Consider the following 144,179-nt stretch of genomic DNA (forward strand, 5'->3'; position numbering starts at 1 on the left):
AGGCACTAGGATTAACACTGTATGATTCTGCCTATATGAAGAACCTAGATTAGACAAATGCATAGAGATAGAACACAAACAAATGGGGAAAGGATTGGGGAACTGTGCTGAGTGTCCTCTGGGGCTGGGTGGTATGTTCTAGAGAGGGGTAGTGGTAGTACTTGTAACATGGTGAATATATGTAATGCCAGTCATTTACGTGTTTAAAAATTGCAAAAGTGATGAACAGCAACAGACATGGAGGAAAATAAATGTGGTATATTTTATACAATAGAGTACTACAGAGCAGAAAAAATAGTAACATCTTGAAATTTGTGGGCAAATGGATGAATCTAGAAAACATCATATTGAGTGAGGTAACCCAGACCCAGAAAGACAAATATAATATGTACTCATCATAAGTGGCTTTTAGACATAAAGCAAAAAAAAAAAAAAAAGCCTACAATTCACAGTCCCAGAGAACCTAGACAACAAAGAGGACCCTAAGAGAGACATACATGGATCTAATCTACGTGGGAAGTAGAAAAAGGTAAGATCTCCTGAGTAAATTCAGAGCATGGGGATCATGGGAGAGGGTAGAGGGGAGGGGAAAGGAAGGGAGGGGAGTGGAGAAAAATACATAGCTCAATAAAAAAAACATAAAAAAATAAAGGCATGGACACCACCAAAAAATTGTAAAAGTGATGAGTTCATAATCTATATACTTTACTACAATAAAAAAGTGAATCAAACAGGTATGCTAGTACTTACCTGTACATCACACATCTCAGTACTTGAGAGGCTGAAGCAGGACAATTGAGAGTTTAAGGCTAGCCTAGGCTACAAAGAAACTTCAAATACAGAGTGAGACTCAAGCTCAAGACAAAACAAAGTCTTAAGCTCATTTTCTTTTTTAATAAATCACAAATAACAATCTCTTCATTCTCTCATTTGCTTAGAACTCAGAACTCAGTGACCTCTAAGTCAGCAGTTCTCAAGCTTCCTAACACTCTGACTCTTTAATACAGTTCCTCATGCTGTGGTGACCCCCCCCCACCATACATTATTGTTTCATTGATACTCCATAACTGTAATTTTGTTGTTATGAATTGTAATGTAAATATCTTGATATGCAAGATGTCTGATATGCGACCCCAAAAGGGCTCACGCCCCATAGGTTGAAAACCAATGCCCTAAGTAGAAAACTCATTACAGAAGGCGCTTATAATGCAGATCATTTATTGCTGCAGAGATGCCTCAGCAGTTAAGAGAGAACACCGCTCTTACAGGAGACCAAGTATCTACATCCAGAGGCTTGCAATCACCTGCTTCAGAAATCTGATACCCACTGATGGCCTCTGTAGGCACCTTAACTCACACCCACCTACCTACACACAGTCGCACACACAGACACATAATTAAAAATCAAAATATATCTTAAAGAAAAAGAAAGTCTATCATCTGACTGGCAGCTAACCCAAGACAGAACCAATAAGAGTCAAAGAGCCTTGTGGCTCCCTAAACCTAAACAGCAGTTTTGCATCTATACCTTGAAGCCTTGGAAAACAGAAAGAACCTGAGAGGAAGAGGAGGGAAATGTGCCACATTGCACCTGGTACTCATGAAGCAGAGGCTGACAGGAGGCAAATGTCCACACAAGTGAGCAGGAAAGAGGGATACTCATTCCAGAAGGGTGAGAGGACCCTCCATTTGGAGGAGTCTTACGGCAAGATTGTATCCACCCAGATGGGAAACAAGGGTAAGAGATGACGTTAGCCCAAAAACTGACCAGACATTAAAGCCTGAGCTTCTTCACACAGAAGCCGCCCCTGCCCAACTTCTCTCTTATCCCCTTTGACCTGTTGGCTCCTGCTTGGCACATAATTCTTATTTGATAATCATCATAATCATCACTACCACCCCCACCATCATTTTCATCAGAATCATTATCACCATCATCACCAAAAACATCATCATCACAACCATCATCATCACCATCATCACCATAACCATCATCACTACCACCACCACCATCATCATCATCACCACCATCATTATTACCATCATTACCATCATCACCACAACCATCACAACTATCATCATCACCATCATCACCATAACCATCATCACTTCCAACACCAACACCACCATCATCATCATCACCACCACCAGCATCACCATCATCACCATCACCACCACCATCACTATCATCACAACTATCATTATTACCATCATTACCATCATCACCACCACCATCACAACCATCATCATCACCATCATCACCACCACCAGCATCATTATCATCAGAATCATCATCACAACAACCATTATTACCACCAGCATCACCAGCATCACCATCATCACCACCACCATCACTATCATCACAACCATCATTATTACCATCATCACCATCATCACCACAACCATCACAACCATCATCATCACCATTATCACCATCACCATCACCACCACCACCATCACTGTCATCACAACCATCATTATTACCATCATCACCATCATCACCACCACCAGCATCACCATCACCATCACTATCAACACAACCATCATTATTACCATCATCACCATCATCACCACCACCAGCATCATTATCATCAGAATCATTATCACCATCATCACAACAACCATTATCACCACCAGCATCACCAGCATCACCATCATCATCATCACCACCACCACCATCACTATCATCACAACCATCATTATTACCATCATCACCATCATCACCACCATCATCACCATCATCACCACAACCATCATCACCACCATCACAACCACCATCATCATTATCATCAGAATCATCATCACCATCATCACAACAACCATCATCACTACCATCATCACCACCATCACCACTGTCACTATCATCACCACCACCATCATCACCACAACCATTATCACCACCAGCATCACCAGCATCACCATCATCACCATCACCACCATCACTATCATCACAACCATCATTATTATCATCATCACCATCATCACCACCACCAGCATCACCATCACCACAACTACCATCATCACCACAAACACCAACATTACCTCTATCACCATCATTATCACCGCCACCACCATCATCCAGCACTTATAGGGTGCTTACTTTGCTAGACTGATGTAAGTATTTTACACATAGAACACCATTTAAACCGTACAAGACTCCTATGGGATATAAATTATTTTCTTTTCCTTGATGAGGAAATCAGGGCTTAAATAGTTCAGTTAGCCTGTCCAAGGCTGTAGATAAAAGGTGACAGTTAGGATTCCAGCCCAAGAATTCTAATCCCTCCTGGTCAGGTCCTGTATCTGCTGTTTCTGATCCTATAGATAATTATTTCCTCTAGTACTACCTCAGTGTCCAGTTGTGTTTAAATTTAAAAAGATATTTAGCTAGTATTCTCTCAACCATCATTATAACTATTTGTAAACAAAACAAAAATACTGAGTATTTAATTAAACAAAAATAGCTGTCTATTTCAAAATTTTATTAATTTGAATAATATCCTACAGTTATGAACACAACCTAAGGTCTCCTTTTCCTACACAAAGGAGTCTGATTCTTACTGAAGTACAAAATACTTGCTTTTAATCAGACATCCAAGCTCCCATCTGTGGCTCTACCATCTTTCAAAATCAATTAGGAAAGAAAAAGACCAGACCTGAAAAAATGGCATATCACATGGCCTCACATGTCACATGGAGCTCAGTCACATGGCCACACCCAGTGCCAAAGGAGCTGGTAAACCTGGCCATCTGTGTGCCTGGGGAAATGAGCAAATGGATCTTGGGTGAGCACATGGCAGTCCCTGCCACAACAGTCTTCCCACTCAGCAATGCATCTGCTTTGACAATGATGTCATAGCTCTCCTGAGCCAAAGGTTTGAGTCATTGCCAAATGTCCTGAGTAGGTAGAATGGATCAGCACCAAATGGAGTTTCTTCCCCCAGTGTGATGTAATAAAAGGGAGTTTGAAACTTTGTTTGATTTGAGCCTATGGAGAGGAATCAACAGACAACTCCAAGCTCAGATCCACTGGTTCTCTATACCTTTGTGAGTCATTAGATACAATTCTGGGAAAACATTGGTTTATGACAGGAAATGGGGCCATTTTTAGCTCCCAGCACCTTGTATGTGCTTGATCAGCTCTATCCACCAAGTTACATGGACACCCTGTTTGATTTATATTTTAACAGTACAAGAAAGCTTTTAGTTTAACTGACCGGATACCCACATGCCATACCAGACAACAAGGAGGTGGGAATATGGTGTGGGAGTCCATCTCTCTATGTGTTGCTTTTATTGGTTGATGAATAAAGAAGATGCTTTTGGCCAATGGCTTAACAGAATATAGCCAGGCTGGAAAAGATATATACAGAGAGTAGGTGGAGTCAGAGATGCCATGGAGCCGCCAGAGGAGAAAGATGCAAACTGCCAACTGGAACCTTGTTGGTAGACCACAAACTTCATGGTAAAATATAAAATAATAAAAATGAGTTAATTTAAGAGTGAGCTAGAAATATGCACAAGCTATTAGGCCAAGCAGTGTTGTAATTAAACAGATTCTGTGTGATTATTTTGGGTCTGGACAGCTGGAAATGAACAAGCGGTCTCTCCCAACAGTAATAGATCCTGATATTATATACCCAAACTAGGAATGACCCCAAAAGCCAGGGTCTCCAACCAGAAGAAAGCATATTTCTTCTGATGAAGCGAGATGATAGTTAAGCTAAACTAAGGTGTAGCTAACTACACTAATGTAGAAACACATTAGCAACAGGCAATAACTCTTAAGAAAAATCCTACCACTTAAAAACCTACTATAGCATGAAACATTCATAAACCGAGTTGCTCATTGCTATACCATCTCTAGTAGATATGCCACAATATGTTCAGTTTCAGATAATGAAAAAAAAATAGTAAGATCTGTCATTCAGGAGGGATGCAGGAGGATTACAAGTTTGAGGCTAGCCTGAGCTACATAGTGAGGCTGTGTCTTGGTGGGGAAGGGCGGAAACAGGAACTGCTGTATTCTGTGAGGTGATTGTGTGGGCAGCTTACATTCTGGCTCTAACATGTCCTCTGATGTTTTTACATCACAATGCCAATATTTTTTCTGATTTATTGCCAAAACAAAGAAAAGGGAGGCTCTCTTCCAGTACTTACCATCACTGTAAGAAGTCATCCTTTCTTCGGTAAAAACCTTACTTTCTCTATCTGGATTAGCACAGCAAGTCATGCTGAAGTGGAACGTGTGGTTTTTTTAAAAATTATATTTCTGGGATATGGATTGGGGGAGATAAACTTTTTAGAGTGCAATAAAGAATGCTTTCCTAGAGGATCACGGCATGCTGGCCAGTCTTTCCTGACACTGTCATGCCCAGAGCCAGGGCTTTGACCCATACTTCCATTATTGAAAAGTTGAGAGGTGAGCTGCTTTAGTTAGAGAATATTTTATTGGCAGAAGCTCCTAAGAGATCCTTTCTTTAAATATGCACTGTGTTCAGCATGCCCTATTACCTCAGGGATTTACTTAGAACTCTGAGAAAATCTGTCTTGCATCCTTAGGCAAAGGTTAGCCATTTGGGGGGGGTGGGGGCTTGCTGTATGTGATGTGTTTTCTTATGATTCTGTCCCTGAAGATCTCTTTATTGGACAAGGCCTTTAACCTGCTTCTGCAGTGCAGAGGTTCTGAAGCTCACAATCGAGTACTCTAAGACACTGCCTGCACCCAAGCTCATGATAACCCAAGTCCATTAGAGCATCTGCCCTCATTGCCTTCTTAGATGCAGGGTGTCCTTGTCTTGCATGCTTGGGTGTTACTTAAAAATCCAAGAGTGCTCAGGGGTATTTGAGGCTTACTTAAAAGGCCAAGTCATGAATACTGGGATCTCCTTATTTTATTCCTGATAACCCTGCCTAAGATGTATGCAAAGTTATTCTAGTTTTTCATATCCTGTATTCATAATCCAGTATCTATTTCCTTTTCATACAATCCTTTATGTACAAGAGAATCACCAAATAATCTAATAAGTAGGACATAGAACTGTATCTTAGGTACAGAAAATGCAACTTGGAAGAAGAAACAGGAATTCAGAACTGATAATGTGTCGAAAAGATGCTTCTAGTGTTTATTAGAGACGATTGTCCATGTGTCCCTGTATTTCTGCATGTGTTGTGGCAACTCTTACAGATTCCAACATATCTGTCCAGGCAAACGGTAGTAGGAGCTTCAGCCTCCTCCAGGACATTTGTTTGTCATTTGTGATAATATTTTCTACAGGGCAAAGTTTGGACAATGACACACTTGTAACATCTAGTGGTTTCCTAAGCCCACAGTCCCTCAGGATTGCCACAAACCCATCATGTATACGACATTCATAGGGACCTGCCCCTATATTGTCCCTTGGAACTTGAAGAACAAAATTTTTTTTAAAAATCTGTAAGAATGTGAAATGCATATTGCCTATTGTATTGTGAGTGACAAATCCCTCTGCCTGGTGCCCAGGAAGCTCCAGAGACACAGCAAAGTGCAGCAGACCAATCTGTTAGTTTGACAGTAGGGCTGATCACAAACCCTTCATAACCCTTTACCCTCTGATCTTGGTTAGGTCACTATAACTGGGATAGACACCATGACCAAAGCAAGCTGGGAGAAGAGAGTTTATTTGGCGTCCACGCCACTGTTTATCATTGAAGGAAGTCAGGGCAAGAATTCAAAGAGGGCAGGAACCTGGAGGCAGGAGTTGATGCATTGGCCATGGAGGGTGCTGCTTACTGGCTTACCTCTCATGGCTTACTCAGCCTGCTTTCATATAGCACCTGTGACTAGGGATGGCACCACCCACATCAATCACTAATTAAGGAAATGCTCTACAGACTTGCCTACAGCCAGATCTTATGGGGTATTTTCTCATGAGTCCCTCACCTGTCTCAGATGACACTATCTTGTGTCAAGCAGACATAAAGCCAGTCAGCACACTTTATAAGAGGAAACTCACTATTAGAATGAGAACATTGGCCATCACTAGCTCACATATCCTTAACCTCAACAGAAGGGAATTTTGACTCAGAAAACCAGGGGCATATGTATGATAGATAAAAGCTGGTGTGTGCCTCTCCCCGTGTATACTTATGTCTGCTATACAATAGCTAAGTGTGCCTCCACTCGTGTGTAGTCATCTCTGATAACTTCCTGTACAATAGCTAAGAGCTAATGTGTGCCTTCCACTCATGTGTACCATCTCTGATCACTTCCTATATAATAGCTAAGAGCTGGTGTGTGCCTTCACTTGTGTGTACTCTTCTCTGATAACGTCCTATATAAAGCATCCCTGTACTTGCCAACTGATATGAAATCAATTTCACCCGTGCCTTTTGGTAGTGTCCCCTAAATGGTTTTAACAAACTCAACACCATTGCAAACACCAGCCACATGGCCAGTCTACACACTTCTGCAAAGAGCATCTCCATATTCTCAATAACTAGATCAGAGCTTCCCCGGGAAGAGGCAATATTCCTGAAAATGAAAGCCGAGATGCTGAAAATTTCCTACTGATTAAAATTATCTTCAACTAGAAAATAGCAAGCTACCTCAAATCCATGTACAGCTATATCTACTGTGAAACGAACAATTAACATCAGAACTGTCATACCTAATAATATCTCATTTAAGTCGATTTTTTTCCATTCAAAGAGTTACCTTCTTTTTAAGAATAAAAGATCTAGACATTGTAGAATTCATAGGTCTTCAAAAAACAACAGGTTCATGATCCCAACTTATATAACTTGGATCTAAACAAAACACCTTAGATTACATGCTTGACATTATTATGTTATTAATGACTAGCCAAGAATAAGCAGAGAAGTAAATTTGCTTCCACTATCTATGTCTTATTTTCTGACTAATGCAACCACAAAATGTTCTAAAGATACACGACCACACTGAGTCAGGTATTTATTTGTAAGACATTATTTTCATTTCATCTTACATGTATTGGGTTTCTGGGGGGAGCAAACTGAGCAACTTCTACTCAGAACATCTTAGAATGATGGAGCCTTCCTCTTTTATCTGGCATCATTATTATTATTATCATTTGTTACTAACGACCTCTCACTACAGCATCAAATGTGTTTTAGAAGCAGAAGGGGTATGGAATTCAATCCAAACTGAAAGTTCCAAACTTTTTTGTTTCATTTATTTTTCCAGAAATATTTCCAAAGGATCAAGTTCATGCCCAGTAATAAAAATGCAAATTACAATCACACTACCATGATGAGATACATTGTTTCACCTATAAATGTTACAAAGATAAACAAGCTTGGTAGGACACTAAATTATAAAAATATGAGGAAACAGGTATCTTAATAGGATAGGAAATACAATACAATAATTGTACAATCTCTGCAAAGAACAATAGACAGTATACGAGAATTTTTAGCTCAAAAACTAGTTGAAGAAGTCTAGAAATTTAACATACAGATATGCTTGCATATAGGAAAAGCAAATGGGCAACATTCTTCATGATAGCATTGTATGCAGTAGCAAAGTTTGTCACAACTCAAACACAGTGAAATATTGTGCTGTTATGAAAAAGAATGACAAATATGTCCATAATGGTAAGATAGTACCATGGTAGTTTGAATGTAAATGGCTCCCATAATCTCATAAGGATAATTTCATAGGCACTATTGGGGGTGTGGTGTTGTTGGAGTAGGTGTAGTCTTGTTGGAGGAAGTGTGTCGCTGTGGAGGATTTGAGGGCTCATGTATGCTAAAGATACCACCCAGTGGCTCAGTTCATTTCCTGTTGCCTGCAAGATGTTGGACTCTCAGTCACTTCTCCAATACCATGCCTCCTGCATGCCACCATACTCCCCATCATGATGACAACGGACTGAATCCCTGAACTGTAAGCCAGCCCCAGTTAAATGTTTACCTTTATAAGAGTTGCTGTGGTCATGGTGTCTCTTCACAGCAATAGAAACCTTAACTAAGAGAATTATCTATATTGTATGATAGCATTTGTGTAAAAACACTAACAATGGTTCACATATAGAACATCTATTTAATGTGTCAACTTAACTAGTCTAGACTGCACTCCCTAGAATCCCTCTAGATGTAGGTTCCTGGGGAGTGATGACCTCCAAAGACATTTGTTGCCTGGAAGTTGGAAGATGGAAATGGCACAGCAGCCATTTTTATTTCTATCCTTAATACCCTTTTGTTATCTGTGCACATGGCGTCGTATGTGTGGGCTCATCTCTTTGACATGTAGCAGTAGCTGGGTCTTCAACGTTTTCTCTTCTCCAAGATTCTTCAGTTTCTGTGTCCTAGGTTCAGATGCACATCTAATGCTGCAAAGCTACCAATGTCTTCTATAGAGCACCTTGTAAGTCAGAATCAGTAAGAACTGATAGATTCTCATCTGACTGTACAGGAGTGTAGCCCACACTGATGAGTTGCCAATTCTTCCCTCCTGTTTTATATCTATGTTCCCTTCCCAGATCCTACATATATCCTTTTTTAGCCCCTAACCTGAAGACAACACCCTCATAAAACTATTTAGTCAACTTTCACAATGGCGTAGGAATAAGATGCCCTGACACACATAAAATCCAATGCAATATCCGTGACACATAAGAGGTTGACTAAAGCAACTTGTGGTAGTTAGAATAAGAATGGTCCCCTCAGGCTCATATTTGAAGGCTTAGTCATAAGGGAGTGGCATTACATGAGAAGGATCAGGAGGTATGGTCTTATTGAGTAGGTGTGGCCTTGTTGAAGGAAGTGTGTTGTTGGGAGGGTGGGCTTTGAGGTTTCAAAAGCCCAAGAGAGTCCCAATACCAATCTCTTCCTGCTACCTACAGATCCAGATACAGATATAGAATTCTCAGCCATGCTCCATGACAGAATGATAATGAACTGAACCTCTGAAATTGCAAGTAAGCCCCAATTGCATGCTTGCTTTCTTAGGAATTTCTCTGATCATGGTGTCTTTTCAGATCAATAGAACAGTGACCAAGATAAAAGTTGGTACCAGGAGTGGGATATTGCTGTGACAGGCCTGACCATGCTGCTTGTTGGTAGAACAACAATGTGAACTTTGGGACTTTGGATTAGGGAAGTGGTTGAACAATTTAAATGGGGTTTAATGGGCCATACCAGAAGGAGCAGGGAAGACAGTGATGCTAAGAACAATGTAGATCATGACAGCCCTGCTCAAGATGTTTTAGAGGGGAAGAATATTTGTAAGTGGCCTAGAGACCATTTTTGTAATATTTTGGCAAAGAATGTGACTTCTTTTTGTCCTTGACCTAATTATCTTCCTGAGGCTGAACTGAAGAGTTTTGAATTAATGTATTTGGGGGGGGGGGGCAGAGGATATTTCAAGAGAGCTTAGTATTGATTGTGGCATGTGGTTATTAGTAATCACTCTTGTGTAGCTCCATAATAAAAAGGAGCAAGCTGAGCAAGGAAATAATATAAAATTTACAGTTTGAGGAGAAAAGTAGCACCAGGAAGTGCAATGGAGCTAAGTCCTGTTTTATTTCAAGGAGAGAAAAAGTTTACAAAAAACCTGATGCTAAATGGAATAAAGGGGGTGGTGACCTCAGAGTCGGACTCCACCCAACCAAGCTTCCAGCTTGTGAAAAGGAGATTGAAGGAAAACAGTGAAGGAAACCACCAGCAACGGAGAGCTGATGCAGATGCATTTAAATGAAGGGTCATAGTCTAGCCCCAGCAAACAGCAGAGCTTGGGAGTCCCAGCCACCTGGTTAGCTTTAGAGTCAAGGATACAGGAAAAAGGTTGTGGGCTAAAGAAAGCTGCCTAGGCCAAGCATGGGTCAAGGGTGTCCCTGCATGGAGCCCTAGGGGGGTCATTGTGTGATGCTGTGAAAGTGAAGCCTGGATTGCCTTGGAGACCCCAAGATGTTGGAGATGCCAGAGCCGTGGGATACCTGCCGAGAAGAGATGCTAACAGGGAGTGGAGCCAGCCTAAGAAGGAGGAAAGTGCTTCAGTCAACAAAGCCGAAAGGAGCTGGAGACCTAAAGAGCGCTTTGACCTCAGACATGGAATGCAGAGTTTGGCGTTTGCCCAGCTGGTTTTCAGTCTGACTTTGGTCCAGTGTTCCCTCACTATCCTCCCTTCCCTCCCTTCTGTAATGGTAATGTACATCCTGTGCTATTGTATGTTGGAAGCATGTGCTATGCTTTTTGACTTTGATTTTAGAGAGGTATTACAGTTAGTAGATTGCCGTGAGTCTCAGAAGAGACTTTGAACTTTTAAATAGTATTGAGACTGATAGACTATGGAGACTTTTGAAGTTGGATTGAATGCATTTTTTCATTATGATATGGCTAAAAGCCTATGGGATTAGTTAGTGGAATGTGAACAGGGTGGTTTGAATAAGATTGACCCCCCCCATAGACTCATTTGAATGTTACGTCATCAGAGAATAGCACACCTTGAGAAGGATTAGGAGGTATGGATGGCTTTGGAGTGGGTGTGGTCTTGTTGGAGTAGGTGTGGCCATGTTGGAGTAGGTGTGGCTATGCTGTAGTGGGTGTGGCCTTGTTGGAGTAGGTGTGGCCATGCTGAAGTAGGTGTGGCCTTGTTAGAGGATGTGTATCATTTGAACTTTGAGGTTTCAAAAGCCCAAGCCAGGCCCAGTTTCATTGTCTTCCAGCTGCCTGTGGACCCAGATGTAGAACTCTCAGCTACTTCTCCAGGCTAAGCCAGGCTAAGCCAGGCTAATCTCAGGTTCTAGATCAGCATGACTTATATAGAGAGGACCTGTTTTTAAAAAGTTGAAAATATTAAATATATCCTAAGTTTACAATGTTTGTATGTACAAAGTTTGTATGTACAAAGATTTGTATGTATAAAGTCATCCTAAGGCCTCCATGCAAAAAAAAACAAACAAACAAAAAAAAACAAAAAACAAAAAAAAACTTATTATCCAGCTGTTAGAACTCTTTTTCAGAGGGATCCTTTGTGGTGGTAGGCATGGCTGGCAGAAGTGAATCACTGAAGCTAGGCCTTCAGCTCATAGTTCCGGGGACATCGTCTATGAGGAGGAGGAAGGCATGCACCCGCTCTCTTGCTTCCAGCTCCTGTTCTGGTTGCTGGACTCTGTTCCTGTTTGCACTCAGAGGACTGTTGTTTAGGACAGTGATCCGTAAGTTTTCCCTTTAAATAAATAACCCTTTTATTATCCTAATTCTGAATTGGTGTGGGATTGTTTTACAGTATCACTTAGTGGTTCAGCAGGAAGCAGAGTCCCAGCCAGAAACAAAATAACTTGAAACACTTGGGCCTTGCCCTTATCACCCTCCCTCCACCAGCTAGGACCCATGTTCGAGGGTTACACACCACCCCAGAACAGTTGTTTGTCAGCGCCACCTACTGACAAACAACTGTTCAAACACATGGTCCTGTGGGGGAGCATTCACATCATAAACCTAAGTCAAACATGGAGGCTGACATCTAAATACCAGCATCTCAGAGGCTGAGGCAGGAGTATTGCCATAAGTTCCAGTCTAGTCTGGGCTGTAGAGTTAGTGCCAGACTGCCTGGGCTACAGGGTGAGACTGTCTCCAACTCCCAAATAAAATCAATTTTAAACACCATGTATTTGAAGTTCGGTTTTATATGTTGACTTAACTGTCTAAGGGATGCACAGATAGCTTATATAACATTGTTTCAGGTGTGCCTGTAAGGAAGTTCATTTCTAAATATTCAGTTTAGTCCACCTGCAGGGTGTGATTGTCCAGTTGCCACAGGTGGAACAGAGTATGTATCAAAATAAGAATGTCTAACTCAGCAGCTCATATTCAAGTTTCTTAGTTCCAACTTATTCTGAAATGTGTGTATGAATTCTAGAAATAAAGTCTCAGCACTTCCTAACCCTAAAAAGCTCCTTTCTTCCTTTTGGGGGGATAGGGTGCAAGGTACATACATATGGTGTTATGTTCTAGCATCTTGACAGGCTTTGAGGTTGCAGAGAAATTCCCAGAATCTTGCACCAACTTCCCTGACCTTGTCTTTGAGGCAGTGTCTCTCCTTCCTCTAGCCTTGAGGTAGCATCGTCCCCAGTGGGGCCCACTTCCTCCTAAGAGTCTCTCTTTAGGCAACTTCAGCATTCATGTCAGGTTTCAAATTGCAGTTCAAGCTTCAGAAAAAAAAGTGTGCATGTGTGTGTGGGGGGGGTGCGAGCATGTGTGTGTGTGCGTGTGTGTGAGTGTGTGCATGGGTGCGAGCGTGTGTGTGTGTGTGTGTGTGTGTGTGTGTGTGTACTTTCAGGAGTTGAAACAGGGTTTTTCTTGGTTCTCCTGCTGTGCTTCCCATTCCAGGCCTTTAAAGTTCTTTCTTGGGCCTGCTCTTCTTTGTGGCATGTTCATCTAAGAACTTGCTCAAATTCTCCAGATCTTTGTCTCCACCCTCAAGTTTAATTTAATTTGTCCCCACTGGGGGCAAAATAGATGGTGGGGAAGCCCTCTACCTCATATCAGTCATTAGTGATGTCATGGCAGGAACATCCATCTTGGTGATGACCAAGACCTTCTGCCCCTTATATTTCTTGCCTAGATTAGTGTAGAAAGGCTCCAGCTGTTTATAGTGCCCACACCAGGGCTCACAGAATTCAATGAGGACATCCTTTTTGGGGTCCATCACAATGGCATCAAAGGTCTTTCCTGCCACCACCCTGGCTGGTCCCTTGTTGTTCTTGGGTACTGGCAGTGATCTGATGACTGACTTCAGTTTTTCTTTTTAAAAAGCTGTGGCAAACTCCCGGAGAGTGTCTGAATCAAACTCCTCTGGCTCCATGGCAAACTTCTTCCCACCTTCATCTAGGATGGCTGCACTGACGTCCTCTCCACTCTCGCTGAGCCCCGGGTCCTTCACCTCTGTGGCTTAATCTTCCTCATCAGCAATGTCAAAGGTGTACCCAGGGAAGTCCTTGGCCATCTCCATGACTTGTTATGCCAAAACTCTATAATCAAAGCTCAAGTCCACACTGTAGTATACAACCACCAGGGGGCGCCTGGTGTACCGCTTGGCATCATTAGAGGTTTTTTGATGGCTCACCAGGTACAAGGAGTGTTTCACCAAACAGTCCTTAAAGGCTGATGCCTCTGTGGAGTCCTGGGCATCCATCACATTGCTCCTGGGCTCATCTTCGTCTGGAATTTTTCAGGCTGCATCAACACCAACTTCCCCATGGAGACTTTCAAGACCTTAGCTATTTCAGCGCTGAAAGTGTGGTGAAATGTGCACTCTTCTCTCAGGTTGTTAGCAGTGCAGATAGGCTGGGCCAGCGTCTCCCTGAAAAGTTCCAATGCGGACTACATCATCTCCATCCTTCAGGAACTCCTGGCCCTGCTTCAGGGTCAGAATCTCCTTTGATGGAGCCCCAGATTGCTCAGGCATGCGGTCAACAATTCCATAGTTCTCTCGTGGCCCATTGTAGTCAAAAGGCCTTCCTTTCTGGAAAATTTCCCAAGTGGGATAGCCAGAGACATCAAACCTCATGGCCAGGGCCAGGTCTGTCCGTTCGGTAGCATCAACTTTGGTTATGGGAATTGGGGGAGAATGCTTGCTGAGTCCCTTGGCAGTCTTCTCACAGTCAGGGTCAAGTTTCTTGCAGTGTCCACACCATGGGGCATAGAACTCCTCCAGAATGGTGTCTGCATTGTTCACAACATCGTCAAGATTATCTGTAGTGAATGGAAGTGTGACTTCAGGAGGAGTTGGGCTGAGAACTTCTCTGACTTTGGCAACAACTTTTCTCCTGGGTCCTAGAGCCCTCAGAGTCAACAACCTGAACCTTCTTCAGGATCTTGATGGTGGGAAAGCCACTGACATGAAATCTGCTTGCCAACATGGATGCTGGGGTTGCATCAGTCTTAGCAACAGCAATGGGAGACTCATTATCCTTCAAAGTGGTGGCTACTTTCTCATTCTGGAGCAAACTGCTTGCCATGTTCACACCACAGTGCATGGAACTCCAAGCAGCACTGTATCTTGGTCAGCCACAATGTTATCAAATTTGCATCATTTAAAACCAAAACATCATTTGCTTCCTTAACAGCCAAGTCATCTTCCTCTTCATCTTCCTCCTCCCCTTCATCCTCCCCTTCATCCTCAATGGCATGTTTCGTATCTGAAACATCTTCATGAGCATCTTCAGTGCTCGCTGTAGCCAGCAGCTGTGTCAGCACCAAGAGCAGGGCCAGCAGCCAGGCTTTCCGAAGCTTCATGGTGGAGTTGGAGCAAGGCCTGCAGGCACCGGCCAGCCACCGCCAAACTCTCCCCAGCTGTCCTGAGACAGGTTAGTTTTACCTACTGATGATGTGTTGTTGCCAAGGTAATCCTGCTTCATACAAGAGGAACCACAGGTTCAGATATTTGGTGTAAGGCAAAGCTACCATCTGTGGGATTATGACTGAATGCCTCTAAGTCAGAATCCCACCCAAGCAGAATGATAAGGAAACAAAAGCACAGTCTTTGTTAATGTAATGATGCCCAAACATTTGGCAAGAATTTCCACATAAAGCCTGAGAAAAGACAGACGAAAGAACATAGTCAAGCACAGCTTCTTGGTAGCAGCATTGCCACAGGTGGGCTCTGTTTGCTAGAGCAGAGGTACAGCTCCTTTAAGAGAGGCTTCCTGACTCAGTGTTAGCAGCAAAAACCTCGCAGCTCTTTTAAGAGGCCCTGTCACCAAACACTTAAATGGTACTTATGAGCATTCACTGGCATGCTTCTTGGTGGTGGCATGGACCTAGAAACTCCACTCAGCTATGGGGGGAAAAACAAACCAACAAAAAACATGGCTCCTGCAAGTACCTCCACCATGAAACTAGACTCTCAGGAAGCCAAAGAGTAGGGCAGATCTAGCCACCAAAGCCATGGTTTTAATCCTAGCCATATCACATAGTAAATTAAAGACTCATGTGGTCAGAAAAACAGAACTATACATTAAAGACAGGTTCAGATAAAAAAAAAACTCTTAATGGTTTACAGTATGTTTAAACTATGCATAGGCTTGGGAGAAAAAAGAAAAAGGATAGAGAAAGTCCTAGAAAAGAAAAGAAAAGAAAAGAAAAGGAAAGAAGAGAGAAAGAAAGAAAGAAAGAAAGAAAGAAAGAAAGAAAGAAAGAAAGAAAGAAAGGAAAGAAAGAAAGTAGTTGGGAGTGGTGGTGCACACCTTTAATACCAACACTTGGGAGGCAGAGGCAGGAGGATCTCTATGAGTTCAAGGACAGCCTGGTCTACAGAGTGAGTTCTAGAACAGTCAAAGATACACAGAGAAACCCTGTCTCAAAAAAACTAAAATTTAAAATAAAAATAAAAGAAATAGAGTAAAAAAATTAAAGCCACATGTTACATTAAAGACGGAAAATATACAGAGAATCTGGAAACTGTATGTTATTGTATTGCCTCTAAATTGTTTGACTGCTGAGGAAGGAGCAGCAGCTGCTAAAAGGCATTTGATTATAAATGTTATTGGATTAATCTATATATATTGAAAATGCCTTGACTTCAAATTCTAAGTCAAAAGATATGTTACTTTGGAGAAGAGGTTTTGCTTTTGTTTCCACAGGAAATAAGAGGCTGTGGATTCATTCTGCTTTAAGAAAAATAAAGTTTGATTGAGGAAGACCCCCTGAAAAATCTAGTGGGAACAGATTAGCTCCTCAGTTGCAGTTTCCTCTGAGTTTTACATCCAGAACAGCCTCTAGACTGGTGGCTGAGATGATCTAGGCTCACAGAATACTCCAGTCAGGACTTGACCATAATCCTAAACTTTATTTAGGTCACCATAGAATTATCAGTGCCCCCAGTCAGCAGGAAGTAGCCTAGAAAACTATACCCACATTCCCAAAAAATGGATTATGAATATTTGTCTTTGTTTAGAGTGTTAGTTACAAGTTGTTACACGTTATGGTCAGGGAAAAGGTTAAACAAAGGTGATTAGATTCAGAGTTCTTGTTCTGTAAAGAAAAAAAGGGACATGCTGTGGGATAATGTTCTTGTACCCTGTAAAGATTTGTCACTCATATTGGTTTAATAAAATGCTGATTGGCCAGTAGCCAGGAAGGAAGTATAGATGGGGCAACCAGACTAAAAGAATTCTGGGGAGAGGAAAGGCTCAGTCTGCAGTTGCCACCCAGATACAGAGTAAGCAAGATGAAAATATCTTATTGAGAAAAGGTACTAAGGCACATGGCTAAAACAGACAAGAATTATGGATTAATTTAACTTGTAAGAGCTAGTTAATAATAAGTCTGAGCTAATAGGCCAAACAGTTTATAATTAATATAAGCCTCTGTGTGTTTCTTTGGGACTGAACGGCTGCATGACCAGGTGGGGAAGAAACTTACATCTACAATCTTCATCACTACAATGGAATGGAAATGAGGTGCATCTCATGACAAGATAAAAACTGGTACAAGCTCTGTGGTGAACAATTTTGACATAACTCAGAAATTGTTTATAATGTAAAAAATGGGCCTAATGGTGACATTTACGTTGTGGTCATTAGTACTGATTGTCAACCTGACAGGATCCAGAATCCCCTAAGGGACAAGCCTCCAGGCACCTGTGAGGGATCTTATAGAGTAGGTTAACTAAGGTAGAAGGCCCTGCCCCAACCATGGGCAGCACATTCAGTGGGCTGGAGTTCTGAACTGAGCACAGACAATGTATATCCTCTTTCCCTGGTTCCTGACTGTGGACATGGTGTGACTAGCCACCTCCAGTTCTTGTTGCCAGGGGTCCCCACCATGATGGACTATACATCCAAATTTCAAACTGTAAGCCTTTCTCCTTTAGGTTGTTTTGGTCAGGGCATTTTGTCACAGCAAAAGGAAAAGTAACTAATGCATACCTCACAGGACCCTTCTGAGGAGTCAGTGACCTCACAGAACTCTTCTGAGGAGTTGGTGATCTCATGAAACTCTTTTGAGAAGTCAGTGATCTCACAGGACTCTTATGAGGAGTCAATGACTTCACAGAATTCTTCTGGGGAGTCAGTGACCTCATGGGACTCTTCTGAGGAGTCAGTGACCCCACGGAACTCTTCTGAAGAGTCAGTGACCCCACATCTTCTGAGGAGTCAGTGACCCCACAGGACTCTTCTGAGGAGTCAGTGACCCCACATCTTCTGAGGTCCACATTTAATGTCCATTGTTTTCACAGAAGGAGACTGACACATGACCTCTGAGACAAGCACAACATCTGGATGCTGAGCTCCAAGTTGGGGTGCCTTGTCTATGCACTCATTCACTGCCATGATCGGTCTTACAGGCGCCCTTTCTCTTTCCACCCTCTGCTCACCAAAAACTGGCCTTACAAGTGCCCTTCTTAGATTTTTAAAAAATTGTGTGCATATGTCTGTGTGTGTGCGCACATCTGTGTGTGTGTGTGTGTGTGTGTGCGCGCGCGCGCGAGCGCATTCATACGTGCGCACGAGCAAGTGCATATGGCCAGACGAGAGTATCTGGATTCCCTGGAAATGGAGTAACAAGCAGTTATCATGTAGGTGCTGGAAATGAAAGTGTGTGCAGTAACTGCTGGGCCATCTCTCCAGTTCCACAGATGCTTTGTACCAGTCTCCAGCAAATAGGAGAGGCCGTATCGCTGGTATGGAGGCCTCCCCAAAGCACAGCACAGGGGACTACTGGTTGGATGCATGCCACTGGCCAACATGCATTTGTTTCTCTTGTGAGCTTACTAGTGTCAGTTCCCACGTTCCTGTGTGCTAGTTATTGATGGCCCACACTCTGAGATAGGATTTAAACACCACTAGGACAGGAATCTAATCCATCTTACATGCTTGGTTCAGCGGTCTGTTGGCCACCAACTTCTGATCTACCTCAGAGTTAGGAAAATCACCAGTGTTCTTCGGAAAGTAACTTCCAAGATACCTACATTTCAGACCACGATCTAGACCTGGCCGCACACCAGAATTCAAAGCCACAAGCTCGAGTCTCAGTTTGAAATGTTAAATTTATTTCTGAACTAGTTAGATTCTGGTTAATTCTGCACAATGACCACTAGAGGGGGCCATAGCCAAATACTATGAAATGAAAGTTTCGTTCTGAGCTGAAATCATCCTCTCAGACACCTTAGCAGATTCGAGCAAAGATTATAAACAGATGGGAGACAGACTCTACTCCACAGCAAGGTAGCACTGTCGCTTCAAAAATCCTCTGTCGTTGTCCTGAGACGTCGACACCATCTCGGCTTCCCTTCTGAGTCTCGTTGTCTCTGATAGTGTCTGAAATCTTTCCGGGAGCCATTTCCAGTCACCCACCCCACTCACCTTGGCCGCTGTGGCAGATGGACAGTCCTGGTGTCCTCCCTTTGTTGACCACTCACTGTCTGCCTCCCCAGACTTCCAGCTTCCTCCAGCCCAGACACCTCTCTGCCCTCCTGCTACTCCTGAAGAGTGGCAGTAGTGAGCCACACAGATCTTGATACGACAAGCAGGTTGGTGTTTATGGAGTTGCTGCACCTGTCACGGCGCCATTTATTTCATTCTTGTCCCATCATGCTGCTCCAGTGCCATCTGTTCATCTGCCAGGAGGACAAGTATAGAAGACTTGGGGTCCTCTTGTTCCTCTGTTCTCCCCATTGCATTCTGAGTGTCTTCAGTCGCCACGAGGAAAAGTGGTCCAGTTCCCATGACCCCTTCATTATACCCACATTTGAGACTATGATGTCATTACACTCACACCCAGGCCTGTGATGTCGTTATATACACACCCAGGCCTGTGATATCATTATAAACACATCCGGGCCTGTGATGTCATTACAAACACACCTGGGCCTGTGATGTCATTATACCCACACCCAGGCCTGTGATGTCATTATAAACACACCCAGGCCTGTGATGTCATTATAAACACACCCAGGCCTGTGATGTCATTATAAACACACCCAGGCCTGTGATGTCATTATACCCACACTTGTGTGGGCTTGTGATGTCATTATAACCATACCTGGGCCTGTGATGTCATTATACCCACACCCGGGCCTGTGATGTCATTATACCCACCCCTGGGCCTGTGATGTCATTATAACCATACCCAGGACTGTGATGTCATTATACCCACATTTGTGTGGGCCTGTGATGTCATTATACCCACCACCCCGGGCCTGTGATGTCATTATACCCACACCTGGGCCTGTGATGTCATTATACCCACACCCGGGACTGTGATGTCATTATACCCACACCCGGGACTGTGATGTCATTATACCCACCCCCGGGACTGTGATGGGCTCCACATTTGCGCTAGAAATGTCTTGGTCTCACATGGCATCACTGTCCCCATTCTCGCCCTCCACTCTCCTGCTGTTCACTGCATTTGATCTCGCAAGCTTATACTTGGCCCTTCTTTCTCCAGTCAAACCTACAGTCCCACTTTTTTCTAACATCCTTAATATTTGTCCATTTATAATATACGTGATAGAAAATCTATATTTCCCCCTTAACTTAGGTGGGCCAACACATCAATGGTGGCTAAATCCAAATGATGACCTTTTCCACTTCTCCAGTAAGCATTGACAGTGAAGATAGCAAGCAGTATTTATTGACAATAGCTTTATAAGGTAACACAATACAAATAGGAAAACCAAGGCCAACAGGAAAGAGCCCAGGAGGCCTCAACCCTGTACAAAGAACTATAGGCAGCTAAAGAATGCTGACAGCACTTGGGAGGCAGAGACAGGTGGATCTCTGTGAGTTCGAGACCAGCCTGGTCTACAAGAGCTAGTTCCAGGACAGGCTCCAAAACCACAGAGAAACCCTGTCTCAAAAAACCAAAAAAAAAAAAAAAAAAAAAGAATGCTGACAGCAGGAAAAATAGTCTTCCCCAGGGAAGAGCGCACCATTGGTTATCCAATACCAAACCATCAGCCCAGAAAACATACATGCAAGAAACATTATACGGACTAAGCCGGTTGAACTTATTTATTTAAGAATATATGTGTATATGCATATGTATTTTAAAAAAACACTTAATGAAAAAGGAGGCCGTGAATTTGAAAGAGCAAGGACAGGGTATGTGGTAGCTTTTGGACTTTAGGAAAGGGAAGGGGTAAATGATGTAATTTTATTATAATCTCAAAAATAAAAAAATAAATTTTAAGGCAATCAACAAAAAAGAAAAGCAGGGAGAAAAGAAAACCAAGTCCCAGGAGGAATAAGTAAGTTGTGCCTGGTCGCACCGCACGTCAAGTGCTGGAACAATGTGATCTCCTGTTACAGAAGGGGAATATGATCCCAATACAGTGAGTGCATGTACAGAAATGTCACAGTGAACCCTTTGTACAGTTAATATATGCAACAAAACTCTTCCGATCTGAAATATATAGTATAAGTTGAGAAAATCACAAACAGAAATTGATTAGGAAACTTCAGCTCACTTCTCCAAATTATTAAAAAATCAGGCGCTAAGACCTACATGGGAAGAAGACGTTGAGTAAGATGGATCCCCTGGGCTTTATAAAACTCAGTTCCCCCCAGTTAGACACTCATTGTGTATTTATAAAAACTAACCATTCACTAGGCCATTGGTCCTCAAATGTTTTGACCTTGGGATCCTTTACACCTTGATTGGTGATTCCATACAGCTCTCATTTACGTGCGCTATATTAGCCAATATTTCCTGTAAGTTAAAACTGAAAGATGTTCATGTGTTTGTTCTAGCATCATCTGTTTCTTCGACAGAGCACTCACAAAAAAGCAAGTCAGGGAAGGAACTCAAGGCAGGCCTTCTTGCTATTCCATGCAGTGCTATGCTAACCAAGCATCTCACTCATGGCCAAGGAAGCACTGTAGAAGCCACCGAACATCACTTGCTGACTGGCTCCCAGGTTCATGCTTATCTAGCTTTCTTATACAGCCCGAGACCACCCGCCCATGGAATGAAGCTGCTCACAGTGGGGTGGGCCCTCCTACATCAATTAACAATCTAGACAACCTCCTGCAGATGTGCACACAGGCCAATCTGACCTAGGCAATACCTCAGCTGAGATTCTCAGCGTATTCTAGGCTGTGTCAAACTAACAGTGACAGCTAACTAGGACAGTATTTAATAACCGAATAAACAAGTTCATATGTTTATTTTTAAGCCTTGAGTTCCTTCCCTGACCTGATTTTTTTTTTGTGAGAATGTTCTATCAAAGCAACAGAAATGAATTGAATGTTCTTAGAAATAAAATATCTAGGAAGACTACCTTTTACTACCCTGTCTTACATAGCCCTGCAGTCACAGCCCCGCAGTCACAGCCCCTTGACAGGCTGGAGCAGGAAGATGTCACATTCAAGACCTGTCTGGGCTACAAAGTGAGTTCAAGGGTAGCCTAGGCAATGTAGGGAGTCCGTGCCTCAAAACAAGACTCACCAAAACAAAACAAGGGGTGTAGTCAGTGGTAGAGGGCATGCCAGCGTGCCTGAGGTTCTGGTTTCAACCCAGAACCATAAGAAAGAAAAACAAACACTTTTAAATGAGAAAATTAGAGGAATGGAATTGTTTTATATTGTGGTAAATCACTTTATCATCCAACTCAGTCAAAGCCCAGCTGGATTCTTAGCAGCTTCTGCTTTCTGTCTGTCTGTCAGTCTGTCAAGGCTGTGAGGAAGACTGGCTTCACAAAGAGAAAGGTACCCCCGCTCCCAGACAGGCTTTGGTGTGCCAGGAGCTGCCCTGGCCAACATCTGGCCTTGATGGTCTCCTGTTAGACACAAAAGAAGAACGAGGACACATCACATAAGACCACTCAGTGGCCATAGTGAACCAAAGTAAGAAGACTACGGACTTGCCTCCCCGTGCCCGTCAGTGTGAGTCACCACTGCCCCCAGAACTTACAGCTCAGTCACACTGTGTTCCTGTCCTAAGACTGTCCTCTCACAGTTCCCGAGGCCAGAAGATGTGGGTCAAGCCATAGGAGATCCATCTCCCACCAAGGAGTCTAGGTCTCTAGCTGCTTCCAGCTCCTGGCGGCTCCAGGAGCCCATTGGCCTGGGGCTGAATGACCATCTTCATCTTCACAAATCTTTTCCTCTATCAGACTCAACTCTCCCCCTGCCTTTCTCTGAAAAAGACATCTGTCACTGGATTGAGGGAATCACCTATAGAATCCCACGTGATCTCTTTTCAAGACTCTTAAAGGGTCTCAAGACCCTTTCCCACACCAAGTTTGCATCTCAGACTCTAGGAGTTAGAATGTAGGAAGGTTACCAGTCAATCTATTATACCTTCCTGTTAGAGTCTAGATCTGGAATAGTCCCCAAAGGCTAATGTGTTGAATGCCTGGTCCCCAGTATCACAGTGCGTAGAGATGGGGCTCTGGGGAGTTAATTGGATCCAGTGGGATACTCTGATGGAAGCCATTGGCTACATAGTAACAATAAAGTAGTATTGTCACTGCTTTCTAAGATAATTGTGGCTGGTTTTCTTAAATGTCATTCCAAAATTCAACAAGTAATAAGTGTTTCAAGTTTCTGAAGTAGGGCGAGCATAGGGCCATCATGGCAGACTGGAGTTCACTGTGCTTAGAGAATACACACATACCCTTATACCCATGTACCCAGCAACCCAGGGCCCCACCTGCCAGGCTCTGCACCTCAGTTTGAACAGTCAAGTAAACAATCCCTCATTTGCAAACTGCAGCAACTCTCCCTTTCTGTGGTCTCTCTGCATTCAAATGTATTCTAGAACATATCCTTAACAAACTCATTCACATCGCCAGCAGACCATGGTGAGCCTTATGTGTTCCCTTTCTCCGTGCACTTGGAAATGATGACCATGCTCGCACTGGAGGAAGCTGCTTTGGGGCCCCTTCTACTAGCTACAGGCTTCACTGGGGATGGAAGCAGTCAGGAGGAGGAAAAGGGCAGAGGTGACAAGTACCTCCTAGGTGATGCTTGCAACAGACTCACAGCAGGCTAAATGAATTCAAGACATTTAGCTCTATTGCATGGTGTTGAAATGCAGTTACTGTAGAGTAGAATCAAACTTTGCCTCTACTTGGATTTTAAGTCCCCGTCCCACTGCACCAGATAATAACATAAGCTTGTTTGCTTGCTTGTTTCCTTCCTTCCTTTCAAATTAGCCCAAATGGGAATTCATACAGATGTGGTACCTGGAAGTCTTTCTTATTCCACTTTGAATGTGAGTAGATTAAATCTTCCCATTGGAAGTAGAGCATCTAAATGGATGAAAATAAGTCCAACAATAAGCTATCTGTAAAAAGAAATGACTTCACTTTTATGTACACACAGAGATTGAAAGTGGAGGGCTGGAGGAAGATATTCCTCCCTGACTCTGCACAGACAAGGAATGTCTGCCTGAAAAGTGGGGTGCCTGACTTTTCTCATCAACTTTCAAGACCAAAGCCACAAAGAGTGACTGAGATGTTGTATGGCTGGTTTTGTGTGTCAACTTGACACAAGCTGGGGTCAACAGAGAGGAGGGAGCCTCAGCTGAGGAAATGCCTCCATAAGATCCAACTGGAAAGCCTTTTCTCAATTATGATCAGTGGGGATGAGTCGAGCCCATGGTAGGTGGTGACAACCTTTGGCTATTGGTGCTGGGTTCTATAAGAAAGCAGGCTGAGCAATCCATGATGACCAAGCCAGTAAGCAGCATCCCTCCATGGCCTTTGCATCAGCTCCCGCCTCTAGGATCCTGCTTTGTTTGAGTTCCTGCCCTGGCTTCCTTCAGTGATGGACCACAGTGTGGAAGAATAAGCCAAATAAACCCTTTCCTTCCAACCTGCTTTTTGGTCATGGTGTTTTGCTGCAGACTAAGACAGATGTTGTACAGCAGCTTATGATGTCCATTTTAGAGCCCTGAAGGACCCCGTAAATCTCTAGTTCTTCTCCTAAACTTGAAGTCAATTTGGATCCCAGGAACAACAGAGCCTGGGATAGATTACCAAGGCATGTCCCCCAAGCAGGCTTAATTATCTCCTGAGAGCCAGGGTTTCCCCTCAAACAATAAGGACTTCTAGCCACTTTGGAGAACCAGAATTGAGAAATGATCACTGAGTCCACAGCTTGATTGAGATTGCTTAATTGAACCTCCCTCTAGTCTTATCCGTGTTTTAAATTTTAATGTCAGGAACTGGTGAGACAGCTCAGACTTCAGGCCTGTCACCAAACCATGGTCATACACACATACACACACACACACGCACACACACACACTCACAGAGTGTTTAAGTGTGGCCCCACCCCATACAAATTTTCTCTTTTTCAAGGGAAAGGAAGCTGACACAAAACGAAGGCAGGAACTTCAGATTTTTACGCAGCCAAGAAGAAGCCCCTTTCCTAAACTGGGGGTCTTCTTTCTACCGCTTAGCAATTTCTGTCTTTAAAACTGCTGCTGTCTGTTGACAGTCAGTATGTGCACATCAATCAATTAAAGGCCATTAGGGTATCTGCCACTAAAAGGCTCCCATGACAGGTCATATAGAACTGGGCAAGTTGGGCCCTTCATGAAGCAAAACCATTCATCTGTCAAGTCAATGTTTGCACAACCAATACGAATGGTTTTAAATGTTTCCTCTGTCTTGACTTCTCATGTCTTCTTCAAATAGCTCATGACTAAATTTTGGGAATCTTAGTTTCCCAGTTTAATACAAGCTCTGGAACTAAGGATTCAAGACCCATGACCCTTCTGTAACATAAAATAACACAATCCTCTCCACTTGAATTGTCCCTCTCCCATTCCTTACCCAAACCATAAGGAAAGAGACACTGTCTGAACATAGCATTTCACTGACTTTGATTGGGCATATGACTTCCAGGACCCTATTGTTATAGTGATTAGATCCATAGCTCCTAACCATAGATATAACTTCTGCTCAGTTCCTATTCAGGTTAACCCAACGCAGATGAATACTTTCTTCTAAGAAGCTCCTTGGGAGAAAACCAAGTTCTCCAACTGGAGGGTGGACAAAATCCACCATTTATACTCAGGGGCACCACAGTTAACAAGAAGACATGAGTCATTTACAAACAAAGGATACCACAAAGGAGATAGCACAATGTTCATCATAGACACGGGTTGAAGATGTCCAGCTCCCAAAGAAGAGATTCCACAAGAAGACACCCCAAAAGTTATGCATTCAGCCTCTTATTCCCCCTCCTCTGGGATGCCCTTTGAAGGAATTCAAACTAGAATACCACCACTACAAGGACCAGCCTCCAGAAGCTCGGGGCTCAGTGGGGATCCATGGAGTCAGCGAACTAAGACATTTTTTTTTTAATCTGAGGGAGTAAGGGGAAAGACACACTTCCTCTCTTGATGATTTCCTCCTAACTTTTCATTCTCCTTTCTCCTTATTTTTCCTCTACATCTTTCCTGGTATATTCCTTCTCTCATTCTTGATTTTTTTTTAACTCACTTTATTTTTTCCCTTACAGCTTATATACCCCAGCAAAATCTTTCATACAATAAATTTTTCTATATGAAAAAGAATCAGTCAGTTTTATTTTAAATCCTCAGGATGCATATCCACTCATCAACAGTTTTTTTTTTTTTTATATCAGGAAGCTGAGGGTAGAAATGGGCACAATTAAATATCACTTAAGGTAGGAGGAAACAGGAGCTCAATGCAGTCTGAGGTTTGGTGGAGACAGATTCAGTCTGAGGTGCCTCCTAGTGCAGTCAGTTAGATATTCTCCCACAGGGAATGTTAAACAGTCCCATCCTATTCCAATATTTTGTACGGCAGCTATTGGAAATGATATGTAAGCAATTTTCTCAATCTATAGTAACCATTATGTGGACAACATCTTATTAGCTGATTCAAATGTAGATACTTTAGAAATAATGAAGAGGTAAAGAAAATTTTGCCTTTTGGGGGATTACAAACTGCTCCTAAAAAAAACACAAAAAGGTGGTTCTATTAATTATTTAGGCTATAAAGTGGTTTTACAAAAAATTAGACACCAAAAAGTGCAAATTAGGAGAGATCAATTGCAGATTCTTAATGACTTTCAGTGATTAGTAGGAGACATTTCCTATCTATGGCCTGCTATTAGGATAGAGCATGATGAACTGAGTAATTTATTTCAAAGCTTACAAGGTGATAAGAACTTAAATAGAGGAAATTGTCAGCTGAAGCTGATAGGGAATTGGCTTTGGCGGAAGAAAACTTGCAGAACGCTCATGTGGCTCTTGTGATTCTGAATCTTAACTGCATTCTGGTCATATTACCCTCCAAACATTTCCCTACAGGAATTTTTTTTAAAATTCTTTTAAAGATTTATTTATTTATTATGTATACAGTATTGTTAGTATCCTGCATCTATGCCTGCAGGCCAGAAGAGGGTACCAAATCCCTTCATAGATGGTAGTGAGCCACCATGTGGTTGCTGGGAATTGAACTCAGAACCTTTGGAAGAGCAAGCAGTGCTCTTAACCACTGAGCCATCTCTCCAGCCCCCGCCCCACAGGAATTTTTAATGAAAAGGAAAAAAAATCTTAGAATGGATCTTTCTACCACTTAAAACGAGTAAAAAAAAAAATCTAATGTAGAAAAGGTCTCTGAGTTAGAAGAAAAACTGAGACTTTGTCGATGAGCAGGAATAGACCCAGAAGAAATTGTAGTACCTTTTAATAATGATGAAATTGACAGATTATGGCAAAGAAGCTTGCAGTAATTTTTTGGGAGAGACTGACAACAACTATCACAAAAGCAAAAGAATTCAACTTATAAAGAGAACTAACTGGATCCTTCTTCTCATTGTATGGAAAACACCAATTTCTGGAGCCCCTACATGCTATAGTGATGCAAATAAATCAGGAAAGGCAAGCTACAAGTGAGAAATTTTTTTAAAATATTTATTTATTATGTATACAATATTCTGTCTGTGTGTATGTCTGCAGGCCAGAAGAGGACACCAGACCTTACTACAGATGGTTGTGAGCCACCATGTGGTTGCCGGGAATTGAACTCAGGACCTTTGGAAGAGCAGGCAATGCTCTTAACCTCAGAGCCATCTCTCCAGCCTGTGGTGCGCAACTCCGCCAGCAGAGAAGACTACCACAACAGGATTCTTCTTGGAACGTACTTTATTGGAGCGCAGAAGACTGAAGTTCAGATGGAGGCGAAAAGACCCCGAGCCTGACCACCCAGAGCCCGACCGCGCAGGGAATATATACAGTGCCTGGTCCGCCTATGATGTGTCACTGCTTGATTGGCTCAGACCACACTGAGGCGATCGTGTGAGCAAGTGATAGGTGGGAATCAAACCACTCTTGGGCCAGAGGCGAGCGTGCGCAGAAGTTGTTTACCAACTAGAGACAATTAGCAAATGGCCGCAACAGGCTTAGTGCCAGACCCTGAGAACATGGTGGCGCCATGGTGCGCTACACCAGCCCAAGTGAGAAAATTTAAGGAAAGTGGATCTAAGCACTTACGATTCTGTCCAAAAGTCAGAAGCATGCTTATTCTCATGCTTCTAATGAATTTTATGGAAACTTTCAATATAGTTATTGATTTGCAATATGCAGAAAGAGTTGTTTTGCATATTGAAATCACTAAATTTATACCAGATAACAAAGAATTCACTTTACTATTTATTCAATTACAAGAAATAATCCAGAACAGGAATCACCCAATGTACGTAATACGCATCCAATCCCATATGGTTCTGCCAGATCTTCTAGCGCAAGGCAATGAAGAAATTGATCAGCTATTGATTGGAAATGTATTGGAAGCCTCAGAATTTTATTTAAAAAAAAAAAAAACATCATGTCAATAGCAAAGGTTTTTAAAGAGACTTTTCCATCACATGATAACAAGCCAAGGAAATTATAAGGAAATGACCTTGTTTTATACAGCTAAATATCACTAGCTGAAGGAAGTAACCCAAAGAGTACTTAAATGAGTAAAATCTGGCAAATGGATGTGTTCCATTTTGTAGAATTTGGGAAACTAAAATATATACGCCACACTGTTGTAGGGGTTTCCTGTCCTACCCAGTTCCTGCAATCGTTAAGTCCCAAAGAAATCACACAGAGGTTTACATTAGTTATAAACTGATTGACCCATTATCTCAGGCTTCTTATTAACTCTTATAACTTATATTAGCCCATTATTCTTGTCTATGCTAGCCACATAGCTCGGTACCTTATTGCTTCTTCTGTGGCTGGGTCAGGATTGCAGAAAATGAGCTTTCCTCTTCCCAGGATTCTGCTTTTCTCATGGACCCACCTCTACTTCCTGTCTGGTTGTCCTGCCTATAATTCCTGCCTGTCTGCTGGTCAATCAGCTTTTATTTAAAATATAACTGAAGAATACAGACCATTGACCCACATCACCACACCATTGATACCTATCCAGGTTTTCAATGGACAATGCTTTGAGTTCAGAAAAGGCTGATTCAGTAATCACACATTTGCTAGAAGTTATGGTCATCATGGGTATACCTGTACAAATAAAGACAGACAGAACTCCAGCATATGCCTCTAAGAAAATGAAACAGGTTTTTTTTTTTTGCTTATTATAAAATAAAGCATTACAAGTATACCACACATTATTCTTCCTTCCTTTCTTTCTTTCTTTCTTTCTTTCTTTTTTTCTTTCTTTCTTTCTTTCTTTTGTTTTGTGTTTTGTTTTTTGAGACAGGATTTATCTGTGTAGCTTTAGTGCCTGTCCTGGAACTAGCTCTTGTAGACCAGGCTGGCCTCGAATTCACAGAGATCCGCCTGCCTCTGTCCCTTCATGCTGGGATTAAAGGTGTGTGACACCATCGCCTGGCTTTATACCACACAATTCTACAAGGCAGGTAGTTATATGAGGGAAGTCAGCTCCTACCCTGGCTTCCCCTAGTGACGGACCTAGAAGTGTAAGCTGAAGGAAATATTTTCCTCCCCAAGTTATCTTTAGTAATGGTATTTATCACAGCAGAAAACAAACAAAGATATGTGGCATGCTCCTTAGTCACTAAGCTGTCCTCCTGGGATCTCTACCAGAAAGTCCCAGACAATGCTTTGCTTTGCTTTTCTGGTTTTCAGATTGAATCCCAATTTCTGTCTCTGGGTTTTTACTATTCATGCTAAATTTGGCAGCAATGTTTGGGGTGTTCCAAGTACATTATTATTAGAGAAAACCTTGTTTCTAGAAATGCCTTGTTTACAACCCCTTTTAAAGTGACCTTATTTGCCACAATTATAACATTTGACATTTTGATTTTTCCTCAAACCTCTAGAAATCACCTCTTCTATACATACATCGTCATGGCCATTAAATTGAATGTCAATTGTATCTTAAATTCATTCTTTCAAAGGGGCTGACCTTGCCTTTAATGGCCTTTTGCATAGAGAATTGGCATTTTCAAGAGCCAGAGATTCAATTATTTTTTGTTTATTGTCTGAATTTGGTACCATTTTATTTATTGATGAAGTCAATCTTTGTAAGAAATATTTAAAGGCTTCCTGTATAACTTTAGTAAATGACTCAATTTTCTTTCCTATTTCTCCAATTTTGTCCCAACCATTCAAAGCTGCTGCATGGCATAAATCCAGGGTGTGATCATATACAACTTGCCTTTCTATAGTAGCGTAATATCCTCCAAGAATTTGATTTTGGGAGATATTCCTACCTCTAGCTTTACTCTGTTGTTCAATAATGTTAGCCTCTTCTCTGAACCAGGTACTCCATTGTAATTGTGAACTAGGCTCTAAAACAACTAAATATATCTAGTCTTTAGGAATAGTTACATTACAAACTGACCACAAGTTTAATATTTGCTTCACAAAAGATAAATGCATGCCATATGAGAGTATGGCTTCCTTGAATCTCTTTAAATCTAACAATGTCACAGGAGTCTAGCTAGTTGTAATAGATCCCCTGCCATTTGGAAATTTCTGTAAGGTTATTGAATATATTAAGGTTGGCTGTCTGACAACCTTAGGCTGCTTCTATGTATTCTTACAATGCAACGCTGAAATGGATGGCCATTAAATTCCTCTGTCTGGATTTGAACATCTCTGTGATCTGTTTCATTAGGTTTTGCTAAGGCTTATATCTTAGCACTCAGATTAATCAACTTTTTGGTAATAAAACAAAAATCATAGTGCTGATAATATTTACAATCACATAAATTCCATCTAAATTAGATATCCTCTTGTTTAATCGTTCCGTTTTCAAACTGTCTGGCATATTATCATACAGAGACCAAATCCCTCCATTGTAATGGTTTTCCCCAGTTTTAAAGCGAGGAAGAACCCTCTCTGTTAACTAATCCCTCCCTTTAAGAATTCTCAATTGTCTTAGCAAATCCACAGACAGTGTTGATGAAGATGTGGGCCTTATTGCTGCTGCATAGAACAGTAAAACCTGACTAGATTTCAAGGTAGCTAACTAGTTTGGCAGTAGCCCAAGAAGAAGGTTTAGGAAGAGCTCACAGTCCATGGTGGAGAGAGAGAGAGAGCTGTCTGGGAAATGTTCTAAAAAAAAAAGCACTTGTGGCAGGGGGCTGCCTGAAGGCAGAACCATTCAGTCTAGGGCAAGAAAGTCCTGTGGCATTGGAGCCCAGGTGCTTCTGGAGTTTGGGTGGCAGCTGGAGACTGTTTCAAAGAGGCTACCACAGGAAAATTCCAAATTTTGTCAGAGGCTGGGGGTGGGGATGGAAGGAAAGCCTAACTGAGTGGGGCTGAGTGGGGCTGGAGATCCACATGCAGCTCTGCTGGGAGCCCCATGCGCAACACTGACCTCTGCTGGTGGCTAAAAAGCCACAGGCAAATCACTTTTTCATGAATTTGTACCGTTTATGTGCCAAATGTTGCACAAATAATAAAAAGCCAGAAACAGATATTGGGGTTCAACCTGAAGATCAGAGAAAACAAAGCAGCCAAGACACTAGAGAGCTCTTACCTCTATGAATTCAGACTGAAGGAGAGCAAGTTCCTGTCTCATTCCACCTTATATTCTTCTCTAGTGCCGGGATTAAAGGGTGTGCACCACCACCCCCTACCTCTATGCCTAACTGTTGTGGCTTCTGGGCTTAAAGATGTGTGCCATCCCTTGCCTGGCCTGTATGGCTGACTAGTGTGGCTATTTTGCATTCTAATCTCTGCAAGATTTATTTATTAAAATACAAATGAAATATCATTACAATGATCCTTTAACCCCTTTAAAATTTGCTGCATTTGACATTTAAAATGTTTAAGTTTTCTGCAGTGCACCACGTCCATACCTATCAGCAACCTTTGAAGTCTCGAAAAGGAAAATGGGGACCCACAACAATGTTTCCACCAGGACTATGATAACACCACTAAGCTGAAAAACACCACCTAAAGATCGGCTTTTGGCTACAATATGCTCAGAACAATTTTGAGGTAGATATTTGAGATGGTCCAGCCTCACAGACTATTCAAGCCAGGACTTGAAACAAGCCCTGCCCTTTCCCATTAAACAGAGACTGGACAACAAATGATACAGCTAGCTCTCCCAGGACTTGACAATTATCCTAATTTTGTTTAGGGTCCCCTAAATATGCTTTTGACCCCAGACAGCAGGAAGTAACCTTAAGAACATGGTACTCACATTTCCAAGAGGTGGGGTGGGTGGTTTTTGTGGTTCAATGGGTTATGGATATTTGTCATCATTTTGGGGGTGGTTAGTTACCAGTTGTTATTCAGTAATGGTCAGGGAAAAACTGAACAAAGGAGATTAGATTCAAGAATCTTCTTTTGGAAAGACAAGGGGGATATAAGTATGATAGAATTAAAGGGCAGATTATTAAACCTATTTTTTGAACAAAAACACAGCTATTAATCTTCAATATTTTGCATTGGTATGGATTTTTGTATATTGACACAAAATTGAGGTTATTTTGGGGAACATACTATACATACATTTCAACTCTTGTTCAAATTATTTTACCTCTATAACATTTAACATTTAGCAATGTAATACAATTTTCTAGTCCTTGAAAGTTATTATTACAAACTACTTTTTTAGATTCTTTTTTTTAATTTTTTATTGGAAAAAAAATTTCTGCCTCCTCCCAGCCTCCCATTTCCCTCCCCCTCCCCCCACTCTTTTCCCCCTCCCTCTCCAGTCCGAAGAGCAGTCAGGGTTCCCCGCACTGTGGAAAGTCCAAGGTCCTCCCCCCTCCATCTAGGTCTAGGAAGGTGAGCATTCAAACTGACTAGGCTCCCAAAAAGCCAGAACATGAAGTAGGATCAAAACCCAGTGCCATTGTCCTTGACTTCTCATCAGCCCTCATTGTCCGCCGTGTTCAGAGAGTCCGGTTTTATCCTATGCTTTTTCGGTTCCAGTCCAGCTGGCCTTGGTGAGCTCCCAATAGATCAGTCCTTCTGTCTCAGTGGGTGGGTGCACCCCTCGCCGTCCTGACTTCCTTGCTCATGTTCTCCCTCCTTTGGACCTTGGGAGCTCATTCTGGTGCTCCAATGTGGGTCTCTGTCTCTATCTCCATCCATCGCCAGATGAAGGTTCTATGGTGATATGCAAGATATTCGTCAGTATGGCTATAGGATAGGGCCATTTCAGGTTCCTTATCCTCAGCTGCCCAAGGAACTAACTAGGGACATCCCTCTGGGCACCTGGGAGCCCCTCTAGGTTCAAGTCTCTTGCCAACCCTAAGATGGCTCCCTTAATTAGGATATATGCTTCCCTGTTCCCATATCCATCCTTCCTTTATCCCTACCATCCCAATTCCCCAAGTTCCCCCAACCCCCCTTCTCACTTTTCTCTCCCCATCTCCCCTTACCTCTATCCCACCCCACCCCCAAGATCCCAATTTTTTGCCCGGCAATCTTGTCTACTTCCCATATCCAGGAGGATAACTATATGTTTTTCTTTGGGTTCACCTTCTTATTGAGCTTCTTTAGGATCACAAATTATAGACTCAATGTCCTTTATTTACGGCTAGAAAGCAATTATGAGTGAGTACATCCCATGTTCATCTTTTTGGGTCTGGGACACCTCACTCAGGATAGTGTTTTCTATTTCCATCCATTTGTATGCAAAATTCAAGAAGTCATTGTTTTTTACCGCTGAGTAGTACTCTAATATGTATATATTCCACACTTTCTTTATCCATTCTTCCATTGAAGGGCATCTAGGTTGTTTCCAGGTTCTGGCTATTACAAATAATGCTGCTATGAACATAGTTGAACAAATGCTTTTGTAATATGATAGGGCATCTCTTGGGTATATTCCCAAGAGTGGTATTGCTGGGTCCTGGGGTAGGTTGATCCCGATTTTCCTGAGAAACCGCCACACTGATTTCCAAAGTGGTTGGACAAGTTTGCATTCCCACCAGCAATGGATGAGGATACCCCTTCCTCCACAATCTCTCCAGCAAAGGCTATCATTGGTGTTTTTGATTTTAGCCATTTGACAGGTGTAAAATGATATCTCAAAGTTGTTTTGATTTGCATTTCCCTGATCGCTAAGGAGGTTGAGCATGACCTTAAGTGTCTTTTGGCCATTTGAATTTCTTCTGTTGAGAATTCTCTGTTCAGTTCAGTGCCCCATTTTTTAATTGGGTTAATTAGCATTTAAAACTATTTAGGATAATAAAGAAATGCAGGTTAGTAGTTAGTCACTTATTACAATCAAACTTGTAGTAGGAGTTCGTGTGGGTGTTCCTGGCTTTCCAGAGTCCTGAAATAGCCACACAGAAACTATATTAATTAAATCACTGCTTGTTCCGTTAGCTCTAGCTTCTCATTGGCTAACTTTTATGTCTTAATTTAACCCATTTCTATTAAGCTGTGTATTGTTACAAGGCTGTGGCTTACCAGGTAAAGTTCCAGCATCTGACTTGGGCGGGGCTACATGGCTTCTCCCTGACTCCACCTCCTTTCTTCCAGCATTTAGTTTAGTTGTCCCTGTCTAGCTCTGCTCTACCCTATCACAGGCCTAAGACAGTTTCTTTATTAACCAATGGTTTTCACAGCATACAGAGGAGAATCCCACATCACAAATTGGTAACCATATGTTAGGTATGTTTTCAAGGTCAAATGGAGATATATTTTAGATAAACAGGTCATCTTCAAACCTTTCAGAGATCTATAGAATATGGCATTTAGGCATTTAAGATGTTTTAATAACATAAAGTTCTTCTTTTATGACAATGAAACATATCTGCTCCTGGTAGCACCAATCTATTTTAGAGAAGATGATGGGCATCTAAGAAACTCTACATGGAGTTTACTTCCTTTGTGGCAAAAGTTAGCCACTGAGCAAGAAACTGCCCTTGCCTCAACTTCTGACAGTGTCCTGTCCTAATTAGACAAACAGGCCACAAAAGAAAGTGATTGCCGAACTTTGCCAAGACAAGGTAAGACAGCCCTTCAGAATATCTTGTTTCACAGAAAAGTCTGTCAGATAATCTAGACCTGTAGGTCAAAGATGGATGCCTCAGAGGAACCTTGGGTAACTGTCCAGGCAGTCAGCTGTCTCTGTCATTGCTCACATTTTTTTGGAAGTTGCTTTTTCACTTTTCCTGCTTCCTTGGGTAATAATATTTCCCTTTTGGGTCTCTGATGGAGTTGAAGACTAGATAGTTATAGTTTTCCTTGTTAAAAGTTCAGAAATGAATCTCACAAAAGAGATATAAAGTGTTTAATAGTCATAAAAGGTAGTTCTGAGTTGGTAATATAAGTTAGGATATAAAGTGAATTAGTACAACACTTTGAATTCACCAAGATAGGATAGACAATGGAGTATTTTCTCTGAATTTGTCAAGTGCATATGGATTAGACATTGTTAATGTAATTATTGCTTTATATGTTTGTATATAGTTGTTGTGTTTATTGTATAATGTTTCTCTATGTTAGTTAAAACCTTCACTTTTGTTCAGACACAAAGGGGGAAATGTGTGATATTCTGTTTGTGTTCTGACAAATAAAGCTTGCCTGGAGGTCAGAGACCAGAGGTAGCCACTAGTTAACCATAGAAGCTGGATTGTGGAGGCACACACTTTTAACCCCAACACTCAGGAGCTGGAGACAGGAAGTGATAAGATGGGGTGTAGACAGGATCTTGGGCATTTCAGATGTGGCACGAGAGAGTTAGGAAGCAACTGGAGGCTATTCCTGATTCTCTGGTCTTCCAGGTGTCTACTGTGATATCTGACTCCTAGTTTTTATTGATTAAGATTATTTAGACTAATGTTTCTCTCCACTGTTTCCATAGCTATGTTGAGGCAAAGACCAGTCAGAACAATATGGCAGAATGTAAGCAGAGACTTCACCTTGGTCTCTTAGCAGCTCAGACCTGAATAATCACACAGAAACTCTATTAGTTACAACAATGCTTGGCCAACAGCTCAGGCATATTTCTAGCTAGCTCTTATATCTTAAATTAACCCATTTCTATTATTTTGTATCTTACCACGAGGCTTGTGGTTTGTTACCTCTTGCTTCTTTGGCAGCTACATGGTGTCTGCCTCCCTCGGCAGCTACATGACATCTCTTTGACTCTGCCTATTCTCTCTCTATATCTCTTCCAACCTGGCTATATTCTACCCTTCCATAGGCCAAAGCAGCCTTATTCATTAACCAATAAAAGCAACACATATACAGAAAGACATCCTATATAAGTATGTTCATAGTGGTAAAGAAGGAGAGAGACAGAGAAAGACAGAAAGACAGAGACAAAGACAGACAGAGAGACCAGAAATAATATATAATTTTCAAAACCATGCCCTGAGTACCCTACTTCTGCCAACTAGACCCCACCTTCCATATTCCATCAGATCAAAATAATCTATTTACATTTTTGATCCATCAATAGACAGACCGATGATCTAATTTCACACTTGGAGACAAACACTAGATTTCTTTCAGTCCAATCCAGTTGACACTACTGCCTAGCAGTGATGACACACACCTTTAATCCCAGCACTCAGGAGGCAGAGACAGGCAGATTTCTGTGAGATCAAGGCCATACATAGAGAGTTCAAGGACAGCCATAGAAAGACCTTGTCTCAAAAAAATTCAGTCCCACATCAAACACCACAATAGTCACAAATTTAATTCAAACATAATAAGTAATACAAGTATCATTTAAAGAGGAGAAATTTTGAAAAAATAGTCTCCAAAATGTATTTTGATTTCACCAAACCTCTACTGTGTTCCATATATGAGGGGGAAAGTCTTTTGCTGTTTCCCAAGTTATGAACACTAGGTACAGAGCTCCTTCTAGAACGCAGTATACCAGAGAGTCTTTTTCTGAATCTTATCCACTGTGTGCAGATAAGCAGTGTTTTATTGACCATTGTGTGTTTACACACTTGAGAATGTCAAGAAAATCCAACCTCCTCAAGTTTACAGTTTTCAGATTATGAAATCATGTGGTATTCTTGGTGTGTCTGAGAGGTTTTGGATTTCTCCAAAATTAGAATCACAGTGAATCTTGTTAATGAAACAGTAAAAGAACAGAAAATAATTAACTGTCATGTAATTATCACTTGGACATTCCATGTAACATGCATGATAAAGGCTAAGAGTGGTTTTGAATTCGAGACAATGAGGTTTTGTTCATATCCTTTAGCTCTGTGTTCAACAAAGTAATTGAGGCATAGGATAGTGTAATAGGATTACTGGTGTTGGTTAAATGATAGAAGGGTCCCTTTTATTATCCTTCAGCTGAAAGGAAGCTATGGAACACATGAAGATTTGAGATTGTCCTTATTTATCTTTTACTTATTATGAAAGATACTCAAATAAAAAAAAGACAGGGTTTATTATATGCTTTAAAGCTACCAGAGAAACAAAAGTACAACCTGCCCCCCTCCCCACCAAAACAAAAGAAAGCAAACAACACCAAAGTAAAACCCGAGTAGCAGGTTAAGAAAAGATTACAGAGAAATTGCCTAATTTGTTGTAACCTAATGAAGAAATAACTAATTGTTATAGTTTGCAAGTTTGAGTCTTGACTTTCCTGCATGACAGCTGCTATTGAGAGCCTCCTGCCATTCTGGTTCAAGGAATGCATGGAAGTGACATTCGTGACCTAGTAGCCAAGACACAGATGGAAACCAATACTGTTTGAACACTGGAAAAACCAATAACATTCCCTCTTTGACCTGTTCTTGACCACGTTGTAATTTCTATATTGCCTGAAAGATTTTTGTTGGGATTTATAAACTGTAGAGGAAAAATAGGGAATCAGAGAATGCAAAAGAATCAAAAGTTCTGAAAGAAGTCAACAGAGTGTCTTTCCCCTTACCCCCTCAAATCAAAAAGTCATAGTACTCCATGCATTTCTTTCAAGCTCTGCACTGCTGGGAACTGGTCCTCCAGTCTAATGAATGAACATGCAGAATACAAGACTAGGGAGGGTCTGTGTGCTAATAATGAATGTACAGAATGCAAGACTGGGGTCTATGTGCTAATGATGAACATGCAGAATATAAGACTGGGGTATATGTACTAATGATGGACATGCAGAATGAAGACTGTGGTCTATGTACTAATGATGGACATGCAGAATGAAGACTGAGGTCTATGTACTAATGATGAACATGCAGAATGAAGACTGAGGTCTATGTACTAATGATGAACATGCAAAATGAAGACTGGAGTCTATGTACTAATGATGAACATGCAGAATGAAGACTGAGGTCTATGTGATAATGATGAACATGGAGAGTTAAAATTAAGAACGTGGTCTAAGGTCTGTGGTGGTGCATGCTGTAAGCCCAGCCCTTTGGAGGCAAGGCAGCCAGCCTGTGCTACATAACAACTGTCGCAAAACATCCCCACCACAATAACAATAATAAAACAATAATGATAATGTACACAGTCACTATAAAGAAAAGTAAATAGATTATCTGTAAACACAGATTACCTTGCTCTAAAATTTACATGGAAGAGCATAAATCCTAGAAATTTAGACTAACTCAAATAATTTTTCTGCTAATTTTTTTTTTTGAGTCAGGGTATAACTCAGGCCAGGCTTAGACATCCTGTGAAGCCAAGGATATTCTTGATTTTCCAATCTCCTCCCGCCACCTCCCAAGTACTGGCATTACAGATGCATCACCACACCTGACTCCAAACAGACTTAAATATTATTGTCATACATACAACAACCAAGAAAGTATGATATCAGTGGAGGGATAGACAAATAGAATCAATGAACAGAATAGGATAGAGAATGCAGAAACAGACCTCACATATCCAAGGTTTAAGTCTAAAATGTTCCCCTAAGATTCACATGTTAAAGCTTAGTTAAGCTGATGAGTTATTGAGAGGTGGTTGAATCGTGAAGGACCCTAGCCATCAGTGAATTAGAATTTATTTCTAAGGGCTGGAGAGATGGGTCTGTGGCTGAGAGCACTGGCTATTCTTGCAGAGGACTCAGGTTTAATTCCCAGCACCCACATGGCAGCTCCCAATTAGCTATAACCCCCTCCACAGTATCCAAGTCCCTCACACATATAGGCAAAACACCAATGCACATAAAATAAAAATAAATAAGTCATTTTAAAAGTTTCTAAAATCCATTTCTGAATTCATATCAGAATGGGCCATTAGCAGAGGACCTGGCTGAAGAAAACAATTCTTTCCCTTCCTCAGATAGTTCTGCCTTCAGACAACGTATGCCATTATCCTCTCTTGTTCCTACTGCCACTTTAAATCTCTTCCTCTTTCTCTGGTCACCTTCTTTACCCCCCATGCCCTCATACATGTTTGTATAGGTACACACACACACACACACAATTGGATCTAGAATCCACATAGGAGAGAAAGCACATGATGTTGTTTCTCTAAATCCAGCTTATTTTAAATTACAATGACACTCCCTTCCATGAATTTCCTCTCAAATGTAATAATTCCATTCTTCTTTATAGCTGAATAAATTTTCATTGACAAAGGTATGTGTACCACATGTTCTTTACCCATTCATTCATCTGTTGTTGATGGATGTCTACACTGCTTCCAGATCTTGCTGTCATGAATACTGCAGCAATAAGCAAAAAGTGTGCGTGTCTCTGCAGTGTGCTGATTTAGAGTCCTTTGGGAACATTCTCAGGAGAGGGACAGTTGAATCACATGTAATCTAATTTTTAGTTTTTGGAGCAAACTCTTTACTGATTTGCACAGTGGCTGCCCTGGTTTACATTTCCAGCAGCAGTACATAAGGATTTCCCCTTCTCTTTGTTGTTGAACAAATGAGATGGATTCTCCACATCATTTTAACCTGAATTTCCTTGATGACCAAGGATGTTGAGTCCTTTCTCAAGAGTATTTTGGCCATGTGTGTTTTCTTGTTGTTCTGTATCTCATTCATCCCAGGCTGGCCTTGAGCTTCAAGCTTTCTGTGTAGTTGGAAATGATGTGAGATCTCTAATCCTCCTTCCTCCAGCATTCGAGTGCCAGGATAGTCCTGTGTCAACACGGCGCTTTTATATGGCGATTGGGATCAAACCCAGGTTGCTCTTCTGTGTTTATGTTGGAGAAGTCTTTCACCTCATTAGTTAGGTTTATTTCTAGGTGTTTTTGAAGCAGGTGTAAATAGGATTTCCTTTTCTGTCTGAGGAAGTTAGTTACTGGTATATAGAAAAGCTACTGATTTTTGGCTTTGTGGTTGCCTAGTTTACTGAAAGTGTTAATTAAGTCTGAGAACATAAGATCATGTATCTACAAATAGATAATTTGGTTTCTTCCTTTCCTATTTCTATTACCCTTACTTATTTTATTTCTTAGCTTAGGTAAATGGAGACTGAAAACATTTTTTTATATCTTAGTTTAAGTATATATTGGATGATGTAAAAAAAAGGATTGGGCATTAATATTGTGTATTAACTAATTCAGGTTACCTTGGAAGTTTTTAAAGTTTTTGACTGAATTCTAAAAGTTGCCATGGCCTATGATTTGGTGCCAAAACAAGAACCAAAAACTCTAAGTCTTATTCCAGGACCTAATTTCATAGCGTTCTCAATTTTCTTCAACAATTTGCTTTTGCGCTTATAAAATGTTACTAATAATTTTAGACAGCGCAGTACTTTCCTCAAGAGAGCATCATGATTTGAGTGCAATTAAGTAATTCTATGCTTTCAACCATAAACTTCTATATTATGTTCGCTAGTGTGGGAGCCATGCAGCACAGTTTCAGACCAGTATATAAGCTTGCCCAATGGGTCTCCAGATGAGGCAAAGCCCATGAGGACAATCTCACTTGACACGGACCAGGGTGCTGAGACCGTGTGGCCTGCACACGCTCTTCTCTCTCAGAATATTGATGAGTCTCTTCCGGTTTTTCATGTTATTTGTCAGTCACATATGGAACAGATGTGATCATTTCCAAAAACACCATTTTTTTCCTCAAATATTTTCCCCTAAAATTCTTTGGGAGCTGATGCTTCTCAGGTTTCTTGTCTGGGGATGCCAGCTGTCACTCCAGACCCCGGGAGCTGTCCTGGTTCAGTGCTGACAGGATCAGAGGCAGATCACTGCTATTTCTGTAAATATGCTTTGAACAGGATTATTATTCTTGAAAATGTGTGCCTATGTCAATCAACATTTAGTTTTGTTAAGACAGGATGTGCCTGGCTTGATATTCAGCCAAGCTAACAAAATGGTAAGTGTTGTTTTTGGTTTCAAGATGTTTTGATATACAAGTTGGGGGATAAACATATTTGATATACTTGTTTTTGCTAGAGGTTAACATTGGGGGTTGAGAAAAACTTGTTTGTTCATATGGAAAACACATGCTTGCTTTTGATGTATAAATAAAGGTGACTGGAGCTACTCAGGGCTGGCCACTTGTGTGAAACTCATTCAGTGATCAAACAATTCTTTTCTTTGCATTGACGCCCTTTCTGATCTCAGGACCTAAACCCAGGCTGCCATGGGACCATGGCACACTAGAGTAAAACACAGTATTGAAGCCAATTATTTCCTAAAAGTGATTTATTTTAGAATTATCAATTCATTTAGAAATTTTATGAAATGGCGATTAAGCTGAAATTAACTCAGTTAAAAATAATAGTCATTAGGGGCCATCGGAATAGCTCAGCTGGTTAACGTGCTTGCTGTCAAGCCTGATGACCTGAGCTCAGTCTCTGCAATCCACGAAAGAAAGGAGAGAATCAGCTCTCAAATGTTGTTTTTGACCTCCACATGCATACCATGACACATGTGTGTGTACAAACACACACAAATAAATTAATTAATAAAAAAAAACAATCTCTCTTAACAATAGACATCACAATGCATCAACATTATTTATTTTGTATTACACGTGTGTGTGTGTGTGTGTGTGTGTGTGTGTGTGTGTGTGTGTGCAATCCACACTATGGCACATGTGTGGAGGCAGGAGAACAACCTGTAGGAGTCAATTCTCCTTCCATGGTGTGGATCACAAGGATGTCTGTGGTCCATGCTGCTACAGGTTGTTACAGGCAGGGAAGCTTCTTTTGTAGTGGTATTGATGACTACAGATTTATAATTGAGAATGAGAGACATTGAAGGCTCTGTGCCACCCCCTGCCCTGAAAAGAAAAGAAAAGAAAAGAAAAGAAAAGAAAAACAGTCCAGACAGAAAGCCATTGAAGAGAGTTCTTAAGAATTGTGATAAAGATGCTGAAGTGTAGCTCTTCACAGTTACTGGCTTCTGGCAGAGAGGTGGGGAAGGACTCCATCACCTTTAATGGGGTGGCCACTGGGAGTTTGACCTTGCTCCAGTGAGTATTGGGCAACACAAACTGGACTTGGGTGTGTTGTTTTCTTTTGGGTGTAGGACACAAGGGTGGGAGGGTGGACCTGAGGGGAATGAGAAGTAAGTGAGATCAAGGTTCATTGTGTCAAATAATCAGTAAAAATATTGTGTTTGGAAAAAAAGATTGAAGGCAAGCAGGCAAAATAAATAAGTAAATAAATAAATAAATAAAACTTTCTTCCTCCATTTTTTTGTCACTCACAGCACTCGGGAAGCAGAGGCAGGCAGACCTCTGTGAGTTTGAGGCCAGCCTGGTCTACAAGAGCTAGTTCCAGGACAGACTCCAAAGCTACGGAGAAACCCTGTCTCAAAAAGCAAAAATAAAACCTAAACAAAAAAAAAAAAAAGAATTCTAGACAGACAAAAACAGAGTCAGTGTCAAGGCAGCCTCTTGCTAACCATCTTTTCTCCAGTGGGCTTTGTTTGCAGGAGGCACAGCTTGACTTTAAGAGAGGCTTCCTGGCTCAGTGTTATTGGCAAAATCTCACAGCTCTTTTAAAAGGTTCTATCACCGAACACTTAAATGGTGTTTATGAGCAGCCAGTACCAGGCTTCTTGGTGCTGCCATGTACCTAGAAACTTCATAGAGTCATGACAATAAATGTGGCTTCTGCCAGTACCTCCACCATGAAGCTAAAGCTTCAAGAATTCCTCAAAAAGCTAAGGAATGGGGTGGAACTAGCTGCCAAATCTGCAGTTTTAATCCTATCCATATCACTCAGCAGATTAAAAACTCTCCTGGTCAGAAAATGATTACAGATACACAATAAAGACAGATTCAGAAAAAAAAAAAGGAAAAAAAAACTCTGAATGGTATGCAATGTATTTAAAAATATACGTAGGCTTGGGAGAGAAAAAAAAGGATAGAGAAAGTCCTTTAAAAAAAAGAAACTGAGTAGTCAGTTATGGAGGTGCATGCCTTTAATCCCATTACTTAGAAGGCAGAGTAAGGCAGATCTCTGTGAGTTCAAGGCCAGCCTGGTATACAGAGTGAGTTCCAGGACTGCCAAAGATACACAGAGGAAACGCTATCTAAAAAAAAAAAAATAATAAAAAAAAATAAAAGAAAAGAAATAGAATAAAAAACCATGTGAAGATGGAAAATACACAGAGAGTCTGGCTACTGTATGTTATTGCACTGTCTTTGTATTGTTTGACTGCTAACGAAGGAACAACAGCTACTAAAAGACATTTGATTATACATGTTGCTGAATTAATCCAATCTATATATTTTGAAAATGCCGACTTCAAAATTTAAGTTAAAAGATATGTTACTTTGGAGAAGAAGTTTTGCTTTTGTTTCCACAGGAAATAAAAGGCTGTGGATTCATTCTTGGTTAAGAGAAATAAGGTTTGATTGAGGAAGACCCCCAAAACATCTCCAATAGGAACAGATGACCAAGATGATCCCATGTTTCAGAGCATCTCCATTGCAGTTTCCTTTGAGTTCTATATCCAAAAAGTTTCAGGACTGCTGGCTTGATCCACTGTCACTGAATACTCCAGTCAGTACTTGACTATAATCCTAAATTTTCTTTGGGTCCTCATAAGAATATCAGTGCCCCCAATCAGCAGGAAGAAGCCTAGAAAGCTATGCCCACATTCAAAAAAAAAAAAAAAAAAAAAGGATTATAGATGTTTGTCTTCATTTAGAGTGTTGGTTACAAGTTGTTATGGATAATGGTCAGAAAAAGGTTAAACAAAGGAGATTAGATTCAGGGTTCTTGTTTTGAAAAGAAAAAAGGGGAAATGCTATGGGATAATGTTCTTGTGCTTGTAAAGACTTGTCACTTTTATTGGTTTAATAAAACGCTGAATGGCCACTAGCCAGGCAGGAAGTATAGGCAGGGCAACCAGATAAAGAGATGTAGTCACCACCCAGACGCAGAGGAAGCAAGATGAGAATGCCTTATTGAGAAACAGTTTATAATTGTTATAAGCCCCTGTGTGTTTATTGGAACTGAATGGCCGTGGGACAGAAACTTCCATCTATACATGGCCTCTTTCTTCATTAATTGTTGCTACGAGTGTGTGTGTGTGTGTGCATATGTATATACATACATATTCCTAAATATAACTTGCTTAGTCTGTGTAATGTTACTTGTCTGTATGTTTCCAGGCTGACCATCTGATTCTGGGTAGCCAGTTGGTGTGCTCTTCCCTGGGGAAGACTATTTCCCCCACTCTCAGCACTCCTCGGTTGCCTGTAGCTCTTTTGTTGAGGGTTGAGGCCTCACGGGCTTTCCCCCAGCCACTTTGGCTTGTCTGGCCTTGAACTCACAAAGATCTGTCTGCCTCTGCCTCCTGAATGCTGGGATTAAGGGTGTGGGTGCCACCAGCCATAGCTGTTAATAAATAAATGTATCAGTTCTATTTTGGAGTTGTATCTAGTCTACAGGGATTATGAAGATCTTGGTGTCTATGAGCATGAAACACTTTGGGGCACCTTAGCATTACTGCACCCCCCCCCCTTCCTGGGAACCAGGACCCTGGTAACCAACCACGCATGCACGGGAGCTTTGAGTACTTTCCATCCCCACTGTAGTCTTTCTTCAATAGACCCGGACCCCGGAACTGGGGTGAGACCACCTGCAGGTGTTCCTCCTTGTAATCGCCATAACATTGACCAAGTAGAGTTAGCTGACCATTGAATGAACTGGTCAAAATAGTTGACAAATGATTTCTGGACTTTCCCTTTGATTCTGTACTACCCCCTCCCTGATTTTGTGGGTTTTCCTTTAAAAGAGCTTGTAATAGACAAAGCAGGGGTCCTTCTCTCGAGGCTGAGGGACCTCTGCCATGGCAGAATAAAAATTCCTCTTGCTATTGCATCAACCGTGCTGAGTGTCTCTTGGGGCGACCTCCTCCTTGGTGGGGCTTTAGGGCCCAACAAGCACACGTTCTTCGGGCCATAAAAATGGTGAAAAGGCTGATGTGGACTGTGTGTTTAGTTGGGTGTCAACCTTTTTCTTCCTAGGCAGATCTCATCCCCCAATAACCTATTGATTACGTTAATCATCTCACTGAGAGCCCAGCTAACAAGACATGAGCCCTATTGAGGGGTTACTTCACATCTAAGCCCTAAAAACTGGTTTTCCAAAATGTCGGAGGAAATCAACTGACGGACAAAGATGTATTTTCATCCATAGTTTTCGGTACCTGGTCATTTGGTCCTCTTGCTTTTGGACCTGAGGCAGGAAAGTCTAAGAGTGGAAAAGTGTTCATCTCATGGCTGCCAGGGTGCAGAGGAAGCAAGAGGCAACAATGGGAGGAAACATAAGTTCTTTCAGGGACTGAAATTTAGTGCCTCTAATGAGGCCCCAGATCCGACAGTTCTTACCACCCTCTCAATAATCAGTTCAATTATGAACCCATCCATGAGTTAATTCACTGAGGAGACTAGAGCATTAATGATTCACTTCCCAGGATCCCACTTCTAAGCCATGCGTTATCAGGTACCAACCGTGTTTTTATGCAAGAGCCTTTTTGGAACATTCATATTCAAACCATAACAACCTTATTAAAATTTTACCACTTATCTCTCAAATACCTGCTGCAGGAAAAAAAATGTTTACTTGCTTGCTTTTCTGACTCAGGATGCAATATAAAATCTAGAATCATTTGTTGCACTTATTTGTAAAAATTTAACCCAAACCACTCTTCTCCTCTAGCCTCACAGTCAACACAAATAAATACTCTTGTGATCTCCTGTGGGATTTCTCCTGCAGCCCCACCCTGACTCCCTGGCACAGAGTTCTGTTGTTCAATTCTATAAAGATGTAGTTTCTACCTGGTCAGATCTCACAGGTTGAGAGATTAGTCAACAAAGACCGGTCCCAAGTCCAGGACCTCAAGTTCTGACTCACTGACAACAACCACGTTCCTGCAGCCTCCTCCTCCTTGGGTTTTACTTGGATTGCTAGGATACCATCACAGAACTCAAAGACTTACATTTGCCTGTTTTTTTTAATAAATAAAGTTAAATACATGTGCTGGTAGGCTGTCACCTTGACTACATCTGGAATCAACTAAAACCCAAAAATGAAGAACACATCTGTGAGGAATTTTTGATTAATTTGAAGTGGGAAGATCGACTTCTAAACTAGATCTTTGAGGCGCACACACCTTTATCCAGATCTAATCTCTTGGAGGCCTGTACAGGACAGAAGGAAGCTTCTGCTCTCTGTGTGCTTGCTCTTGCCTTGCTAGCAAGTCCATTGGCATTAGAGTCTACTTCTTCAGTATTCCGGTATACACTGAGAGCCAGAGGAGACATCCAGCCTCATGGGCTGAGCAACTTCTGAGTTGTTGGTCTTTCTATTCATAGCCAGCCATTGTTGGAATCACTGGATCACAGCCTGTGAGTAATCCTAATAAATCTCCATGTATATATTCTCCCCAAATATATGGAGAGAAAGAGGGAGAAGGAGAGAGATTCATTCTATAAGTTCTGATAAATTTTGTTATTCTAGAGCAGCAATTCTCAACCTGTGGGTTCCAACCATCAGAAAACCACTTATTTCTGAAGGTCTTAGGAGCAGAGACACCACTTAGTAGTAAAATTACAGTCATGAAGTAGCAATAAAAATAATTTTATGGTTGGGGTCACCAGGTCACAGCATTAGGTGGTTGAGACCCTCCACTCTAGAGTGGTTGTTTATATCATTTCCATCCCCTCTTTCTCCCAGTTCCTTCCCTGTCTGCTCCACTCCCTCTCAAATTCAGGGTCTTCTTTGCTGTTGTGTTTTGTTTTGTTTTTTTGAGCCAGGGACTCTTTATGTAGCCCTGCCTGTCCTGGAACTCACTATGTAGAGCAGGCTGTCCTGGAACTCACTATGTAGAGCCAGCTGTCCTGGAACTCAGAGCTCTGACTGCACCTGCCTCCTGGATCCTGGGATTAAATGCATGCCCACACACAGCTCAGCCTCTCCTTTAAGTATTGTTCTGCTAGACTGCTGAGCCCCTTCAGCATTGCTCATATGTACATGTATCTAAAGCACACCACTTGGGATTGGGTAACATATCCAGGGACTGTCTCTGGAGGGTTCTCTCTCTGGGCAACCATTAATTTCCTATAGTTTGCCTGCATAGTGCATGCCTTCAATCTCAAACAAAATTAGTAAATTTTTTTTTTTTTTCGAGACAGGGTTTCTCCGTGGCTTTTGGTTCCTGTCCTGGAACTAGCTCTTCTAGACCAGGCTGGCCTTGAACTCACAGAGATCCACCTGCCTCCGCCTCCCAAGTGCTGGGATTAAAGGCGTGTGCCACCACCGCCTGGCTAAAATTAGTAAAATTTTAAAAAATGTTTTGTGTGATTCCCCTCACCAGTTGGCATGTCAGTTGTCAATATGCAGGTCCGGTTTAGGAGGCCATGGTTTTTAGACTTCATGGGTTCTGCTTCCCTGTCATATATAGAAGACACACGACACACCCCACAGCAGACATCCTGGCTCTTACGATCTTTCCACAATGTTCCTGAGCCTTGGATGTAGGGTTGTACTATAGATGTTGGCTTGCCCACAGTCAGTTGTTCTCTGCATTTTGAGCTGTGGATTTCTTTCTTTCTTTCTTTCTTTCTTTCTTTCTTTCTTTTTTTCTTTTCTTTTCTTTTCTTTTCTTTTTTGGAACTAGCTCTTGTAGACCAGGCTGGCCTTGAACTCACAGAGATCCATCTACTTCTGCCTCCCTAGTGCTGGGATTAAAGGCGTGTGCCACCTGGCAAGTTGTGGATTTCTGTAATGGTCCCTGTATGTTGACCCATCCATCCCTGAATCTCAGGGATAAAGCCAACTTGATTATAATGGATGATCTTTTTGAAATGTACCTGTACTCAGTTTGCAAGTATTTTATTAACAATTTTTGCATTTATGTTCATCAGGGATATTGACTGTAGTTCTCTCTCCCTTTCTCTCTGTCTCTCTGTCTGTCTCTGTCTCTCTCTCTCTCTCTCTCTCTCTCTGTGTGTGTGTGTGTGTGTGTGTGCATATGTGTGTTTATCTGGTTTTGTTCCTAAAGTAGAATGAAGGTTGTTTTTCTTCAGTTCAGAAAACTGTGTCCAGAGTTGGAATAATAACAAACTCATGCTTCCAGACTCTGAATTCTGAATAAAATTTTACTCTACCAACATATATAAGCTGATTTGATTCCCTGCTTGTGTAAAATGGACGCAGCAATAGTCTTTGTAAAATACCTTAAAAGCATCTGATTTATTTAAAATGTTAGCTAAAATATTACAAAAAGTCTGACAAAGGCATATTTTCTCAGTAGTTTTTATGGAACCGAGCGGCAGCAGAAGTTCTGAGAAGGCTTTCTGCAATATAACCTACATTAGACAAAGCAACTGCATACCTGATTGGGTTGGGGAAACCCAAGTGATGAAACTGCCAGGAACAATGTGTCAGGTGATTAGAAGGAGGGTGGTTGAAAACCGAAATCCCCTTTTACTCCTTAATCTCCAACTGCTAAAGACAAACAAAAGGCAAAATGAACGTGCTTATAAACCGAGCACTGTGTCCCTGTGGCTCCATTTCAGGCCTGCTGAGAAAGAATGAGCTGATCAAAGTGAGTGAGTTGCTTAGAACTGTGGGGCTGTGGCAACGTGCAGCCAGCAGCTATTATCTGACCTGTTTCCAGGGACAGGTGAGCCCCATAATTAATCTCAGCTTCCATTTGGAGAGAAGCAAGAAATCTACCTCCCTGTCCTCTGAATTTATATGTTAATCCCCCTGAGTTCTGGGGGAAAGTTTTTAAATTGGTGTAAAGACTTTTCCCGTCTTTCCAAACACGTGAACGGGGATGCTGAATTCCCTAACCGAAGGCCTTAAGACACCTCCCTGGAAAGATGTTGATTGCCACCTTGGCTTGGTTTGGTGTATTTCACATCTCCACTTCTAGAGCTAAGCCTCGACTAATGAAGCTAGATTTTGTTCTGCTGGCCTTGAACACTATGTAAATAAGAAGGAGGTAGAACTCCTGATTCTCCTGTCTCAACCTCCTAAGTGCTGGAATTATAGACCTCTGCCTCCTCGGTGCTGGGATTATGCACTATTAAGCCTAATGCTAGCAAGTTTTCTTAATTAAAAAAATTATTCAGAGACCCCTGGAACCTCACCTCTGAAGCATGGACCTTGAAAACCCAGAGATTTGGTATTGGGGATCTTTTCAAGAGCAAATTCTTCTAAACAGGCTTTTGAGGGCTGGCAAGATGACCCAGCAGGGAAAACTGTTTACCTGGTAACCTAAGTTCTGTTCCTGAACCCACACAACGTTGGAAAGAGAGACTCCACTCCGAAAAGTTGTCCTCTGACCTCCACACGTGGACACACACAAATAATAAATACATTTTCTGTTAAATTTTTCATATTTGTATCATTTTCTTCAAATATTTTTTAGTCAGTGGAGACTAGGGAGACGGCTCAGTGATTTAAAGCATGGCCGGTCAGAGACAGATTCCTAGCATCTCCATCAGGCAAATCACAACCACCTAAAACTCCAGCTCGAAGGTGCCCTAGGCTCTTCGCTGGCCTCCAAGGACTCCTGCATGAATGAGGTGGATATCCTCACACAGGCACACACGCATACACATAATAAAGGTAAAAATACATCTCAAACGCAAAACCAAAAGGCTCTTGAATCGGTCAAATTATGCTCCTAGTTTTATGTATTCTAGGTACAGGAGAGTAAACAGAAGCCTGTCCCCTTCCCTCCTCTAAATCAAATTGACTTGGGGAAAAGAAAAAGCAGCAAATTGTGTGAACAAAGTACAGTCATCCCTTCATATCCTGTGAAGCTAGTCTCAGGAGCTCTTACCAGTTCCAACACTAACAGCTTCAGGCCTATAAAACAGCACTACCATGGCCTACAACCTCTGAACATCATCCCATATACTAATGGCCTGTAACCTCTGAACATCATCCCATATAATAACGGCATGTAGCCTCTGAACATCATCCCATATACTAATGGCATGTAACCTCTGAACATCATCCCATATACTAATAGCCTGTAACCTCTGAACATCATCCCATATACTAATGGCCTGTAACCTCTGAACATAATCCCATATACTAATGGCATGTAACCTCTGAACATCATCCCATATACTAATGGCATGTAACCTCTGAACATCATCCCATATACTAATAGCCTGTAACCTCTGAACATCATCCCATGTACTAATGGCCTGTAACCTCTGAACATCATCCCATATACTAATGGCATGTAACCTCTGAACATCATCCCATATACTAACGGCATGTAGCCTCTGAACATCATCCCATGTACTAATGGCCTGTAACCTCTGAACATCATCCCATATACTAACGGCATGTAGCCTCTGAACATCATCCCATATACTAGTGGTCTGTAACCTCTGAACATCATCCCATATACTAACGGCATGTAACCTCTGAACATCATCCCATATTCTTTAACCTATAGAACATGATGCCTAAAGCAATGTGAAATGCTGTGTAAACAGGGACTGATGACCAAGAAAAAAGTCTAACATACCACATATAACCTATGGACATCCTCCTTTAATTGGCCCTAGATTATTTATAGGATCTTGAATAATGGAAATAATTTAGGGAAGCAGGACATAACGCACACACCTTTAATCCCAGCACTGCAGAGACAGGAAGATCTGTGAGTTCAAGGTCAGTCAGGTCTACAGAGTGAGTTCCAGGGCAGCCAGGGATACACAGAGAAACCCAGACTCCAAAACAACAAAAACAAAGAAAAAAAGTGTGGGCATCCTCTGTACCGGTAGAATTTTATCTAGAACATTTTAAATATGAGGTTGGCTGATTCTGAAGATACGGTGTGTGGATATGGAAGTTTGACTACAAACGTACTAAACACAGAGGCTTTATGTTAAGAACCCAGGGATTTGTGCTAAAATGCAGTGCTGAATTAGCTGGGTAGTAAAATAAAGCTAAATCACAGAAGGCAAGCTTCCTTCTATGAGGAGACAGTAGATTACAGGTGTAGGTAATGCTAAAAGGTGTCCCCTCCACCATTCACAGTGAAGAACAAGCAAATCCACTTGGTCATAGTAGATGAAAGAAAGAGAGCTGAGAGACTTTTAGGAACCCCAAGGCTTTGGGTGTCACTTCCTCTCCTGATTCTATCAATGGCGGCTGAATGTGGCAATATGATGGCCGTGTAGCAAAGTACTCTTATTAGATATGCATATTCACATACTCTGAGAAGCTGAAAGTTAGAGACTGTTATTATGGCTCAATGAAGATGTTTACTGCCAGAGCCAAGGAACTCATTTTGATCCCTGAGACCTGCACGGTGGAAAGGGAGAACGGACTCCCGCTAGTTTTTCTGTCTCCCACATGCAGGCTAAAAAAAAAATATAATTATTGTTTTAAAAGAAAAAGTCTAAGATTAAGCTAAACATTTATTTTAAAGTTCTAGAGGCCACAGGGCTAGCAAATAGCAAATGTGGGTTTCCTCTGAACCAAATCCTGTCCTAGATGCTACCCAATGCCTGCCAGGAAAGGCTTTGTTTACTCCTCACCTGCTGAAATCTCTTCTCTTCAAATCCTGCTGGTGTAAATGGCATCCCCTCCTTTAGGAAGATGCTTCTGTAGTGGCAATTCATTTTATCTTAATAAATAAAGCTTGTCTGAAGTTCAGAGAGTAAAACAGCCCCACTGGTCAGCCTTGCAGACCAGGCAGTGATAACACACACCTTTAATCCCAGTAACCACACCAGTTGCCATAGAAACCGGGCAGTGCATACCATTAATTCCAGTGGTGCACGCCTTAATCCCCAGACCTAGAGAGGAATACACAATGGGAGACAGCTCTCAGGCGGTCTCATTCTGAGATTCCAGGAAGTGGGATCGTCATTTGGGACTGAGGTCGCCATTTGGGACTGAGGTCGAGGTAAGACCCAGTGGCTGGCTGTTTTACTTTTCTGACCTTCAGGTTGAATCCCTAATTCTCTCTCTGAGTGTTTGTTAATCGTGCATCACTCTTCCACCATGTTTAGGTGAGCCTCTTCTGGTGCCCTCATTGAACTGGACCCCATCTGTATTTGAATAGTCTGTGTATATCTGTTCTCATGCGATAGACAGTAGACTCTTGAAGACAGGGATCTAGTTTCTACAGCGTGTGCACATGCTTCTGCAGCAGGAGAATATTATTTGTATCTGAAGTTTTTCTCCAGCTTCTGATGGAGAAATTCTGAACTCGATGAGGTCAAATAATAACACGTTTTCTTTTATGCATCAGAAAGAACCTGGAGCGTGACAAACTGACAGACCAGATTTTCAATAAATTTTTGGGTTTTTTGTTTGTTTTTGAGACAGGGTTTCTCTGTGTATGTCTGGCTGTCCAGGAACTCACTCTGTATACCAGGCTAGCCTCAAACTCACAGAGATCCACCTGCCTCTGCCTCCTGAGTGCTGGGATTAAAGGTGTATGCCACCACAGACCGGCTTCAATAAATAAATCCATAAACAAATAATTCCTCCTTTCCTATGACGGAGTCACTTTCTCCAAACAAACAAGTTTTACTCCAGAGGAAAAAGACTTACGGTTTGAAATTACTTTTATTCCTTCTCACTTTAAAATCGATAACTTTTTCCCTCATTTTTATCCTCATAATCACAAATAACATTATTTTAACTATTTGAAAATGTGAGATTTTTGTCGGGGAAAAGCGGGGAAGGGTGGGTCTTGGATTTACCTTTTGGCTAACTGGTAGCAATTACATTCTGCCTCTCAGCTAAACGCCACAAAACCATAAATCAGGGCTTGGAGGTGGCACTGTGAGGAAGAAGGGAACAAGTCAGACTACTTTATTTATAAGCTTTCTACCCTGAAATGACTATGTTAAAATCTCACATTCTTGGGTGTGTCGCTCTGGCGACAAAATCTTCACAACGTGTACCGGTTACGCCTGTGACTTAAAGATGTGGGATAGTGGAAGAGTTGAAAAGGTGTCAGGAAAAGCGGTGGTCTTTTCTAGATGTTTTCATTGCAAAAGCAAGGAAAGATTGGCGAATAACCTTCCTAGAGGTTTGACTGGCTCGACAGTCCCCCAGAAAGGGACCACTTGACTCTGACAGCCGCGTTCGCTGCAAGAGCGCACACTTGAGGAGGGCGGGAGCCCGGAGCTCAGGGCTGGGGGCGCGGCCGAGGGCGGTCCCGCGGCTCCAGGGGCGGGGCCGCAGAGGGCGAGAGGCAGCCTGGGAAGCAGCGCCATATTGGCGGCGGCCGCGCTGTATTGTCATAAATAGAGCCGGTTTTGTGGTGTTTTCACTACTCGGTTGACTGCCTCGGCCGTAGTGAGTGGGGAAGTGAGCGAGCAAGCGAGCTGCAAGCGAGCAAAGGGAAGTGGACAGAGGAAGGAAGAGCGGGCAAGAACAGGACCCCAGAGCGAAAGACACTCGCTGGAGAGAGACGCAGGAAGCGATGAAAGAGATGTCTGCGTAAGTGGGGGCGGCGGTTGAGGGCGAGGTGGAGAGAGGTGCGCTGAGGTGGGCAGCCCCGCGGCTCCCAGCCCCTGCGCCCCGCACCCTGCGCAGCCGGCCGGGACGTCTGCTGCCCGCTGCCCGCCACTCCGCAAGGGCACCTCCCGGACCCGCGGCTCCGCCGGCCGCCCGGCGGGGGACTCGGGAGTCGCCGTCAGCCCCCTGCCGCCCGCCTCTGAGGACGCCCCCAGACCGGGATGAGGGGGAAAGGCGCGTGTGGCTGAGGAGGACAAACGGTCGGTCACTCTCCTGCCCCAGCCGGGTCTGAGCCCGCCTGCTCCTGTCTGCATTGGCGCAAAGATAGTCCCTCTGCCTCCCCCTCCTCCCTGCCGGCCCCGCTATCTCCAGGTCTTCCGGAGGGAGTGACCTAGCCCAGCCCCAGGTTTGGGGTTGGTTGCTCCCTGAGAAGAGCTGAGCCCCCTACCCCATCCCCTCCCACGGAACCACACTGTCTCCCGGGCTGGATCCCCCGCTCACACTTAGAGAAGTCAGAAGCAGTTTCTGTACTTGCCAGAAATGTATTAGAGCTTCCTACGTTTCACTTTATCCGGAGGTAATCTAAACATGCAGGAAAAGGCACAGAAAAACAAAAACACCGTCTGTGTAACCACCACCCGCTTCTCCCAAAGAACAACATGGGGTGTGTTCTTCCCTCTTTAATCTTTCTTTAAAAGAAGTCGAGCCTTCCAGTACATCTGCAGGACTCTCCTACCCCTTCTCTGATCCCATTCATGCCGCTCTTCCACGGCCCCAGAGTACTGAATTTGGTGGTTATTGTTGCTGCATTTTTAATGTTAATAATACATAGTCTTGTGTCCATAGTCCTTTGTACTTGTTTTAAACTGTTGATGGGTGGCATCCAAGTACTCTGCAGCCTGCTTCTTTAGAGCATGTTCTCTCTGACCCTTCTCTGTTATTGTTGTCATTTCCAATTAATTCTTATTAACTAATGTATTCCATTTATAAACACACCCCAGTGCAGCAGTCCTTTTAGTGACGATTTTAGGTTATTTAAAAGGTTTTTTTTTTTTTTACAAACTTTGTCAGTGAACATTCTATTTGCTTATTTGTGTACCTGCAGTAAAGTTTTTTGTAAGGTCTTATAAGTGAAATTGATAGGTTGAAGGGTATGTGGGGGAGGTGTGTTGTTTATTTCCCCATTTTCCCACAAGAGGGGTTCAGAACCCTAGATTTTGAATTTGGAACCCTAGATAGCCAACTTTTTGAAGATTCAAGTGCAGGCAACAAGGGTATATTGTCAGAGCTGAAGTAGTTATGGAAGGGATAGTGGAGACTGGGAAGAGGCTGAGACCCACCTCCCAAGAGTTCTTGGGATTGATATTGAACATCTGTCCGTGTCATGTATTTATCATACACAAACATACCCAAACACCCTTAACTCTCTTAGGTAGAAAAAGGCAAATCTTTAAGGAGAAATACAACTTGAAATAACTAATTGAAGTTTTGTTTGTTCTACAGCAAGATGAAACTGAAGTTGCTTTTGACACTCCCCTTATTTTCATTAAGTCGTTTCAAAGGTATATAGGCTGATTGTTGAGGTGAGGTTTCGCGCAGCCCAAACTTGCTTCTGCTTCTACCTCTGGACTGCTGGGATTAGGCCCTGCGCCAGCCACCAAACCTGGCTCAGCTATTTTATCTTCTATATTATTCTTTCTTTCCACCTAATAAAATCTCCAGCTGAAGAAGACGTCTTAGGTTGTAGGCTAACTAGTAATAAGCCCCTGTTGTTTTGTTTCTGGTGCAGAGATAGGACTTAGGGCCCTACACGTGCTAGATGTCACTCTGTCACTGAGCTGTGCCTCCAGCCCCAAGCCCATGTTTTAAGCTTTTAGTGCAAAAAGAATTAACTGCTGTTTTATTTTTGTGGTGTTTATATTTTTAAATTGACACATAATTTATATAATGATCAATTTAAAGTAATTGGCATGTCTATTACATTTGCTGATCATTATGTAAATATGTATAATGTAATTATTAATCACAATTGCCCTACTGGCCTATAGAACATTAGAAATTAATCCTAGAGCCATGCATAGTGGCTCACACCTCTAATTCCAGCCCCATGGAGCAGAGGCAGGTGGATCTCTAAACTGGAGTTCAGCCTGTTCTGCATAATTTTAGGACAGCCAGAGATGCATAGTGACTGTGTCTTGAAAAAGAAATCCCAGTATTAGATTACACTATTTTTTGGTGAAAGGGTGTTGTTATGTAGCATAGACTTTGAATTCAGATTCTTCAACTTTCTAAAAGAAGGGATTAGAGGCCTGGGCTGCTATGACTCCATTTATTAATCTTTGTCTTCCTCTGTTATTTTTTAAAGGGTAAATTTACTAAAGTTAAAAGACCACCTTTTGTTTTGAGGTTACATTCTTATTGTTCTAAATAGTTCTTTATGCAAGTATGAAGAAAAGTGGTTAGCAGGTTAGCACATCTTTTAGTCATAGACGTAGTCAGAAATCTGTGGTGCTTTATTCAAGATTGTAATTTCCTACTGGGTAAGGTCTATTAAGGGTCACTTGTAGCCTTTAAAATGTTGCTATTTAGTGTAAAAAATTCAACAATTATTCAGTGTGAAAATGGTATGAGTTCCAATCTAAAATGAAGAGAATATTCACCACAGCCACAAAATATTAGAACTGTAATTCTGATTCAAGGAAAAGATTTTGTTAATGTAGATTTCTCAAAGTCTAGCGTAGTGTGATTTCTTTTTAAAGTGTGTCCTGAAGACCTTCTGAGGGAATGTTTTGTTCCTTTACTTGTTGGAACACTATTGTTTTTGCTAAGAGTGTCTTTCAAGTGTTGGACTGCTTTGCAAAGACTGTAATCTATATGGTACTTGACTCCGTCTGCGGGGTATAATGGAGGTAGCCCTGGCACTGGTCCCACCGAGGCTCTTTGCATTCGAACTGAGTGGTGTTGATACAGTTGTCTTGATGCCAACATATACTGCTATGGGCTTCAAAAGACAACCACGAAAGCTGGAGGCTGTGTGAAAAGCCCTTCATGAAGACCAAATACTCACCTTTCCCTTTTGTTAAGTGGCTTCTTTGGTAATGTTAACAAACTTTCAGTGTGGCTCATATAACCTTACTGGATTAAAAGGTTCAGTGTATTGGTATGAAACAATACTTAAATTTTCTTCTCTCCGTTTCTTTTTTCTTGAACAGAAACACTATGCTGGACAGCCAGCATCAACAAAAGCATTATGGAATTACCTCTCCTATTAGTTTGGCATGTCCTAAGGAAATTGATCATATTTATACACAGAAATTAATTGATGCCATGAAACCATTTGGAGTATTTGAAGATGAGGAAGAATTGAACCACAGGTATGCCATTGAAGCTATAAAATATTTTTACAGTATACTGTTTAATCATTGACTCATACATAGTGAATGTTTAATGATTCCTGCCTAATTGCATAAAAATGCCAAAAAAAGAAAAACCTTGGCTGTCTTGGAATTTAAATTTTTAATAGGGATTAGGAAAGGAGACTAACAACTAGTCAAATAAGTAATTACAGTGTTATACATGGTAAGTACTGGTGAGAAAAATAAATTTGAAGGTAGACATCTTCAGAGAAGACCTCATTGAAAGAGACACTTGAGGAAAACGTTAAAGTTGAGGAAGGGAGCCATGTGGATGTTTGAAGGAAGTGCGTTCTGGCAGAAAGCCTAAGGTGAGGGGTAGTTGGTATATTCAAGGAGTATATAGCAAAAGATCTTGGGTGTCTAAAGCAGAGCAATGGGAGAGATTAAGACAAAGAATGCATTAGGAAGGAGTTTAGAGGACAAGGTACTTTGTAAGCCATTGTAAAATTTTTGGAAATTGAAGCCTATTAGGGTTTTGAGTAGAAGACTGGTATGATCTGACTCATGTTTTAACAGTTACTCCAACCATTGTGTCGGGCATAGTCTATAAAAGGGTGTCAGGGGCCAGGGGACAAAGCAGAAGCAGAGAGACTAGCTAGAAGGTCATTATAATAACCCAGGTTAGAAATATCTGAAACCTGAGGATGGCAATAGAAATAAATAATATAATCTAGATGTATTAAAGACAGGCTTGTTTAATGACAAATAGAAACAGTTTCCAAAGATGATTCCAAGATTTTCCCTGCATTTTACTGGATGAAGTTCCGTTTTGGGGGAAGACTGAAAAGGAAGCAAGTTTGTAAGGATCAGGAGATAATGTTCCATGTATTTGTAGGATGCCAAACCATTTTTAAATATGGATGTGTATTCCATTGGTTTTAAATTTAATAATACCAAATTACATTAGTTAAGTACTATTTCATAACAATTAGCCAATAGTTAACCTATTTTAATTAAACAAAAACCCGTGAGTATCGAGAGAGAATGCTGTAGTCTCTAGTACCACACTGCATTGATGTAATTCTGTAGTAAGGCAGAGAGTTGACAGTTAAGTTTGTCTCTGTAGCCTCATTAAAGGTAACTTTGTGATTTATATTAGAATTTTTAATTTTTGAAGACAACTCAAAGACCACAAAGTATTATCATCACATGTAGCATGTCTGACACCCTTAGATCTCTCAGATGTGCTGTATATCAACAGATGTGATAGCATTAGCACTTATATAATATGGACTTAACAGATGTGATAGCATTAGCACATATGTAATATGGACTTAACGTAGCATCATTGCAAAGTTTTTACCTGTGTGTTTATTTCTTTAAAATCATTTAATTTTTGTTTTAGACTTAAAGTGTAAATCTAAAAGTTCTCATCTTTTATTATAGGCTGGTTGTTCTTGGTAAATTGAACAATTTAGTGAAAGAATGGATTTCTGACATCAGTGAAAGTAAGGTAAGATTAAAACTGCGTAAAATTTGTTGTTTCATATTGTAGGCATTCATCCTAGCAATGGTGTGTAAGAGTCAAATTATCTGAAGTGCTTTAGATTCTGCATTGTGTTCAGTAGTAATTTTATACAATATTTGGATGTCTCCTTTGTACCTTTTGGAAGGATGCTGTTTGCCTTGTTTGCAAAGGGCAGTTTTCTTTTTCTTTGTTGTGATTGTCCTTTTGCAGAACAGTAAAAGTATGTGAGTAAATGAAACACAGGTTCAATCCATTAGTTTTTGACTTTCATATCTTACAACTATATCAAAATCTTAATATAAGTATTTCATTTTAAATGAATATTGTGATTTTGTAGCTCTCCATTTCGATTTACAATAAGTTAGCCCCCAGCTACCACATTGAGCAGTACAACAACAAAAACCAGGCTCCCTGACATATTTTGGAATAAAGGGGCCTAGACAACTGAATTTCTAAATAAATAGGGTTTTACCCCAGAGATAGCCAAGTGTTGCTGCCAATCTATAAACATGTCTAGTTTGACTCACATGTTTCAATTTGAGGGGATTTTGCTTTAAAAACCAGACTTTAGACTTAAAGAGTGTCCCATCTGGCAACACTGAGCTTGCTTTTGAGTACTGTAGACTGAGGCTGGAATGAGACTGGGCTCCTGCTCTCCAGTGCCTCACAGCCCCCACTATCTCTATTTTCTCTGACTCGATGAGTGCCGTTTATTAGTTTCTGTGTTTCTCGTGTGGAATTCTCTTAATTGCAGATGCTTGGCCCATAAGACATAGAAGTTTGCAAATCCTGGTTTATAATTATGCAGTATTCTTCTCCTATAACTTACCTCATCTTTCTGCCTTTTTAGAGAGTGTTGGATTGTGAATTTTTTTTCTTTCTCCCCCTCAACTCCCCCCCCCCCCCCACGACAGGGTTTCTCTGTGTAGCCTTGGCTGTCCTGGAACTTGCTCTGGAGGCCAGGCTGGCCTTGAACTCGCAGAGATCCGCCTGCTTCTGTACCCTGAGTGCTGGATTAAAGGTGTGCACCACCACTGCCTGGCTATGAGTTTTCTTTATTGTTGCATACATTATCATGAGTATTTTACTGGCTGTACTAGGATAAGATAGGCCATGTTCAACTAGGTGGTAAAAGTTTTTCTAGTCAGCTTCTTAGCACTATACCTAGTTCCTGAGATGGACTATTTAGGAAGAAAAGGTTCAGCTAGCATACAGTTTGGAGGTTCAGATTCAGGTTCAAACAACTCTAAAGTTTTGAGCTGGTGGTGGTGGTGGGAGGCGGGGGCAGCAGATGGCGGTAACAGGAGTGGAGTGAATGTCAGAGAAGTGTTACAACTCTATCTAGGAAACAATCAGTGGCATCCTATCTAATCCCCTTTGAGGGCGCACTTCCCATGACCTACGAACTTCCTACTTCCCAGTCAGCCCAGCCTCCCTAAGATCCTCACTGCTTTCCAGCGCTGCCAGGAACACTACTTAGAGTAAACCATTTGCCCATTCACCAAATGGCCCCAACTCTTGAAATGTGTTTCTGTTTGTTCATATAGTATTCTCCCCTCTTTCCCTTGACAGTACCCAGTTTCATGTGAATGTTTCAGTGTATCTACTATAAAGTCTATTTCTGCCCTATGAGCTACATGGAGCTAGAAATTTTCTGTTAGCATTCTCATTTATCTTATACTTTGGATAAATTTGTAGGATTGTTTCTTCTAACTTAGAATAAGGCAATGAGCTTCTAAAGACAGAAGACTTTGTCATTAAATTTAATCTAATCTTTGTTATTTACTTTTGTTGGAAAAGGCTGTCTGGCTCATTTCTGATGCCTCAAAGAAGGTTGTATATCAGTAGCTAAGATCGTTGGATAAGTTAGGTTCTAGAGATGATTATGTTGGTCATGAATAAACAAAAAGTTAATTTTAACATCTATCCAGTAGGTAGAGTAGCTAGTCATTGTATCAATAGCATACTTTTTATGTATATTCTAACTTGGGAAATAACTAGAGGATTTGAGCTAAGTCAAAGATCATTTGAATATTGTTGAGATACTCTAGTCTAAAACATAGATAAAATAGTTTTGGTTAAATTCTGTAGCTATATAAAAATATTTTATCCTGTAATTCAGCATATCACTTTCTCATAAAAATGTGAGGATCATCCTTTTTCTTCTTTTGAGGCAGTGTCTGTGTCATCCTGACTGTCATTAAACTCTATATAGACCAGACTGGCCAGAAACTCACAGAGATCCTCCTGCCTCTGCCTTCAGTTCTGAGATTAAAGATGTGCACCACCATACCCAGCAAGGATCATCCTTTTTCTTTTTTTGAGGCAGTGTCTATGTCATCCTGACTGTCTTTAAACTCTGTAGACCAGACTGGCCAGAAACTCACAGTTCTGAAATGAAAGGTGTGCATCACCATACCAAGCAAGGATCATCCTTTTTTTTTTTTACATAGAAAAGTAAAATAAAAATTTAAATGTCCTGGCATAATTATTTTTATTAATGTAAGTCATTAATAAATTTATTGACTCCCATCAAGAATGACCTCATTCTTGAAAAAGGCTGACATGCTAATATCAAACAATTAAACATACTTTTAACAGAAACGAAAAAGAAACATGAGTTTGACCAAAATTTTGATAGTTGAGTTGCTTGAAGGAACCTTAAAGTAATTTTATACAATCTTTTAACCAAGATTGACAAATGTATAGTATATCAGTTGTTCAGTAAAAGATTGTAAACATTAAGGTGGAAAATAATTTAAGTGATTGAATGCCTTTTCTTTTAGAATCTCCCCCCTTCTGTTGTGGCTACTGTTGGTGGTAAAATTTTCACATTTGGATCTTATAGGCTTGGAGTACACACCAAAGGTAACTGCTCTTTATGTCCTAGTGATAATAATTTTTAGTAAACTGTTTTAGTTATTTACAGTTAGTGAGTAAGGAACGTAGTTCCCATTATCTTACTACTGTTAATAAACATTGCTCATCTTCCATACTTAGTTCTGTATTTATGTAAACTTTAATGAAAATATTGGATATCCTTTTTAAGAAATCACTTTATTTCTGTAGGAGCTGATATTGATGCACTTTGTGTAGCCCCAAGACACGTGGAGAGATCAGATTTTTTTCAATCTTTTTTTGAAAAATTGAAACATCAAGACGGCATTAGAAACTTAAGAGTAAGTATCCTTTGACATTTACTATTTTGAAGTTAGAAACAGTTGTAAAAGCAAGGGCTTAGGATTATTGACATACCTCTTAAGTTGTTATATCTTGTTAACACACACAGAAATGAAGAACATGAGTTTATAGTTCTATAGACTGCTTTTATATCTAGACTCTACCCCTGTAGCTCTTCGCTCTCCATCTGAGCCTCGGGGTAGATTTGGTAATAACTTTTATGAGATATTTTTGAGGATTAATGTGATAGTAGACTCAAACCACTTTAATATCTGATGAATGGCTGGTGTATATCAAATTGTGGAGGACAGTCTCTGTAAGATTCCATTAATGACTCTGTATATCTAGCCTTCATTTAGCAAGTAACCTTTCCATACTAGCAATCTATAAAACCCTGGCTGCAGCTCTGCAGTATAATTTGTATGTATGTATTTGCAAGTGTGTGGGGTGATCATACACTTGGTGTGTTGCTTTTGGAGGCCACAGTACAAGGTTGAGTGTCCTCCTCAAAAACATTGTCTACCTCCTGTCAGACACAGTCTTCATTGGCCTAGAATTACCAGTTAGGGTAAACTTACTATCAGTGAGCCCTCGGGATCCTCCTGGTTCCTCAGTGCACCATTGTGCTCCATATTGGGCTCTGTGGATTGAACTCAGGCCCTGTGTTCTCAGGTCAAGTACTGAACTAAGCCAGCCCCTAGCATTTTTTTTGTAATAGGTTATATTAGAGCTCTGAACATTAAAAAAAACAGTAACACTTTTTGTAATTTTTTTAGTCTCTCACGTAACTCCTGTTCAAACTCATTGTGTAGCCATCAGTGACCTTGAATTTTTGAGCCCCCTGCTTCTCTCTCCTGAGTACTGGAGAGGCTTACCATACAGTTTACACTTGATGCTTTTTGTAATAGTCATTTTCAATTTAGATTCCACAATTAGTGCCCAGATGACAGCAGTTCTGCCTTCCAGTTTCTGACAGACATTCTCAACAGGATAAATCAAATAACAGCTGAAGAAATGATTCCTGTGACCTGAATTACACACGTTATAAAATAGAAAGCCTTAACCTGCATATTAGACCAAAAATGCTTTTTACTTTTGTTTACTGAATAAAATACAAATTAGAAGAAAAAATAGGATATTATATTGACAGGAAGGATAAAGGGCTAACCCATGTGATATTTTTGTCTTTTTCTTTTATAGGCTGTGGAAGATGCCTTTGTGCCTGTTATAAAATTTGAATTTGATGGTATTGAAGTAAGTATTTAATATTTTTTTATTTGAAAATTGAAATATTTAACCTATAATTTTGTTTTAAAATCAGACTTAGCATTGGCACATTTTTGTTCGGATTTGGTTTGGGGCTTGGGTTTTGAAGTAATCCCACTGTGTAACTGTAGTTGTCTTCCTAGGAATCAAGATTCCAGGTGTGTGCCAGCTGTCCTGGCACCAGCACATAGATTAAAGAAGTAAACAGTAGTCCTTTCACCTCCTTTCCACTTCTTTTGGCCACTCACCATGACAGTGAACCAGTCTCCATCTCTCCCCTCATGCTTCTTGTACACAACCTTCCACATACCACAGTCACCTAGAATAATTTCTCCGTTATAATTTCATTTGGAACAGTGTTCTGTTTACATTATCTCAAAACAGTTTTCAAAGCTCAGTACTGAGTGTACTGAATTACCGTTCCTTTGCCTTGGCACATTTTTCCCTCAGGAGTTAGTGATTATTTAGTTCTGTTAGTTTGGTTGTTATACCTATGTCTGATTGAAGCCCAGTCTTTTCTGGTCGTCAGCATCTTGAGAAATGACCACTAAATCTTCTCACCTGTTCTCGTCTCAGCTGCCTGTTGCCCATCTTGGCACAGCTGGCATCTTGTTCTCTCTACCATCTTCCTGAAAGTTTCTATTCCTACTCTAGATGTTCTTCTTTCTAGATATATGATATCATTTTACTGGAGCTCATCCATTGGATTTCTGAAAAAGAATTTGTTTTCTTTTTATCTTGCATGCTTAAAAATCACTGAATTCATAATTTTGCTGAGTGCGCCATTCTAGGTAGGAAATGATTTTTTACATACTTTAAGGCCTTCATTGTTTTGTATCTTCTGTGCTGTTGAAAAATATACCATTTTTAGTCTTTCTTCTTTGTATGTGTGACCAGTTTTGTATCTTGTTTAGTTGTTTTTCTTTTGTCTGCATACTTGTAGAATTTAAGATGATAATATGCTTTGATGTGTGTTTTTAATTGATGTGCTTGGCATGCAGTAGTCCTCTTCTAGTCTGGAAACTCAGTTCTTGGAACTTTTATTGAGTTCTTTTGAATTTTCTACTTTTGTTTGCACATATGTGTCTTTTTTCATGGAATCTTAATGTTTGTCTGTTGAGTCTCCAGAACAGCTTTCTATAAATTATAAATAAATAAAAGCGCGCACACACACAGAATTCTTCTTTCTCACTTATTAACCACATCTTCATATTTTTTATTCTGCCTTTTGGTGTTATCTTGTCTTTCAAGCTTTGTAATGATTTCTAAAAATACTTTTTATACTTTCTAAATGTTCTTTAAAATTTATTTATATATTTATTTGTAGCTACCTGTCCTTATTTCCCGAATAAAATGTTTAAATCTGTTTTCTTTGGTCTACTGGGTCTGTTGCCTCCTGTCTACCTGCTTTCCAGCTTCTGTGCCTTTTGCTGCTGTTTCTTCTGTTTTGTTTTTTCTAGTAGTTTATGCAATAAGATAAAAACAAACTAAACCAAAACCAAATCAAATTTTCCTAATACTTGAGTTGAATTTCAAGAGGGGGTAAATGTAAACATGTGTTGGGTCTTCCTCTGTACTTCAAGAATTACAGTAATTGTCCCACATTCAGTCACCTTCATAGACTTTTGATGTTTCATTAGAATGTCTCAAATTAATAATTGGAACTTTTTACGTTTTGAGCTGGGGCTGAGGAGAATGAAAAGTAATATTTATCTTCTTTCTTTTTTTACATCTTTCCAAAGATTGATCTAGTCTTTGCAAGACTGGCAATACAAACCATATCAGATAATTTAGATCTAAGAGACGACTCTCGCCTAAGAAGCCTTGATATACGGTGTATCCGCAGCTTAAATGGTGAGTTTCTAAAGAAATCATAGATGCCTGCTTGAAAACAATGAAGTAAATAAAGCCTTTTTGTAGAATTATTGATGCACTATTTTAAACCTCAAATAATCTAGAATAGTTGGAATGCAGCTCAGTTTTACAGCACAAGCTTAGTGTGTGAGAGACCTTGCATTGCCGTGTCCCAAATCCAGAAGATTTAGTCATAAATTTCTTTCTAAAAATAGTATGATCACATTTAAACATCCTAAAAAGTATCATTTAGTTGAAAGATTAAGTTTAGAATTGTGGTTCATAAACCTATTTTCGTTTTAGGAGCCCCATAAATCTTTAACATTTATTGAGAACCCCAAAATACATTTGTTCACCTGGGTTATATGTCAGTATTTACCATATCATGATTAAAAACAATTGTTTAAAATATTTATAATTCACTGGAAAAAAATATAAATTAGTAGTACATTTTTTATAATTTTTTTTTTTTTTACATACCCATCCCAGTTGCCCTTCCCTCCTCTCTTCCCATTCTTCCCACCTCATCCCTCCATCTACTGCCTAGGGAGGGTAAGACCTCCCCTGGGAAGTCAACTAAGTCTGTCCCAACACCTCATTGAGGCAGGACTAAGCCATCCCCGACTTACCCAGATGCCTAGGCTGAGCAAGGTATCTCTCCACAGGGAATGGTCTCCAGAAAGTCAGTTCACGCATTAGAATTAGATCCTGGTCCTACTGCCGGTGACCCCACACACTGCCCAAGCCACACCATTGTCGCCTGTATTCAAGGGGCCTAATGTGGTCCTATATTTAAAATAGATTTTGTTTTCTGGTTACCTTAATACCTTGTTACACTAATATCTAGTGATCTGCCTTATGCCTTTTTGCTTTTGCCTGTTTTTTGTTTTTGTTTGTTGTTTTTTTTTTTTAACTATTGTACTCTATTTGGAAAATATTAGTTCTCAAAGTTATTTTTATCTTCCAAATGTTGGCACAGATTTCACTATGAAGTGGATTTTAAATTGTAGTGATTAATTAATATTAGCACCAATTCTGTCATAAGAGTCTTTAAAGTATTAGAAGTTGTCAGGTTCCCAATAGCAGATACAAGTCATTTATAACTATATAACTTGAAAGCTTAAATTCTCTTAATCCATAATAAATAATGTCATTGTTTTCCTTTAGGCAAGGAACTTACCTAAGTTTTCATAGATTATCTACTGAATACCCAGTATGTAACCTTGTTGATCTGCCAGTTATAATTTCAAGAAACTGGATATTCCTTTAAAATACAACAAAAATGATGACACACCTCTTTCCTTTTGATTGTTTTTCTCAACTGTGATAGTAGTGAAGACACATTTTATACCTGTACACTCGGTTGCCACTGCCATGATTGACCTCTAAGGTAGTTTTAGCCATTATTGCCAGTACCTCGTCAATGCAAAGTTAACACTGTGAAAATGGCAATGAAAGATGTAGTTTTCTTATAAAAATAGATTTGACCTCACAGATTATTCAGGTTTGAGAACTACTGATTTAGTCTCTTGTTTTACATTTTTTGGTTTTTTGTTTGTTTTTGATATTTAAGACAATGTTCTCTGGGTATCCCTGGCTGTCTTGGAACTCATTCTGTAGACCAGGCTGGCCTGGAACTTAGAGATCTGCCTGTCTCTGCCTCCTGAGTGCTGGGATTAAAGGTGAGCACCACTGTGTCCACTTTATTTTGTTTTCCTGAATGTACTAGTAAATTAGACTTCTCTGTGGAAAGGATTGTATTGAAACAATAGCAGTTTTATAAATTGGAGGCATTGTGATTAAGTCAGATGAAGAAGAAACTGGAAAGGAACTCAGACCCATCTCTACTGCAGCACTGGATTTCATTACCCATGTACTTTAAATTTCTCAAAAGTAAAGGACCTTTTCACGTGTGTTTTAAAATTTTATACAGCATGACTTATCATTCATATTTTTAGCATTTGAGAGTTTGAAGGTTAGGAGACAGTTTGAATTGACAAGGTTTTGTTCCTTAGTGAAAAATCAACATTTTATCTCTTTCAGGGTTTCAGGGTGTAGAGTTACTGATGAACATTTTGTCTCTTTCAGGGTGCAGAGTTACTGATGAAATTTTGCACTTAGTGCCAAATAAAGAAACCTTTAGACTCACCCTAAGAGCAGTCAAATTATGGGCAAAACGTAAGTATCCTAAGTCTTTTATGTGTCTGTTCTAAAATTCTAATTTTCTGTTGCCAGTAATTGAAGCACATATGAAGACTCTGACTTTCCTGATGCTATTGAGGGTTGATGGCCAATAAACCTGGAAAAGCTGCTTTCCAGGTGTACTGGTCTATGTGTGACTCTCTGTCCTCCCATGTGCAGGTGTGTGTGTGTGTGACTCATAAAAGGCCTTGTCCCTCATTCTGCTCTGACATGGGTCTTTCTATATTATTCTAACTGTATTCAGACCCTGCTTTAGAATGGTGATGTATGATGACTGAGGAAATGGCTCAGTAGGTAGGAACACTTGCTGCATGAGCTGAGTTTGAATCTCTAACACACATGCAAGGCAAGGCGAGGCATGACTGTGTGTGTCAGTAACCACAAACTCAGCACCGTAGGGCAAGAAATCAGGCAGGGAGTTAAAGCAGAATACCCACATGCTTCCTCTGACCTGCGTGTGCATGTACCTGTACACACATGTTCATGCATACTATACACACACACACATGATTTTTAAAAGAAAAAGAATGATGATAATGGTCTGAAGAATGAATTATTAAATAATTTTGTGGCCATGCAACCGAAATTGAATATGCTCACATGCTCACATAAACCTTTTTGGTAAAGCCCGCTGTAAACTTGGTCTCTAGAAAGCTATTGCTCCTAAAAACCTGTATAACCCCTTTTAACTGTATGAATAGTGTAGGCCTTTGTAAGACAGTGCTAAGTACTTTCATGTAGAAGCTACCTAAACACAGTGTGGTACAGCAAAATCACACACATAAAAATGATCTGTGTGAGCCGGGCGGTGGTGGCGCACGCCTTTAATCCCAGCACTCGGGAGGCAGAGGTAGGCGGATCTCTGTGAGTTCGAGACCAGCCTGGTCTACAAGAGCTAGTTCCAGGACAGGAACCAAAAGCTACGGAGAAACCCTATCTCGAAAAATCAAAAAAAAAAAAAAAAAAAAAAAAATGATCTGTGTGAGACACATATGATAAATGGAAATTGCTAAACCCAAAGGTGGTTTGAGTGAGTCTGAATGCGTAGTGAGTGTAAATGCCCAGGGCGTTAATGTCCACTACTGTAGACTTATGGACACTGTATATTTTAGTCTCACTGATTTATAAAAGTTTTTTTCTTCAATAATAAATTAAGCTCAGCTTATTGTAATTTTTGTTGTAAACTAATTTTTAAAAGCTTTTTAATTCCTGTGTAATGATATAAACACAGATTGGACATGGTGGCACATGTAAATCATTCTAGTGTTGAGTAGGCTCAGGTTGTAGGCAAGAATGGTGGCTCCTACCACTGTTCCCAGTGGGATGCTGAGGTTGTTTACTGGGGCGTAGGAGTTAGAAGCCAGCCTCATTTCCAGCCAACGTCACTGAATTTTTTGATGGTTCTTTTTTTCTGGTGTTTGCTCTTTTCTTACCTCTTCATCTCTACATTTTTTCATCCCCATTATAATCTTAAAGCCCGCCATCATGTACGTGGCACTCTTAAATGACATTGTTTGGTTCGTGACTGCACTGAGGCCGTGTTGCACTTCAGGCATGAGGTTTCACCTAGTCTACAGAGCTCTGCATAAAGCGTTTGACTGAGGAAACGTTAATATGCATTGACAGATCCAGTTACTCTGTGACTGGTAAACACTTGAAATGGCGAACTAAGGAAGGGATTTTTAAATTTGTTTTATTTCATTGTATTTAATTCTCAACAGAAGGTAAAATAATGTTCATATAAAAATCTTGTTCATGCCGGGCGGTGGTGGCGCACGCCTTTAATCCCAGCACTTGGGAGGCAGAGGCAGGCGAATCTCTGTGAGTTCGAGGCCAGCCTGGTCTAGAAGAGCTAGTTCCAGGACAGGAACCAAAAAGCTACGGAGAAACCCTGTCTCGAAAATAAAATTAAAAAAAAAAAAAAAAAAAATCTTGTTCCTATTTAGTATTGTCATTCCTAAAGCCAGAGTAAGCACAGTCGCATGTTCATACAGTGATGAATGAATAAACAAACATGGTGTATCTACACTGCCAAATATTACTTTGCGATAAAAAGGAATGCAGTACAACATATGATTGTTGACACGTCTTTGTTGAGTGTGCCAGAGGTTATCCAAAAGACAACATTTATGCTTGGATTTATATGAATTAAAATGTCCATAATTAGGACAGAGCTATAAAAGACAGAAGGTAGATGAGTGGTTGCATAGGTCTTCAGATCCAGAGTAAGGGGGAGTATAGCTGTCGTTTCTTTTGGAGCTGATGAGTGTGTTCTAGGAGTGATTGTGGTGGTTGCACAGCTACAAGTACACCAAAAGGTACTAAAGTGTATAGTTTAAGTGAATCAGTCTTTTGGTTTATATATTGTGGGCCTAAAGCAAGTGGTATTTGCCTGTAGCCTTGAATAATCGGATCATGTAATTTGTATTAAAACCACAACATGAACATTTTGTCTCTTTATAAACTAAACACTGTATTCTGTCAATTTTCACACACATAGTTTTTATATTTAACATGTCTAAACTGATATCTTATAGAATTTTTACCTCTATATATGGAACATAATGTCACAATGTGTAATAAGGGCACACTAGGTAATAGTTTCCCATAGATTTCTATAAAAATCATCATTTCACAAGTGAGTCTAATGTCATTGGTATGTTGTTCACAATGGAGAGGTATCCAAAACTGAAGTTTGTTGCCAGCTTTATGCTCGGTTTTAAAATACTACCCATGTATGTAATTACTTACTGATGAAATGTTCTTTCTTACCTACTGTCTTCTGTCTTTAACTGCAGATATTTCAAAATGGGGGCTGGGGATTTAGGAATAGTTTGAGTAGCATTATCAATCAGAACAGTTGGCACTAAAACAGGGAATTGAGGGCATTGTACATTAGGGAACAAAGCAGAAGAGCTACAAGTAGAGAACTAGAAGTTCCCAAAACTGACTCTGAGCCTAGTGTGTTGTTCTGCTTATCACTTCAGTTTGTATTCAGTCTTAGGAATGAATGAGGTTATTCTGTTGTATTTCAAGCATGATAGATCTGAATAACAATTAACAAATGCTTATTTTCATAGGTCGTGGTATTTATTCCAATATGCTGGGATTCCTTGGTGGAGTCTCCTGGGCAATGCTAGTTGCCAGAACTTGCCAACTGTATCCAAATGCAGCAGCTTCAACTTTAGTTCACAAGTTTTTTTTAGTTTTTTCCAAATGGTGAGCATATACTTTAACTAATTATTAACTTATATAGATATGTTAAAAAAAAAAAGTTAAAGAACTGTAACCAGGTATAGTGGCTCATACCTGTAATCCTAGCAGATTTTTAGATCTATTCCTGCCTAGAGAACTTTAGGCAGGAATATTGCTATAAGTTTGAGGACAGTGGGCTCCATATTCTGTTTTAGTAGTCCTGGCTGGAGAGAGAGAGACCCTGTTTCAAAAAAAAAAAACCTATGCATATATATTTTGTTTTACCTTCATTAAAAGCTTTAAAACATATTTAATCTGAGAGCATGAGACATCCAAATTCATAGTATGACCAATATGACTTGTAATTTCCCTATGGAGCAATAGAACACCAAAACTTGTCTAATTTAATCTCCGCCGACAGACGTTCTCCTGTCCTCTTCTCTGCCCTGTCCTAGTCCCTGCCAACTACTGTTCTACTTTCAGCTTCTGTGAGGTCAACATTTTTAGATTCCTTGTGTGGTGAGATCCTGAAGGGTTTTCTGTGCCCTGTCTATTTCAGTTAGTGATCTCCAGTACTTACCTGTGTTATCACAAGTGACATGATCTTGTCTCCCTACTCCTGTCAGTGTTTCGGAAAGGGGTTTTACTCTGTAGCCCAGGCTTGTATACAACTTTCATTCCGCTCGTCTCAACTTTCTAAGTATTGAGTTCACAAATGTGTACCACCCCACTGACTTTTGCTTCCTTTTTCTTTTTTGATTTTATTTTATGTATATGAGTGTATGTTTTACCTGCGTGTGTGTTTACCACTTGTGTGCCTGGTGCCTGTAGAGGTCAGAGGAGGGCATCAGATCCCCTGGCACAGAAGTACAGACAACTGTGAGCCTTCCGTAGATGCTGGGAATTGAGCCTGTGTCCTCTGGATGAGCAGCCAGTGCTTGTAACCCCTGTACCTCTTTCTAAAAAACTCAGTAAGGTGACTTGAGGAGTTTGTAAATGTGAACCTTATCTTAAGATCTTAAGACTGTAGAATCCTCATAATTTTTGGTTTTGTACAGTAAGCTGGCCTGGTAAAATGGAGATGATAATCATAACTGCTTCATACATGTGTTAGTATTTTCAACAAATGTTACTTATTGCTGTTATATCATCAGAATAAAATCTGTGAAAGCAGATGAGAAAGAAGAGACAAATTCAAGTACAAATTGCTTCTCACTAACGAAGGACTGTTGCCATTTCTGCAAATAAACAGATTCTTCCTCTTGTACTTTATACTTTGCCATGTGAAGATTGAGACAGTTTAATACTTTTAATATTTTATATAGCATCTGAAGTGAGAGTCTGTTTGAATTAATTCACTTTACTTATGCTAGGGAATGGCCGAATCCTGTGCTATTGAAGCAACCAGAAGAAAGCAACTTGAATTTGCCTGTCTGGGATCCTCGGGTATGAGAATTCACTAAGGAGAAGGAAGGCCTTACTCTAAACCATAGTCTCTCTAAAGATTATCCCTTCTTCCCACACACCTTTCTTATGCAGCAAGAGCTCTTGTTTCCCTTTGCTGTGGATTTAATGTTGATCCAAATGTTATATTATTAAAAGTTGCCCAAATATGACCAGATATGTGGGTGTATCAAAAAACAGTATCATAACCCATCATAAAGAAACTGTTACAAGTAGTTACTTATAATGAAGCACTGAAATATATAAAAATAATATTTTGCAGTGCAGTTTAAAGCAGATTCATAACTCTCACATAGATTCCTTTTTAATTTTGAAATTCCAATTTAGTAAGAGTAGGCATCCATTTCTATATATAATTGAAGATAATGCCATTGTAGTTATTATATTTCTATAATTCTGAAAGACTTCCTTATATGATGCATCATTTGATAGATTTGCTGAGGAAAATTAATTTCTGCAGAGCTTTGACAAATATATCTGTCTTCAGAAATAAATGCAGTTCAGTAGAGAAGTACCTTCCTAGAATTGAGGGAATTTCATATGAAATTTATATTTCATATTCTTCAGACTTTGGGGAAAATGAAGTGATGACTACTCAGGGGAACAGATAATTATCCTGCTTCTGATTTTACAGGTAAATCCATCAGATAGATATCATCTTATGCCCATAATTACCCCTGCCTACCCACAACAGAATTCTACATATAATGTGTCTACATCTACTCGAACAGTAATGGTAGAAGAATTTAAACAAGGTAAATATGTTTGGCTCTCTTTTTCCTTACATATTCCCAAACTTTTGGCTGACAATTTTATTCTACACTGGAATTATTGATTGGCAATTAGAATTCTGTAACCCTTAACTCTTTGTAAAACTTCAAATGCTTTCCAAAATATATAATATTAAGGCCAAAATTTGAGCCAGTCCAGTTTGGTGGAATTTGACTTTTGTATTCTAAGAAACAACATAATGTCTTCACATTTCTAAGTCAAGCATTTGTGGGTTAGATGGTTTGGATGAAATACAAGAGCTGGTCATTTTTCAAAATTAGACTTAGTTTCTAAAAACCCTTTGTTTTTGTTTAGGTCTTGCAGTTACGGATGAAATTCTTCAAGGGAAATCAGACTGGTCCAAACTATTAGAGCCACCAAATTTCTTTCAAAAATACAGGTATTTAAACATTGGTAAAAATGTCAATTTTCTGTCTTATTTTTGTGGAGTTTTATTGTTGTTGTTGTTTACTGTTTTTGTTTTAAAGAGAGCTAGGTTGTACATGGCTGGGTATGCCTGCCATAGTGCTTACGTGGAGGACAGAGGACAACTTGCAGGTGTTAGATCTGCATGGGTCTTAGAACTCATGTCATCAGGCCAGGTGACAAGCACCTTTACCTACTAAACCATTTTGTTGGACCCTCATTCATTCATTCATTCATTCATTCATACAGGAGTCAGAGCCTCACTGTGTATTCCAGACTAGCCTGGAACATACTTACTATATAACGCAGGTTGGCCTGGAACTTACAGTGATTCTCCTGCCTCTTCTTCATGAGTGGTAGAGTTAGTTCTATGTGTGACTCAGCATATGTCCAATAAGAGTTTAAATGTAGAAAGCTAATTATGACATATGACAGGTATTACTCAGATTTCTTCTAAGTCATCACAGCACCCTGATTCTAGTAGTAGCTAGTCCAGCATTTGTGATAGTTTTTAAAGTGAGTTAGTTTTTAATTGTGGGGTCTATCGTTTTGTGAAAATAAAGTGTACTGTAGCTTTTAGACACTCTGTACATGTTTTGTTCATTGGGAAGAAGAAAGAAAAATAGATTAAAAATCAGATTAATGATGTTCTGACTTTTTTTAATCCCTGATTATTGATGCAAATCCTTTATAGGCATTATATAGTATTGACTGCCAGTGCATCAACAGAAGAAAATCATCTCGAATGGTAAGACTTACGTTTCAAGTTCTCTTTTGCACTGTCTGATGATATCAATAGTTTCATGGTGCTTTACACTTGCTTGGCTTTCATAGTCAGTATGTTTAGTGGTGACTGCTGTCCATGATGGAGACTCAGCATCAGCAGTCATAGAAGGCTGTGGTGCAGATTGTACTTGCTCATTTTCAGAATCAGAATGCAGTGACGTTTAGAAGAATTCTGGTGTTCTGATGCCCAGCTACATCTTACTGTTATTGTTCCCCCCAAAACTCAGGGGAGACACTATGTATCTCTTAGCTGAGGGCAGCACAAGTGTCACGGTTTCGGTTTCTGCCAATGGTTCTGGTCGGGCTGCAGCATGTCTTCCTAGGACATCTGAATCCATCCCGTGCCCTCAGGATATTCACATCCCTGGGTCCACTGGGCAGAGTTTGTGCTTCCAGTATTTTCTTCCAGTCTGACTTGTCACTTTTAAGGGTTTTTATTTCTCTAATAATTACATTTTTTATTGATGCAGTATTTAATTTGTCTAGATAAGGAATCCTGGAAACTATAGCTTATGGCAAAGTCAGTCTGCCATTTGTTAGGAGACCTTTTTGGTGCACGGCCGTCCTTCCTTCATTAATGTGTTGTCGACTACTGCTCTCTGCTGTATGGTAAAGAAAATAGTTGCACAGACCATACAGCTCAAAAGCCTAAAAGATGGACTGTGTGGTGCTAGTAGAGAAATTTATTTCTCATTTAGTAACTCAGTTATAATAATCAGTTTTCGTAAGTGTTTGAAAATATTTAAAAGTATTCTTGAAATTATTCTGACTTATAGTCACTAATAAATACATAACAGATAGTCATATATCTTAAGAGAAAATTAAATTGTAAAAATCTGATGATACCTATATGTTTTTCTAATATCTGATTTAAATTTAGTGACCTTTTGAAATGCAAAATCCAGTATTTTGTGAAAATCAGTATGCTTATTTCAAGAATTATGTGCGTATGTTAGCTTTTCTTGGTTTATATTATTTAAAGTAGTTTAGGGTTTACTCAAAGATATGAAAGTAGAAATGATTGAAGAATACACTAAGTAAAAGTTTTAGTTTATACTCAAATCCTTACCATCTAGACTTAACCAGGGTATTTTTATAGTCAGAAATGCATTAAATTTAGGTCAGTTCTTCTATAAGCATAATTTGACATATGCTTGATATAGTAGTAGTAGTGGTGGTGAGAGAGTCTGCGTGTGCCACAGCGTGTGTATGGATATCACTATTGACTCCAGGACTCCAGTTTGGGTCGTCAGGCTTGCATGGCAAACACTTTGACCTGTTGAGCCATGTTGCTATACCAATTGGTATTTTTAAAAGTCTCTACTATGATTGGAATTTATTTTTAAGTGAACATACAAAACTTGGTAGTTGATGTAGTACTTGGTTTACTTGAGTATAGTTGTCAGATTTAATGTGAGTTCATAGAACTCTTGTTGTTTATCTCAGGGTTGGATTAGTGGAATCTAAAATCCGTGTGCTTGTTGGAAACTTGGAGCGTAATGAATTTATTACTCTTGCCCATGTGAATCCCCAATCATTCCCAGGAAACAAAGAACATCATAAAGCGTAAGTTGCCCTTAAATAAATGTCTTAAATAATGTTATTTGACATGTTTATTGTTTTAGTGAGTTTTAAGATTGTCTTTACCAGACATTGATGTGACCATGTTTTATTATACAAGTACACACTGCGATAGTAAACCTCAGCAAAAACTCCATAGTAGTGTTTGGAACATCTTTTAAATATATATTCAGTAAGTTCTTCCAGACTATTTAATTTTCTTTTAAAACAATACTAAACGACTACACCAAAGTTCTGGATATAATTTTAAGAATTTGGCTACATCAATGAAATCTACTAATCAGGTAGAGAAATAGAAACTAAGTTTTAATTTTCCAGTAGCATTTGTTAGGTTGAAAGAAAAAAACTAATGAAAATGTTTTTCTTTATAGCAACAATTACGTATCAATGTGGTTCCTCGGAATAATTTTTCGGAGAGTAGAAAATGCAGAAAGTGTTAACATAGACTTGACATACGATATACAGTCATTTACTGATACAGGTAAGACATCATAATCATGGGGCGGTGATTCCCAGCCATGGCTGTAACTCAGTGCCATCTGTTTAGGGTCTATTTGGAGACACTTCTTAATTCCCAGTTTGGTTAAATCAACCCATATTGTAGAAACTGGTGCTACTGTTTGGAAAAAAGAAAAGAATGAAGAAACTATTTCTAAGATATAATGAGGGCACTCAGATAATGGACAGAATGCTTCCATTCACTTTACAAAAGAGACATACTTAACTGCAGAGGATATTTCTGGCAGAATTTTTTTTTTTTTTTTGGTTTTTTTCAAGACAGGGTTTCTCTGTGGTTTTGGAGCCCGTCCTGGAACTAGCTCTTGTAGACCAGGCTGGTCTCGAACTCACAGAGATCCGCCTGCCTCTGCCTCCCGAGTGCTGGGATTAAAGGCGTGCGCCACCACCGCCCGGCCAGAATTTTTTTTAAAGGCACTGCTGGTTGCTTCTTAGTCTGGGAACCAGCCACTGTGCCCAGGGGACAGGGAGTGAGACTCCCTTGGTACTCCTAAATCACTTAAATTTTGTAATATCTTAATGTGTTTTCTGTTTGAAAATAAAACTAAACTCCACAGGTGACTTTCCTGTGTGTTTAGCCAGAGATTATAATCACAGTCATAAACATGAATTGATTTTTATGTTTCTCATGTTAAATAATCATCATTAGTTACAGATTTGCTGAATATGTTCCAAGATCAATAGAAAAACGTTGTTCATCATATCTAACCCCAGCCACACCTCTCCGTTATAGACTGGGCTAGTGTTGACTGGTGTCACACACTAGTGCACTGGTGTGCACATTCATGCTGTTAGTATTCTTGACACACGGGAGTTTTCTAAATTCCTTATAAAGTCCTCATGTTTATCATGGTAATGTAGACTCCTGTGCTTCACCTTCAGGCTACAAAGTCACGTTCTGAGGAACCAGAGACTCTGCAGTTTGAACAAGTACTCCTGATAATCATAAGAATCTCAAATGAAATTATATACAAATTAGGGATCAGTTGTCTCAAGAAGTAAAAAGCTGAGATGCTCATTTATTAGATTTTTTAAAATATTCTTTTCCACACGTCAACACTCTAGGTCCCACAGTATTAAATAATGTGCCACATTCCATAGCATTTGCTATACAAAACAACCTGCTTGTCTTCAGTGGACTTAACATCTAATTGGCTGGACACAAAATACCTTAATTTGTGTGCTAATACAACTGGTCTTCACAAGTTAGGAAAAGTGCTAGAACAGAAGTCTAGAGCCACACATCTCCTGTTGCAGTCCAGGTGTTCCAGGCTTTCTGAAACTAGTTTTTCAGCCTATAAACTGAAGGTAGATTTGCAGATGGTCTCCGATCTCCTGTGTTCTATGTCTGATATGGGCCGTGATGATAAAGCAGTCTCAGGGTAGAAGCAGGACTTGAATTGCATTTTGGATATTTGATATAATTATTGTCTTAGGTGGCTGCAGAGACAACTTAGAGGTTCAGAGGGCTGGCTGCTCTCCCAAGGGCCTAAGGCTTGGTTCCCCAGCACCCACATGAAGGCTTACAACTACTATCTGTAAGTCCAGTCCCAGGGAATACAGTACTTTCTTCTGACCTCTGCAGGCACCAGACATGCACATGCCACACAGACTTATATGAAGGCCAGAATACCCATATATATATATATGAAGAAGAAAAAGAAGTACCTTAGACTCAGACAAGTAATTATGAGGAGTGATTGCTGTTTTGAAAAGAACAAAGAACAAGATTTGGAAAAAATAATTTGTGATATGTTTATTTTGTTAATGGGGGCTAATTATAGAAAGCTCTTAGAAGATACACACACAGAAGCAGTCAGTTCTTACTGTGACACAATGGAAGTCTTAGAATATTTGTTCCATGAGAGGATGTGTGTTTAATGGGGGATAAGCGGTCTGTGCATTTAGAAAAGGAAAACAGTTACAGTTCAGAAAGAAATTTCCCATTTAACATATTAACATTGTTACAGTGTACAGGCAGGCAAACAATATAAACATGTTAAAGGATGGAATGAAAATCGAAGCAACTCATGTAAAGAAAAAACAGCTTCATCATTATCTACCTGCAGAGATTCTTCAGAAGAAGAAAAAGGTGGGTGTGCAGTCCTGATTCTCTAGTATGCTTCCATTGAAAAGGTTGATCTTAACCGGGCGGTGGTGGCGCACACCTTTAATCCCAACATTAGGGAAGCAGGGGCAGGTGGATCTTTGTGAGTTTGAGGCCAGCCTGGTCTACAAGAGCAAGTTCCAGGACAGGCTCCAAAACTATAGAAAAAAAACCCTGTCTCAAAAAACAACAACAAAAAAAAAAAACAGTTGATCTTGAAACCAAATTTGAACTTTACACCTACACCTCCTCCAAACCTACTGGGAAAGATGGTGTAGCCAGTCGGTCTGAAATTGACCTTAAACCAGAGACAGGTTAGGTTGCTTTTGTGTGCTTTAGAATATTCTCCTTTTCTTTTGAAACCCTAACAGTGTCTTTCTCTCCCATAGAGTCTTTCTGATGTAAGCCGGAGTTCAGGTGGCCTTCAGTCCAAAAGATCATCTCTGGATAGCAGCTGTCTGGATAGCTCCAGAGACACCGATAGTGGGACACCTTTTCACTCGCCAGTGTCTACAAATAAGTCTTCCAACCCAGACAGCCCTGCGGGAGAAGCAGAGAGGTGTGTGTCCAAACATCCTTCTAGGCTGCTTTTGGAGGATGATGAGAACTTTCTGTACCTTTCCTAAAAGACCTGTTTGCATCGCTAAAGAATTTTCTCTTGCTCTACTAGTAATAGATTCTTACTAGTTTAGGAACACTTGGCGGTGTGCAGCGCTCCAGGAGTCACTCCAGGAGAAGGGCTTGGGGAATGGTGCAGCAGTGCAGATGAACGCACACATTTTCTACTTAGATTGTTCCCTCTTGACTTTCCTTGTGTTATCTGACTTCTCTGTTCTTTTGAGTAAGGTTGAAATACTAGAAAGAAATCATACTGAATGTTAAAGTGAGAGCTTTTAAAATCAGTAGTGGTGAGATCAGTTAATAATGATAATTTTATTCTTTTACTAGGAATAGTACTGAGCCTGCGACTGTAGTTGTAGAGAAGCTACCAAGTGTCCCCCCAGCTCCAGGGCTGTCTATTCCAGTCATTGGTGCAAGTAGGTGTCTAAACTTCAATCGTTAACAATTCTGCTACATAAATATTTGAGTACTAAAATTGTTTTTGTACTTTTCAGAGGTTGATCCTACAGCAAAAGCTGCATCCCCCCCATCTGTATGTACCATTCCTACTGTAGTAGGACGTAACGTTATTCCTAGAGTCACAACACCTCACAACCCTGTCCAGGGACAACCCCATCTAAATGGACTCTCTAACATAAGTAAGAATGTTACACCCAAAAGATCCCATTCGCCACCTACAGATGGGACTTCAAAGAGGTTGAAAGACATAGAAAAGGTAAACATATGACTTTAGTAGTGATTGTTCATTGATTTTTTTTTTTTTAAGTTAAAATAATAGTAAAGAAACTGACAGTTTTCCTTAACTATGCAAGTTTTCCACTGGGAGTTGTACTGTTTGAAAAGAATATTTCAAAACCTTTAGGAACAATATTTATTCATCTTATATTCAAATTACTCATATCTGAAAGTTTCTTGATTGGTTTAAGTTTCTTACACAAAAGTTAAGGAGACAAATATAATTGTGCATTTTTTTCTATTATATGGATCTTCTTAGCTTTCAGCAGATGATAGCAAAATATTTTGTTAGAATCTGAATTGATTAAACCGAAAATATTACTTAGGCTGCCGAAATTAAGGGTAGCAGTTGAGTTCAATATAATTTTAGTTGTAGTTTATTGAAGTCATTAAATTGTTGCCATTTTTGATGATCGATCAATTAGTCTCCCATTTTATATTGATTTGTATGGTCTTTGAAGATATATAATAGCGATTCATTTTTATTGTTTATGCCTTAGTTTATTCGACTTGAGTCAGCATTTAAAGACTCCCGTGCTGCCGAGGATAGGAAAAGAAAGCCAATGGTAAATATGTTAATACTGCACTCAGAATGTGAAATTAAAGAGCAACAGACTATGAAAAGCACCGTAGAAAGTACTTTAGAGTCATCAGTTTTTGATTATGATTTACTTTGAAGTAGGAATAAGTGTTGGAAATGGTAAGAAAATTTAAAATTGTGTTTTTAATCCTTTTATTTTTAGGATGCCATTGGTGGAGAATCTATGCCCATTCCAACTATTGATACATCACGGAAAAAGGTAATAGATGATAGGTAATAGTTCTATAGGTAAAAACAAGTTAAAAAAAAAAACTTAAGAAACTAAAACTAAATCCATGTATTTAGAAGACTGAGGCAGGAGGATTGCTTTAAATTCAAAACTAGCCTAAGCAACAGAGTAAAACCATGTCTCAAAAGAAAAACCTAGAACCAGAAAGCAGTATGATTATGTCCCTGTTCTCAAAGACCAGCAGTGTGGATGGGGTCAGGACTGGGGATGACAGATAGTGTACATTGAGTGGACATTGCTCAGGAGTCTAGGAGAGGAAACAGTTTGAAAGTCTTGTGGCCTACTCAGATTTCGGTCTGCTTTATTTCTCTGAATACTTGGTTCATGGCACAGGCTTCTTATTAATGCCAAAGACAGCTTTTGTTATATACACTGCTTTCAGAATTTAAGTTATTAGAAATCAAATATGGTGAGCATGGAAAGCTAATGAGCAGGTATTAGGAAGGAGCTTTGTTAGATCCCAGGAAGCCCTGCCCTGTGTGTCCAGAACAGACAGCTTCTTTCCAGCCTCCATGGAGGGCTACTGCTCTAGGCAGCTCTTACTCTGTCAGGACTTTTGGAACCAAAATAATTTCTGTTACACAACTCACGCTGCAAGACTGCCTTACAAAAACATATACTAAATACGATAATGGATAGGAAATATTGGGGTGGATATTGAAATAGAAAAGAGTGAATGGCAGAGTATGTTATAAAATATTTCAAGCACAGCTAGTGGTGGTGGTACGTGCTTTAATCCCAGCGCTCAGGAGTTAGGCAGGTAAATGTCTGAATACCAGGAAAGCCAGAGCTACATGGAGAGACCTGTGTCAAAAACAAGCAAAAACAAAAAACCATTCAAGTATAAGTGAGTAGAAGTGTATAATGTCTGAAGTTTGGTTATGCTATATAAATCTTCATTGTCCTATTCTCTATTTCTATGTCTGAACTTTTTACTAATTCATTTGCTTAGTTTTGGTGCTGGGGGTTGAACTCAAAACCTCATGCCTGCCACACAAGTGGTCTGCCACTGACCACATCCTCTGCGTTTAACTGTGGCCAAGCTTTCCATTGTTTCTGTCACACGGTACAAGAACTAACGGAGGGAGGTGACTCTCGGTACCAAACCTTCCTGTAGAGTGCTCACGTTTACTTCACTCATAAGGCTTCCTCTTTAGTCACCCTGCACTTCTGTTGCTCAGCGTCATTGCCCAGCGTCAGGGACGGTGGAGTTCATTATACATTCCTCAGTGGTGACTGAGTTAATAAAGTCCTCTTCTCCAGAGCCCTCCTCACATTGCTGCCACTTCTCCTTTCTCTACTCCTGCTTCTCAGTTTTCACTTTTAAAAGACCTGAGAGTAAAAAAGTACTTAGAATGGATGAAAAAGGAGCTATTGCGTGCACCTGTCAACGTCAGGGTGTAGGCTGTGGAGAAAAAGTCCAAGTAGAGTTGGACGGTTGATTTGTTAGATGAATGAGCCCTCATAGGGTGGGGTGTACATGCGTGTGTGTATATTCACACTTTTTTGTCTCCCTTTCAACAGAGACTACCCAGTAAAGAACTGCCAGATTCATCGTCTCCAGTTCCAGCAAGCAACATCCGTGTCATCAAAAACTCCATCCGACTGACTCTTAACCGGTAATAGCAGTGGTAATAGCAGTGCCTCTTCACTTAGTGACCATTCAGTCACACAGTGGCGTAGATGGTGTGACAGTTCCAGTCAACAGCCTCATGACCTTGGAGTGGTTTTTGAACTCTCACATTTGACCTTGAGATGCTGTGGCATTCTCACTGATTGCTATGTGCCCTCTGAGGATCACCTGCTAGTAAATGTCACCTACAGTATTATGGCTTTGCATTTTGAGGTTTTACTGCCTTAACTTTTGATGTTTGTTTCTCTGTCATGGGAACCAGTTCTTGGCCACTTGGACTTTGATGAAACAAGCCCTGAACTGTGTGTGTTTGTTTGTTTGTTTGTTTGTTTGGGTTTTTTGTTTGTTTGGTTGGTTTTTTGTTGTTGTTTAAGTCTTTTGTTGTAATCATTGTATAGAGCTGAAAAAGTTAAAACAAAAAAAAAAAAACCTGTCTTGTAGTTTTCCAAATGTTTGTATGTTTACTTTAGCATTGAAGCCGCTTTGTAAAGCCCGAGGTTAATGAATGTGAGATATGTTTCTGCTTCTTTCATTTGTGCAGATGTCTATTTTGTTAATTTATTTTTTTCAGATTGGCACATAAATATTTAAACTATTTTTTGTGCTTTTGTCCAGATGTTGCATAGTTTCCAGGGAGGACTAGTCCAGTGACTACACAAGAGTTGGGCACCATAAATTCTCAGTATTTTGCCTCCCATGGAGGTCTTCAAAATGCATCTTTATTAAAAATCAGACTATAACCAGGATACTGAAAGTCAGTATATGAATGGTGAAATTGTTACATGTCTTACTATCTCATGACATTCTTGTTAGCTGATTGGTATTTTTTACAAAGGAAGAATTTATCCCACCATCAATGATAAGACACATTTAAGTACGGCAGACTTGTATTTTTGAAGTATAAAATTAACTCAGCATGGCAATCCCTCGCCATTACCTCCAGCAGTCTCTTCATGGGTTAGGCATGCAGAATAAGCAGTGGATTTTACTGAAACCTCAAAGCATTTTTGAATGACATTGTTACCAACCATTAATTGGCTCAGGACCTTTGTAGTTTTATTTAACTATATGAGTTGTCTTTTTTTACACTGCTTTTTTCAGTGCATTTCTTAATATTTTTTAAGTTTCATGAATGCATGCTCAGTTTATTAAAAGTCCACAACCATGTAATTCTTGTAATCTGTTGACTCTGTGTTTTGTAAATGAAGTCGTATGTATTTTCAGAGTATTTTTGTATGTACTGTAAGATATCATCTTTTCAAAGAGAAACTTTAAAACCGTTACTGTCTGTCTTTAATTTTTTGAATAGGCTTAATTCATATATTTAAAATGAAACTCAGCATAGCCAGGAAGTCTTCAGCTTTCACTCAGCTGTGTAGTAGGCCAGAGGGGCATACACTGGAGTAGCGCGGGGTTCACAAGACACACGGCAGAAAGAACAGCCCGTTTTCACTTACAGACCCTTTACACCAGTTTTACACCCTATGTTGAGACTGTCGTAGTGTTGTGCCCTCCCTGCCCGTTCTGATCTGAGGGGTGTGCCGCTCCCATGTTCTGTGTCAAAGGCCAGGAGTTGTGGCTTCTTTGGTAGTGCCATTTTCATAGTTAACCTCTTCCTAAATTGAAATGTTTGGGATTTGTTCTACAAATATGCAAAACTAAATGATTAAGAAAGGACTGATAGGTGTTGGTGGCACACACCTTTAATCCCAGCACTCGGGATCTCTGTGAGTTCGAGGCCAGCCTGGTCTACAGAGCTAGTTCCAGGACAGGTCCCAAAGCTACAGAGAAACCCTATCTCAAAAAACCAAGCACACACATACACACACAGGACTGACACCTGACCTTGAACCTAAAAAAATTATTTGACTTATTTAATGGGGGGTTTAAATCTTATTCCAGAAAGGAACAGCCTGGCCCCTTGCAGTATAGTAGGTTTTTTTCTTAGACTAAGGTTCCATTCAGCATGGTCAGTGGCTCAGCATCGAGGTTTACAAAGGGGGACTTCATCAACTTGTCTGACAACTGAGGATTAATAAGATGGGTTTTGATATGGTGGGTTCATTGAAAAGATGCAGAGCTTCCTGTCCTGACCAGTAGGGGGACTTTTAGTACATTTCATTACCTTAGTAAGGGGTCTGTCAGACGGGCTCCAAGTAAGTAAAAAGATTTGGGAGTCAGCATCATGCTTTCTGTCTGTTTCCAAGTGTGTAGCATAGCTAGAAATGTATTTCATAAAGCCAGATAGCCTTCACATGTTCATTCCCTATGGTACTGGACTCTGACTGGCTTGTTCCGCAGTGACTAGCTCTGGAGACTAACAAAGGAAAGCAAGATTCTAGGAGTTTCAACTTTGGGAATTTATTCAATTTGAGGTAGAAAGTACTTGGTTTAACACCTTGTAAAACGGGGAAGAATAAATTTTTAAAGCTTATTGATGCTTATAAGACTAATTTTCTCTGCAGACAGCCACTCAAGTAGTGTTAGTAAAATGCTTACTAATTAGCCCAAGGCTTCCTCCTCCTCCCTGCCCCTCCCAGCATCCCCCAGGATCTCACTCTGTAGCCCTGGCTGGCTGTGTAGACCCGTGCTGGCTCACAGCGTGGGGTGACCCTCTCTCCTCAGCAAATAGACATGAGTATCTGAGAATCCTTCGGGATTGTGTATAAGATGCTTTTTGTTCAGTTTTCTAGTCGCGGGAAGTTAGCTTTCGTTGTTTTCTCAAAGTAGTTCATGCCCCCAAAAGGAGGCTGAGGGTGGGAACCACCAGACTGAGCAGTCCTGGAGTATTTATGATTGCTCCATTTGATTTTGCTGCAGTAGGTTTCTGAATGCAGTGTCTCTTAGTAAAATGGGCTGGTGAGGACCTCAGAAACACATTATTTCTTCGGTACTTCATATATTTGGGGTGAAAATGTGGTTGGTATTTAGAAGAATGTTTGACATCAACGTTCCCATGTTACTGTGTCATTCAGAACACAGTAGCTTAGACTGACCCTCAAATGACAGACATCTGACTCCTTAGAGTGTAGAATAGGAAGGTTCTCACTTGTTCCTCCAAATTCACTAAACAAACCAATAAATAGAAATACTTTAGTTTTTTTTTTTTTTTTTTTGGTTTTTTTGAGACAGGGTTTCTCTGTGGTTTTGGAGCCTGTCCTGGAACTAGCTCTTGTAGACCAGGCTGGTCTCGAACTCACAGAGATCCGCCTGTCTCTGCCTCCCGAGTGCTGGGATTAAAGGCGTGCGCCACCACCGCCCGGCCAATACTTTAGTTTTTTAACATATACATATGTATTTATAAGCAAATTTTTTAAATCGATAACTACCTGATAAACCATACAAAGCTTAGAATTTGTGGAAACAATGGAAGGAAATCAGACTCTGATAACAATTTCCTCAGGAGTTTTTAAGGGAATTACATGAGGTCATATCCCTTCCAAGTTCTCTATTTTGGAAATAATCTAATAATTTTATATTTTAAAGTAATTGAACACAAGATTATCAAATTTGTTAAAATTTGTAAAGATTTACTTGTAGTATATGAGGGTGGCTGTGACTGTGCATGTGGGTGCAGTGCCCACAGAGCCCAGGAGAGGGCGCCCTGAAGATCCCCTGAAGCTGGAACTGCAGGCTGCTGTGAGCTGCCCAACATGGGTCCTGGGAACCAAATGTGGGGCCTCTGGAAGTGCAGGGAGCGCGCCTCACTGCTGAGCCATCTCTCTTGCCTCCAAAATTGTTACAATTTTACACTGTCACCAAATGTTCAAAAAGACCCACAGAAAGTGTCTTTGATGCCACGGTGCTATGTCCCACTGCGGTGTTCCCTCAAATGCCTGCAGCTGCCATCTTCTAGACCGCTGCCGTATGAGTTAGTTTGCCCTGTTTTATAATTGTACACATGAACTTCATTTGTCTAGAGCAAATAATCCAATAAACTTACTTTGAGGAATGGGTGCTGTTTGAGTGATTCTTTGGGAGTATTTCAGAAGTGCAAGAGGACGACATAGTTATTTCTCAAATTGACAATCAGTTTAGTCATTTAAAACTCGGGTTGTCTGTGGTAGAAATGGTACCTACTCGTTACTTGATAAGAAAGCAAAGCTCAGGCTCAATTTACCTCTCACGGTCACTTGTTAGCAATATTTATTAATAAGCTGTAGCACAATTTGCAAATCTGCTCTAAATTTAAAGAAGTTCCAGCTTCTGGTCCTTTTGGGTGGCCTTGTCCACACTTCCATCAAAAAATACTTGAGGCATCGTGTCAAGTGCTGGAAAGAAGACGCTGTCATTCTTGTGGTCAGCCTGGGAACCAGAAGCTTCTGGTTTTAGTCACCAAACCTTGGCTGCCATCCCGAGAAGGACGAGTTACAGGACTTTAGGAACAGTTGACATCATGCATGTCTCTATTACACCTTTTAACACTAAATGATCCAAACTTGTGTAGCGTTCAGTTAAGCATTTGTTTACCCTGACTGGGGACTTAATTGTGTTTCATCACAGCATTGGAAACAAACTAAGCTATGGCCTTCATTCCAGATTCTTTCTGTAGAGGAAACTGGGAGGTAGCCAGGTGGTAGAGTGCATCCCTAGAATGCTTGATCCTCATCACTTCATAAAGAAGAACTGCTGCCACACACCTGCAGTCCCATCACTGCGGGGTGGAGGCCAGATCAGAAGTTCAAGGTCATCTTTGGTCATCTGAGCTACCGCCTTGTCTCACAGGGTGGAAAATATCCACCCTTCCTGTAGAGAAAGCTCAGAGAACGGCAAATCCTGTCCTACCCAGGTCTCATATACCCCAACATGGTTCAGAAACTAGATTACAGGGTTCCAGCAGGAGAAAGTGTTACATCCTGGGAAGTATCAGTCTAGATTTTAATGCTAAAAGTGTCATCGACTAAACATTTACAGCACTGACAACTGCTATGACCCTGAGGCAGCACTGTTATTTACAAATGAGGAAACGGACCTGGGGAGACAGCTAGACCCTCTCCAAATACCTTCAGTAGCAGACCCCAGAAGTGTGGGTCAAAGTCTGGGTTCTCAACGGCATCTCTAAGCTAGGAAAAATCTAGAGTTGTACAACCGTTCCCGTCGCGTTGTCCCGCTCCATGGGCTGTGGAACTTCTCACCTGGTCAACAGCAATGATGGTGTCTTGTGCCAGGCTGTGTGTTGTTACAGTGCCACTAGGAACTGTAACTTAATGCTTAACCCCCAAATCCGGGTGTGTGTGTGTGTGTGTGTGTGTGTGTGTGTGTGTGTGTGTGTGTGCGGTGTGTTTTCAGTTGGGAACACTTGTCTTTCAAGCCTTGCAGTAGCTATGATAATGAAAAAAATATTCCAAAAGGTCACCAGGCCTCTCTGTATCTCGATAAACAACTGATCTCCCAGATAACAGCTATGTAGCGTTCCTTAGCCGTCACACCAGATGGGAGCAGAAACAAAGGGGTCTAGGCGCACTGTCATGATAGACTGAGAAGGTGACGCACCTGCTGGTGACCTTGCACACAAGCAAGTTGTTCCTGGCAGTCACTACATAGCCCTGGCTGTCTTGAAACTTGCTATTTAGTGCGTGCTTTATTCGTAGAAAAAATAATTGTAGAACTCATGGAACTCTTAGGACGGTCTCTGAGCCTCAGCCCATGTATATATTCCAGGTTAAGAATTTCTCAATCTGGCCGGGCGGTGGTGGCACACGCCTTTAATCCCAGCACTTGGGAGGCAGAGGCAGGCGGATCTCTGAGTTTGAAGCCAGCCTGGTCTATAAGAGCTAGTTCCAGAACAGGCTCCAAAGCTACAGAGAAACCCTGTCTCGAAAAACCAAATAATAATAATAATAATAATAATAATAATAATAATAATTTATCAATCCACCTCTGGCTGTCCAGCATTCCTAATACCCCGCTGAGCTGATGTTCCACCAGGGTTTAACATTCTACATCGTGAACATCTGTATGTTGGGGGCTGGAGAAATGGCTCCGTGGTTATGAGCACTGACTGCTCTTCCAGAGGACCCGGATCAGTTCTCAGCACATAAGTGTATGTAAATCCAGTCCCTGGGCGATATGACACCTTCACACCATTGCACATAGAATAAAGTTTTTTAGAAAAAAAGACAAACAAAACAAAACATCTGTATGTTGACACTGATCTGCAAACGGCTACACCTGAGGAGCGCATGTCGCGAAGCTACACCCATACCAGATGCACCTGTATTTCCTTCCTCCCACCTCTCCTTGGCACGGGGCAAGACGGTCTAACCCTGTTTCCCAGTCATTTCCGGCTCCGGCCTCATAGCAGCACTTCAAAGAATTAAGTGCAGGTTCTTTCCAAATAGATTGGTTTCTTGAAATTCACCAACAAGTCAAACACCAGGAAAGTGGGGCTTTCTGAATGCCACCCACTTGGATGGCAAATGGTATTTAGTAGTTTCAAATATTAAGAAAAGAAAAAAAAAGTCGACTTTGCTTAGGCAGTATCTAATCTCCCGGAGCACAGGAAATGAAGGCGGTCAGGTCTGATTGGCAGGAGGCGCTGGGGTTGCACGAAGCAGCCGCTCCCCAGCAGGGCCCACTAGCTTGCCCCCAGCCTGCCTCCAGCTGAGCACCCTGAGGGAAAGCACCTCTAAACTCCCTATGACTTCAGCAGCCAATCAGCTGCGCCATGATTACCAGGTGAGGGGGTAGGGAGAAGGGACCGCGAGGGTAAGGTAAGTTTGAGAAAGTTGTGCTGCTGGGGCCAGCGGGATTCCGTAGTCACCAAGCTAGTCGTTCCATGTATGTTTAGCATGAATGTTCTGGAAACTAGATAGTAAAGGAAGGTCCAGTAGAAAGTACTGGATGTGTTTGGCTGGAGAGTTAATCAGAGCTCCACTTTTCCAAGGATGGTGGAGGGAGACAGAGGCACAGAGATGAAGATGAAGTTATCATCCACCTAAGAGGGGGAGGAGGAGGAAACCAAACATGGGGGGAAAAAAATTGAGAGCTTTTGAGGGGGAAAAAAGAATCTGCCAACAAAATGCATTAAGAGTAGAGACGATGTGCGCCTTCCGTAGGCATTTGCTACTATCATTAAGGAACTCAGAACACCCGAGGAGGCTGGGAAGAGCCGCTCCTAACTCGATTAGTGGTGTTTAATTAGAGCTGCCTGGCGCCCCCATGTGGCGATATGCAGCAGATCAGGAGACTTGCCTCATCCTTCCAGATCACTGTTGAAGAAGGTTCTGCTGAAGGAACTCTCGGTTGGGTGAACCCTCAACTGCAGCCTGCAATCAAGAGACGGTTCATTTCGGGAATGAGAGCTGAGCACACACAGACCCGCCACCGGGGCTTTCGCATGAGATCCTTCTGGCCATGCCCTCAGTGGCTCTTCTGGACTTGCTAGGTGGGCTGGACTGTGGAGCAAACCCATTTGAAGCCGTCCCAAAGGCATAGTCTCCAATCAAGTCTGTCCATAATTGAGTTTGGATCTTTGCCTCCTACAAACCTAGAGGACGAGAAGGCAATGTTAAAGTACCGACACCCACTGCCAGCCCCCTCGCCGCTAGCATGTGTTCATCAGCGGTACTTTTCCCTCCTCGGCCCTCTGAGCAGCGGCCAGGCCTGTGCTGGCCTTTTTTGAGATGCTAACATGAGGTAAAAGTCCAGGCTCCGTGTTCCTGGGGCGGTACTGTGAGAGGAGGACCAAACGACTGTGCCCCCCCCCCGCGTGCGCGCGCACCCGTGGAGCTGAGATCTGGGTGCTGCCATGTCCCCTGCAGCCTGAAAGGGGACCAGGGTAAATGCACTTCGGGCCACGAACACATTTTGCAGAAAATTCCACAAGGTTATTGACCCGTGAACCTGGACTCAGCTGGAGCAGGGAACACCTCAGCAGTGATCAGCGGATTTGCCTAACAGGTGTTCCCAGGCGGAGCTGGCCTCGGCACCTCTGGGAGAAGGAGGTGGTTGGTCTTCTTGGTCAGCTTGACTGGCTTTAGTCACTACGGGTGCACACCTCGGGTGTACCTGTGAGCTTGTTTCCAGAAAGGAAGACCCTTCCTGAATGCGGGTGGCACTACCCCCAAGGACTGAAGAAGGGGAGAGCTGAGCCACCAGCGGGCATCTCTCTGCTTCCTGACTGATGGGGCAACATGACTAGCCGTCTCAATCTCCGGCTACCACGTCTGTCCAGAAGTCAAAACAAACCGTCCTTAAGTGGTTTCCTATCAAGATACTTGGTCTCAGCAACAAGAAAAACACTAAGACAGGGGTGCATTCAACAATTCCCAAGATTGGTTTCCTGCCACTTCAGTAGAATGGGGGCTCAGTGCCAGACTGAAGGTGGCTTAAACTCAAGAAGGTTATTTCCTTCCCATCAGAGCTGGAAAACTAAACCCCGCAGCTGCAGTAACATTTACAAATCATAGATTAGCTAAGGTGGGTGGGATGGCTCAGTGGGGAGATAGATGTGAAGCCAAAGGCAGTGGACAGAGCCTGGGCAAGTTCAGACTTAGGGGTAAATGAAGGAAGAGCACAGCCATCCTGGCAGAAGTGAAGATATCCTAAAGAGACGTTTGTGTTCTGTAGAATCCCTGTGGCCATCAACTACGGGGGCCCCGAAGGACTGCAGTGTCCCTCCAGGAACCTCGTGCTTGGCAAAGAAGAAGGCTGGAAGCTAGCGTCTTCCAGAGGAGGACTGTGGTTCCAAACCTAGCCTACTAGAGCTGCTAGAGCCCCAGCTCTGGTCCTACAACCCCAACTGAGGGAGGATTGACAGCTGAAGCCAACCAAACCACTGCAATGGCCTAGAGTTAGCAGCACTCAGATGCTGCAGAGAGGGTTGGGGTAGAGCCAGCCTCCAGCACCCGCCTCGCATGTGTGAGGCTCTGGGTTTGGTCCTCAGTACTGCAACCAGAAAAAAAGGAAATGCTGCAGAGGTCAACTTAAATAAAACAGCAGCCACGTGACCTGGCATTTCGGTGGTCACTGCTGACGAGCAGAGCAAGCTGTGGAGGTGGCAGATGTGTAGGGAATAAAGGTCATGTTCTCAAGAAGGTGGGGAGGAAGAAAGGAGAAGAGATCAAAGGTCACAGCTCAAGATGGAAGGGTGAGACTTCTGGAAGTGCCTTAAAACTGAGGGGGCGCCTCAAAGACTGAGTGATGGTAGGTGCTTTAGGAGCGTGTGGGCGTGTGGAGGGAACCAACAGTAAGAAGCAGCAACACGAGAAGGAGCGGGGAGAATAGGGTGAACAGTTCCCGAGACTTGCCCAGTGATCTCCTGGTGTTCATGCTCCTGCATCATCCCCTGGAACGGGACTGCTGACTCACTTCTAACCGAGCATCACATAAGCAATGGCACCAATCACACGAGATACTAGATTAGACTGTGGCTTCCAGCCTCGACATTCTGTCCTCCTTTCTCTTGGATCACTCACCCTAAGAGGAGAGGCGCCCGCCATGCTAAAAGACACTTAAAGACTCCCAAGAACGACCTTCAAAAGAAAGTGGCTAGTCTGATCCATAGCTTGACTGCCGTCTGAGGTGCTGGAGGCAGGGAGTGTCCCTTTAGAGAGAGAACAGGATATGTGGGCCAGGTCCTTTAGGTAGGAATCTGATGTCCTGGCAAAAGAGCTGATTTGTAATCAACATTCAGGACATAATAAACCTGAAGATGCTAGATCCAAAGTGAGCTGAGCAAAATGCCTAAAGAAGTCTGGGATTGCCAGGCGGTGGCGCACACCTCCAACCCCAGTGCTGGGGAGGCAGAGGCAGGCAGATCTCTGTGAGTTTGAGGCCAGCCTGGTCTACAGAGTGAGTTCCAGGACAGCCAGGACTACACAGAGAAGCCTAGTTTGGAACAACAAAAGAGAGAGAGAGAGAGAGAGAGAGAGAGAGAGAGAGAGAGAGAGAGAGAGAGAGAGAGAGAGAATTATTTTTTTTTACATTTATTTATTTATTATGTTTACAATATTCCGTCTGTGTGTAATACATGCAGGCCAGAAGAGGGCACCAGACCCCATTACAGATGGTTGTGAGCCACCATGTGGTTGCTGGGAATTGAACTCAGGACCTTTGGAAGAGCAGGCAATGCTCTTAACCTCTGAGCCATCTCTCCAGCCCTTTCTTTCTTTAAAAAAAAAAAAATCTGGGATCTAAATTCAGAGAGAGTGAGGATTCTGATGAGTATTTCCTGAACCCTGCATCAGACATGGCCCTTCCACAGCTTGGGAAACCTCAGGTTCGCGGGGCCAGGAACTTGGCCTTGACTTGTAGCTGTCCTCCTAAGGTCTCACCCAGTCTCAAGCCTAAACTGCATGAATGTGCTGGAGATGCTAGATTTCACCTCTAGCCAGACCGATTTCTAGACACAGTGACAACTGGCTTCGGAGATGTGTCTATAGACCTTGCAAGCCTCACATAGCAAAGTAGGTTCCAACCCCACTGGAGTTAGACTCACGATTGTCCCCATTCTAGTAAATGGAGATTCACCATTTAGAACCACAAATCACCCCTCCCCATTCCCTTAAAACACACACACGCATGCATGCACACATGCATGCATGCACACGGCATCCCCTGCTGAACCCCCATGAAAGAGTGCACATAGCAACCTCTTACTCTCTGCTTCCAACACTATCACCTGTCCCTTTGACTGTTACAGTCCTGCGCCCATGCCTGCCCCTTCAGCCCTGAGAACAGAGAGCTGCTTCTCAAATGTAAATCCAGTCATTCTATTTCAAGCCATCAGGCAAGGTCTCCATCCTCCAGAGCAGACCGAGATCCCCCTCTGTGACTTAGAGACCCCGCACAGCCCTGCTGCCCATCCGCCATTCCTCTGATTTTACACAGAGACCCTTTTCACGCCAACAAAGCTTTCCTGCTTCGAGTACAGGATGGTGTAGCGCTGGTGTGTTCACAGGGCTGCTAGGTCCCCTGAATGCCACACCTGCAACCAGATGAACCCATGCTGCCTATGTTTGTATGACCTGGGAACTAGAAGGACAGGAACATACATGGTTTTCAGGGCCGACACCTGCCCCAAGTGGAAACAGCTTCATTTCGTGGCCCACAGAGTACAGTTTGGGCTCTCTGTCTAAGCACAAGCAAGCACAATCAATTCACGAGCCAACAGGGGCTCCATCACATTTTCCTCTCGGCTACATACCCCACCCCACCCCACCCCACCCCGAGGATACTGCTTCCTTCCACATCCCTTCTGGAGCATGGCTCTGAGGAGGAAAAAAAAGACAAGGAAATGAACAAAGCAAAAAAAAAAAAAAAATGACAGCCCCGTGGGGGCAGCAATAGCTTTGCTTGAAGTTTGGAGAGGAACAGGCAAGATTATTAAAACTGTACTTTTATATCAGCCTGTCACTGAAGTAGTAAGTGACAAGGTGGCACCCTCCTCTGTAGGAACAGCCTGAGGGCAGGTGTCAGCTGAGGAAATTGATGGGGGAGAGTCTTCTGCTTTGTGTTAATTTCATTGGTTAAATAAAGAGACTGCCTTGGCCCTTTAACGGAATGCTGGGAGAAAGAAGCCCAGTCGTGCGGGAGCTGGGCGGAGGGAAGCGGAACCGCAGCTCCTTACTACAGGAAATAAAAGCCAGTGAGCTCCCGTAGGGAGACTGCACAATGCTCTGTTCTATGTTATAAACACTCATCAATTCGGGGGGGCCATTATTAACACTCCCACTTGTCAGCGAAGGAGACTGGCAGATGATGCTAACAAGGGGCATGGGACTTGCTGGGGCTGCTGATTAGAAGTAGGTTTGGCCACTTGTGTGATTTAGGGCCGAAGGCAGTACCTGCTCGGTCGCCCGGCTCAGAAGTCGCCTGTCTAGGGGCCGTTGGAAGCCCCTTCTTCCTGCCCGTGTCCAGGGCTCAGTGTGTCCCCCGTGACTAGGCTCGTGGTATCTGTCCTCTCTTCGGCGCATTCATTCTTTCCAGATTTTTTTTTTTTTTAACTCTCTTTCCGCTTGTCACGAGGGAATGTCTGCTAGGGCGGAAACATCGCACATGAGCTAAAGGAGAACACGGGGCGCGAGGCGCCGAGCAAGCCTCCAGTGTGGTGGTTGTCTTGTGGTTCCTGAGTTTCCTCCAAGGGAGATCTGATCTGTCGTGGCGCCCCGGCAGGGTTGGTGGAGACATTCATCACTTCCTCCCTCAACAAAAGATGAGAACAAGATACTCTTTTCCTCTCCTGAGCTACTTGGTCCCCGTGCTGACTCCAACAAGGGCTCCCGACGCCCTTTCTGAGTTCGTGTCCCAGCACCCGCAGGCCACCCTGGCCACCACACACGGGAATGTAGCTGTCTTATTTTCCCTAAGCTCTCTTCCCAACTGAGCCCTGCTATGCTGGAAATGGTCTGATTGTATCCCCGAGGGACTCATTCTGGAAGCTTGGTGCTCTACAACAGAAAAGGGCCAGAAGGATTTGGCTTTCCTGTGAACTGGACCGGAGAAGACAGAGGAATAAGAAACGTCTAAGCTGAGTGGCTCAGGTGGAAGCCAGGGCCTGGATTACACAGCCTCTTAACAGGAACACAGTAACTCCGTATTTCCTCAAACCACGAGCAAGACTACACCCTTCCCTGTTTAAGTTGCTTGTGTCGGGTATTTCGTGAGAGCAACGCTAAAGTTTACCTGATACAAGACTGAGGGGGAAACGTGGGGAACAGTCCGGGCACTGAAGGAGGCGGGGCTGCAGGGGAGTTGCACTAGGGGGCTCCCTCTGGCCTCCCTTTCTACTACTCAAGGCTCTGTTGGTCTCTGGTGACTGACTTCTTGTCTTTCTTTGTCGGAAGGTGAAGGGGCATCTTGGAAAGCTGATGGCCTGCGCTGAGGCAAAGACGGGGTAGCTCGCTTTCCTTATGCCTGCATCTCCTCAGCTCCCTGTAGGCCCAAATTGCTCCTTATCTCAATGTGCTGCAGTGACAGTCTGCTGCCATCGCAGGAGTGGCACAGGCAAGGAGCTGGAGACATGTGATGCTCTCTGGTCTTTCCCGAATTTGAGTTCTTTGTTCTAGCATCACATATGACATCCTTTTTTTTTTTTTTTTTTTTTTTTTTTTTTTTTTTTTGGTTTTACGAGACAGGGTTTCTCTGTAGCTTTGGTGCCTGTCCCAGAACTGGCTCTTGTAGACCAGGCCGGCCTCGAACTCCCAGAGATCCACCTGCCTCTGCCTCCCAAGTGCTGGGATTAAAGGCGTGCGCCACCACCGCCCGGCCACATATCACATCTTAACCAGGCACCTATTCCATGCCTAACACTGTACCGGGGGCCAGGGCTGATGGGCTGAACAAGATGTAGACATTTCCAGTGGATGAGGTAGGTACAAACCCTTAGAGGAGAAAGATAAAAGCGTGTCCCACCCCTCCAACTTGAGGTCTCAGGGACGCTTTCCCAGAGCTTGCTTGAGCTGAGTGTATTATGGGATTTAGGAAATGGCAGAAAGAAAAGTTACAAAGTAAAAAAACTGAAGCAAGGACAAGATCTAGCTAGGTTCTCTCTCCTGGGGCAACCTATTTTGTAGTGAGAGACTGGCTGGGAATTGGGCACCACAGCAGATACTGCAAGAGACCCAAAGATGGCTGGAAGGGTCCCAGCTCTCCAGGGCAGCAGATGGAAGCAGGGTGTGGGGACTACACGTTCACTCAGTCCCTATCCTCTGGGGACAGTGTGTGTGCCCCTGTGTCTGTCCCCTGTTGCCAACGAACTTCGTCTCGGAGGAGAGGGATGAGGTCCTGGCGTCCAGTATTTACTCATTGCCCTAGAACCTGGCAACAATATGTTACCATGAAGGGGATCAGCCAGTAGCGATGACTGACCAAGCCCAACCACCTTGGGCTCTTCAACTTGCAGTACTTCAGAGCTTTGCTTCTGGAAAGCTGATTTCCAGGGGACGTTTCCCCTGACAATGGGTCAGTGCACTTTCTTTTTTTAGCTGTCCCAGGCAGGATCCAAAGGCCATCACGTCACTTTCTCAGAAAGTCAGTCTTTTCAAGTAGACTTACGTGACTCCAAGATATAGAGCATCTCTGAAAATACAAGAGAGGCTTCGTGCTCATCGGCATGTTGGTAAATGTTGTGGAATACCAGCTGAAATGTGTTACATTTGTTTATGCTGTGGAACATTTGTTTACTGATGCAAAGATGTGCTGCGTTCTTTTATGTTGCATTTATTCAACTCTGCGAATCTGTGCTACTTTGGCTGCCTAAAACATCTCATTGGTCTAATAAGGAACCGAATGGCCAATAGCTAGGCAGGAGAGGGACAGGCAAGGCTGCCAGGCCGAGAGAATAAAATAGAAAGAAAGGAGAAGCGGAAGAAGCAAGAAGAGAAGAAGTGGGGAGGATGCCAGGGGCCAGCCACACAGCCAACATGGAATAAGAAGGAAAGAAAAATAATACAGAAATAGAGAAAGGTAGAAGTCTGGAGGCAAAAGGTAGATGATGAGATAATTTAAGAAAAGCTGGCTAAAAACAAACCAAGCTAAGGCCAGGCATTCATAAGTAAAAATAAATCTCTGCATATTTATTTGGGAGCTGGGTGGCGGGACCCCAAAGAACAAAGAGTAAAAAAATAAATAAAACCATCTACAGGTAAATATTTAACCTCAGCTCTCCCAGGAGAGATAAAAATCCCTGACATGCAGAAGGGATTTTTTTTCCCTCCCAACCAGTGAGACAGCACCAGGTTTTGAGCGGGAGAGAGATGTGCGCAGTGAGCTCTTCAGAGCCAAATGGATCCTGCTCCAGCCCTGAGTATGCTGGACCCTGAAAAGTAACTTTGTATAATAGTCTACAAAAGCCACCACAATGGTGAATGGCCCTTCCCTTAGAGCCCCAGAAGCCTGGTTGGAAACGCCCGTGGGAATAAGTTACACGTAGAGACCAGGGCTATGACTCTTTGAACCAAACCACCTTCCACTAAGTCTCATCCTTTCTCTGCCCACTGATTTCATACCCGTCCTGCTAGGCTCAACCAGAACCACTTCCCCCATTGCCCCATAGGTCAACGCCACCCCACACACACACATACTCCTACCTGCACTCTGAGTTCTCAGGATCCCACTCACCTCTCCTTCCTGGCCCCATCGCTGTGACTGTTTCATGCTGGGGTCATCATTTCAGTTTGGTCTTCCTCTAGACTGTCAACTAAACCAGGCAGTGACGGTTCACACCTTTAAACCCAGCACTCTGGAGGCAGAGGCAGGCGGATCTCTGTGAGTTCAAAGCCAGCCTGGTCTACAGAGTGAGTTCTGGACAGCCAGGGAGACACAGAGAAACCCAGTCTCAAAAAAAAAAAACAAAACAAAACAAAACAAAACAAAAAAACAACAACAACAACAACAAAAAACCCCTCAAAAAACAAAAATAAAAGACTATCAACTCCCTGACCTCAGGATATCACTATGGGACAATGACGAGCTTGATTTCAAGTGAATGAACCAGAAGAATACTGTGGCAGGACAAAGCCTGGCATTAATCATCAGCCTGTTGGACGCTTTCTCTTCCTTTACCTCAGCCGATGTGCTAACTGGCTACCAACTGACCTTTGCCTAGAGTTAAGCATGGGTTATCATCCAGCAGAGAAGAAAACCTTCCAGCTCTGAGAAGGAGGCTCTCCACCATGGGCCATCACTCACTTTCCAGGGGGCATAGAGAATACCACCCCTCTACCTAGATGCCGTCCAAAAGACCCTGCTTTCTTTGATGAAGAAATAAGTACCTCTTCCTCAAGTGACACAGGGACAGAACTCTGACTGATTTCACCCCTCACTCACATGCAATCCGTGACGTCACATAAACTGGAGCCTACTCACTGACAGCAACCTTGCTGGCTTTGTGCCAGCTTGGCCAGGGTCCACAGTGTCAGGTAGTACGAAGCCTCTGGGGTGGAACCAAGTTCAGGTTTGAGAAATAGGAGGCTAATGTATAGCCTGAGCTAGAACACGAGTCCCAGCCTAGCCTGGGTTACAGGATAAGATCCTGTCTCAAAAGAGGGAGAGGGAGAGAGGAAGAAGGGAAGGAAGAAGAAAAGGAACCAGTTTGAGGGACCCATGGTGAGTCTGACTATGATATGTATAAATGTAAAATTACAGCAAAGACAGATGTAACGGAGGCGAGATTTTGAGAGCCTCCACGGAGTAAATCAGGGAAGAGATGACTGGAATCTAGGCATTGAAAATAGTGTGAGGAGATTAAGTGGCAGGAGAGAGCATGGTTAAGTTTTGGAAGGGACTGAAACAGCCACACTAGAGATGAGGGGCGTGGCTGATACAGTGGGAGGGGCAGAAAGAGGCCATTCTGTCTGTGAGGGTTTGGGATTAGCCAGTAAGTACATGTAAGGAAGAAGAAATAAGATATAGAGTTTAAAAGTTATCTAGATAGAAAAAAAGCACCTCTATCCCTGGCTCCGTCTACTGCACCTGCTCCACTTTGTTCACGCTAGCTTCCTTCCTCGGATTCTCCCCATGGTCTCGAGATGATCACTGCGGTATTATTATCAGCTCCACATGGCAGGCAGAAGGAAGGGCAGAGACACAAAGATGGAAACGCTCTATTTGAGTCAGCCATTTTCGAAAGGGCTTTCTTCAGAAGCTCATCTTAATAGCTCTGTTCACATCCCATTGCCCTCCCGCGGCTGCAAGGGAAACGCAGTCTCTTCTACCGCCACATCTAACACGGGCACTCTGCTACCGAGAGAGAAGAACACTTCAAATGCGTTTGAGATAACCGTAAGCCTGATGCAGTGGCTCCCACCTGTAATCCCAACATTCAGGAGGCCGAAGAGAGGATCATGCACAAATTTGGGGTCGGCCTGGACAACAGAGTGAGCTCTGGGCTAGCTGGGTTATAGCATGAGACCTTGTTAGGCCCCCTGGGTATTTCCCCCACAAGAGAACAAGAACAGATTCCAGGTAGGCATTTCCAGTTTGAGAGATCAAGAAAAGTCTGCATAGTGTTGGGAAAAATTTGACCATATTAGGTATGTGTAGATTTCTTTCTCTTCATTACTCCCTAAGTACAGTACAGCGACCATTTCTATGTCACTTTTATTGTCTTGTAAGTTCCAAAGATGGTGTAACATTTACGGGAAGATAAGCAGAGTATAAGCAATATGTCACTGTATAGAAAAGCCTTGAACATCCACAGATTTGGGAGTGTAGGAAGCAATAACGTCATTGTCCTTTGTAAAGAGAGGAAACGACCCCCTGGTTGTAGACAAAGATCACAGTCAGTTGATGGGCTCACTTTAGAGAGAATCCTAAATATGGTCTCTGAAGGTAGACTTTGTGTCTTCCTACTGGCTGGGTCATAATGGGCTCCACTGTCTGGATGAATGTGTAGAATGAGAACCACCAGCATAGGCTCATTCTGGCAGCACTCAGGAAGTCAGCTGCCTGTCCAGGTTGGGTTGGTTTAATGTTCACCTCCTTTCTTCTCAACCTCCATTCAATGACTCTTTCAGCGACCCCAGAGTCAGGAGCACAGCATGGGCTTTCTGTGTAAAGCAGAGGCGACAGAGAGACAAGAATAAAGGCTCATTGCTAACTGCTCGGTCTCTGACCAACAATTTGTGCCTAAGGGGCAGGGACAACCTGCCCAGTCGATAAAGGACTAATCATTTTATAGCTGACATTCCCGAGTTTCCTTGGTGGCGAGTCACCTGAGAATCTTCACAGAAGGTTAACACGCTGAACTCGCTAACTCAACTCTCTGTCCGTTTGTCAGAGAGAGGTCAGAGCCAGCAGGGGAGCGAGTTTTAAGTGTTAGAGAGGGGGTTGATGGAAGTATCGGGAAAGTGAGTAGAGGGCTAACTGGTACACAGTATCCATTTCTGCATGAATAAGAAACACGAGCCCTGGGATTTTAGTGTCCAAGGGGATGCTGGGCTCGATCTTCTGCAGACGAAGAATGAATGCACTTACCTCTTTAGACGACTTATAATCCATGCTATAATGTAAATACACCGCGAGGAGCGATTGCTACTTTTCAGCCAATAGTGGCAACAAAAATGTCTGTACATGTTCAGTACAGCTGTTACCTACAACGGGTTGAATCCATAGAGGGCCAGTCTGTGGGGAGGGGGGGTGTGCTCTCTAAACAATCAATTCTACTAGGGCTCGATATAAACACGGAAGGTGACTCTCCATCCCTGTTACCACAAGATGTTCTGCAAATGGGCATTCCAGCCACTCTCCGCAGTGAAGGCAACATTCTGTCCAGCCTGAACGACGAAGGAAAAGTGAGTGTATGGTTAAGGAAGGGCAACGAACTGTCTCTCTAAAATTTAAGTATTTTATTCTAGAAAGAATCCATTGTTTCTCAGTGACTCAAGGTTTCGCCTCACTGGGGGAAATTACCCCTGAGGGAACGTGTGGTAGTGAGAAGTCACATGCTTGAGCAAGCTGTCCACACGCTTCACCGTTCTGAAGGCTTCGCTCGCAGCTTTTATCACGCTAAAGCTTCCCCTACTACACATAGTCGATGGGGCGTGACTCTGTCCCTGACTTAGATCAAACCCAGCTTCTCTCAACGAGCTTGTGACTCCTTGAGTCAACTTGAGTGATTTCACTTATGTCATCAGAAGTTGAAAGGGGGAGACCTTCTCGTGTGGAGCTTTCGAGAGCTAAGTAATCCCTGATAGAAAAGAAAGCGTTTTACTGAATCACACAAACTTCTGTAGGCAAAAGGATGCCTGAGCCTATGACTGGTTGGTCCCTTCCGTGGTGTTTGTTCTCCACGATGGGGCGTGGACTAAAATGTCTCCCTCCATTGCCACCTTGCCAGTCAATGGTCCTCAAATTGTTGCTACCTGCTCCTGTCTTTACATGACTGTTCCATGACGCAATCTGATCCATAGAAGACAACAGGCAGAGGGATAAGATGCATCCTGTTGGGCATTTCCACTCAGACTTCCATGGAATATTAAATCAGTGCTTCCCTCTACTCTTGGGGACCCCAAAGATTTCAGGGAGGGAATTTTGAAAGGTATGATGGCAGACAATATCGTATCCGTTATGGGCACAGGCTGAGACTATGGACCCTACTCCATAGTCACTGAGTACTAATTAACTGAATATTTATTTATTTTTTTAAATATTTATTTATTTATTTATTCTGTATACAATATTCTGTCTGTGTGTATGTCTGCAGGCCAGAAGAGGGCACCGGACCTCATTACAGATGGTTGTGAGCCATCATGTGGTTGCTGGTAATTGAACTCAGAACCTTTGGAAGATCAGGCAATGTTCTTAACCACTGAGCCATCTCTCCAGCCCTATTATCTATACTCTACTAACAGACTATGGTAATTCTTTGCTGATTATTTATGTTCCTGAACCTCTTGGTACCTCATTTGCCAGATCTGTAAATGGGGATAATAATGGCCTCCACGCAGGGTTGGTGTGGTTTGGATGTAGAGCCCTTGTGTGATATATGCACAGAGCTCTGGATTTGATTCCCAGCATGGAGGAAAATGACACTGAGTTTACATAACTGAAGTATTCGTTACGACATCAACCCCTCTCCATTCGCATCCTCTGATTCCCCGCCACTGGCCCTGAGCCTTCTCTGGTGTGAACCAGTCCCTCCCTACATCACAACTCGTCTTTCTTCCTCTGACACACTTGAATTTCCCCTGGAGTGTGATTCTTTTTCTTTTTTTTAATTAATTAATTTATTTATTAAAGATTTCTGCCTCCTCCCCACCACCGCCTCCCATTTCCCTCCCCCTCCCCCAATCAAGTCCTCCTCCCTCATCAGCCCGAAGAGCAATCAGGGTTCCCTGCCTTGTGGGAAGTCCAAGGACCACCCACCTCCATCCCGGTCTAGTAAGGTGAGCATCCAAACTGCCTAGGCTCCCACAAAGCAGGTACGTGCAATAGGATCAAAAACCCATTGCCATTGCTCTTGAGTTCTCAGTAGTCCTCATTGTCCGCTATGTTCAGTGAGTCCGGTTTTATCCCATGCTTTTTCAGACCCCGGCCAGCTGGCCTTGGTGAGTTCCCGATAGAACATCCCCATTGTCTCGGTGTGTGGGTGCACCCCTCGCGGTCCTGAGTTTCTTGCTCGTGCTCTCTCTCCTTCTGCTCCTGATTTGGACCTTGAGATTTCAGTCCAGTGCTCCAATGTGGGTCTCTGTCTCCTTTCATCGCCTGATGAAGGTTAATATCCAGGAGGATGACTATATGTTTTTCTTTGGGTTCACCTTCTTATTTAGCTTCTCTAGGATCACGAATTATAGGCTCAGTGTCCTTTATTTATGGCTAGAAACCAAATATGAGTGAGTACATCCCATGTTCCTCTTTTTGGGTCTGGCTTCTTTTTCTAGATACCATTCCTGTCCAGCTGCCCCACGAGCAAGGTCTGTGCCCTGCTCCCCCCATACCTCAATCGTCTCCTCCAGCTCCTAGCGCCATGGTTAATCAACACTTCCTGAGCACAGACGCTGTGCCTCTTGTCCAGGCACAGGGCACAGTTTTGTTCAAAATTGGTCAAATTAAGAAATGAGTTGATGAATGAAAGATAGAAGCTTACTGATTCCAACCGGTGGGAATTCCTTCAGCCAGAGCAGTGAGGACACACTCCCCAGAAGGCTCTCTGCCTTTAGAAACATAGCTATACGGCCAACTGTAACATACTTCCCTTTAAAAAAGTAATACCATTTAATGCGAACAGCTCAAACCCACTCATTTTGTTTAACTTCATTTCTGCATACATAGTAGTAACTTGGATCAGGCTAGCAATACCAAGAAGTTTCTGTAGGTATCTTTTTTTTCCTTTTGCCTTGAGCAGAGGACAAACAGGAAGGGAAAACAGGAATTGAATCCCCTAGCTCGTAGTCATGTGCTTCTGTTTCTCAGAGGCTCGGTTACAGCGAAGAGGTAAATGTCACTTAGATATGAAGCTAGTGACTTTGAATCTCAGTCCCTGGTGAACTAGGGTATTTCCATGAGGTGATCACTGCTCTACATATGTCAATAATGTGTCGTCACTCTGTTGAATAGAGCTGTATCACAAAGGAATTTCCCTTGGAGTCCTGGCTCCGCCATTTCCCAGGCCCCTGAGTGGCGTTTAACACCTGGTATTTGTGAGACGTTCACAATCACCTGTTCTCTGCAAGGTACTGTCCAAGGCATAATGCAGGAGAGACAAGCTGTCCACCCAGAAGGGTCAGGGCACCCGAAGCACACAGTCAAACAAGAGAGTTGGCCCACAGGAGGATGACTGGACAGGCCAAGAGCAAGCCAGAGGGTGCAAGGGATGGGCAGAGTGAACTGCTCTTTGGGACAGTGAAGCCAAGGAAAAGGAGGCAGGAGCGTGCTGGTGGACCAGGGTGAGGAGAACTCATCTGGGGGAAGAAGAAGAGGCAAAAGGACAGGGGGCAGTTAATGCATGAGGTGCTAAACGAAAACAAAGTCAGGACGGAGCAGGAAACTTGGGGAGCAAGGTCTGAGAGTATAGACAGGCTTCAGGAGGAGTAGAGACATGTCAGGAGGCAGGCAGTTCTAGGACCAAACGCGCACACTGGGCGGGAGGCGGAGGACTCGCAACACCCTCACTTCACCATCTGTGGTGCACACTGGCTGGCACCAGCCTAGAAGGTGAAGCGCATTCATCACATCAGCCTGCTGCCTGCGGCTGCAGCATCATCGATAGAAAGAATCTGAAGGAGCCCAGAGGGGAAGCTAAGAGCAATTGGAAAACAGCGAGGCCCAGAGAGCAGGGATTTGGGGCAGTGCATTGGCCACTCTGGAACTTCACCTCGGCACCTGGGGACGGAACCCACAGCTCTAGCAACAGTCAGCCAGTATTCACGTTTCTGAAGGAGATCGTTTGTTGCTCTAATTTCAGAGATGCAGATCTAGAACCCCGTCTGTTACATTCACTGCCAAGCACCGGGGCGTGTTACTCATGAAGGAAGAGCCAGGTGTATGATAAACAATATATGATATTCTGACTGCAGCAGGCTTTGAGAGCATCACTCCGCCCTATCTGCTGATCTTTGCACTTGCCGGCCTGGGTGGTCAGGTGATCTGCAGTGAAAAGAAATACCATAGGTCAGGGCTTTGGCGCAGAGGCCAGGCATAATTTGCTGTAAAGGCCAGTTCTGCATATTATGGGATGTTTAACAGCATCGCTCGTCTTTGGACACTCAACGCCAATAGCAGCCCCTTCACTGTCATCCAGTGTGACTCCTGAGAGTAAAACTGTCCCGGAGTGAGGATCACTAACCCGGAAGGACAATCCCTGCAGAGGAGCAGACCGGTGTCCATGCTCCATTATTTCTTTACACCCACCAGCGATTGTATACCCTCCTGCTAGTTCTCCAAAAACCTGCTTCTTCGTCAAACGCCACAGTCGCATTACCTCGTCCGGCGAGGCATTGCTGGATGGATTGCAAAAAGGAAATCTTCAAAGTAGAGCTGCAGAGATATGGAGAGGCATTTCATCTAAGAGTGGTGCCCGATTCGTGTTGCCTGAACTCTATAATGTTTGGTTGGGGGGGGGCATTCTGATGACGACTAACGCCAAATTGTAAATACGAACCTCTAAAGTCTCTCTGAGCTTCGGAGGTGTGTGCGGCTCCTACAATTTCCCTGCAGCCCTGCTTATATTCCTCATGTGGGCCCGGGTCTTAGGGAATTTGTCCTCCAACACCCAAACTCGCTTCCCTCCGAGCACACTATGTTGAGAGTCCCATAAATGGTACCCGACCCAGTGCGGTCTTCTCTTGTTGGCAGCTCCTTAAGATACTCACTTGTTTCTCTTTCCCACAGGCTGTTGAAGATGAAACCACAACGCTTTCTGAAAAAGAGGTAAAAGCTGACCTGAGACTATGTAAAAGAAACCATTTCTCAGACCATCTGGAAAATGAAATTGTTGTACTTATTAAAATAGCCTTTCTTCAAATTCTTGTGACTTACTAAAAATGACCATTAACATATTCTGTTGGTTCCATTTTGGTTTTGGTCAGAGTCTTTTCTGAACTCAGTTTCACTGAGAACTTTGATGACATTTATCCCCTCACTTCCTTTTTTTTTTTTTTTTTGTTTTCTCTGCCGCCTTCTGGCCTGAGGCTAAGAATGTGTCACTCTTGGCACAACAGCTTCTCTTTTTGACAGGATCAGTTAGGACTCGACGACTGCTTCGGTGTTGGTCCGTCATGGCTTCCTTTCAAAGCACTCCGGTCGTTACTGTGTCAGATTCTAGTGTGAGATCCAGCTGGGGAAACCGGAGATAAGGGCCTCTCTTCATCCCAGGAGACATACCCACACATCTATAGAACAGCAAGGATCATCACCATGGTGGTAATGGTAGTGTGCGTGTTCTTCTGTGGCTACCCTGTGAGCACTGACAGACTGAACTCACAGTGTGGGGTGCAGAATGTTATCTGGAATGACAGAGCAGGGCGCATGAGGTGTCATCCAAGGCCTATGAACCATCCATTGTGGGCACAGCCAAGGTTTCCTGAGCAGAGAGTGGCTGGGCTGAGCCTTGGGGATCACTCTGCATCATAGAGGCTAAGAGGGTGCAGTACCTGTGCTAACTAGTCTTTGTTTTGGTGTGCGTGTGTGCACACACAGTATGTGCACACGCATGCTTGCGTGGAGATCAGGGCACAGTTTTCAGGGGTCAGGTCTCCTCTTCCACCTTGTTTTTGAGCATGGTCTCTCTTGTTTCTGCCAAGCTACTTATCCCATTCCAGCTGGCTTATGATCCTGGTAATTCTCCTGTCTCCATCTCCAAACTTGCCATAAGAGAGTTGGGATTAAAGATTTAGACCACCACACCCAATTTTGGTTTTGTTTTGTTTTGGCTTTTTCTTTGTTTTGTTTGTTAGCATGGGTTCCAGGGGTTAAACCTAGAGCCTTTACCCACAGAGCTATGTCACCCGTCCCTCATGTATCCGCTTCTTATTGGCTCCGATCAGGACCAGGACCTGATCATGGCACACTGAATATCTCAAGCTAAAGGAATTGGAGGAAATAACAGACGCAGGCAGGTGGCTCCCACCTGCCCTGAAGTAGGCCCGAGGCACTCAGCATAGCGGTGCCTCCCACACGCAAAGGAAGGAAACAGTCTTATTTTACAGGTGCAGGTAAGGAATCTAGGCAGAAATAAGCTGCTCGGTTCCCTCTGTTTACTACAGCGAGACCATATACCCTTTAGCCAGTTGTATTGCTGCACACTGTCCACTCTCCATCAATGCTACCATAAAACACACAAGCTTAACTGTTTTTTCAGTATCCGCTTTCTTATTAAGGTTTGCAGAAGACTCACACTAAAGAAATCTGGATACTTTTCTCTTGTGAATCTATGTTTGCTAAAAGTATTTTTTAACTTTATTCTTTGACCAGGTCATTAACGCACATCTGTTGATCACACTCCCTCCTCATGACCCTCTGCCATCCTCCATCCTGTTCCCTTTGGTCCCCTTTCTTCTAGCTCACAACCTTCTCCTACTCTGATGTCTTTTTTTGTCCTTTTAAATAACCATGTAAGTTTAATTAGTGATGTTTGCATGAACGGGAATATAGATTTAATGTATTGGAGCGTGGTTAATTTACCAGGAACTATGCCACTATAGAAGAATGACTTTGCCTCCTTCAGCTGCTATTAGCTGCCAAGAAGTCCTCTGCTAGGGGTGGGGCCTCATAAATGCCCCGCCCCAAACCGACACTCATCTGTCTTGTCTGATAGAGGTATCTACCATGAACCTAGCAATAGGCAAGGAAAAGAGGTCTCCTCTCTTACAACCCCTTATATTCCCACACTGCATTGTAGACTGCTTATAACCTTTTAGAGCAGCCACAAATAGATTGTCAGAACAAGAATTAAACCGCGGCGGAGGACAGGAGGCTACACGGGAGAATCTAGACTAAGAGCGTTTTCTAAAGTCCAGGTAAAATGTGAGCACCGCGGCAGTTTTAGTTATCCATGACGTCATAACTTCATCTTCTCTAGGAAAAGAAAAGATACAGATGCTTAGTCTAAGCCCTAAGGAGATTAGCAAGGCAAATCTCTACGGGGGTGGGGGATGGTAGGAAGGTTGCTCTCCACCGGCTCAGGACGGTTCTCTGTGTATCTGTGGAGGCTGCGCTCTGAGGTGCTCTGCCTGTCGCTCCGTTGTGGCAGAGCTGAGCGGCGTTTCCGGAAGCCCAGTGCGTGTATGAGTGTGACCTGAGTATTTCACACACAGCTGGTCAGAGGTGGGAGCTGAGCTCCTCCACTTCTCTGGAGAAACTAAGTCTTGGTTAGAGCAGGGGTTCTCAATGCCAAGCACACCTGAGAACCACACAGGGGCCCCGTGAAGACACAGGCCCTGGCCCATGCCTTTGAGTTCATGCACCCATCCTAGGCGTTTCCCTAACTAACCCAATACCAGGCAACACTCTCACTGCTGACCATCCCACAATTACATTTTAAGAACCGCCAGCTCAGAACATCCCTCATGAACATGAATAAGTGCTCCCTCTTGGGCTTTATGCAGGCTGGGAGCCACAGAGTTTAAGAAGAAACAAACCAAGGGCGGGTCTTCTGAGAAGGTGGGTTGCCGGCTTAAATAAAAAAGAGAGCCATTGTTTTTAGATGATGAAGATAAGAATAGCTAACGGTTTTTGACGTTTTCTCTGTAATCTGAACTAAGGTTTAATGTACATTATCTTACTTGGCATCTGGCCTGGGCAACAGAGCTGGCGTTCAACGTGTAACACAGAAGCCAGCTCTTTGTGCATGCCGAGAGGGAGCGTCACAGCTTCTGCAAGCTGATGTGGTTGGCGGGGCTACCTGCACACAAGGCCACGCCTGCCGTCTCACAGGAAACACCTTTCGATCTGGACAAGTAGTCAGCGGAGGCCTGAGTTCTGCCTCGCAGAGCCTGCAGGAAACAGCTGAGAGAATACGAGGGCAAGCACTAAGCATGCTGTCTCTCGAGCGCGGGATAACCTGCACAGGAGGCAGCTTATCAGCCCTGGCACTCTGCGAAGCCCCTGAACATCTGGCACTCGGCGAAGCCCATGAACATCTGGGACCCGTCCTTGAGCAAGGGATGTGAGTTCTCTGGAGAGACATCTGGACAAAGACATTTCTAAAGTGTCCCAGGCGGATTAAAAACAACTGGTTAAGGTTCGATCCAGGGCAATAGGAAGGGGAGGCAAAACCCAAAGCTAACAAAATAGGTCTTTAAGGATTTGCTAAGGAATTACTTTTTAATAGTAATGTGTTTTTGAAGTTTATTTGTTATCATTTGTGTCTTTCACATCATGCCTCTGGATCCCACCCATCTCCCGCCCCACCCCAAAATAATTCAAAATAAAATTTAAGAGTAAAAGAAAAAAAAATGAAGGAAAAGTCATGGAATCTGCAGTGTGATACAGCGAATCACACAGTAAATCTCTTTATCCATATATTTTTGTATGCAGGCATTTATCATAAAGAATCATTCATTGGTCTGGGGTTCAAGGCCCCTGTTCCCTGCTGTACCATCGACACTGGGCCCTCACTGGGACTCTTCGTGGACATCCTGTGGCTGCGCTGTGTCATGGAGATCTTGCAGTCCTGGGTCAGCAGGATTGACACCCCTCACCCCCGCCCCCACGTTCCAACAGATCACAGATGGGGTGGATGTGGGTAACCCTGGTCCTGGGCCTGGGTGTTTGCAGGGTTGATGACCCTCCCCTCCCAGATCTTCTCTGTCTTTACCACCAGAGTGAGCTCTCCAGCATTGCCATAGCCCGGTCTTCCCCTGTAGCCATGAACAAGAGGCTGGGCCGGTTCCCCTGTTTTCACATCCTCGGGGTCAGTTCTCCCTACCCACACCCTCAAGGTCAGCTCTACCGCTCTCCCGTGTTGCCCAGGCTAGGTGTAGGGGCCACTTTCCCAAGTGCTGTAGCTGATGAGGGTCAGGGACCACTCTCCTGCTCCAGTGACCTCAGAGACAGCTCTCCCATCTACTCACCTGCCGATTTCTAGATAATGTTTCTCCCTGTGTCAGAGTCTTTGTTCCTTCACCTTCAAGTCTTTATTGAAATGTCACCCACCCAAGGAGGCTTCCCTGGCCTCTGTATTCTGCACCCTTTATTTCCTCTCTAGCACTGAACACCACCACCACACATGCGCACTCACGAGCACACATGCTTACCCATGCGTGTGCATGTACTCACACAGACCTTGCTACTTACCTGGCTTATGGTTTATTTCCCCCACGAGGTACGGAAGCAGGGCTTTGGTCATTTCGCTTCACTGGTTTTCCTGACACTTGAAGCAGAACTTGATTTTATAATACAAGCTCTAGAGACACCGCTTTAGTGGATGAATCCATACCTACTCAAAAAATAAAAGCAAAACAATATCCTTGGAGAGAAGCAATCCGGAAGAAAGTCCCAAGAGCTCTTTGGCCTCGGAGGAATGGAATTTATTGAAGGAGGGAACGGTTTTGCTTCTCCCCTTCATTTCTGAAAGTAGGATTTCACAGCCTGGCCGCACCTGGCCCGGTAGTCCCTTCCAAATGCTTAATGCCTTCATGGGAACACAGAGGAGAATGAAGTGGGTGCCTCGGGGAAGGGGCAGGCAAGAGGACAAGAGGACAAGAAACTGGATTTGCTCTAGTGTCTTTGCTCAAGCAGGTCTGAAGCGGGCTCTTAGGCTGTCTCTGTTCTTTGGATCCTATGATATGGTTTCCTCATATCCAAAGAGTCCTCTGCCAATTGCATCACCATGAGCATCTTTAAAGTTGTGACAGTGTCCTCATTAGACATCCTTCCCATCTCCGGAGCTGATGAGGCTCAGTCGGAACTGTAGTACTTTCCTAGGCCTATGTCCAGTCTTAGCCCACCCAAGCCACAGGTGGTGATGCACACCTCAAATCCTAACACAGGGACTTGGAGGCAGAGAGAGCATGGGTTCACCCTCAGTTACACAGAAAGTCTGAGCATAGCCTGGGTGGAATGAGGCCCTGTCTACACACACACACATACACGCACATACACACGCACATACACACATGCACGCACACACACACAGCCCATGTTTAATCCCATGTTTAATACACAAAAATGTATTTACAGTGATACATACATTATCCCAGCACTGGGGGATAGAGATAAGAGAGTCAGGAGTTCAAGGTCCCCTGAGTGATGTAATGAATTTGAGGACAGCCTAGGATACATAGATCAATAGATAGATGGATGGATGGATGGATGGATGGATGGATGGATGGATAGATAGATAGATAGATAGATAGATAGATAGATGATAAATAGATGAGAGAGAGAGAGAGAGAGAGAGAGAGAGAGAGAGAGAAAGGAGAGAGAGCGCGCTCCATGAGTAAAGTGTTTGTCATGCAAGCATGAGGACCTGAACACGTGAAAAAGCTTGCATGGTGCATGCTTGGAATGACAGATGGGACCCTGGGCTTGCTAGCCAGTCAACCAGCTGAGTCCACAAGCCCCAGAGCAGTGAAAGACCCTACCTCAAATACACAAAGTTGAGACTGAGGAGGATGCTGTGTAAAACAAGAGGGCCCACACTGCAATAGTCGGCACCCCATAAAATCCACGTATGGCTGTACATGTCTGTATCCCCGAAGTAGAGGTGGGCATGGCTGTACATGTCTGAAGCCCCGAAGTAGAGGTGGGCATGGCTGTACATGTCTGTATCCCCGAAGTAGAGGTGGAGGCAGACTGATCATGTGATCTTGCTGTACAGCTAGTTTAGCCTAAATATTGAGTTTCAGGATCAATGACAGACAGTGTCTTCCTCTGGCCTCCACATACATGAACATGGCCACACCTGCACATACACACCATACCCCTACACACACACACACACACACACACTCATTCTATCATTCAAGAACAGATTGAGAAGGAATACTGCATTAATTTTTTTTCAAGATGACAGATAACCAGTCTCCAGAGATAATCTAGGGAAGCTGCAAATCAGCTACCAGAAAAGCAAAAGACTCTAAACAATGGGGGGATGGGGCAGGGGGGAGTGGGGAGAAGGCAAGAGATCCATATCTGGACAGTATCAGCTTTAGCAGAAGGAAAAGCCAGGAGGGGAGTATTAGGAAGCCCAAGGGTGGCTGACAACTCCCAGCTATATTTTCCACTTCAGTCTTATCAGTAATAAGTTTGATCTTCACTGTACTCTAGTTCTGTTTTCCATTGGTCCAAATCAGCAGGGGGCAGACTGTTTGACCCCAACCACTCCCCTCCCCCAAGCCCCACCCACAGCCCACAAACCTGCAGAGCCTGAGGAACAGGCTCAGGGTCACAGCTTTGGGGACCTGAGATGCTTCTGGGTGTCCACACTTCTGTGCACGGAACGTCTACGTGGGACTGGTGTTCCAGGGCTTTAGCAAACCCAGGCCTTAGCAACCTCGGTCTACACAAGCCTCCCAGACATCAGCCGTGGGCAGATGGGAGCAGGTGTGCCCACCGCGGGGCAAATGAAGTCATTATGCCTCTTACAGCATTCAGAGCTTCCATGGGTAATTTCCGTAGGCACTCATGGCTGGGGTACATTTCTGTTGTTCCCACCATGTTTCCAGATGGGAAAAGGACAGACAAGGAAAAGCAAGCACCATGCGGGTTTGACTAAGGGTCTCAAAGCTAATATGCATAGAATTACTACTGATTAAAATGTTTGTTTCTGGGCTCCTCGGGAACACTTTGTATTTCTAACAAGTTCCCAGGAGCTCTCTGTCTGAGGGCCACTTGAGAACCATAGGCTAGCATTTCTAGCCTCAGGTACACGAGACCAACTTCCTCAGACGTCCTTTATAAATTATGTTGACTGAGTCCAGGTTGAAGGCCAAGAAGAAATCATGGCGGAATCAACCTGATTCCACAGGACTTACTTGCAGGCTCCTAGAATTACCTGCAAAACCTGACTCTTAAATAAAACCAATAATAGATTTGTTTAAGCCCAGTCGTAATTTTGATCAGAAATTCAGAGTTGGAGGTTTGCCTGCAGAGTGCGGCGGTGGTATACCAGTGAACGGACAGAACAGGGAATTTGGCTCTTCAGGTGGTAGGCCATCCTTTTCGGCCTCATGAAACAATGAACCCAAAGACTAAAAGGAAGCAGGAATATCCCAGGGCCATACTGTCTCTGGGAACCAAGGAGAAGTTGGATGACTGTAAAAACTTTGAACATGGGGTCATAATAAGAATAATTGGAGAAAGAAATAAGAAGGCCGGCTGATAATGGGGAAGGAGGACCAAAGGGGTTCGGCAAGGACACGCCTTGCTTGTTTGTAGCTGGTGCTAACCTGATTGGCTAGCCCTAGATCTTACTACCACTGTTAAATAGAGAGAAGGGGGGTTAAGGGAAAGGTTTGGCTTGGTGCAGTGACATAAACCTAAAACCCCAGCACTTAGCAGGTGGAGGTACAGGGGTCAGGACTCAGTGCATTCTAGGCTACTCGATGAGCTCCAGGCCAGGTTGGGCTACATTAGACCCGGTCTTCAAATCCCCCTGGTCTGAAAAGCTCCTATTTGTAGGTGGAAGCAATTACTGGAGAGATAACCGATCAAAGTGCCAAGAATAAAGAATGTTCAGCCCCACATAGGACGGCTATATCAAGACCCCTACCACCGAGACTCAGAGAACAACTTAGAAGAAGAGGTGGAAAAGATATAAGACCCAGAGGAAGACGGTGCTACTCGGCAATCCTGTCTTCTAGACGTGACGTGGCTACCACACTCAAGAGCCGATGTGGTAGCCCCAAATCCCGACAGAGATGGGGGGGAGGTCTTCAGGTTTCACCCCATACCAGGCTTTTTCTTTTGGGCCACAAAGCAACTCCCAAATCATGACACAGAGACTTATTATTAGTTATGAATGCTCAGCCTTAGCTTAGGCTCGATTCTGGCTAGCTCTTTAACTTAAATTAACCTGTGTCTCTTTTTCTGCCTTTTGCCTGTTTTTTTTTTTTTTTTTTTTTTGCTTTCTTTCTGCCTGCCAGCCCCGCCTACTCCTCTCCTGCCAGCCCCGCCTACTCCTCTCCTGCCTAGCTATTGGCCATCCAGCTTTTTATTAGACCCATCATGAGCCTCGGGCAGGCCAGGTGAAACAAATGCAACACATCTTTACATAATTAAGCAAACGCAGCATAAATGAAAGTAACGCACCTTTACACAGTTAAAGTAACATTCTGCAGCATAAATAAATGTAACACATCTCTGCCTAGTTAAAAATAACACTCCACAACACCATGCTTTACTGAGGAGTTATTGACAATGGATAGCTGCTGGGAAATGGGGACTCATTCTTTTTTACTCCGTTTTGGTTTTTTGAGACAGGATTTCTCTGCATAGTCCTGGTTGTTCTCAAACTTGCTTTGTAAGGCAGGCTGGCCTTGAACTCACAGAGATCCAACAGCCTCTGCCTCCCGAGTGCCAGGATTAAGGGTGTGCACCTCCACCTTCAAATATTCTCAGCATTTTTTTTAAGGTTGTGGCTGCTACGTATCTTCCCATGGACAGCCCTAAACCCATAGGCGGCACTAACTGGGCTTATTTATTTTAAAAAAGAGACAAAGTTGGGAGGGGGCATTCTGCGGTCATAGGGAGAGAGGCAGAGAGAAGAAATTTGGGGTAGATATTTTTATATTTTATTGTTATGTGTATAAGATCTTCAAAAGTAAAACTAAACATATGTAAAGGTAGGGAGGGCAGGTTCTGAGCAGAGAGGCCAAACTGGTCAATGTGAAAGGAGATGAGAGATATACTTTGTCCCAACCACTCTTAAAATAAAGGATTAAAAACCTTTTAGTTTTAGTTATTGTACGTAAACAACACTGATGTTCAAAGAACTCTGAGGGAAGAGATACTTCAGAGAACAGACTGGAATCATCTATATATATATCCTCTTTGCCCTCAACCAGGGAGTGCAGTTCCAGGAAGTTCATAAGAGGTGCCCTTTGCAAAGGACAGATGAGAGGCTAATAGTAAGTTCAACTTGGGAATCGCCCTTTAAAGACTGGAAATTACACCAAGGAGCCACACAGCTGTGGAGAGATTGCCGGTGCGGGGGTCCCTTCCGCAAAGATGAGCAAAGAATACTCCCAGGGTTACCAGTGACTTTCTGCATTGGGTGAGGGGGCATCCATTATCACAGGAATGTAGACATGGTGGGTATACCCTAGGGGAAGTTCTGAAGAAAGATTTCCAGGTACAGGAAGGAGAAAAGAGCTTCAGGCACCCAGGGGTAAACTGAGGCCAAGCCTCAGTTTAGATATCACCTAACTGGGACACTATCCAAGAAGGGTTAAAGAACATGATTTGCTCCAGTGTCTGTGTTTTGTTTTAGGCAGATTTAGGTTATCATTCCAGGTTGCTCACTGTGGGAGACCAGACCCGACAGGATGTATGTAGTCAATCAGGAAAGCAATCATCTTGACTCCAGAGCCAAGGGAAACACAGAAGAAAACACAATTCTGTGTGACAAGCGGTGTCAGCCGGCGTGTGATACGGAAGGAAACAGTAAGCTGAAGAAGCAAGGGAACGTGCTAGAGTCTTGGCCAGGTCTCAGGAAAAAATTACCTGCAACAACAGGCAAATGGATAGCCCCATTCCCTAGAACAGGACAATCTCTGCTGTCTGCAACGTGGTCTTCATACCAAGCAGAGAAGACAGATCCACACATGGCAAAAGTACTGTCCTCGCTAAGACCCAGAGAACACAAAACTACCTCCTAGGCAAAGGCACGTAGAGAGCCTTCCGCACCTCAAGGAGTGTTCCAGGTGTGTAGAGGGCACGTAGTCCTCATGCTCCCAGATGAGCACTGGGGATACCAGAAGTGTTCCACCCAGAAGGCTGGGAGTGGGTGTTAATAGCCTGGTGATCTGTGCTATCTATAGGTACAGCCACACCTGACTCCCCCAGACTAGCCTGTTCATCCCAGGCTCTTCCTCCCTAGACCTTTAGCTTAAGTTTGATTTCTTAGTCGGTAGAACCTGTCCCCAGGGTAGATGTCACAAGCGCTTCGGAGCTTGGTGACCTCTGTGATAACCTAGGCTTTACCAGATCTTCCGGGAGGCCCTTAAGCTCTGGCGGAAGAGGTCACACATACTTGGCAGAAGAGTTTCAGTGTAGTCCCGCCTTACGCTTTATTGTGGTAATTGTTATCAGGAAACGTTTTTCCAAAGTTGTGCTGATCTTAAATATGCCTAAGACAAACTACAGTGGGGTCACGTTCTGGAAGTCTGAACCAAAGCCGGCACTGGGTCGTGTTGGGCTGGCTTTCCTTCTTGCCTCCCAGGGCTCTACGCTTCTGGCCATGGCATTTGCTGGGATCCCCACACAGGAGCCGAGAGGACAGACGTGAATAAGATGAAGACCTCTGCCTGCAGCGATCCAGCGAAGTTCTGAGTGGCTGTGTCTTGTTTGATATGGGTGCATCCAAGTAAAGGACCTCAATGTCTCAGCCCCAGGGAGTGGCAAAGCCTATCCTAGGAGACACTCAGTATATATGGAAAATGTCCACCATAGCTCCCGCCACGCCTGGATGTTTCCAGCCAGAGAACTATTCACCTGTTTCTTCCACCAAGATTAGCTAAGCCTGCCTCGTTGTTCAGCTGTGGATAATGGCCCTGCCTCCCTGCTCACCTGTATAGAAGGAACATGCTGAGCTTCCAGGTGCTGTGGCCTCTCCATTCCAGAGCCCAGAGTGCCCAACCCCAACTTTTCTTTATGTCTGTCTGTCTGTCACTTCTTCATTCCCTCCCTGCTCTAGTTAGGTCAGTCCTTGGACTGTGTGCAAAGACAGACATGGCATCTGCCCACTGTGCACAGACATGGCATCTGCCCACTGTGCACAGACATGGCATCTGCCCGCTGTGCACAGACATGGCATCTGCCCACTGTTGATAGACAGACATGGCATCTGCCCACTGTGCACAGACATGGCATCTGCCTGCTGTGGATAGACATGGCATCTGCCTGCTGTGGATAGACAGACATGGCATCTGCCCACTGTGCACAGACAGACATGGCATCTGCCCACTGTGGATAGACAGACATGGCATCTGCCCACTGTGGATAGACAGACGTGGCATCTGCCCACTGTGCACAGACATGGCATCTGCCCACTGTGCACAGACATGGCATCTGCCCACTGTGCACAGACATGGCATCTGCCTGCTGTGCACAGACAGACATGGCATCTGCCCACTGTGCACAGACATGGCATCTGCCTGCTGTGGATAGACACGGCATCTGCCCACTGTACACAGACATGGCATCTGCCTGCTGTGGATAGACATGGCATCTGCCCACTGTGCACAGACATGGCATCTGCCCGCTGTGGATAGACAGACATGGCATCTGCCCACTGTGCACAGACAGACATGGCATCTGCCCACTGTGGATAGACAGACATGGCATCTGCCCACTGTGCATAGACAGACATGGCATCTGCCCACTGTGTATAGACAGACATGGCATCTGCCCACTGTGTATAGACAGACATGGCATCTGCCCACTGTGCATAGACAGACATGGCATCTGCCCACTGTGCATAGACAGACATGGCATCTGCCCACTGTACACAGACATGGCATCTGCCCACTGTGCACAGACATGGCATCTGCCCACTGTGCACAGACATGGCATCTGCCCACTGTGCACAGACATGGCATCTGCCCACTGTGCACAGACATGGCATCTGCCCACTGTACACAGACAGACATGGCATCTGCCCGCTGTGCATAGACAGACATGGCATCTGCCCACTGTGTACAGACATGGCATCTGCCCACTGTGCACAGACATGGCATCTGCCCACTGTACACAGACATGGCATCTGCCCACTGTGCACAGACATGGCATCTGCCCACTGTACACAGACATGGCATCTGCCCACTGTGCACAGACATGGCATCTGCCCACTGTGCACAGACATGGCATCTGCCCACTGTGCACAGACATGGCATCTGCCCACTGTGCATAGACATGGCATATGCCCACTGTGCACAGACATGGCATCTGCCCACTGTGCATAGACAGACATGGCCTCTACCCTCAGAAATGACTTCCTAACAACTGAAGTTTAAAAATATCCTGAGTTTAATCTTCAGAGTAAACAAGCGAGAAAGTCGCTTTTAGCTATACAAACTTAGGAAATTCCAGGCAAGAGACAATGCTTGCAGGGCTCACAAGAGACAATAATTCATAAATTCTGCAAGCACACCTTTGGCAGCTTGAAACCTTCCACACTGAATACAATTACATCAAGGAAAGTGCAAAGATGACACACACACACACACCACTAGAATGCCAATGTACCAGCATACCATTGCAACAATTGCTCACAAGAGAAAGTGAGCTGTATCCTTGGCTTGACAGGGACATAGGGTTCTGTGACTTAAGTATGGCTCTGCTTTTCTTTCCTTTGGGCAATGCTAGGGCTCAAAGCCAGGGCCTCTAGTACATGCCAGGCAGCGTTCTACCACAGAACTACATCTCTAGATCTTAAAGAATATCTTTTGTTTATTCTTTGACAATGTAGTACAAGTAAACAATGTATCTTGATCATATGCACCCCAATTTTCTCTCCCTTCTTTTTTTTTCTTGTTTCACTTGTAACCCATTGGAGTATTGCTTGGTCTTGTTGACTTGGTCCTGTGCATGGGACCACAGCTGCATGAGTCGTGAGTGCAATGGCCGGGACATGTCCAGAGGACAGCCTTTGCAGCACTCCTCCCCACCCTCCAGTCCCTACATTCTTTCTGCCTTCCCTTCTTAAATGTTCCCTGAGCCTTAGGGAAAAGGTATTGATAGAGATGTCTCAGTTTGAGCTGAGCACCCCATAATCACTTATTTGAGAATTGCTTTTTAACCAATCACAGTAAGCCAGATAAAGCCAAATTGAAAAAGTATAACAACAGGTTTATTGGAAGACTTTATAGGTTGTAGGCAAGGAATGATGATGTGTAATGGGTTAAGTAAAATGCTGCAGGTTCCCGAGTGGCTGCAATGGGCAGTGGGCCATGAGATCATGCCGCAGGTTCCTGAGCGGGGGCAGACAGCGGGCCATGTAGTGGCAGGCAGTGGGTCTCGAGAGCAGCCAGTCCCAGGCAGAGATGGCACAGTTCCCCTAGTGGCTATAGTGGGCCACAAGGAGAGACAGATGTGCACACCACAAGACCACACCACAGGTCTCCAAAGGCAGCAGGCAAGAGACAGATGGATAAGCATACCATGCAGAGTGAGGTTGGATATTTATTTAGTGGGTTATGGAGGGAAAAGGAAGAAAGGGAGAAGAGCAGAGAAACAGGGCTGGGGGGACAAGATAAATCATTACAATGTTTCTACCAGAAGCCAGGTTTGTGCCCAAGTATGGTCAAAAGCTGACCACTTAGGCAGGGACTTGGCAGGCATCAGGGGAGGAAGCAGCAGTAGCTGCCAAGAATGCAGAACTGGGCTTTTTGGCATCTTTCCTTTGTTCAGAGACTCTCTGAGAAGGCAGGGTTTGGTGGTGGTGGGGTGGTTTTCCAGATGGTACAGGGGTGAACCAGAAGCAGGAGAACTTTGCTAACCATTGCAAAGAGAAGCCTCTCTGGTAAAGGTTGAGAATGGTACTAATCTCTGTTCATAAACATAAACAGAAAGCAGTTTGACAACATGACCACTTAGTGAAGTTGGACCCCCCCACCCCAGGCCTGTGATGTTCGGAGCCATTGGCTTTTAACCAGGTTTATATTAGGATGCATGAATTCCCTCCTGTGTAGCAGGCTTCAAAACCAAGCCAAGTTCGAGGCCAGCCTGGTCTACAAGAGCTAGTTCCAGGACAGGCTCCAAAGCTACAGAGAAACCCTGTCTCGAAAAAAAACCCAAAAAAAAAAAAAAAAAAAACAAGCCAAAAGTGGTTGGTCGCCTCTATACCCTCCCAGCCACTGTTGTAACAGTCACTTGCCTGCCAGGCCAGTGTCATGGAATGCAGGGCTCACACCGGGTCATTCCCTTGATGGCCTTTCTTCCCTAGCACCCTGCACTAACACCTTAGCCAGGTAGAAAGTTTTCAGATGACTTCCAGCTTGATTTCTATGTCCTGAAACCTAATTGTGCTGTCTTCAGCAATAGAGCCTTCCAGTTTATTTTTAGTTGGTAACAAAGAACAATGGAAATAGCCTGTGTTGTTTTGGGGGCCTCTAGGGCTTTTCTGACCCAAAACTCCTAGGGGAGTATTCCACACCAGGCACTAAGAGTTTCCTTTAAGAGCCATATCTACTTGTGGGAACACTGTCCCCTATACAGAGCACTTAGTCTCAAAATCCTTGTTAAACTGCCTTTTTAAATTAGCTTATATAATTGTAATTTTTCAAACATCTTTAATTTTGGTTAACTGGCTCCCTACACACTTCACTTCCTGTCTCTGTCCTCCATTCCCCCATCCCCGTTGAAGCCTTTAATTCCCAATAACCTCTTTCTGCAACCTTCAAATCATGTGTTCTGCCATCCCTTGACCCCTTAAGAAATTTTATCTTGCCTTTCCCATTTCCAGTTTCTTGGATGTTACAACCTCTCCAGATTAAACACATTCTATCACACTGGTCTATTTATCTATTTGTCAGTGCCATACTGTTTTCATTACTATGTCTCTGTGATGTAACTTAAAGTCAGATATGGTGATACCTCCTGCAGTTTTCTTTTTGCTCAGGATTGCTTTGGTTGAACAGCGTCTATTGTGTTTCCATATTCAATTTTTTTTGGTGTTTTAAGACAGGGTTTCTCTGCATAACTTTTAACACTTTTTATTTATTTATTTATTTATTTATTTTACTATTTTCATGAAGATTGTAACCGGGATTTTCCCCAAATTTTGAATACGCCTTCCAACTTCCATATATTGGAAACTTACATATATATCTCCAATATAATATGTAAATGATATTTGAAAGATATGATCTTGTAAATGGATTAATCAGTCAACAAATTAATAGATTGATGAGCTATCACACAGGTAGCTTGTTATAAACTGAGAGCTCTTTCTGGCAAGCTTGTGGTTTCAGCAAGCGATGCCTGTGCCACACAGAAGACCTGTGGAGATTCCCCACCATCAACAAGGCTCTCACTAGATGTAGCCCCTCAACTTCTGATTTCCTAGACTCCAGGACTGCAAATGTTCTTTTTTTCTATATAAGTTTTTCGTTTGTGTTAAGCAGTTATAGTGATATGAAAATAGATGAAAACATTGAGGAAGCAGAGATGAAGGGATTTCAGGTAATAGAGAATGGAGAAGCAAGGAGTCCAACAGGTACTAAACACCACTGGAAACTTTCTAACAGAGGGAAGGAACTGGGAAGATGGCTCGGTCAGTAAAATGCTTCCCTACACGCATAAAGGCCTGAGTTCAGATGCCATGTCTCCACCTAAAAGCCTGAGCACGGCAGTGCAAGTGTGTAAGCCTACTGCCAGAGGGGCAGAGAAGGCAACTCCCTGGGGCTCTCTAGGCAGGCAGTTCTGACCAAATTAATGAGGCCTGTGTTCAATGAAACTCTGACTTACCCATTCGATCGATGATAGATAGATAGATAGATAGATAGATAGATAGATAGATAGATGATAGATAGATAGATAGATAGATAGATAGATGATAGATAGATAGATAGATAGATGATAGATAGATAGATAGATAGATAGATAGATAGATGATAGATAGATGATAGATAGATAGATAGATGATAGATAGATAGATAGATAGATGATAGATAGATAGATGATAGATAGATAGATAGATAGATAGATAGATAGATGATAGATAGATAGATGATAGATAGATAGATAGATAGATAGATAGATAGATGATAGATAGATAGATGATAGATAGATAGATGATAGATAGATAGATGATAGATAGATAGATAGATAGATAGATAGATAGATAGATAGATAGATAGATGATAGATAGATAGATGATAGATAGATAGATAGATAGATAGATAGATAGATAGATGATAGATAGATAGATGATAGATAGATAGATAGATAGATAGATAGATAGATAGATAGATGATAGATAGATAGATGATAGATAGATAGATAGATAGATAGATGATAGATAGATAGATAGATGATAGATAGATAGATAGATAGATAGATAGATAGATAGATAGATAGATAGATGACAGGCAGAAAAAGTTGAAAGCAGCCAAGGAAGGCATTCAGCATCAACTTCTGCCTCCACACAACACACATGCACATATATGTGCATGTACACACACAAAAGAAGAAGAAAGTAAAACTTTAGCTGGTCCCACAATCCTAGTATCAGGAGACTGAGGCAGGAGGATTGAAGAGAGTTCAAAGCCAAACTGTACTACGGGATAAACCTTACTCAAAGATGAGCTGAAGAGTTGGCTCAGTGGTTAAGAGCACTTCTTCTTCAGAGGGCCAAGGTTTGATTCCCAGCACCCATATGGTGACTTTTAACTGTCAAAATCTAGTCCCAGGGGGATCTGATGCCCTCTTCTGGCCTCTATGAGTACTGCACACATGTGGTGCACAGATATAGATATATAGATATGTTTATATATGCAGACAAAACCTTCTGATAAATAAATGATAAATAGATCTTATTTTTAAAAGGAAGTAAGGAAATTTCTAAATTTTGCAAGAGGCTAAAAAAGGTCTCAACTTCCAGGTGCAATATTACAAATAGAGCTAAAAATTAGCTTTTTAGTAAAAAAAAAAAATCCTTCAGCATATTGTAAAGTTTATGAGTCAAGACAATTTTTAAAAATTATCTTATTCTTTTATGTATTTTCTGTTTTTTCTCTTTCCCTCAGATACTTATGGGATCATTAGTTAATGTCAGTTTTGTGTATACATTCTGGGAGTCTAAGTGTTTAATTTTGGATGATGGGATGGGTATTCATATGATTTTTGACTGCTCATCACTGAACTTCTTCCCTCCGTGGGTATCTCGGTGGCAGTTGGAGTCCACCTCCTTTTATAGAGACAGAAATAAGACAGCTGTGGTACTACCTGCCTATAACCTCAGTACTGGAAAGTAGAGGCAGGAAAATTAGGAATTCAAGGCCAGCCTGCCTCAAAAACACAAGCAACAATATCACAAGAAGCATAATGCATTCCCTGCTTTCTTAGCTTCCTCTGCAGCTGTACGAACAAGGCTCAGTTAGTGAGATGCTTATCCTCATCTTTGAGTCAGGAGTTAGTGATACACAGATGAAGTTCAATAGAGATTCCTCGTGATGGTGGGTATGAGAACACAGCTCAGCGGCCAACAACAGATTCTCCTCTGAACTAGGTTGCAGGCAACACCAACTCAAAGTCAGGATTTCTGGTTGTCCCTGTAATTCCCCCAACTACCCAATGGGCTGTGTACACATTCCTTCTCGGCTTAACTCAGGAATCACTGGCTGCTGTGGCTCCTAAGCTAGAATCACAACCAACATAACTGGTCTAACTGCTATTAACTGGCAGATTTACACATGGTTTTTTACGTTTCCTGGGCGTGGGGCTGGCACATCAATAATCTACGTCCTATTAACCCCTCGTGCAGAAAAGGGTGAGAGGCTGCCAGCTAGACAGGGAAAATGCATCTTTGTTACCCGAAATGATCATTTTGTATTTAATTAACATAATCTTTTATACTTAACTGTAGATTTTTAAAAATCATATTGCCCATCTGTTTACTTACAAAGGAAAATATAAGCAAAATAACAAATTATTAAGAGTTATCCAATATCCAAGTCTTCTGAATCATTTTTGTTCTCAAAATTGAAAAGACTTTTTGTTTTTGTTTTTCTGAGGCAGGTTTCTCTGTGTAGCCCTGGCTGTCCTGGAACTCACTCTGTAGACCAGGCTGGCCTCGAACTCACAAAGGTTGCCTGCCTTTATCTTCTCGGGGCTGGGACTAAAGGTGTCTGTCACCACCATCCGGTGAAAAGGAGTTTTTTAATTGATTATCATTTCCCCCCAAAAGATAGTTTATAACTATAATATAGTCTGAATACAAATTTTCTATGTAAAACCCCAAATTTGAATATTATTCCCCAAAAGCACTTTAAGCTTTTTATTTTTAAGTAATTTCAAATGTGAATATATTATGAAAACAGTTCCAGAACATTCCTATCGCCCTCCAAGAAACCCTGCATCCGTTAGCAACTGCTCTTGCTCTAAGCTCTCCCAACCCCTAGAACGGCGAATCTACATCCTGTCTCCAGATTACCTCAAAACGGACTGTGTTCACCTCAGTGCCACCCCGCATATCGTCAAAGGTATTGGGGTGCCACCTCTCTTGTGTCTCTAAGATCGTCTATGCCACCGGGAGGATCCAGTGTGCAGGATTTGATGCACACATACACACAGGGAATAGTGGCACCATCAGATGGTCCTTTGGCTGAGAAGACTGGAACATGAGCCCCAGTTTCAGAAAAAGTTATGACATGAACGGAAATAAATCCACACCTTGGTCATAGGGAGCACTGTAACAGAAGGTGGTTATTGGGAACATTACCGTTTCATTGGATTTTATAGACCATATATGACCTGCTGATCTCACTGTGTAACTTCTCGCGAGAGAGTTGGGCAATACCACTGAAGAAATGGGAGACTAGGAAATGGTGATAAGTTGCCATCTCAAGGCTCAGTGACTGTTAGTGATTTAATTATAGAATCCTTCTCCTCCTGTTCACGAACCTTCTTGGAGCAAAGACTAACCTACCCATCAGTTATTAGAAGAACTAAAGAAGGGGTTGCTATGTGGAGGAAATGGAGGCCAACTTCATGAGGTGAGGGCCGCTTGTTCTCATCCTCACCTGACGACAATCGGTGTCCAGACTGCTGACTGATCTGATGGCCTTTTCTCTGTCCTTCCTTCCCTGTCCTGTGTTGGGCAACCAACAATTATAGATGCATTTCCCGATTATTAGTCTCCTCTGGAATCTGGAGGGCTTGGTATTTCAGGGAGTCTGGAGGTGGGAAGACCAGAGACCAGGCATTCCCTGCCCTCACACAGTTCACCATTACTGCCCAGCAAGGACCAGTTTGGGCACAGGCTTCTTTCTTCTACCTCCTTCCTGTTAGGCAACACCTCTGCCTTGGCTAAGTTCTGGTAAGAGCGCCCTTCTCTTGTCCCACCTTCCTAGAACTTCCCAGTGTCTGATTCCTGGATACAGCTCCTTGTGGGTAGCTGTAATGCTGTCCACACCTTTGCAAAGCTCCCCTTTGTGAAGTCTCGGTTGTGACGCCTGACTTTGAGTGCTTGCTGTTGAAGGCTCCCTCTTCCCCTCAGGAGTGACTCAACAGTAGCCTGGGCACCTCCTTTCTTCTCCAAACCCCAAGCCTGTGATGGCTACTAATCCTCTTCTATATAATGCACTCGCACTGAGCCAGGCTCTGTTTTGGCATAGAGGGGAAGGCGTGCAGTTTTGGACCAATAAGTGAAGTTCAGGGAGAGATAATAAAAACACAACCTGGTCTACGGATCAAAGCGATGTCTGACAATCCAGTGTCTCACTGGCAGACTTGAGAGTCTGAGCCCCAATTTCATATTGATTTCTCAGATGGCTTGGAATTCAGAAGTCATGACTCATTGTTCCCCCCAAATCCCAATGACTACCCTCAAATTTAGATTTCCAACTTCTTTCCATTTTTCAAAGCTTTTCATATTGAACATAAACAAACCATACCCATAATTTCTCTCTTCCTCTGCCCAACCCTGGCTCACTTCTGATGTTCTGTGTTTCATTTCACAGTGCCATGCTGCGCACGGCAGAAACCTAAAAAAACGCTCCTCACGCTGTCTTCTTCACCCTTCTAGGAAGGAATTTTCAAATATTTTATATCTTATCTGTGGACATTATCACTAATCCATTTGATTTTCTTCATCATCATAGCTGAAACTTTGTAAAAGCCACCATCCATTGTTGGCACAACAATCAAGACAATATCAGCTACTGTCTCAGAAACAAGACAGTATGACTGACGAAAGCAGCTTCAGGAAGGACAAGTCCATCTTTGCTCACAGTCTAAAGCTACAGTTCATGGTGGGAAGGTGTGCGGCAGGAAACAAGACAGTATGACTGACGAAAGCAGCTTCAGGAAGGACAAGTCCATCTTTGCTCACAGTCTAAAGCTACAGTTCATGGTGGGAAGGTGTGCGGCAGGAAACAAGACAGTATGACTGACGAAAGCAGCTTCAGGAAGGACAAGTCCATCTTTGCTCACAGTCTAAAGCTACAGTTCATGGTGGGAAGGTGTGTGGCAGGCACCCGGAGCAGCTGGCATGCATGAGTCAGGAAAGAAAGACTATACTCACCTCATTTCCCGGATCAGTTAGCCGTATCCAGACAATCCCCACAGCTGAGCCCAGAGGTCTGTCTCATGGTGATTCTAGGTCCCGTCAGGCCAGCACTCAATGTTAACCCTCACCGTGACCTCTAGAAATAACTCTCTAAACCACATGCCATTCAGATCTGTGACAAGTACCCTTCACTGTAACTTGAGTAGATGAAGAACCAGCTGAGACAAACCTCTGGGCATGTCCGAGAGGGCATTTCTACAGAGGGTTAACTGAGGAGAACAGCAGCATCCTGAATGTGGGCAGCAGCATCCCATGATCTGGGTTCCTGAACTGGACAAAGGACGGGGGAACAATCGAAATGCCACCACTCACTCTCCATTTCCTGACTGCACACGCAGTGTGACCAGCTGCCTCAGACTCCTGCCACTCCTACGCCTGCTACCATGGTTTTTCCATGACAGACTTGTAGAAGAAGCTGCGGGCAGGCCTGTTTTTCATCCTGCCCTGCTCCCACATGGCTAGCTTTACACCCGAAATAACAACACACAAACTGTATTCCTAGCTCTAGCCTCTTACTGGCTAACTCTCATACCCTGATTAACCCATTTCGGGAAGATTCTAGTGTATGTCCATCTTGGGCTGGAGCTTCATTGTGTCTGCCCCAGAGAGGAGAGGCATGGCGTCTGCCTAACTTCTCTTCTTCCCAGCATTCTGTTCTGTTCACTCCACCCACCTATGTTCTAACCTATCAGGCCAAGCAGTTTCTTTATTAATTAACCAATGAAATCAACAGATTGATATATGACACTCCCACATCATTTCCCCTTTTTCTGTTTAAACAAAAAAAAAAAGAAGGCTTTAACTTAACATAACAAAATTACATATAACAGTTATCAAGTAAGAATTACAGTTACAATATTTATATCTATTTTATCTTTTACCATAACAAAGGAAAACTATAGCTATAACTAACCATTCTTCAACTCCATCAAAGACTCCAGAAGGATATAATATTACCTAAGTAAACAAGAAATAAGCAACTTCCAAACTCTAGAAATGACAGAGCTATCTCGCTGCCTGTACAGTCACCCAAAGTTCCTCTGTACCGTTGGGGCATCCATCTTCGGCCTACAGGCCCATAGTTTCCAACAGACATTTCCATGAAGCAGGAAATTTCAAAGGCAGTTCAGTCACTATCTGCTGTGTTCTGCAGAATGTCTCGCAGACTCTTTCATGAATCAGGAACCCCGAAAGATCATCTCACCTTTAGGCAAGTTCAGCAGTCCTCTTTCTGTGGGTTCTCTGTGTCCAGTTTATGCAATAGTCCAGGCAAGAGCAGTTTCTTGCCCAAATGGCTATCAAACTCCATAAGGAGCCTCTTCGATGCCCATCTTTTTCTTGAAGTAGATTGGTGCTGCCAGGAGCAATTGTGTCTCACTACCATGAAACTCTGAGTAAGATTAAAGGCCATTTTCTACAGCTCTTTGAAGAGGTTGAAGATTATCTATCTATACTGAGTATAATCTCTATGTATCTAAAGAACCTGATTAGTCTAATTATAAATGACAAACTTAGAATACTATTGATCTATATAATTCTCAATACCTATCTAACTTAAAGACTAAGACAATAAACAACTGAAACAAATGAGGACAATGACCTCCAGATATAAACAATGTACAAATATACATTGCAATATGGTAAATATATATCAATACACAAGCAATATGTAAGTATCTTAATCAGAGGTAGAAATGTACACTGTAATATGGTACATATACAATATCAATACAATGTATATATCAATACATAAAAATGTTTTAAACAGAGGTAGAAGCATGCATGTATACAATAGTCAATATAATTTAACTTTGTATCAATATATAAGAATCAATACCAATATATTTGTCTCAAAACAATAACTCACAAGTACCAACAAGTACCAATCTATTGTAATATTTATTATTTGTTACTATTGTATTTAGTTGTATTTGGTTTAGTTCTGTTTTATTTAGACAAAAGGGGGAGATGTAGGGAAGCCCAGCCCATTGGGGAGCGTGTTCGCCTCGGGTTAATGTTTACGCATAAATCTGGCCCGCCGGTCTCTCTCTTTGTTGTATTTCCTGCTCATCACTGGATCCCTGGTGTTGTAAGCTATCCCTTCATTAAAATTTGCTGTTTCATATTAAGCTAGTCTGGTTATTACACCCTTTACAGTTTGATCCCATCATCCAATTACAAATCCAGGCAAGGACTGGCCTCCCCTTCCTACCACGTCAGAAGCTAACCCATAGTATCCATGTACTCCAAGCTCGTTGACCTCTCTGCTCCTTGAAAATGCTTGGCTCTGCTCTGCCTCAGGTCTTTTGTAGCCTTCAGCTCCCACAGTCCCAGCCAGACCCTCTCTCATCCCTCTTTATCTAAGCTCAGCCTCTGGGCCTACACTATTACAGCTCCTGCCCGCATCCTCTATGACACTCCACATAGTTATCTGTATAAACATTTTTCTCAGTTTTGCTTGCTACACTATATTCAAAACTCCATCAAAACAGACGCCATGAGCTGGGTGGTGTCCACATGCCTTTAATCCCAGCACTTGGGAAGCGAAGGCAGGTGGAATTCTACATCTTGATCCTAAGACAGCAGGAGGAACAACTGTGTCTAACACTGGGTGTAGCTTGAGCATATGAGACTTCAAAGCCTGCCCCACAGTGATTACTTCCTTCAACATGGCCACACCTCCTAATAGTGGCACTCCCTATGAGATTATGGGGGCCAGTTATATTCAAACTACCACATTCCACTCCCATAAGCCCTCAGAAACTTGTAACAGTATCATAATGCAAAATGCATTTAGTCTAACTTCAAATGTCCCCATAGTCTATCACAGTCTCAACAGTGTTTTAAAGTTCAAAGTCTCTTCTATGACTCATGTAATCTCTTAACTGTAATCCAACATACAATGGCACAGGATATATATTACCATTCCAACATACAACATGGAAACGGTGAGCCAAAGTAAGACCGAAAACCAGCTGGGCAAACTCCAGACTCTGTATCTCCATATCTGATGTCAAAATGTTCTTCAAACCAAGTACTGGTGAAGAAGAGGAACGTGGATCTCTGCGATGGTTGGCCTGGAGCTCACAATGTCGACCATGGGGGCCTTGTTGAAGTAGGTGTGGCATTGCTAGAGGAAGTGTGCCACTGTGGAAGTGGACTTTGAGGTTTCAGATGCTCGAGCCAGGCCCAGTCCCCAGTGTGGCTCTTTTTTCTGACTGCCTGTGGATCCAGATGTAGAACTCTCAGCTACCTCTCCAGTACCATGTCTGACTGCATGCCACCATGCTTCCCGCCATGATGATAAAGAACTGAACCTCTGAAACTGTAAGGCAGCCCCCAATTAAATATTTTCTTTTATAAGACTTGTTGTGGTCATGCTCTTCATAGCGATAGAAACTATAACAAAGACAGTGGCACATATCTTTAATCTAAGCATGCAGGAACTAGAGACAGAAGTACCAGAAGCTCAGAGCCACAGCAAAATTGAGGCCTGCCTGGGCTACATGAGACGCTATCTCAAATGAACAAACAAATACCTTTTTAAAAGATAGAGAGTCAGTAACTCATTTTCAAGTCTCTGGGCTGGAAGGAACTGTTTCTTGACTTCTCAATAAACGTCACTTACTTGCCCTTCAGTTTTTTTTAAAAAAAAAAAGATGGAGACAGAAATCTGATGTGTGCTAACCCAAGTCAAGGAAAAGCTGAAGCTTCAATAAGCTGGTCAAGGAAGGACCTTCCCTAGCACCTCACGAGTGAGGCAAGGCTAGTGGAATTAAAAGTTCAATGAGACACTAGCGTGTCTCCAAGGTCTGATAAGCATCTGCTACTTTAAGCCTCCCAGTCTGAGTCACCTTGTCACAGAAGCCCCTTGAAACTGCTACTGGACTCTTGCTCTGGCCTCCTAGGCTCCCTTTCCTTTCCATCTCCAGCAATGAATTCAGAGGAGACACACAGACTATACTGTAAAAGACAGAAAGAACAAATTACAGAACAATATAGGGTGCTCTCAACAATGGAAGGTGTGGAATATAAGGTGTAAGGTGAGTGTGGATAACGAGGCATGAAATTGTGTCCGCTTAGGATTTTTAGATAGGCTTTTATAAAATGCCCAGAATAGCTTCCTAAGAGGTGTTTTAGGAAGCTGGCCAGGTGTCTGACATTTACATTAATTCTTTAAACAAAAATGTGTGCCTGGGGCTGGGGAGATGGCTTGGGAGTTAAGAGTTATATACTGGTTTTAGAGAGGATCCAGGTTCTGTGTGGACTTCCAGCTCCGGTGGATATAACAGCGTCTTCCGGCTTTTATAGGTATTTGCACTTACACACATACAATTAAAAGTAATCAATAGAAATCTAAGACAATTTCGTGTATGTGTTGTGTGGCCGTGAGTACGTATGTGTGTGCATGCGGAGGCCAGAGATACTGGGTGGTTTCCTCTGAGGCTAGCTATTTATTTAGTGTGTGTGTGTGTGTGTGTGTGTGTATGCACAGGTTCACGTGGGTGTGTCAATGTGTAAGTACAAGTGTTATGACCACCTTGCAGTCATGATTTCATGCTGTGGGGTAATCTTTCTGTATACTATGAAGATGTATCTGTTCTACCTCACCTGCCTAAGGCACCTTCTGATTGGTTCAATAAAGAGCTGAACAGCCAACTGCTAGGCAAGAAAGGATAGGCAGAAGTTCCAGGGACAGAAATGAACTTGGGGGAAGAATCTGAGAAGCAGGGGTTCTCCAGTGAGATGAGGAGGAAGTCGGATGTACAGATTGGAAGAGAGGTAATGAGCCATGTGGCAGGATGTAGATTAATATGAACAGGTTAATTTAAGTTTTAAGAACTAGTTGGGAGCAAGCCTAAGCTAAGGCCAAACTTTCATAATTAATAATAAGACTCCGCGTCATTATTTGGGAGTCAGTGGTACAAACAAAGATGAACTATATCTTTGTCTCAAGAGTTTGTTACTACCAACTTGTTACGTTTATGTTTGGCTTCTGTAACCCCACCTATTTGCCTGCCAATCCCCCATTTGAAAACCCCTACCCCTGAGCTATAAAAGCCTTTATTTTCCCTATGTCCAATGTTCACCTCTTGAACCCCACCTTAGGAGGAGGCAGCCCATACACATGAATAAAAAAGCTTGCTTTAATTAATTGACTATCATGATTTGGATCTGCGGTCTTTTTCCTCGAATCTTCGGGATTAACACTCTCAGGCCATTTTAGCTTTATCGGTTGTGTTGAAGTTTCTAGGCTTTCGGTCAGCAGGGATGGCAAGCTAGATTCCAGGGCCAGGGGCTAATTTCCCTTCTCCTGTCCCTTGGATTTCCCCTCTCTGTGCCACCTCAGCTTCAGACCAAGACAGGGGAGTCCACGAGGTGCCATTACGAAGATAAAGGAGTTCGGATCACAGTCAGCCAGAAACCTCAAAACTCATTTCCAGAACCTTCCACCGACCTCCCTTCAGGTCCCCAGTCCTTGAAATTTCATGAATTAACTCAGATGGGACCCTCCAGAGCATAATGTAGAAAACAGGCAGAGTTAATTTCAGGATAATATAAGGTAGCCTCAGAGACGAGAGTGAGCATGGCCAAAGGGGCCTGTATGAAGGAATTCACTCTCTATATTAGAATGCACAAATGTCAGCCTACATTTTAAAATAGGCTTGTAAGATTTCCTTAAGTCCCTCTAACAGAGAGCTGCCTGAGGAGCAAATGCTGTCTAGGTGACTGACTGACAGACCCCTGTGAATTAATTCTGATTGGGAGCGGTGACAGTACACAATTTATATTCCAGAAAGCCCCACTACTCCTGGGCAAACAAGTTTATCTAACAAAGGGCTAACAAAAGGGTATAGCGATATCTTATTTATGTTTTAATAAATAAAGCTCACCTAAAAGATCAGAAGGGCTAAGCTAAGCCACTAAAGGTCAGGCAGTGGTGGCGCACACCTTTAATCCCAGAATTTGGGAGACAGAGGCAGACGGATCTCGGTGAGTTCAAGGCCACCCTGGACTACACAAGATCAATGCAGAAACAAATCCAGGTGGTGGTGGCTCACTTTAATCCCAGTACTAGGGAATCGCATGCCTTTAATCCCAGAACTAGAGGGAATATAAAATGGGAGGAGAGAAGCTTAGTCTATAGTCGCCCAGCCTTGGTAGAGGTAAGACTTCTCTAGTGGCTTGGCTACCTTGCTTTTCTGGTTTTTGGGTTGAACCTCAATATATGTGGTTTTTATTATTTGTGCTACAAAGGGGGATCTGAGAAAGGACCCTAGAGCTGTAGCAGACACTCTGACTCTGTTTCTAAGAAAACAAATCACAGACCAATAATCACCAACATCCCCGAACCATGTACTTCCCCACCTTCAAGGACTCAGCACCCAGGGCCCCATCATCACGAACAGCCAACGTGGCGGCATGTTTTCACCCTCAGGACCTTCACTGTGTCGCTCCTATGCACATGCTCCATATCTACCGCAAACCTTTCCGTAGGTATTATAACCAGGATAGGCTTCCTGACGCTTGTGCCCCCTCTGTGGTTGGATCACAGCATACCCCTGCCTATCTGCTCCACCCACAACAGACTCGCCTTCCAGCTCACCCATCGCTTGGCCCTCTATCACCAGCAATTGGTAAGTGACCCCTCTCAGTTGGTGTAAATGCTTCGTTGAGTCCAAAGAAGCGACCATTGGCGCTCTTGGAGGTGGAGGTACCCCAGTCATGGTCTTTAAGGTCACTGCTGATCCTCTTCACCCACCCCACTCCTGACCCTTCCCTGGGTGAAGCTTCATTATTGGGCATGGTTTTTCACATCTTGGCTTCACTCAAAAGCCTTGGCACCAGGCATGTCTCCTAGGGCAATTAGCCCCTGGCCCCTGTTGAGTGGGGTGTGTTATCCATACCTTCTGTTTTTCCCTTAGGATGCCTTTTTGAAAGTCTCCAGCCTCTCCACCCGCACCCAACCAGAAGGGCCCCAAATTTATCCACCTTCACAGTCAAATTTGGCCTCGATTATCCCTTAGATAACTATTCCACACCCTAGATTCTAATATTAGTCAGAACCTTTATAAATTCTCTGAGTGATCAGGGAAATGGAAAGGGATTCCCCATTCCCTGTTTATCTTTTCTGATCTAATCCATTTGCTTTTGTCTGGTCATCCCCAACCTCAGTAGATGTCCTGCTTTTAAATTCTCTTTGATGGATCTGTAAGTCTGTTGCAAAGTGGGAGCCAGGACCTGGACCTAGCAGGAGGGGAGAAAATAAAGAAGTAGGCCATTGCAGTGTGCACACCCCGGACATACACTCCCTGCTGGCTGGTGCAACTCTCCGCTCCCTCCTGGAGCATCCTCTGTCTCTAGTAAGAGCTCAGAAATTTCCTACCTCCAAGCCCTCTCTCCTCTCTTCCTGTTCCCCCAGATGCCCTTCCCTATATAATTCAGCCATTCTTCTTACCTGGCCTTCTTGTCTACCCTTTATTCTCCTGGCTTTCCCTTTTCCCCACCCACCTCTCCACACATAGCCCAGCTCAGGGTCATGTTCACTCTGGATTCTCTCAGATGTCCCTGCCTCTGGCTATGCTTTCTCTTTTATCTACAATAAACCTCCTCTTCCATACCTAGGAGCAGTCACGTTCTTCCTTTTCATTTCTTTTTTTCATTCACCTGGTGCCAGCTCCTCTAGAGTGGCTTAAATGAGTCCCCTCCCAAGGACCTCAGCCGCTCTGCACCAAGCTGCCGATCTGACTCTCCTGGGGTGTGTACAGAACGCTTGTTTCTGCCGGTTCCTGCCATCAAATTTGACCCCAAATTCTAGGGTCCGCCTTCTAGGCTACATCACATGTTCAAACCGTTCCGCTCCTTGCTGATGCCACAAGTGTCCCTACAGCTCCTAGAGCCTTCTACCTCCCAAGGTACCCGCCTGGGCACCTGTCTCGCATCTCTTGACTCTGACCTGCTGGACCCATCTGGGTATCTCTACTAAACACACTTAGCGTCTCCCTTTTCCCCTACTCAGCTAGCTTTCTTTGCCTCCCCCTCGGAACTTCAGTCCCACTAAGCCGTCATCTCTGGCCCCAGCCTGCAGTCTGCAGCACCTCTTCTCAGCTTAAAGAAATTCCCTTCAGTGGAGTTTTATTGTTTTACCCCTTTCTCTCCTACTTGAACTACAAACAGCTTGGTCTCAGTACAGATCAATGGTCAAAAATTGGCACACTTGATTTCCATATCCTCACAAATCATAACTGCCACAGCACAAACAGACTATCCCCAAATCTCTCATATCTACACTCACTCTGTTCTATACAACCCCAGCCTCCCATTCTTAAAATCTTGTGTTTCTACTATTTCTCTGTGCTTGTTCTCAAAAATAAATAAATAAATAAACAAACAAACAAACAAACAAATAAATAAAAGATCCCTTAAGACATGCTGTAAATGCTACCTCAAGATTTGTAAGTTTACTGGGTATGGTTGAAAATCTATAAAATCTGTAACAAAATTTGGCTTCAGATTTAAAGACTTACAATTAAAAAATCTATACAAAGGTAATGTTTATTTGCTACAGCATACTATGTACGTGATTCAGCGCATGTTTAGAATATACTGTGTACACGACTTAGCTTCAACTCATGTTTAAGAATAGATCTAAAAAATAGATATTTTAAATAGCAACTACATGGTTGGCAGCCGTCTTCACTAGGGTTGGGGAGTACATGCCATGTGACCTTAGCCGCCATCTTCAGGTGACCACATGGCACAGAACAACTGTAAAACTTCTTAGTCCTACAAGCCCTGTTTACCACTGCATCTCCTTTTTAGACTAAGGAAGCACAAGTCTCCAAAATATTTTTGGATTGGCATGAATTTTTGTATGATGATAAAATTTTAAGGTTTTAAAGATCTACTCAGATTAACTAAGCTGACTTAGAGATTTACACCTAGCTACTTATATATTTGCTAACTGTTCAACACCAGGCTTTTAGAAAATTTAGATAAATAACAACATATGTTTGAAAAATAAGGTATATTTGATAAATAAGATTTTTAGATTTCTAAGGTCTACTTGGCTTCACAGTAATAGTGGTCTGGCTTCTTTGTCTTTGTTCACCTTGCTAAGATTTAACTATTTGGATAAATTAAGCCATACAAATAAACTGTGATATTCTATAATACTGCACTATAAAACAAAGATGAGGAAAGTCCCCAGTCCCTCTATGGAATGTATTTATGGTTTAAACTTTTATTTTGATGCTAAATGTAATTCAGTTAAAACTTCAACTCAACTCATTTTTTTTCTTTTTCAGGGAGTTTCTTTTTTATTCTTTTTAATTATTATTAAATTTATTTTCTTAAAACAATTTTTTCTCATTTTATATTCCTATCCCAGTTCCCGTTTCCTCCACCCTCTCTCCATTCACTTCCCCTCACTCCAGACACCATCCACTCCTCAGAGAGGGTAAGGCTTCCCAAGGGGAGTCAACAAAGTCTAATACATCACTTTGAGGCAGGATCAATCTGGAGCCTCCCACCCACCGCCACCCCACCCTCGCAATCTAGGCTGAACAAGATATCCCTCCAAAAAGAATGGACTCAAAAACACCAGTTCAAGCACTAGGGATAAATCCTGGTCCCTCTGCCAGTGGGCCCACAGACTGTCCAAGCCACACAAATGTCCCCTACATTCAGAGGGCCTCCTTTGGCCTTTTGCAGTACCCCGGCTATCAGCCCAGAGTCAGTGAGCTCCCACTAGCTCAGGTCAACTATTTCTGTGGGTATCTCATAATGGTCTTGACCCCTTTGCTCATATTATTGCTCCTCCCTCTCCTGTACTGGTCTCTGGAAGCTGAGCCTATGCTTAGCTGTGGATCTCTGCATCTGTGTCCATCAGTTTCTGGATGAAGGTTCTATGATGAAATTAAGATAGTCATTAATCTGATTACAGGGGAAGGTCAGTTCAAGCACCCTCTCCACTATGACTTAGGGTCTCAGCTGAGGTCATTCTTGTGGATTCCTGAGAATCTACCTAGTGTCAGATTTCTTACTAACCCCGTAATGGCTCCCTCAATCAAGATATCACTTTCCTTGTTTTCCCTCTCTGTCCTTCCTCCATCTCAACCATCTTATTTTCTCATGTTCTCCTCCTCCCTTCCCTCCTCCCTTCCCTTCTACTTTCCCCCTTCTCTCCCCCTCCCCCTCCCATTCTCAATTTTCTAATTACTCTTCCCAGAGGGATCCATGCATGTCTCTCTTAGGGTTCTCCCTGATACCTAGCTTCTCTGTGGTCATGAACTATAGACTAGTTATCCTTTGCTTTACATCCAATACCCACTTATGAATGAGTACATACTATGTCTTTCTTGGTCTGGGTTACCTCACTCAGGATAGTTGTTTCTAGTTTCCACCCATTTGCCTGCAAATTTCAAGATGTCATTGTTTTTACTGCTGAGTAGCACTCCATTGTGTAAATGTACCACATTTTCTTTATTCATTCTTTGGTCAAAGGGTACCTAGGTTGTTTCCAAGTTCTGGCTATTATGAATAAAGCTGCTATGAACACTGTTGAGCAATTGTTCTTGTGCTGTGACTGTGCCTCCTTTGGGTATATGCCCAAGAGTGGTATTTTTGGGTCCTGAGGTAGATTGAGTTCCAATTTTCTGAGAAACCGCCATCCTGATTTCCAAAGTGGCTGTAAAAGTTTGCACTCCCACTAGCAGTGGAGAGTGTTCTCCTTACTCTGCAACCTCTCTGGCCTAAGCCATCATTGGTGTTTTTGATCTTAACCATTCTTACAGGTGTAAGATGGAATCTCAGAGTTGTTTTGATTTGCTTTTCCCTGATGGCTAAGGATGTTGAGCTTTCAGCCATTTGAGATTCTTCTGTTGAGAATTCTCTGTTTGGTAATGTTTCTTTTACATATGTGAGTACTCTTGTGTTTGGGTCAAAGACTTTCAGAATTGAGAGTCCATCTTGATGGGTTTTTCTTGTGATGTGTATGAAGTGTCCCTCTCCATCTCTTTTGGTTGATTTTAGTTTGAAGTCTATTTTGTTAGATATTAGTTAGAAAGTCTATTTGTTAGATATTAGTTAGAAACAAGCTACACCTGCTTTATTCTTAGGTCCATTTGGTTGGGAAGTCTTTTCCCAACCCTTTATTCTGAGATAATGTCTGACTTTGAGGTCGAGGTGTGTTTCTTGTATGCAGCAGGAGGATAGATCTTGTTTTTGTATCCATTCTGTTAGCCTGTATCTTTTAATAGGTGAATCGAGTCCATTGATATTAAGAGACATTAATGATCAGTCATTGTTTATTTCTGTTCTTTTTTGGTGGTAGTGTTTGTGTGTTTCCCTTCTCTGGGGTTTGCTGGCATGAGGTGTGAGGTAATCTGTTGCCTGTGTTTTCGTGAGTGCAGTCACTTTCCTTGGGTTGGGGTTTTCCTTCTAGTATTTTCTGTAAGGCTGGATTTGTGGATAGGTATTGTTTAAATTTGGTTTTGTCATGGAATATCTTGTTTTCTCTGTCTATGGTGATTGAAAACTTTGCTGGGTATACTAGTCTGGGATGGCATCCATGGTCTCTTCGTGTCTGCAGCATATCCATCCAGGACCTTCTGGCTTTCAGAGTTTCCCTTGAGAAGTTGGGTGTAATTCTGATGTGTCTGCCTTTATATATTACTTGGCCTTTTTCCTTTGCAGCTCTTAATATTCTTTCTTTATTCTGAATGTTTAATGTTTTGATTATAATATGGTAAGGGGTCCTTTTTTTTTCTGGTCCAGTCTATTTGGTGTTCTGTAAGCTTTTTGTACCTTCATGAGCATATCCTTCTTTAGTTTGGAAAAGTTTCCTTCTATGATTTTGTTGAATATGTTTTCTGTTCCTTTGAGCTGGACTTCTCCTTCTTCTATCCCTATTATTCTTAGGTGTGGTCTTTTCAAGATTTACCAGATTTCCTGGATGTTTTGTGTTAAGGATTTGTTAGATTTAACATTTCCTTTGACTGACAAATCTATCTCCTCTATCATATCTTCAACTCCTGAGATTCTCTCTTCCGTCTCTTGTAATCTGTTGGTTTTGCTTGCATCTGAAGTTCCCTGTTTATTTACCCAGATTTTCTATTTCCATAATTCCCTCTGTGTTCTATTGACTCTATTTCAATTTTCTAGTCTTGAACTGTTTACTTCACCTGTTTGATTGTTGTTTTTTTCTTGGTTTTCTTTAAGAGATTTATTGATTTCTTCCAATTTTTTTGTTTGTCTTTTCCTCAATTTCTTTAAGGGAATTTTTCATTTCTTCTCTAAGGGCCTCTATCATCTTCATAAAGTTATATTTAAGGTCATTTTCTTCTGCTGCTTCTGGGTTAGGATGTTCAGGTCTTCCTGTTGTAGGACTGCTAGGTTCTGGTGGTGCCATGTTGTTCTTTATGTTGTTGAATGTGTTCTTACAGTGGCATCCGCCCATCTCTGCCTCCAGTGGGTAGGTAGGACCTGTGTTTCAAGTCCCTCTTCCATTGTGGGTTAGGTGGTCATTCTTCCTCCAGGTGCAGGCAGGTCTGTGCCTCTAGTGGACACTGATACAGTTCTGGGACTCTTCCAGGATTAGGTGGGGCCAAGGTTCTCTCCAGCGGAACTCAAGGCCAAGACTTCTGCTTCACAGATGCTCTTCAGGGGCAGTCTCTCTGGGAATAGTCTGGGTGAAGGCTCCTGTGGTCACAGATGTAGTGGGGGATGGTTGTGCTTGTGGAAAGGATGCTCTGGGGTCTCTGGGGTTTGATGGTGTTGAGACATGGGATGTGTCTCCCAGGGCTAGGGCCTAGAGAGCATTCTGGGCTCTGGTGAGCACAGGATGCAGTGGGAAATAGTTGTGCATGTCTTTTTTTTCTCAAACTCAGAGATTAACCTGCCTTTCCTTCCTGAGTGCTGGGATTAAAGACATGAGCCACTACTGCCTAGCCTTCAGCTCAGATTTTTAAGACTCAAACTTAGCAGGGATAAATTTGTAAAATTCTAATTTTATATAAGATACTAATTTATTTATAAGCTGTTAAAGATAATTAAAAGGAGTTAACGTATTTGATAAGAAAAGAGCAGCTCCACCGGCACAAGAAATCCAATTAGGTTGAAACAAACCAAATCAAAATGTCCATGGTTTTATTAAGAATGACGCTCTTGGGTGGCCGAAAGGGAGGGGTCAGGACCTGGCATGCTGGGATTTGGAGTCCAGAGCAAAGCAACTTCCAGGCCAGGGACTGGGGGCTACACTCCCAACTTAACAGTATTTTCAAGGGTAAGCCTAAACTCAGATATACTTGGTAGATGGTCCTCAAACTCTTCAGAGATCTGTTGAAATGTGGCGTTTAAAATGTTTAATGAAAAAGCTTCCCCTAGTAGACATGTGCAGGTAGCCATGGAGTTGTCTTGGTGTAGCATAAATAATGAAAACTCAGAGACACAACCGGGAGGTGGTGGCGCACGCCTTTAATCCCAGCACTCAGGAGGCAGAGGCAGGTGGATCTCTGTGAATCTGAGGCCAGCCTGGTCTACAAAAGCTAGTTCCAGGACAAGCTTCAAAACTATAAGAAAAAAAACTGTCTCAAAAACACAACAAACAACAAAACAAAACAAAAAAACCCAGAGACAGATATTGGGGCTCAACCTAAATATCAGAAAAGCAAAGCAGCAAAGTCACTAGCGAGCTCTTACCTCTGAAATCTTCAAACTAAAAGACAGCAAGTTCCTTATATTCCTCTCTAGTGCTGGGATTAAAGGCGTGCACAATCACCACCTGGCCTCTGTGGCTAATTAGTGTGACTGATGCGATTAAAGGTGTTTGTCACCACTGCTGGTCCTGTATGGCTGACTTGTGTGGCTGTTTTGCATTCTGATCTTCAGGCAAGCTTTATTTATTAATCCACAATATACCACTATAGCTTGGTCTATAGAGCTGCCTTGAGAGGCAAGTGTAATGGCTCCTAGGGCAAAAATTGCCTTCCAGTTCCTGAGAGACTGACACACTCCCTCAGGTAGTGAAGCACCTAGGCTGCTTTCTGTCTCTCTGTATGTTCCCTTAGTAGTCAAGGAAGCATGAAGAATTGACAGGACAATTGGTCTTAGACGTTAATCTTGCATACCCTGTATGGTTTCCAAACTTCACTGTCTCTGGCAACTACAACTCTATTGATCCCGGCAATTGCCATTATATTATGTTTCTGATAAAGGTATAAAAAGTCTGATTGCTCTCAATAAAAGGGTCACGGCCTAAGTTGTTTTTTGGCCCCTCCAACCTGGCCTGACTTAATTCTTCATGGCCATATCAGGTGACCTTGGCCCAGTAAGTAGGTGCAGGCTCTTGCAGACACGCCCCTTCCTAGCAGGACTCCACAGTCTCAAAAAGAGATAAACTGGGGCACAATGACTCCTCCTGAATTGTGGTAACACTAACCAGTGGGGAAAACTGCCCCACACCTTGCCTCCTGCCAGGGCTCTGCACAATCTGTGCACTGACTATTGGGTTGACTGTCCTATTCTGCCTGGTCAAAGTAAGATCAGTCCACAGGAAGAGCTGGGTCTAGCAGCTGAAGGTCAGTGCTGCTCTGTGGCAGCTGAGGATTAAATGCTGTCCTCCATGACAGCAGAAGACCCATAACCATTGCCCCAGTGAAGCCATCAAGATCACAGGAGCCCAGGGCAGCCATCTAGGTAGTGGGTAAGTCTGTCATTTTCATTGCCACGTTGGCCGTTTGGATCATACCTCCTGCTGTAATTTGCCCTTCTCGGAGCTCTGATGATATTGACTGTAGCTCTGTCAGTTCCACAGCAGCAAGCAACCAGCTCCTTCCCCAAGGCTACCGCTGGCCGTACATAAAACTCAGGCCTCTCTTTCCTATAGTGCTAAGTCTCCAGCTGAGAAAGACAAGCAGTTTGCCGGCTACTGGACTCTGAAAGGGATAAACTCACAGATGCTTTGAACTCAGAATCATTTAGTCCCCAGGCTTTTTTTTATGACTCAAAGACATGGGTCTACTGCCTTTTCTTCAGTGTGGATTCCAGTGCAGATTACAAACACAGCTAAAACTTTTACCTCTTTTTGAAAACTAAAAAATCATGTAAGCTTCAGGGAATCATGTTGGCTCCACCTCTCACGGGTCAAGTGGACTCTAGATAAATACTCCTAAATTTCCCTGCCTGCATATTCCTGAGGACGGGATCCCTCCCCCTTTCCGTAACCTTGGGACTCTCATCCACCGACTACCAACCAGCACTATGGGTGAGAAAGTTTTAAGTGTATACCCAAGATAAAAATTTCCCCCCTATCCCCTTAATGTTACCTTCTGTCCCTAACCTACATCTGTTTCAGCAGATTTCCAATCAATTAGAGACTACAAACTACTCCAATTTGGCCTATACTTCCATTGCCCCAGATGATCCCATGGAGTGAAACAGCCTGCTCATTCCAGCCTCGGCCAGCAGTCCGGCTTTCTTGGGTCCCCAAAGATGCCGATGTCCCCAGACAATAGAAAGCAGCCCTCACTTCTGCCTCACCCTATTTCCTTGCCTTTTACAATAAGCAAAGGAAGGAACGTTAGTCAACTAAGAACCACCCACATTCCAGAACCAGGTGCTTCTCCACCCCCCTCCCAGTCTTCAAGGACTCGACACCAAGGTCCTGTCCTCAATGATGACCAATGTAATGTGTTTTCACCCTCACCACCCTGCCATCATGACCTGGTCTGCTGCTGTTTCCATCCCTGCACACAGGCAGCCATTTTCTTTTCCCTTTCCTCCCTAATGAATCTCTGGCGTGAGGTCTGTTGCATGGTGTGATTTTTGTCGTGTTCCCTGGCTCCCCATACCAAGCTACTCTTTCTCCACAAAACCCTTCCACTATTGCTCACAGGCCAAGCCCAGGCCACAGTTCATACTTTTGTATGGCCCATGAGCTAAAGACTTTTTGTCCAAAATATTTACAATAAATTTTGTGATAGCGAACACTAATTTTGAACTCCAATAAGCAAAAAGTTAACCCCTGACAGGGAGTCTACTTGGGCCTGGAGGATTAGGATGGTCTGAGCCACCTGTTGGAGATCCTGGATGAACTTAGATACAAACTGATGATTATAAGAGACATGGCGAGAGTCTAGTGGCCCAATGGGTGAGGCCACAGATGTGCGTCCCTCCCCAGTCAAACACAGCCAACATTCTCCAATGTGGCCAGACAGTTTTTCAGTAGCTGATGGTGCAATTAGTACAGCTCAGATTTGTTCCACGGTACTTGCAGAACCAATATGGGTAATCTCCAAGTTTCTGGCCACTTTTTACATTGATCTTCCTTTTGATCATAGAGAAAACAGTCATGAGGGTAAACCCTGGTGAAAGAGAGATAGATAAAGGTGTTGTTGTAGGGGACTAAAGTGGCCTTTCACAGCCTGATACAGAACAATATCCTGATTCTATTAGGACAGGCTGTTGGTTAGGGATAGCTCATAGACCATACAAAAGTATAAATATCTCTTGGATATTAAACATGCATATGTCAGAGTTACCCTGGGCAGATGTAGACAGGAAGGACAGGGGAGGAAAGAGCAAGTTTAGATATCAAATCAGCAACTTGAGTCATTTTGAAATGTTGAGACATGGGCATGGCTGAAAAGTAAGCATGGCATCCTCTATCAAAGCTTCCTGAAGAGAGAAAACTCGGGAAGGGAGTCGTGTTTGTATGTTAGAAGGTGGAGAGAGAGGCGGCAGTAACAGGTGACCTGAAGGTTAACTTCTTTGATTCGCCTGTAAGAAGTTTGGCTGAGGACATTGTTACATTTTAATACGTGAATGCATGGAAGTGTAGCTTTAGTACCTCACTAAACAAGTATTGTCTTTAAATCCTATCTTTCATACTGAATTCAGTGAACAGAAAGTCCACAGATGAATTCTGAGCTTCGGCCATCAAAGCATTCACAGCAAGTAGTGTTAGGTGTGGTGGCTGGTGACTGGCAGAAGCAGGGAAAGCAAAAGCAAAACCAATAATCACAGAACACGGGAAGCTCACACACTCGAAGAAGATCAGTCAGAAACACATCACATAGTGGCCACTATCATTCATACATTCAACTGAGTCTGACCGATTTCCACCTTGGCTCCCGTGTGCACAGCAAAACTTAGGGATACACCAGAAAAGATAGGCCTGTCTTCACACAGAAAGCAGAAAGACACAACTTTCCAAATAACCAGTGTCAGGCAGGTGGACTATGGTCACCTTTTGCCCTGGATGGGAATGAAAAGGTTGTGTAGCTGAATGATGAGAAGGGACTAACGTTTGACTTTAGAGGGGTTTTGGGTGTCTCATTCTCAGGAATCCACCTGGGAAGGCAGTAAGGGAAGAGGTGTGTCAGATTGTGTGCTTTGGAGGAAAAGAAGAGGGGAGATGGTTGGTGAACCTGAGGTCAAGCAGATGAGAGTAGTAAAAGAAATAGAGGTTCCTACTTTAGCTAGCGGACCCCTTCCCAGCAAGGGAAATACCCCTAAAATACATCTAAGTGGTGGGGTTTAGTGAGGCTGATAAGGCTGTCCCCATATTCTAACAATAGAGGAATGAGAAAGAGAGGTGGGTACCCAAAACTCTGTCATGACCAAAATAGTAGCCCTGGTGTCCAGAAAGGAGATGGAGCACCGTGATACTGGGGCAACTACCTGCGGCTCCCTGGCAGAGCAGTCGTTGGACCCAGGGAGCCAGGTTTCCTCAGTCATCCATGGCCAGACCTAGGAGGTTCACTAGAGGGTGATCTGGGCCTGATGTCCCCACTCCATGAGGGACATGGGGGCAGTCAACATCCAAATGCCCTTCTTGATGGTACCTTGGACATAGTCTAGGTGGTGTACAGGGTTAGGACAGGCCCGGGGACCCTCCTGACTGAATTTGAAACAGGTGCCCAAAGGTTCTCAGGCTTTAGGAGGCCCTGGGCAACCGCTAGAACTGGCTGAACGGCCTTAGCTAGCATCAGGTATTGTTTTCAAGCTTTTCAGCTTCCTCATGGTGTACCTCGAAGGCCATAGCTAAGCCTTGTGCCTATGGAATCAGAGTTCCTTTCTCCAGACATTTACGTGTGGCCCTAATACCAGGGAAACTCTGGGAGAAGAAGTAGGTCATACCAAGTTGCTTTCATTCCGGGGTCTCCGGATTGGCATATTGTAAGAGGGCTTTTGTAAGATGGACTAGGAACTGAGACAGGTTTTGTGTTTGTCCTGGATGATCTCTTGGGTTTTTTCCTAATTTACCGCTTTAAGGGTGGCCTTGTAGAGACTGGCCCGGAACCAAGCTATAAATTGATCCCTAGCAAGGATACCTCCTGGGATATTATAATTCCATTCTGGGTCCAGTAGTTGGATTTTTTTTTTGAGACACTAACCAGCTCCCAAATAAAGACATGGAGACTCATTATTAATTATGAATGCTCAGTCTTAGCTTAGGCTTATCCCACTAGGTTTTTATGACCTAATTTAATCTGTTTTTATTCATCTAAGTTTTGCCTCAAAGCTTTTTACCTTTCTTTTATTCTGTATGCCCTACTTTCCGGCTCCGTCTGTGTCTGGCTGGCTGGCC

At 42.7% G+C, this 144,179-nt stretch overlaps 1 protein-coding gene and 1 pseudogene across 2 annotated transcripts; one reads left to right on the forward strand and one right to left on the reverse strand.

Annotated features, from left to right (window-relative positions):
• Nucleotides 1–13,354: 13,354 nt before the first annotated feature.
• LOC130876500 (protein disulfide-isomerase A4-like) lies at nucleotides 13,355–15,258 on the reverse strand (annotated as a pseudogene).
• A 38,702-nt stretch (nucleotides 15,259–53,960) lies between these two features.
• On the forward strand, nucleotides 53,961–83,537 carry Papolg (poly(A) polymerase gamma). Of its 2 annotated transcripts, XM_057772115.1 has the most exons (22): nucleotides 53,961–54,185; nucleotides 57,416–57,577; nucleotides 59,006–59,072; nucleotides 61,874–61,955; nucleotides 62,157–62,266; nucleotides 63,468–63,521; nucleotides 65,276–65,387; nucleotides 67,476–67,565; nucleotides 70,670–70,808; nucleotides 72,158–72,230; nucleotides 72,883–73,003; nucleotides 73,335–73,419; nucleotides 74,140–74,193; nucleotides 75,678–75,797; nucleotides 76,184–76,293; nucleotides 78,299–78,420; nucleotides 78,825–78,994; nucleotides 79,384–79,472; nucleotides 79,551–79,771; nucleotides 80,292–80,357; nucleotides 80,535–80,591; nucleotides 82,146–83,537. In XM_057772115.1, the coding sequence occupies exons 1-22, from the start codon at nucleotides 54,169–54,171 to the stop codon at nucleotides 82,242–82,244; spliced, it is 2,220 nt and encodes a 739-aa protein (XP_057628098.1). In that variant the 5' UTR covers nucleotides 53,961–54,168; the 3' UTR covers nucleotides 82,245–83,537. The 2 variants fall into 2 exon arrangements, with proteins under 2 accessions (XP_057628098.1, XP_057628099.1); XM_057772116.1 differs by lacking the exon at nucleotides 80,292–80,357.
• Nucleotides 83,538–144,179: the final 60,642 nt, after the last annotated feature.

This window comes from Chionomys nivalis, chromosome 6, assembly GCF_950005125.1.
Source record: "Chionomys nivalis chromosome 6, mChiNiv1.1, whole genome shotgun sequence".
Lineage (NCBI taxonomy): Eukaryota > Metazoa > Chordata > Mammalia > Rodentia > Cricetidae > Chionomys > Chionomys nivalis.

Excerpts from the sequence above, each read along its gene's own strand:
- Papolg (XM_057772115.1), top strand. Across the intron at positions 80,358-80,534 it reads ATAGGAAAAGAAAGCCAATG|GATGCCATTGGTGGAGAATC; the intron begins GTAAATATGTTA and ends TTTTATTTTTAG. Across the intron at positions 80,592-82,145 it reads TTGATACATCACGGAAAAAG|AGACTACCCAGTAAAGAACT; the intron begins GTAATAGATGAT and ends CCCTTTCAACAG.